Source organism: Episyrphus balteatus, chromosome 1 (genome assembly GCF_945859705.1).
Source record: "Episyrphus balteatus chromosome 1, idEpiBalt1.1, whole genome shotgun sequence".
NCBI lineage: Eukaryota > Metazoa > Arthropoda > Insecta > Diptera > Syrphidae > Episyrphus > Episyrphus balteatus.
In genome coordinates, this window is record NC_079134.1 from 126,765,644 (window position 1) to 126,908,744 (window position 143,101).

At 31.2% G+C, this 143,101-nt stretch overlaps 7 protein-coding genes across 17 annotated transcripts; 3 read left to right on the forward strand and 4 right to left on the reverse strand.

The window, feature by feature from the left end:
• The first annotated feature begins 1,140 nt into the window (after positions 1-1,140).
• LOC129915756 (aldehyde dehydrogenase, dimeric NADP-preferring) lies at positions 1,141-52,275 on the forward strand. 7 transcript variants are annotated; one of them, XM_055995430.1, is made up of 14 exons: positions 1,141-1,339; positions 8,679-8,825; positions 8,890-8,943; positions 28,152-28,204; positions 28,352-28,410; positions 45,574-45,754; positions 45,823-46,044; positions 46,107-46,270; positions 46,332-46,562; positions 46,625-46,822; positions 47,076-47,191; positions 51,153-51,288; positions 51,362-51,512; positions 51,568-51,797. In XM_055995430.1, the coding sequence occupies exons 2-14, from the start codon at positions 8,687-8,689 to the stop codon at positions 51,610-51,612; spliced, it is 1,749 nt and encodes a 582-aa protein (XP_055851405.1). In that variant the 5' UTR covers positions 1,141-1,339; positions 8,679-8,686; the 3' UTR covers positions 51,613-51,797. The 7 variants fall into 7 exon arrangements, with proteins under 7 accessions (XP_055851405.1, XP_055851423.1, XP_055851396.1 ...); XM_055995448.1 differs by having other exon boundaries at positions 1,143-1,339; positions 51,592-51,983; XM_055995421.1 differs by lacking the exon at positions 47,076-47,191 and adding an exon at positions 49,129-49,244 and having other exon boundaries at positions 1,149-1,339; positions 51,568-51,788.
• A 2,055-nt stretch (positions 52,276-54,330) lies between these two features.
• Positions 54,331-62,171, forward strand: LOC129905774 (NSFL1 cofactor p47). The gene is made up of 6 exons (XM_055981344.1): positions 54,331-54,554; positions 54,689-54,882; positions 54,944-55,348; positions 61,377-61,508; positions 61,572-61,784; positions 61,845-62,171. The coding sequence occupies exons 1-6, from the start codon at positions 54,453-54,455 to the stop codon at positions 61,975-61,977; spliced, it is 1,179 nt and encodes a 392-aa protein (XP_055837319.1). The 5' UTR covers positions 54,331-54,452; the 3' UTR covers positions 61,978-62,171.
• A 2,879-nt stretch (positions 62,172-65,050) lies between these two features.
• Positions 65,051-76,907, reverse strand: LOC129921300 (calcium permeable stress-gated cation channel 1). 2 transcript variants are annotated; one of them, XM_056003065.1, is made up of 2 exons: positions 76,795-76,907; positions 65,051-68,677 (listed from the first exon to the last, which is right to left on the reverse strand). In XM_056003065.1, exon 2 carries the CDS (start codon positions 68,609-68,611, stop codon positions 66,365-66,367), a length of 2,247 nt encoding a protein of 748 aa, XP_055859040.1. In that variant the 5' UTR covers positions 68,612-68,677; positions 76,795-76,907; the 3' UTR covers positions 65,051-66,364. The 2 variants fall into 2 exon arrangements, with proteins under 2 accessions (XP_055859040.1, XP_055859041.1); XM_056003066.1 differs by lacking the exon at positions 76,795-76,907 and adding an exon at positions 75,904-76,635.
• Positions 76,908-87,425: 10,518 nt separating this feature from the next.
• LOC129905941 (mitochondrial intermediate peptidase) lies at positions 87,426-92,860 on the reverse strand. Its single transcript, XM_055981564.1, has 8 exons — positions 92,653-92,860; positions 92,469-92,591; positions 92,260-92,399; positions 91,924-92,190; positions 91,561-91,867; positions 88,225-88,812; positions 87,930-88,166; positions 87,426-87,865 (listed from the first exon to the last, which is right to left on the reverse strand). The coding sequence occupies exons 1-8, from the start codon at positions 92,791-92,793 to the stop codon at positions 87,548-87,550; spliced, it is 2,121 nt and encodes a 706-aa protein (XP_055837539.1). The 5' UTR covers positions 92,794-92,860; the 3' UTR covers positions 87,426-87,547.
• A 1,932-nt stretch (positions 92,861-94,792) lies between these two features.
• Positions 94,793-96,293, reverse strand: LOC129906366 (uncharacterized). The gene is made up of 3 exons (XM_055982109.1): positions 95,918-96,293; positions 95,409-95,857; positions 94,793-95,301 (listed from the first exon to the last, which is right to left on the reverse strand). Exons 1-3 carry the CDS (start codon positions 96,025-96,027, stop codon positions 94,829-94,831), a joined length of 1,032 nt encoding a protein of 343 aa, XP_055838084.1. The 5' UTR covers positions 96,028-96,293; the 3' UTR covers positions 94,793-94,828.
• A 612-nt stretch (positions 96,294-96,905) lies between these two features.
• On the forward strand, positions 96,906-106,576 carry LOC129905362 (activin receptor type-1). Of its 2 annotated transcripts, XM_055980833.1 has the most exons (11): positions 96,906-97,008; positions 97,361-97,475; positions 101,244-101,279; positions 101,529-101,604; positions 101,672-101,888; positions 101,963-102,189; positions 103,877-104,091; positions 104,160-104,382; positions 104,455-104,642; positions 104,717-104,942; positions 105,316-106,576. In XM_055980833.1, exons 1-11 carry the CDS (start codon positions 96,948-96,950, stop codon positions 105,463-105,465), a joined length of 1,734 nt encoding a protein of 577 aa, XP_055836808.1. In that variant the 5' UTR covers positions 96,906-96,947; the 3' UTR covers positions 105,466-106,576. The 2 variants fall into 2 exon arrangements, with proteins under 2 accessions (XP_055836808.1, XP_055836809.1); XM_055980834.1 differs by lacking the exon at positions 101,244-101,279.
• Positions 106,577-111,632: 5,056 nt separating this feature from the next.
• On the reverse strand, positions 111,633-138,757 carry LOC129920143 (cullin-4A). 3 transcript variants are annotated; one of them, XM_056001377.1, is made up of 14 exons: positions 138,659-138,757; positions 126,429-126,574; positions 125,707-126,112; positions 115,634-115,872; positions 115,438-115,562; positions 115,044-115,379; positions 114,795-114,981; positions 114,540-114,732; positions 114,327-114,463; positions 112,637-113,026; positions 112,463-112,570; positions 112,232-112,402; positions 112,001-112,153; positions 111,633-111,929 (listed from the first exon to the last, which is right to left on the reverse strand). In XM_056001377.1, exons 3-14 carry the CDS (start codon positions 126,026-126,028, stop codon positions 111,834-111,836), a joined length of 2,457 nt encoding a protein of 818 aa, XP_055857352.1. In that variant the 5' UTR covers positions 126,029-126,112; positions 126,429-126,574; positions 138,659-138,757; the 3' UTR covers positions 111,633-111,833. The 3 variants fall into 3 exon arrangements, with proteins under 3 accessions (XP_055857352.1, XP_055857343.1, XP_055857336.1); XM_056001368.1 differs by having other exon boundaries at positions 125,707-126,120; XM_056001361.1 differs by having other exon boundaries at positions 125,707-126,163.
• Between the last annotated feature and the right edge of the window lie 4,344 nt (positions 138,758-143,101).

Here is a 143,101-nt window from a genome sequence, read left to right on the forward strand (position 1 = left end):
CAGTGTAGAAGCTTAAATTTAAGAACACAGTATCTTTAGTTCAAGTCAAAATTATTAACTTTTTTTTAACTGAACTTCCTCTTGAATAAACATTTTAAATCCCATAATATGTTTATAGCCTTCAGCCAAAGATCAAGTTCGTACTCAGTCGTGCATTTTATTTGATTAAGATTGTGTCATATTTGATTATAAGATTTCGTGTTCGATGAAATATTTTATTATTTTTTTTTTTTTGTACGAATACATAAATTCCCCTTAAGGTACCTTCATAGAAAAATACCTTTATCAAACTCACAAAAAAACTCATCAAGTTAACAATTTTTTCATGATAAATTGATTAATTATAATTTCTTTCAGCTTAACATGCCAAAGGTCAGTGTATATGGCCGGCAATGGCACCCGCCCGGTTATCCATAGGGTTATTGCAATACATATACCTACCTCCCCTATATTCCCCACTCACCACTTGGGGATTCAGTATAAGTTCTTCAATCGAATTTATTCACGTTGGACTTGTATATTATTGTATTTAGAGCTATTGAAGCGACTAGACGTTCGTCCGTTGTCATTATCGTCGTCGTCCGTTGTTGTATATTTTCAGTGAATCACAAAGCTTGAAACTCTGTTTTAAGTAAAGCTGCGTATATCTGAGGTGTTGTGCGTGTTTAAACCGCCTTAGCGAATAATAATACAAAAACGCTTTTGAATATTAAACTGGTCAATGTTATAAAAAAAAAATAAACACAAAAAAACTAGACCTGGCTTGAAGCTTGGTGCAGTTTAAAATATAGAGATTATTACAGTCAATATTGTTGGAATCACCTCTGCAAACCGTTTACGTTTCTGTTAGCCTCTTCGAGAGCTTGAATTGTGCATTGTGATTGATAGACAGCTCCTATTAACGTCTTGTGGTGCATGCTAATAAAAACGTGGTTTTCTTTTGTTTTAGGGCAAAAATAAGAGTGCAGTGTGTTGCATTAAATGCTACTGTCATTTTATTTGTTTTGGTTTTTCGATTACCTAATCCAGATGACAAAATAAACTTAAACTTACCCCGTCGCATCTTTTTAATTTACAACAAAAAACTCAAACATTTGCAATAATCAACTAGTGCAATAGATAGTGTAATGCCCCATAAGCGTGAATAAAAAAATAGAGTTATAGTTTGTTGTTAATTGAGTTGTTAAATGTGTTAATTTGAAAATTAACTGACAACCACCATTATCAAACGAAAGTGAATTTTGAATTCCAAAAAAAAAGTAAAAACCAAAAAAAAAAAAAGAATATAATTTCAACAAGGAAACAGTCATAAACTTCTCTCCACCTTTTTAAAACAAAGGTTTGTTTCATTTCAGAATATTTTATATATAGTCATAGAATATTTACATATTTGCACATAAATAAATATTTAATTTGCTTTAAACGAGGAGGATTGTACTATTTGCTATTCGTTGAATTTTTTGCTTCATTTTTTTTTTTTGCATAGCTTGATTAACCCTGAGCTGTTAATTACATTTGTTTTTTTTTTTTACAAGAAATAATATAAAATAGGTACCAGTTGTAGGTATAAATATTAACACTTTGAAAGCATTTAGCTTGTAAAAATAAGATTTGATAATATAAGTAATTATAGTAAGGTATGTCTCAAGACAGTTACGATCTTGCTTTTAAGAGCATTTTCTTTTTATTATAGATAATTATTACAAGTTTGCTAAGTTAAGCTCATAAAAACTATTGAAAAAAAACTAACAAGCAGTTTGTTATGATTAATTACGATTATACAGGTAAATTGTTTTAATACTGGAGGACTTTTAAGTTGAAGTTCAAGCTAAGCTTGTCCAAGCTTGTAATCGTATCACTTGCTAAAAATTGATATGTATGACTTGATGTATTATAACTTAAATTTTACTACCTAATATGTACAATGTTATCTAGTAAAACATTTGTCAAAATTGAGGACCTTGCATCAAAATTGGGGGCAGGTCCATGTTTTTTTGTTAAAGCAGATACAAACTTTAAAGTCGTTTAGTTAGGTACTAATTTTTTTATTTAACCTTGATTATAATCATGTACAAAATACACAAACTCTTTAATAGCATTTCATTTTAAAACAATCGTGAAATAAACTAATTTGCTCATTTTTGATGCAAGGGCCGCAAGTTATCAACGTCATTTAGATAAAAAAAATCTGCAATATATCTTAGGTCAAAAACCTATAGATCATAAAATCAGTAATTCAAAGTTTTTGCAAAGTGATGTGCAGTTATAGCTAAATGAATATAAGGGCGTTTCAAGAACAAAAAAAAATGTTTTTGTTTTTTTGGGAACCAAGCTCAAAAGTTTAGTTTAGATGGTAAATTAGGTAGCTGAAAATATGAGCCCTTTATGTTAATTTTAAGGTTGTCCGCACCGTACTTTTTTATTTGACATAAGAATTACAATTCTCTCCAAAAATCTTCGATTCGCATGGCGATGGCGGTGGCAAACATCTCTCATTATTTATACAAATCAGGGGTCGAATTACGGCACACGATTACGATCATACGTTAACGTTGTGACTATTTCTGCCTCTATTTAATTATAATAATTATTAGAAAACGATAGGGACACGTAGCAACCATTCGTTAACGAACGTATGTCGTAATTCGACCCCAGGATTAAAAAAGATTTTGTTATGTTATTCTTACGGGAAATAAAAAAGTGTGATGCGACAACCTTAATATTAGGTCAGTGGCGTATTGAGTGGGGGGGGGCCCAGGGGGCTCAAGCCCCCCCCCCCCAAGCCTCCAAAATCATGTTATTATTTAGCTAATTTCATCATAATCTACATGATTAACTTAAACTTGTTCGTAAATCTTAGAGATTTAGAGGCAGCTCAAATGATGGAGCCCCCTCCAAATTCTGAAATGCTTCTTTGTGTTTGTTTGAGTAAGTTCCTTAGTTGACGTTGAAGGTTGGGATACATTTTTTTTAGGATTTTATTCCAATTCAGAATTCTTCAAATAATATTTTTGGTATTTTGACGACGAATTACATCACCGTTAAATTTTGCAAGGCCTCTAATGCAATCACGCCGTATTTTATTGTCTTGAGTATATTTACTTTTTTAAAAAAATACCTAATATTTTTCTCAAAGATATTGGAAATAAAAATTTTTTATATTTTAAAAACGGAACATATTATGAAAAAGTATATAAACTCCTGCTCAAAATTAACGCACACTTTCTTTTTCTTTAGTTATACCCCTGCATCTTGTTTGAAATGGCCTTAAAATTATTTGTTGTATTTTTTTGTGTTTGCTTATTGTTTAGCAAGTCAGAAAAATGCTAAATTGCAACAGTATTATTAACCAAAAAAAAGATAAACCAAATTTAGCAATTCAAGGTCTGAAAACTGATATTAAAATAATTTTTGTTTTTTAAGAAAAAAAATTTAAAAAAATGGAAACGAGTGACAGTTCTTTCCAATAATTTTTTTCAATACTTGGCATTGTCTCCTCTAGCGCATATGGTAATTTGGAGTCGTCTATTCATTCCACGAATTAAGTTTTGAAGGTTTTGTTGTAACTTTTCTTTCACTGCAGTTTTCTGTTAATCAAGAATGCTTGGAGGTGGATTTCGGCCGCAAATGCATTTTTTTCAACATTTCCTAGACATGTTCTATTGAATTTACATCCGGATATCTGTGTGGTCAATTCAAAGGTGGCACATTTTAATCATGAAGATATTCTCAAACCACTCTAGCATGCATTATCGTGCATCAGACTGATTTGTGGACCAAATCTAGGGGTGATTGGAACCGCATGCTGTTCGAGAATATCAGCCAAGTATCTTTGGGTACTTATATTAGGTCTAGGAGATCTCACTAACTCCGTAGGTGTTGTAAGGCAGAGTTTACTCCATGAAAATTTATGACTTATCTCTAAAAGGTTCGCGGGTTGACAGATAGACTTCAGCATACCTCTCCAAATCTTCCCCACAAACATTTTATTCCATACCTTCAATTTAAGCTAACTCCTGTCTTATTTGAGAAAATATCCACGATACTGTGAGATAAAGTAATAGTAGGACTTTTTTGTAAAATAAATATGATGTGCGTTAAATTTGAGCAGGAGTGTATTTCGGATTAAAAATCAAAAAGAATTTCATTAAAAACTAGTTTTTGAGACTTTCACGTTCTGCATTTCACTTTTTTAACCATTCACTTGCCGAAAGTGAAATTAGGTATTCTGTAAATGCTACTATACCACTTTCAGTATCGCAGCACAGTGCTTTTCTCTCGATCAAAGATGAATAAAAATAATCATTCTTATCAAAAAACAAAACCGACTTCCATGGATCAAAACTGGGTTTTATGTTTTTTTTTTAATAGTTTATATGGCCAGAACTGAACGAAGTTGAAATGGGGCCACATTGCAGCAACTTTCCAATACAAAAAGAACGATCGTTCACTCACGAACGAAATTGGTTCACTCAATCCAAAGTTATGAGGTAACAAATATAAAAAAAACACACGAATTGGAAACCTCCTCCTTTTTGGAAGTCGGAAAAAAAGAAAATATTTTCGTACATTCACCATATAAAACATTTTGGAAAAATTTTCCAGCCCCCTCCAAATTTTTTTCTGGATACGTCACTGTATTAATTGTGTTTTTCATTACGACCGGGGCTAAGCAATTTACATATTAAATGCAACAACACCTTTCATCAGAGCTAAGTTGTAAAGCCCGGAGATTTCTCTGGGCTTAACTTTTTGAACAGTTTTAAATCAGTTTTTAATTCATTAAAGAAAAACCTGAAAGCGAAAAATATGACAACTCTAAATTTTGTTTGTGTCTGCTGATTTCAAAACATTTCATAATGCAGTGCTGCCAAGATTTTCGGTTAAGCCTCGATGCCTTTTTTTTGTCCAGTTAAGCCCGCTAGTAATAAAAAACACACCTATTAACATTAAGGGCTCAAATCGTGGTCACAAAGCCAAAACCACGAAACCGCAAAATTGAAGTTTTGAGAAAAACATTTTTCAAAAAATCAAAAAAGTCAAAATTTTAATAAGAAGCTAATTTAGTGTGACAACTAAAATCATTAGATTAAGGAAGAATGCCACAAACTCGCTGAAACTGCGCTTTTTTTTTACACATAACATCTCAGGAAGATGATCATTTTACCCGCATACCATGGTGACCTGTAATTGAATTGTGCAAACTGTCATTACATTTAGATATTCCTGGTCTAGCCTGAGAGAGCATATCACAACAAAAACATTACTGTTAAAAAAAGAGCCAAGTTCTCCTATGTTGAAATTATGCTGGCACAAAAAGTATTGAGATGTAAAAGTGTACCAAGTTCTAAAGTTTGTTTTCAAATTCGTATCAATAAAATTTTGATTGTTCTCTTGACAATTTTTCTTTTAATTACCGATTTTAAAGTTATTTCAAAAATTGCCAAGTAAACAATCAAAATTTTATTGATACGAATTTGAACCCAAACTTTAGAACTTGGTACACTTTTACATCTCAATACTTTTTGTGCCAGCATAATTTCAACATAGGAGAACTTGGCTCTTTTTTTAACAGTAATGTTTTTGTTGTGATTTCACTACTTTTTGCAAGGTATGGCTGTAGAATTGAAAATCTCTATATTTGATGAGAATTCAGTGAAAATGGGCGGTTGCCACGCCCCCTGGCTGAAATTCTCAAATTTTAAATTTTTTCCTTTGTATAAACTACCAGCTCTACCATTCTACCAAATTTCAAGATTCTACGATAATCAGATCTGCTCTATAATATTTTATGAAAATTCAGCGGATATGGGCGGTTGCCACGCCCCCTGGCTGAAATTCTCAAACTTTAAATTTTTTCCTTTGTATAAACTACTAGCTCTACCATTCTACCAAATTTCAAGATTCTACGATAATCAGATCTGCTCTATAATATTTTATGAAAATTCAGCGGATATGGGCGGTTGCCACGCCCCCTGGCTGAAATTCTCAAACTTTAAATTTTTTCCTTTGTATAAACTACTAGCTCTACCATTCCACTAAATTTCAAGATTCTACGATAATCAGAAGTGCTCCATAATATTTGATGAAAATTCAGTGGAAATGGGCGGATGCCACGCCCCCTGAATTGAAAATCTCAAATTTTCGATTTTTTCCTTTGTATACACCACAAGTCCTATCACCGTGTAAAATTTCAAGTTTCTACGATATCGGGAAGTTCTCCATAATTTTGATGATCTGTCAGTGAGTGAGTGAGTGAGTGAGTCAGTCAGTTACGGTTTTTGCGATTTTTGAAGCCCTATATCTCTGAAACTACTCATCGTAGGAGGCTGAAATTTTGTGAGGTGTTTGGTTTTGACTAGCTCAACAAATGTAGCGAGTTTGAAATTTCTAGCATCTTTGGTGTGGAAGTTAGAGGGGTGTCGAAAATGGCCTGAGTTGTTTCCTGTAAATAAGGGTGTAGTGCCAAAGTTGCTAGAGAACTTGGCTGGGCACTACCGTGCCCCTTGATAAATTAATAAAATTGCAGTAAAAAACGGCACCAGAAAGAAAGTAAATTGCTCTGATTAAAAAAAATATCATTACATTTTTTTATAATTAGCGCGCACTGTCAATTTTAACGTTTCATTTGAGTCTCAAATGTATCTTAACTGAACCAGAGGTGAGTGTATGTGCATGCCTATGTTCTCTGCCCCCTAATATAAAAAGAAAATAATTTTAGTGGTAACAGAAGCGTTAGGACTCTGTGAAGAAATCGGCTGTTTATGACGTCTATAATAATTCGTGTTATCATAACAACATGTTGTTTAATAGTTCAGTTTTCCTATAAGTTAGTTGTCTTTCGAGTAAGTTAAATTATGTTAGTCTGTTGAAGTTGTATAGTTTGAAAAGAAATACAGTTAAAAATAAATAAATGTAAGTCGTGTTTTTTTTACAACTAAAGTAGTTAATCATTTTTCATTTTAAACGGAAAACAAAAATAAAATTACACATGTTAATAAATTTTTTCTAATACCCTTTTTTATTTTTCTTTTATGAATTGAATAAAAAATGTTTCGTAAAAAAACTGGGCTATATTTAAATTTAAACTAAATTTGTTGTTATTTAAAAAAAGTTATTTTAATAAAACTTTGATGTAATGAGCAGTGCATTCTAAGGTGTACATGCAAGTATAAAGAAAATATTATTTGTATGCTACTCGTAAATTTAATTTCACAAATGAGTTGAGAACAAAGCAAATAATATTCACTCAGGTAAAAAATTCAAAGTTCAGCCTTTAATAGTGTTATTGTTTGACAATGAATAAATTTTCAATTAATAAAACAAAAATTAACATGGTTGTAACTTTTTGTGTCAACATTTACCCACAATATTTATTTGATTTTTGTATTTATAATTTCATTTTCAACTACTAGTAGGTACTGTAAAATGTGAGTATTTTTTTCCACTATAATGTGTTTTTTTTTTAATTTCATATACAAACAAAGTTATTTTTCAAATCTGTTTTCTCCCGATAAAAGAGCAGGTTAAAGGTAGAATAATTCTTTCAAACTATCAAACTTACAATCACAACTGGATTCGATTCATTGTTGTCATAAATGCTCAAAGTTTTCATTTGTTTTTATTTTTCTCTGTTTCTGCTTAAAAAAAAAAGTGCGCATACGCCACAGTGAACTTATATGACATTTGAAACATTCTTAAATATTCATTGCTAATTTATCTCTTGAATTGTTTATACTAAAGAGATGCGAGTAGGGATACAATTCAAGTGTAAACAATCAAGAATTAGAAAAATGTAAATTTTAAAATAAAGAAATTAGATGCGTATAGAATATTATGCTTTTAATTGATTGGAAAGGAATTTCATAATAGCAATCTTGTGCATACCATGTTTGTGTTAGTTCAATTGAGTTTTGATTCAACCACGTGCCAAATAATATAAAATTCAAAAAGGATAAAATATTGTATACTTCTAGTTATATGAATGTGAGAATGGTGCGGATTTTTAACGCCCATATAATTACTTACAAATTGCAATTTTATTTATTTAAGAAATTTTATTGGAAAATTGCTATTTTCATATCATAAACCTTTGTAGGTACTATTTCTTTTATTTTTCCACCCGTACACACGTTTCGTTGATTGCTATTTGATTGTAATTATAGGTCTTACATGTTTGAAGGAAATGTTGTTTTGATTTCATTGTGAGTAATGTGCGAAATTACAGATGTAGAAATTATGTTCTATTTGCAAATCAATAGCAGCTGTTGCTATGAATGAATTGACGTACAAAAATTTGTTCAAAGTCCTTAACCTTATATTTCTTTTACACTAGATAGAGTAAGAGAGTGCTAAAAATGTTGTAACCGTTGTAATGGACTTAGCTTGCAATGAAGAAATACATAAATTCGATAGATAGATAATAAGATGAAAGAGGTGAAAACAATTGTAGAAAAAAATAAAATAATTATATTTGATACATTAGGTCACAATTTCTTCAAAATATTATTTTTTTTTTGTCAAAGTTAAAATTTTTTTTTGAAATTTTCTTATTAATTTGACTTGATTTTATAAGAAGGAACTTCTACCTTTTTCAAATAAACCGACTAAAATGTGTTAAAACTTTTCAAATTCAGTTTGTATAAGTAATTTGTTTTTGTTTGTATTTTTTTTTTTAGAAAACAAGATGCCAATGAGAAATATAAATGAAAATAAGGAAGCAGAGATTTTTGGTGAGGTGCAACATACGACCATTGACATAACACCCGAAGTGAATATGGTTCAAAGCCACATAATAGAAGTAATGCCAGCATTAAATGGAAATGGTTCGCAAATACAGTTATTATTTTTCATTTATAAACGAATTTATATGAATATTTATATTTTCAGGTAGAACCAAAAAGAAATTATCTTTGACAGATAATATTGCAGTTATTGAAATAGGTAAGTTCATGAAAATAAATAAAGGTTTTATTTTAAGTTTTGTATAACACTGCAAAATAAAAAAAGAAACTACAACAAGCTTATGTAAATGTGTGATGTATGTATTTCGAGGAATGTTTTCTTAAAGCTAGAAATCTAATGTCTTAGTTATATTTTAAATTAAGTTCTACCTACATTTTAAAGAAGTTTTCTAAAAATAAAAAAACTTCAATTACTTTGAACTCAAAATTGTGTAAAAAAAATCTGCCAAAATTTAATTGTCAAGGAGTGCCGAGTCCACATGGTATCCCTACAAGTAATTGTTTGTCGGGATAATCCCCATAAATTGGACGTGAAACACAAAATTAAAACAAAAATCTTACGTTTACTTATATAAATTGTTTTCTATTTTTTAATTAATTTAACGAACGTATGACAATGACAAACGTTTACTTCGTAATTGTTTTCTGAATTAATTTTTTTTTTTTTTAATTTTTTCCATTAATATAATATTTATAAGAAGGTATTCCTTAATCAATCTTATCAAAGATTTTTCTGAATATTGTCTAAATTTAAATCTATTTTTTAACAATCTAATTATTTTGTCATCAGTTAGAATGATTTATTATTCGATAAGTATAAAAATAAGATTTTAATTCTTATTTCAGAAGTTTTTTTTTATTTATAGTAGAGTAACTAAACCAAATTATTAGGGAACCCGGCCGAACAGCTCTGATTTTGACGATTTTTTTTTCAAACGTAGGTAATTAAAAATACTTTAAAGTCTATAGATTAAAAATTGCCGGTGTTGCCGTATTGTTTTTTAAAATTAAAATTAATTTCTTTTTAACAGAACCATTTTTTTTTGCTTAAATTTCATAAAAACAAATGATAGCAAAAGATTCTCTAGGTAATTTAAGGAAAATATATAAAAGGCAGTAAGGGATAATCTTCCATCGTTTAAGCGATATATGCAATTTTCTAACATTCTGACCTCAAACACAAAAAAAATATTTTGAAAACAACGGCAACACCTACAAGCCAGAAGCTCATTCTTATCTCTTAAATTTAAATCCACTAAATTTAATCAAGACTTTTTGAAAAAATGGTCCTCAAACTCAGAATTAAAAAAAAAAATGTTATTAGAAAAATTTAAAATTACTTTTTTCCAAACTTTTTCTAATAAAATATGAATTTATTTAAAAAAAATGTTTGGCCATAAATATTATCAGTTGAATTTTGAAGCAAAAAAGGTAAAATATATCACATTTTTGAAAAAAAAAATGAAAAATTACTTCAATTTCAATGGTTTTTTTTTATTAAAACTGAATTTTTGCATTGAAATAATTAATTTTCTCAAAGACTGTGGTAAATAGGAACTTTACATTTTTGCTATTTAACTTTCAACAGTAAGGGTTATTAAATGAATAAAAAATCATTTTATGTTTAGATGTTGAACTTAAAAAAAAAAATAAGTTACATTTTTTTTCAAAACTTTAATTAAAAAAAGTTCTTCGAAAATGAAATACTTTTTAATTTTTTTCATAAACCGTAATACATATTGACATTTCCTTTTATAATTTGAAATCATAATAAATGCGGCCAAAAAAATTTGAAAATAAATGCATTTTACATTACGACCAAGTTTAAAAAAAGACATGTTAAAATTTTTTCAATAATTTTTTTTTTTTCAAAAATCTGAGTTCAATTACCATTCTTTCAAAAGCCGTTTATTCAATTAACTTCATTTTAATTTTACATATATGACTTCTAGCTTTTAAAAAATGTATATTTGAATATTGTAGGTGTTGCCGTTGTGTTCAAATATTTTTTTTTGTGTTTGAAGTCAATAAATAAGAAAATTGCATCTATCGCTTGAACTATGGAAGATTGTCCCTCACTCCCATACATTTTTTTTCCTTGAATTTCCTAGACAATCTTTTGGCATCAATTAATTTATGAATTTTAAGAAAAATTTTTGAAAAAAATTTGTTTTTGTTCAAAAAAATCTTCAATTAAATTTAAAAAATCAAAACGGCAACACCGGCAATTTTTAATCTATAGACTTTAAAGTATTTTTAATTACCGACGTTTGAAAAAAAACATCATCAAAATCTAAGCTGTTCGGCCGGGTTCCCTAATATTGCCAATTTTTGAGCTTTAGTTACTCCACTATTACTGGGTTTTGAATAACAACGTGTCACACAAAATTTAAATTTTTAATTGAAACTATTTGACTATTTAATTAATAAAGTATTTTTAAACTTAACACCTAGTCAATGAAGTTTGTTTCTCAAAATAAGGAGCGTTTTTTCAAAACTCAACAAACGCCAAAAATGCAAAAGTGAGAAAAGGGTGGGTCAAAAAAATCGAAATTTTTTTTTTTTTTGATTTTATACCCCTAAAAATTGATTGATATACACCTCTAGAATATACTCACCAAATATGAGCTCTTTATATTAATGGGGAGTCCTCTTAATTTTTGTATAAATCGACTTTTTAGCAAGTTTCCTTAGATGTTCTTGTAGGAAGTTGAACGCTCTACAAAAAAGCCTTTTATACATTTTTCGTTTATATAATAGTTTAAAAGATATTTGAGTTCCTTTAAAAATTCGTTTTTTGTTCCTAATTTTGTATCAAATTGAAAAATTGTAATAATCAAACGGTCAAGACATATTCTTGTAAAAAACAGATTGCTCCACAAAAAAAGTCTTATTAACTTTTTTTTATTAATTTAACCATTTGAAAGACGTTCGAGATCAAAGTTAAAAAAAATTATAAAAACTTTTTTTTTGTTTGTCCACCCAGCTCCTAGATCGTGTCTCCGATTCAAAGGCCAGAGCACGAAAATCTTTGTGGCAAAAGTCTGTCTGTTTCTTTCTTTTTAGAGGTACAGGCCAAAACACTGACGTGATTTTCTTCAAACTTGGTATTTATAGGTTTTGAGAGATTCTCTAGAAGCGAAATTGAAATTTTTTAGGATCAAAATTAACGGTACTTATGCCATATGAGATATGACCAAAATGGAAAAGGTTGTTTTTCTCAAAAATTACTTCAATGATTTTGATTAAAAAAAAAAATACAAGTACCTACTGTGTCGTGGCCCTACTTTTGAAATAAAAATAATATTGTTTCAACTGACACTAACCGTACCTCTCATAAAATCGTTTTTTTTTTTTCATTTCTGACATCCTCGTAAACGATTTAACCGATTTCAATCAAATTTGTTTGTAACAAACACTTTTAAGTACCCCAGTTTTTTAAGAAAGGAGAATGCCCAAAAAAACCAGTATCGATACGAATGTGACGTAGATGGCTTGAAAGGACATCAATAGAGTACCTACCTAGATAAAAAATATGAAAAAAAAATATGGCCAAAAAATGTACTTTAAGTGCATATCAAGGGGCACGGTAGTGCCCAGCCAAGTTCTCTAGCAACTTTGGCACTACACCCTTATTTACAGGAAACAACTCAGGCCATTTTCGACCCCCCTCTAACTTCTACACCAAAGATGCTAGAAATTTCAAACTCACTACATTTGTTGAGCTGGTCGAAACCAAACACCTCACAAAATTTCAGCCTCCTACGATGAGTAGTTACTGAGATATAGGGCTTCAAAAATCGCAAAAACCGTAACTGACTCACTGACTCACTGACTCACTGACTCACTGATTCACTGACTCACTGACTCACTGACAGATCATCAAAATTATGGAGTACTTCCCGATGTCGTAGAAACTTGAAATTTTACACGGTGATAGGACTTGTGGTGTATACAAAGGAAAAAATCGAAAATTTGAGATTTTCAATTCAGGGGGCGTGGCATCCGCCCATTTCCGCTGAATTTTCACCAAATATTATAGAGCACTTCTGATAGTCGTAGAATCTTGAAACTTGGTAGAATGGTAGAGCTGGTAGTTTATACAAAGGAAAAAATTTAAAATTTGAGAATTTCAGCCAGGGGGCGTGGCAACCGCCCATTTCCGCTGAATTTTCATAAATTATTATAGAGCACTTCTGATTGTCGTAGAATCTTGAAATTTGGTAGAATAGTAGAGCTGGTAGTTTATACAAAGGAAAAAATTTAAAACTTGAGAATTTCAGCCAGGGGGCGTGGCATCCGCCCATTTCCGCTGAATTTTCACCAAATATTATAGAGCAATTCTGATAGTCGTAGAATCTTGAAACTTGGTAGAATGGTAGAGCTGGTAGTTTATACAAAGGAAAAAATTTAAAATTTGAGAATTTCAGCCAGGGGGCGTGGCATCCGCCCATTTCCGCTGAATTTTCACCAAATATTATAGAGCACTTCTGATTGTCGTAGAATCTTGAAATTTGGTAGAATAGTAGAGCTGGTAGTTTATACAAAGGAATAAATTTAAAATTTGAGAATTTCAGCCAGGGGGCGTGGCAACCGCCCATTTCCGCTGAATTTTCATAAATTATTATAGAGCACTTCTGATTGTCGTAGAATCTTGAAATTTGGTAGAATGGTAGAGCTGGTAGTTTATACAAAGGACAAAATTTAAAATTTGAGAATTTCAGCCAGGGGGCGTGGCAACCGCCCATTTCCGCTGAATTTTCATAAATTATTATAGAGCACTTCTGATTGTCGTAGAATCTTGAAATTTGGTAGAATAGTAGAGCTGGTAGTTTATACAAAGGAAACAATTTAAAATTTGAGAATTTCAGCCAGGGGGCGTTGCATCCGCCCATTTCCGCTGAATTTTCACCAAATATTATAGAGCACTTCTGATAGTCGTAGAATCTTGAAACTTGGTAGAATGGTAGAGCTGGTAGTTTATACAAAGGAAAAAATTTAAAATTTGAGAATTTCAGCCAGGGGGCGTGGCAACCGCTCATTTCCGCTGAATTTTCATAAATTATTATAGAGCACTTCTGATTGTCGTAGAATCTTGAAATTTGGTAGAATAGTAGAACTGGTAGTTTATACAAAGGAATAAATTTAAAATTTGAGAATTTCAGCCAGGGGGCGTATCAACCGCCCATTTCCGCTGAATTTTCATAAATTATTATAGAGCACTTCTGATTGTCGTAGAATCTTGAAATTTGGTAGAATGGTAGAGCTGGTAGTTTATACAAAGGAAAAAATTTTAAATTTGAGAATTTCAGCCAGGGGGCGTGGCAACCGGCATTCCCGCTGAATTTTCATCAAATATTATAGAGCACTTCTGATTGTCGAAGAATCTTGAAATTTGGTAGAATGTTGGAGCTGGTAGTTTACACAAAGGAAAAAATTTAAAGTTTGAGAATTTCAGGCAGGGGGCGTGGCAACCACCCATTTTCACTGAATTTTCATCAAATATAGAGATTTTATATTCTACAGCCATACCTTGCAAAAAGTAGTGAAATCACAACAAAAACATTACTGTTAAAAAAAGAGCCAAGTTCTCCTATGTTGAAATTATGCTGGCACAAAAAGTACTGAGATGTAAAAGTGTACCAAGTTCTAAAGTTTGGGTTCAAATTCGTATCAATAAAATTTTGATTGTTTACTTGGCAATTTTTGAAATAACTTTAAAAATCGATAATTAAGAAAAATTGTCAAGAGAACAATAAAAATTTTATTGATACGAATTTGAACCCAAACTTTAGAACTTGGTACACTTTTACATCTCAGTACTTTTTATGCCAGCATAATTTCAACATAGGAGAACTTGGCTCTTTTTTTAACAGTAATGTTTTTGTTGTGATTGTAGTTACATGAATGAATAAAAACTTTCAAAAACCAAACAATTTGGTTTAAGCCAAGGAAGATCTGATGGCAACAATTTTTTTTTTCTAGATTTCATCCTTGAGTAAAAGAGCATTGCGTAAAACTGCATTTTTTGCCCTTTATTTTGCAATTAAACCCTATAGAGTCTGCAAAAATGTTATATCTTATATAGAGTGGGTCCTTTGTGTATCATGTCCATTTTAACCAAAAACATACTAACAGCGTCATTTAAAAATCAACCTTAGCTTATGGCACATGATAATAGGGTATTTTTCGATGATGCATCTCATGGTACTCAAACCAAAACAATCGGACTTCCCTGAACAAAGTTTTGTATGAAAAAACACTTTTTTAGCTTGAAAATAAGAATTGCCATAGCAAGTTCCGGGGCAGTGGCGGATCTAGGGGGGGGGGGGGGGGGGGGTCGTGTGGGTCATGACCCCCCCCCCCCCCCCCAAAACCTCAGATGAAAAACAGAAAATTATAAGGCAAAAAGGTGGAAACGAGCTTTTAAACCATAAGAAAGGTTTCTTAATTGTTATGATATGAATACGCTTTAGGAAATGATTCTTGGGCATATTAGCAAGAACTTGTTTTTAGTTGTAAAAAATGAGGCCATGAAAAAAAAATTTTGTTTTCTTACACATTTTTTTAATGAAAACTTTTAAAACCTGAAAAATCATATATTTTATATAATAACTATTAGGTACATGATTACATGTATCTCGATCCACGAACGCTCTATCGTAATTACATAATCGCAATAACTTTATTTGATATTTTGGTTTAAGAAGATATACGCTTTTCTTTGTAACAAACCTGTGTGGAGGAAATTTATTTCATCCTAAACATACCTATGTATTTTTTAATTTGTACATTTTTTTTATTTATGGTTTGATGTTTCCGCAAAAAAATAATGATGCTGAAAACATCGCTCTTGGAAACATCGATGTAATCGAAACTTCAAAGTTTTTTTTAAATGAAGTTCTACTCAAAACACGAATGTGGAAGAAAAGCATTTCTGAATTCCTACTTTTAGTACAGTTAAAACATAAATTAAGGTACCTTCCACGTAAGAATTTTGTAAAAATATAGGTAATTTTCTCCAAACCGGTCCCTGCGATTTTGATAAAAAAAATTCAACTGCAATCGCAATGTAAAATGTAGTATGGTCAACGTTGATTCAATTTTGAAGAAAAAAAAAAATGATGGCCTTCAACGAAAAATCATTCCGAAAAACAGTTAAATCAAAGTGCTTTCTGTTTATTTTAACTAGGTTCAAGATTCACACAGTGTAGAATAGTTATTAACTTCTAAATTTGACAACCTCAATAATTTCAACAAATTAAAAAAAAGCTTTGATTGTATTAATTAAAAATTAAATATAGAAAAATTAATTTATTGGATTAAGAAAAATACAAATTTTTCCTTTTTATGTGACCTTTCATTATTAAATGAATGTTATCTTCTTGGTTGGCTACAGGTCGTATTTTGATTTTACTCTTTTTCTGTCGACGTTTCGATTGTCCTTACAATCTTCCCCAGGACTCTAAGAAACAATGTTCTAAAAATTGCTTATATATTTAAATTTTATACTTATCTTTATCCTAATGGCTTTCTTATAGTTCTAGCTTGATTTCTTATAGATTGTTTTCGCTGTTGTTTAAATATTTTAAAATTCAATAAAAAATGTCTTGAAAAAGACGTTTATAATCATTGAAATTTCAAAATATAAAAATATTTTTATTTGATAAGAAATTCAAAAAATTTTTCTTATCAAATTTAACTTTAAGAATTTAAGTTGACTTTAAAATTCAACTTAGAAATTCCTTCTAACAAACTGACTATAAATACTGCTAAGCCCTTCACAATCTGTTCCCTATTAACAGTATTCTCTATATCTAAAATATGTACCATTTCCAATACCATTCTTTTACTATAATGCTTTTCTGTTTGTAAAATATCTACATTGTTATAATCTGGTCTATGTCCCTCATCTATACAATGTAAAGCTAGAGCAGTTTTTTGTGAATGTCCGTTATTTATATCTTACCTATGACCGACTATACGGTTTTTCAATTTTTGCATGGATGTACCTACATAAACTGATGGACAATTGTTTGTTCCATCACCTAAACATTTTATTTTATATACGATATTTGATTTATCATTTTTAGAAAATTCCACTTTTAAATTTAAAAAAAGTGAATTTCTTAAAACATTTAGATAGCTAAACGAGCATTATCTTTGTTTCTAATAAGAGCATCTTGAAGTCGATTAGAAAGATTAGGAATATACAAACAATTCTGTACGAAAACTGTGTTGTATTTGTAACTAAATTTGGTTGAACCAATGGATTAAAATATTGGTTCAATAATGTTTTTATTATATTTATTGGAAAAGAATTTGAAAGCAGAGTATCCATGATTTTGTTAATGTTATTCACTGATATCCAATACTCTGGTAATAAAAGTAAAATCAAAATACGACCTGTAGCCAAAACGAAGAAGATAACATTCACTAAGAAAAATATATGCATACATATATTTTTTAAATATCAATTTTTCGAAAACGGGACATAATTTTCAAGTCTTAGTTTTAGGCTGTGTTATTTATTTTTCTCGTGAACCAGATCAGATCATTGTATTTATTTGCTAAACACTAACAAAACAAAATCCTGATTTTATTGTATGCTATCGTGCGGCTAAAATCGACTCGTGAAAAGTCGACATTACTTTCCCAATTTTCTTTCTTTATTTTCAGTTTTTGTATATATTTTGAGCACTTGACCATTTTTTTGATTATTTTGGAAGTAAGTTTTTTTAATTCTGTGACCCCCCCAAACCAAATTTCTAGATCCGCGCCTGTTCCGGGGATGGTTTTTTGAAAAAAAAATGTTCATATTTGTTAACTATTATTGATGCCCTTTCAAACCATAGGTTTCATTTATATCGATGCTGTTTTTTTTTTTTTGGCATTCTCCTTTAGTGTTATTATTATTATTACAAATTCTTTATCAGAAAATTAGCATGGCAAAAAATATATTTGCCGTCTGTCTGAGAATTGACATTTATCGATAATTAAAAAAAAAGGAAGTTTATGATAAAATTAATTTAATAAATAGAATTAAATTAGTACATTGATTGAAATCAAGCAAACATAATTATCCAAGATTATAAAGTATATTTAACAAGAAGATACTTTGATAAATTTACTCTTTAAAAATTCAAACATTATATAGTCAACCAAATGTTCATGTAAAACTTGTAGAACAGATAATTACGGTTTTTTTCAAGGTAAGTACTGGGTCTACCATACTCCCCGCCACAGAAAACAATGGGTTCCTGAGGTAATTTTAAGTCAAAATAAAATTAACGACTTGGTCGCACGTACTTGTCCTTACAGTTCAAAGCACTTTTATATAAGTTAATTTATAGATTATAAGAACGGGCGGCCACAGCAGAAACACTCAACTCATAGAGCTAAAGAAAACTTCAAATTGGGAGTGAAAGAGGGCTATAATTAGTTGCGCAAACCAGAGGTCTTCCCGCCCGCATCCTGGCACGATTGGTAAAGTGCATTGTGCATCTCATAGAGCTAATAGACCATATTGCGGTGTCAAATTAAAGGTAACATTGTTAGCTATCAAAATTCAGAGATCTTCCGGGTGAAATCCTGGCAGTTTTGTCATGCAGCCCGTTTTAAGGTTAGAAGCGCTAAACATGAGTTTTTTTGCTAAAGTCTTGTTTTTGATGGTGTTCGTGGACGAGTTAAGGAGTTTTGTTGGTATCAAATTAAAGCTGATATAGAAGTTTTTTAAGCTATTTGTTGATAGTTAGTTTTTTATCCATACAAAGTATTTTTAAAATTATTAAAATATAAGGGAAAATTAGACAAAAGGTGCGATGCAAATCTTGTTAATATAGGCATTACCTAAAGAATCAGTGATGTCAAAATAAAAATAATAATATATTTAGAGGTCTACCGGATCAAAGCTTGACATTTCACCCCGAATTATTCGTAGTTTTATACTTTGGGTCGTTGTTAAGAATCTATCAAACTATTTCCAAAACACCGTTTTGTATTTAAATGCTAATTACTCTTATTTGTATTTTATAGGGAAAAACTTCCATAACTCATTGACCAACATACCAAAAACAAGACTTTATGAAAAAACTCACTTTCATCGCTTCTAACCTTAAAACAGGCTATGTTTTGGAACTGACAACATTTGACCCGGAAAAAGTTCGAATTTGAGAAGAAGATGGTATAACCTTTAATTTGACAACAATATCGTATTTTAGCTCTATGAGATGTACAATGCGCTTTACCACTCCAATCGGGCCAGGATGCGGGCGGGAAGACCTGTGGATTTCGTAACATCTAATGGCCCTCTTTCACTTCCAATTTGAAGTTTTCTTTAGCTCGGTGAGTTGAGCGTTTCTGCAGTGGCCCGGGCGGTCTCAATTATTTTCCACTATTTTCTGTTCAAAAATAGTAATTCGCAAAATTTCATTGATTTCTATCAAGTGACTATGCAAATAATTACAAAATAACTAATTTTTTTTTCTGAGTGTAGAACTGTCTTTCCTAAAAGTTTTGGATAGGATTTTTTTCCTGCACAATAAAGTGATTTCTCGCATCTAATGCAAATCACCCTGTGCATCATTTTTTCAAATACAAACAATTTTATTACTTCAACGTTTGTGGTGGGATACCAAAGTCCAGATAATTTAAATTAGTCATGTTATCGTTTAATCTTTTCAAAAAAAAAAAAAAAAAAAAAACAAACTCATGAAAAAATTGTTTACTGTTAATCATTATTTTAGTTGTTGTGATGTTTGTAGTTTAAAGTTCGCCTTTGAACTTCAAACCATAACATTTTTCTGCCCCTTTTTTGTCATTTTAATTTAAATACAAAATGCTAATACATAATTATAAATGTATCTCTATGTGGGTGGTGTTAGTTCTGTTTCAAACAATTTTATTTAAAAATAGTTTCTGACGAATTTAGAGCTACATTATTATTGGACAAAATTGGCTACATTATTTAAGCTAGCTTCACTGTAAAAAAATCTTATCACTTGTTAATCCAATAATAAACATATTTGTATGTATAAAAAGTACCTAAAGTTCATAGATTACATTTTATTGATAAAGCTCATTTTGTTGTTGATCTGAAATAATTTCGTTCCACTTAGATGGCATTCCCTTCTGAAAGCCGGTATGTGAAATGGAAAAAAAAACACCCTCTGCGTTTCTACTTTCTGGGGGTCTCCAACAATAAATATTTTATCTCTATATTTGTATAGAGAATGTTACTTTGAGATACTTTCTGTTTTCTGTTGCTATATTTGTTATTTAAAGCTAAAAATTAATTTTTAATATTATTTCAGTTGAATTTGAACTCCAAGTGCATTCAGACGTGACTTTTTCTTATTCATCTAAGTGCAGTTATATCAATATCAGTTCAGTACTTGTACTCAATTAAGTTTAAGGTAGATAGTTAACCCTTTGTTTACTTAACAGTCATTTTGTATGAAAAATCAAATCCATTAAAAGCGTTTTTGTTTAATTTTGGAGTGTTCATTGAATTTTGTATTGTTTAAAAAAATATATATTCCCTTTGTAAGTTGTTTCAAAAAGTTGCTGATAAGTGATTTAACTACGGTGTGCTTGGAAATGCAGGGTTGGGTACCTCCGTATACGACTTTTTTTCAATATCTTGTAAAATTATCATTGTTATTATTATTACAAGTAAAAATTTAAAAAAAAAAAGTATAAAATCAATTTACCAATCACATTGGAGAAGCAATTAAAATGTTGTTTGGTCATGAAAACAAGTAGTATTGGTTCATTAAAAAAAAAGTTTATCATCTAGAATTAACATAGAACTTGCAAGTGTAAGTAGCAATTAATATGAGTACATATTTGTATTTTCAATGTCACGATCGAAGTGCAGTTATTAGTTGCTCTCTATATTATGGATTATTATTTTATCTTGCTAATAATATAATCCTACACAAAGTTAATTGCCTTTAATAAGTTTATTATTTGCCCTTTCTTTGAGCATGATAAGGTTCAGTGCTAAATGAAACATAATTAAAATTGGATTTTTTTTACCCCGGAAGCATTATTGGATAGTTTCGATTTTTTCCAGTGCGCTCTATATTTTTTAAGGGAACTTAATCGAATCTCAGAGGGAATAAGATTATTAAAATTGTGGATTTTTTTTGTCAAGTTCTTCAAAATAGGCAGAAGTCGCCGACTTGACCTGTTCTTCGGTAAAATTTTGGTTCCAAGTTCTTTTTTTCATTTTTGGGAATAAATATTTTCTGAGGGGGATAACAGCGACATGTAGCGACAGTGCCAGCACACAAAAAAAAAGTTGTATGTACCAGGAACCAAACCTATCTTCCTATAAGGTTTTGGATTCGCTGAATCCGAATTTCAAGTCCGTTTTGCCCGGTCACTCTCCAGTTTTGAGAAAAATGCAAAAAAGACCCCAAAAAAGGCAGAAAAACTTCCTTTTTTTGAGTTTTTTGCACTTTTGAGTTTTTTGCACAAAACTGTAGGGTGACAGGACCAAACGGACTTGAAATTCCGATTCAGCGGGTGCAAAAAAAAAATATAGATAGATAGGTCTGGTTCCTGGTACATGACACTTTTTTTTTGTGTGCCGGTGTATTTTTAAAGGGAATGCCCATTTTACCATGGAGTTATTGTCCCCCGTGTACAAGCATGGTATAAAAGGAGAAGGTATGATCATTAGAAAAAAGTCTGTATCGAGAACTGTCAGATGAAAGAAAAAAAAAATGGCTTCCTAAGTTTTTGACAGCTGCCCCATTGAAATTGTTGTTAACAAAATTGTCTTGGAAATTGTTGTTGCTTTTGACTTTGCCAAATAAAAGGTCAAAAACTTATTGCTCCATTTTGTAAAATGGCGACTCTAATGATCATACATTGTCTTTTTATACCATATGTACATTGTACAAGGACGAGTTAGGTATCAAATATAAGATGGTGTTAAGCTTATTATGTGTGTGAAACATTTTCAAAATCGTTCATGAGATAGTCGAGTTGCTGATCTCAAGATAAAGATTTCAGCCGTAATAAATAACGTACAAATGAAAAGTGTTTTTACTATCTATAAAACTGCAGTTCTGCAAATATGAAAAAAATCTTCCAGCGATACCTTATTTGTCATACGATACATATTTTTTAGAAGTTAAGATGGAACATATTATGAACAGAAAAGTAAACACTTAATATTTCTAAGTTTTTTAAACGTTAAAAACGTAGATAATTTCATACCTTTCATTTGATACTAATATGATTTTCGTATTTTATTTACTTTAATTTCTCACGAACGATTTTGAAAATATTTCACACACATAACAAGATAACAACGCTACCTTTCACAGTACCAAAATACACGGGGGGCCGAAAATGAACTATTCCCTTTACAAACTTGGGTTACAAGGGGTTAATTTTGATTAGGCTGTGGTAGCATCTAGGCCAAAGTTGTAATTCACATTGTTTACGTTGTCCACATATGTACACTGTGGCGTATACTTGCTGTTTTTTATTGTTTTTTTTTTTTTTTAACCACATTTCCAAGAGGAGGAGAAGACGGTTGATCAAGCTAGAAAATTTAAGATCGTGCAATATGACATATAAAAATGAAAAGTGTTCGTATTTTCCACCTCTTTCAGTTGCAAATGAGACTTTAGTTAAGATAGTTCTTAAGGTTAATAGAGAAGAGATATGTACATATGTAGTATGTACATTTCTGAGCTGAGAGTCTTGTTTTAACACTGGGTTTTTTGTTCTTTTTTTTTTCAAACAAAAACAGACTTAAATGTGCCGTAGGCATTTTTGGGGTACTCTTTTTTGACTGTGTGGGGACGTCCGGGATAGTTTCTTTTAGTTGTCCGAGATTGTACATTGTACTCTTTTCAACCCTTCAAGAGTATCTCAGTTCTTATTAAAAAAAACTAATCGAGTACATTATAAGCAAGGCGTATTTATTTTGGTTCATTATCTGCTCATTTTTACCAATAATAAAAACTCCAAAATTAATCAGTTATTGCTTAGTGAATTCTGTGATCAACAAAAAAAATTGTAATCATTAAAAATGTTTAAAACTACAGTATTTCTGCGGGTCTTCCGAATTTTTGGTGTAACTTTAAGTTTCGAGCTACAAAATTAACACTGAAAGCAACGGCGTATACAAGGGGGGGTCACGGGGTCATGACCCCCCCCCCCCCCCCCAAGAACTCAGAACTTAAAAAAGAAATTGTTGTGTGATACTGAAATCTCTTGATTAAGATGATTTTCAAAATGTTGAAGTTTTAGAACATGAACGAAAATTAAAAGTTAAAAAATAATATAAGTTGAGCTGTACTGTAGAGTTTTGTAGTTTTGTATGGATTTAAAATCCGAAAAAGTATTATATTCAAAGCTTTTTAAAAGAAATTAAATAGGGTAGGTACACAAAAATCATCTCTTAGGGCTAGTCACTGCTTACCAGTAAATAAAAAAAGCAATCTTTTGTTTTTTTATATGATAATTATATGATGAAGTGAATAAAATATCAATTAAATAGGGAAGCTTTCTGTGCCTTGCTGTGTGGAGGTCATACTGTTGATTACATTCGTCATCGGCAAAATTTTAAAGAAGGATATCATTACTCAAATCTTTTTAGTTTTTTTCAATGTTCCAGTTCAATACATTCGTCTGATCAAATTTGGTGAATTTTGTTTGCTTACAGAATATAACAGTGTTTTGTACTAGATTAGCCAACTCTGTTACATTTTTTGAAACAACTATTGATGTGTTAATCATCAATGGCAAACCGATTATAAATACGAATGTAAGCAACCTTGTCTAAGGCAAATTAAATATTATTTTTAAATATCACTTAGGGCTAATTTTTCAATAGCCAGTTAGAGCTTATTCCTAGAAATAAATTTTTTTTTATATTGACATTTATTCTTCTGATAGTCTAACTGACGATTGAAAAAACAGGGCTTAATCTAATAAATAAAACTGAATGTGTTTTATATTGTAAACCGCTGAAAACTGACGAATTCCAAAATATCGCAAAAAATATTTTTTTTGTGTTTACTATTTTGATAGGGGTATTTGAATCAGAAACTATCTTTAACATGTGTCGGTGTTAGGTTTTATGCAAACAGCATTGAATTCTTATTTCATGTAAGAAAACTGTATCCCCCGCGTCATTAAAGTAATAAAATTCCCATACAATTTTAAAACAAAATTTAAAAAAAATTATATTTTCAAATACAATTTTTTTTACAAAACTTTGCGATTCGTTTGACTGAGGTTAGGAAGTCTTTTAATTCAAAAGTTACCACTGTAACGTACGTTGCTGATGTGAAACGAAAATTCCCATACAAAAATGAAACAACGAAATGGTAAACCAAAAATTTCGTCCAACTTTTCGTTCTGCAGTACGCTGTTCGGCACAACGAAATTGAAAAGTCTTCACTTCTTTTTCGCACACAAACAATTGCCGGGAACATTAATTGTGTGTGGAAAAATGACATTTGTGTTTTTTTGTTTGTTTTTGTTGTTCATTTTGTCATTGCATGTCTTTCTGCGATGGGTGTTTACTTTTTTTTTATTTATTTTTTGCAATTTTTGAGTATTTTTCCGTCCAGATTTCGCAAGCATTTCTTTGTCCTCGTGGAGACCGACGAAAAATTTCGTTTCACATCAGCAGCGTTCTAGGCCCTAAGGCTTAACGTTAAACTTAAACGAATCTCATACCGTTTTTGTTTGGTTATTTTTAGAACTATTTTCGGAACTTTTCGATACGAAATGCAAAACGCACAAATTTTAATGTTTGTAATAATTCAAAAAGCAGATTTTCAAGTTTATGCCTGCTATCAAAACTTTTGAAAAAAAAATTTTGGCATGATCCCCCCCAAGAAGCAATCCTGTATACGCCCCTGACTGAAAGATTGTAATGGTTCCTCAATTTTTGGAATATGTAAACATTTTTTTAGTGAGAAAATTTACTTCTTTAGTTTTAATTTTTTTTAACTGAAAATGCATTGCAACTTTTTTAGTATTAGCTCAAAAGAAGGTAACTAATAAAATGTTATTCCTTGTATAAAAATGTTATATAATGTTAATGTTTTTTTTTTTTTTAATTTTTTTGTGAAAAAATTAGAAAAAAAAGGAGAATGGGCATTTTGGACGTTGAGCGGCCATTAATAAAATTGGTATCAAATGAGAGGACTATAACTTAGGAAAAACTTTTACTATGGACGTTTCGCAGTATTGCGTTAAGAATGTAAGAAAATGCAGTATTAGTATCGTTAATGCATTATATTCCGTGTATGAACGACAAATTGGTTTATATTTTTATTTGGAACATGAAATATGATGCTCTGTCATTTGCCCTGAGTCTGAAGTCATTACTCTTGAAAATCCGACCAATAGAACTCATAATATAAGATTTTTAAGACAACCACTTCAAGATTATGTTCGAAAGTTTTCAAACAATTCAAACTAACAAAAAATTGAATAACGAAACCCTCAAAATAGTCTTGAAACTGTTGTTTTAAAAAGCTTATAGTTTGGGTTCTAGTGGTTGGATATTCAAGATAAAGGTCTTCAGATTTAGGGAAAAAGAGAGAGTATCGTATTTTGCACTTAAAATACACACATAAGATACAACTTTGAAACAATCTGCATAAGGTGTTATTTGCAAAAATGCATTTTATCCGTTTTTGGAGTACGTCACAATAATAAAACTTCTCCACAATATATGTAAACCTTAATTACATCAAAAAATAACAAATTCATTCCTGGCCGCGCAACGTCCACATTCCATACAAACTTGCCCATTCTCCTTTGTTCGGGAACAAAAGTTTAAAAATGTGATTTTTACTTAGACCCGTTTGCTGAATCGAAACTTAAGCATTTAAGTTCTACATAAATCCTTATGTGACAGTTTACGCAGAGGAAAAAGTAGGGAATAAGAATTTATGTTCAACATAATTTATTTAAGTTTCGATTCAGCAAATGGCCCTTAAATATTAATAAGACTGTTTTTTTTTTTTATTTTTCAATAAAACTATGCATTCGTTTTGTCCTAATTTTGTACTCTTTTTTTAGTTCTTATTTGTTCAGGAACAATCCGAGATTTTGCTTATCTATTGCTAGTTACGTCAAAATATTATATTTGGCAACTCTAGTTAAGAGGTATAATTCAATTTTTTCGGTATATGTACATTAGGGTGTCCGTTATTTCCCAAAGTGATGTTTTCGGGGGTGACACCCCCCAGATCGAAAGTTTAGGGCCTAAATACGGGGAATTTAGCAAAAACAAATTTTTTGGGGGTCATTAACCCGTGCCTCTAAGGTCATACTTTCCCCATACAAATTTGTATGGGAAATTTTTAACTCATACATAAAATTTTTTTTTTCTCTCGAGTTAAATCATCTATTTTTAAAATGTTTGTTGATTCTGGTTGGAAAATAGTTCCTTTAAAAGATTACATTCAAAATTTCCAGTTAAAAATTTTTTTTATATTTTATTTCGGTTTTTGAAATTATTAGCTGTTTTCGTAGTTTTTGCTTTCACCTATCACATAATTTTAAATGCAGTTTTATTGGTTTTTAATTCTTTTCAAATATTGCATTCAAAAATTTGTGTATAAATCAAAAATTTTAATTTTTTTAAATTTTTTTTGAAATTTTTGCCGTTTTTATATTAAATAAATATTATTAAATACTGTACCCTTTCTTGTTTGCAACTTTTTTGATGTCATTTTTTAGGTGAATAATTTTTAAACAAAATTCAATAAAAATATTGTAAACATATCTTTTGTAGTTCGAAAAAAATAAATTTAAACGTATAAAAACGGCAAAAATTTCAAAAAAAAATTTAAAAAAATTAAAATTTTTGATTTATACACAAATTTTTGAATGCAATATTTGAAAAGAATTAAAAACCAATAAAACTGCATTTAAAATTATGTGATAGGTGAAAGCAAAAACTACGAAAACAGCTAATAATTTCAAAAACCGAAATAAAATATAAAAAAAATTTTTAACTGGAAATTTTGAATGTAATCTTTTAAAGGAACTATTTTCCAACCAGAATCAACAAACATTTTAAAAATAGATGATTTAACTCGAGAGAAAAAAAAAATTTTATGTATGAGTTAAAAATTTCCCATACAAATTTGTATGGGGAAAGTATGACCTTAGAGGCACGGGTTAATGACCCCCAAAAAATTTGTTTTTGCTAAATTCCCCGTATTTAGGCCCTAAACTTTCGATCTGGGGGGTGTCACCCCCGAAAACATCACTTTGGGAAATAACGGACACCCTAATGTACATACATACATATTTTTTTAATGGCTAGACTAAAATTATTCAAAATTCATTAGGTATTCTATTAAATAAATAAAAAAATAATTATAAAACAAAAAAAATCTCTAAGAAGCATTGAGCTATTTCACAGATTTTGCATCACACATCAAATTCAATACAACGAAATGTGTTGCCACGAATTTATTTAAAAAAATACAATTTTAAAAACAATCTCATATAATTTTTAATAAAATATCATTTTTGAAAAACATTCCTAATCCAACATAGAATTCACTCCACCCTGTATACAAAACTTTTTGCAAAAAAGCTCCTCCATCACATCGAGTCTCGAATTTTTATTTACCTATTCACTGAAAACAAAAACAAACTTTCCATAAATTCTCTCATCCCTTCTTTAATCATGCAAATGAGTGAGATAAAACTAAACTAAAAAATTTGACATCTCCATCAAAAAGCTCTTCCAGTCTTAATTTTGACATCACTTTATTATTTTTTTTTTTACCCAGCTGATGAATGAAATTTATCCAATTCGAATTCATTTTCAGGAAATTTTTCTTGCTGTTCGGTCGCATCGCATTATTTCTTATCGGCAAAATATTCATGTTTTGTTTTTTAACAAAATAAAAAAAATCATTACTAGAATAAATAAATAAACAGATCTTATTTTCAATTGGATATTTCAAAAGAAAAGTGAAATTTATTCCTTCTGCATAAAATAAATACAAAGAATAGTGATTTTTTCTGATCTCCTATTACTTTTTTTTCTAATGAAAACGCCTTCTCGCTAAAAACCAACTCGACTAGTTTGCGCCGTCTTTTATTGTTTTTGGGTTTGAAATTTTTTTTTCCAATAGAGAAGAACCAAGAAACCAAGTGCTCCACTGACCATCACTGTGAGTGACCATACAACAAAACTCAACCAGTCTCAATTTTTTTTTTTTTTTTTTTGATTAGAAAGAAGAAAAAATATACGAAATATTTTTTTATTAATTATACGAGTTTTTCTTCGTGTATTTATTTGATGTGCGTGTGCATGATTTGATTTTGATTACAATTGAAAAAAAAAAAAAAAAAAATTTTAAAACTCAGTGAATTTAACATAAAATTCCATTGCAGATAGCAATAATCTTTACAATCACCAAACTGATATAATGGCCAACTATGATGATGTGAGTTTATGATTACTTTACTTTATTTAATCGATAAAAAAGCACTTAAATAAATTGCATTCTATTTCAACATATTTTTTTTGTGTGTGTGTTGCCAAATCAATTTTTTCAATTTTTGTTTTTTTTTCTTTTTTTTTGGAAACACAGGTTATGCAAAGAGCCAGAACGGCATTCGCAAGTGGAAAAACCAGAAGTTATGAATTTCGGTAAGTTGCGTTTATGTTTTTTGATAGGTATTATTTTTGTTTTTTTTTTTTGTATTTCTGTAATTAGTGGAGTAGGTAACTTAAGTTAAAAAAAAATGGCAATATTAGGGAACCCGACTGAACAGCTCCGATTTTTATAATCTTTTTTTTTTTCAAATGTCAGTAATTAAAAATTCTTTAATCCTTTATATCACCAAGTTATATTTCTGTAACAAACCAAAAAAGATCCCGCAAAAAACCATGCGATATCACTTGACTTTAGGGCTGCCGGACGTCCCGATTTTGCCGGGACAGTCCCGACATTTAGACTCTGTCCTGGTTTTTCCTGACATTCCCTTTCTTAGCGACCGGGAACTAATGTTAAAATTAAATGAAACCTCAATGCAAGACTTTTCTCTTAAAATTGATGAAAATGATTTTTTTTCTGTTTAAACTCACAAAGAGAATTTAATAGTTACTTGTGAGATGTGGAACATTCACAATTAAAATATCTTTGCCATCGGGTACAAAGGGGTTAAGTCACAAAATTGCACTTTCCGGGTTTCGATGAAATAAGAATAACTTTTTTTTTCTCTTTTATTTGGTATCATAAACATAAATTTAGAACAACTCTTTTCTATAAAAATAAGAGGATCAATGCTCAAAAGTTCATCGATTAGCTCAACTTCACATTTTCAGGCAAACTATCAATTATGACTTAACCCCTTTGTGCCCGGCGGCAAAGATATATTCTTACATTTTCAATTTTTGTTTTTTTCATTTTTTAAGAATTTTAACCGTCCCACAGAGGAGTATTCGACCCCAAAATCCGGTCATAAGTGAAAGCAAAAAAAAATCGCATTCGTCGAGTTATTTTTTGCTTTTCGCATTTCTCAATACCCATGCTAACTAAAACCGGTTTCAAATAATAACTGTTGACCCCCTAATCCCCAAGATCTGAGTTTAAATCTAGTCGATTTTATAAGCTCAGGCCACAAAAGCTTATTTTGTTTTTTAATCATTAACACTGCAGTCTGTTTTTTATTGTGATTTGTGATAATATTGTGAAAATTTTTTGATGCATTTCCAAGCTCAAGGTATGTACTTTATGTAAATACAGAAATTTCCATATAGGTATTTTATTGAAAATATATTAAAAATTGAAATGACAAGAGTGCATAGAAAAACGTGAAAATTTATGAAATTTCCGGTAGAAAAAAAAGTGTTTTTGTTTTAGTCTCGGGTATGATTGGGCAAAAATTTTTCTTATACATATATTTAACTGTACATCTTTGTCATCTCATCCACATAAAAAAAATTTACACATGTTTCCACCTTTTTTTTAATAGGGTTTTTTAGTCTTGAGGTATTTTTAATCAAATTGCCTTTTGTTGCTTAAAAAAACTACTTATTTTCAAATTTTTGTTTTCTTTAACCTGAAACATGAACAATATTTAAAAATTTCATCTAAAAATTAGTTATAGTACCGTAATGAATTAAATAAAATTGAAAAAAAAAGAAACTTACTTAATTTTTTGTTTAATTAATCCGAAAATTTTTTTCAGTGCAACTTTTTAATGCATTATAAGTTTTAGGCCAATTCCAATAAGAAAAACATTAAAAATATTTTTGACCGGATTTTGAGGTCGAATACTCCTGTGTGCGTCCTGACATTCATATTATAAGAAACATGTTTTTAAGACATTTTGTTATGTGTTGAAATTAAAGCACGATAACTTTTGTAAGAATTCAGAAAATTGAAATCTGTGAATGTTATGTTTTCTAAAATTTCACTATTTCAGATAAAAAAAAAATTTAAACAAATAAAAAAAAAATAAAATAAAAATGACTAAGCCTGTATTAAAAATAAATTGTTTTAAGTATAAGAAAAGTCACTCAAATTATACAAGAAAAAAAAAATTTTAAGTCGAATTCATTCATTTTCCAAAATTAGAAAAGTGTCTAAAAAATAAATTGGGGCTTATTGCATTTTCTAAATTATTATTATTTTTTTTTTATTTTCAATTTCATGTTTTTTTTTTTTTACTGTACCGATTTTTCCCGACTTTTGAGACCTGTTGTCCCGACATTAATAAAATTTTATCTGGCAGCCCTACTTGGCTTTAACTTTAATAACTTAATTTTTAATTACTATTTTATCCAAAAAATTCAGCATTTTACCCAGAAATGTCGATATACCTAAGTAGCGTTCTTGACAGTTTATTTTGAAAGCTTGGTTTTCTTGAAAATTAAGAAATTCAAAAAACATATTTTTTCTCTCTTAATTTATGTCGAATTCCTTTCAATTTTTTGAATCGCCTCAAAAAATTCGAATTTTTGGTGTTAAAAAGGAACATGAAAACAGACCGAATTCTTTTTGCCATTGTATGTGTGTCATTTGACAACAATTTTTACACGAACGTCAAGCTGAAACCAAAACAATTTCTGCAAAATAAAACCAGAGATTCCTTTGATCAATAATTTTGTTTATTTTCTTCGGTAATATAGATTTATTTTAATCAGAATCAAAGGGAAATTGCAGTTATTATTAAGATCTGAGTGAAGATGAAGTAGAAGGTTATTATTTTGGTCGTATGCTGTGGTTTTACAGAGAAAAAATTTTCTGACGACAATTACGAGAAGAAAAGTCATAGTAATTTTACTTTTTCACAAGAAATATGCCAGGAAAAAATATATTTTGATCGCACATTGTTTTTTTTTATTTATTTCATATTTTTCCGCAATAAAAATACGATATTCAATTAAAATTTACTCTTTATTTGAAGTTGGTGTTCTCAAATAAACAAACAACACGAAGAAAACTTTCAGCTTGACGTTTGAGAAATGTCAAATGTTACAAGTGTGTGTGCAAATCCGTGTAAATCTCTCAAAAAAGAGGGATTAAAAAAAATTCGAATTCTGCTTCGTTTGAGGCGAATTTTTTTTCTATGGAACATGATTTTCAGAAAAAATTCGCTTCGAGATCGCCGCAAATTCGATTTTTCAATTGAAAGGAATTCGACATTACAAGGTTTTCTTTTCGAAATTTTGGCAAATGTCTAAAAGTAAATATTTAATAACGAACAAAAAAATAAAAATAATTAAAAAAATATTAAAATTATTTTTATTTATAGTGTCGGTAAACGTCGACCAAAATAAGGCGTCTTAGTAAGGGTACGACAGATCTAACTGATGGGTCCACTGTCGTACCTTGGCGAAACGCTTTATAAATTTTTGGAGTTGAGGTCACTTGAACTTATATTGAAGTAAATATTTAATAGTTTGTTCTTTGAATTTTCACATCTCTGTACTTGAAAACAATTATAAAAGCTTTTTATTTTGATCCCTAAATGTCGAAATATATGACTAAATAATAGGTCTGTTTAATGAATCCGATCCGCACAGACAAGATACGAAAATTATAAGCTTGTGTGTCCATGAAGGAAAATTTTGCCCTAAACTATTCTACAAATTGTCATTTTGTGTTCCATAAAGTTGTCCAGCACAGTTTAGTTCAAGTTTTTCTGCTCCTACTTTTGAGGTAGAGAGCAAATGAGTGAGAAGTGTCAAACACAGCTGATTTGTTTTATTATGACAAATTGAATTCAAAATAATGGAAATTTCTTCAGAATCTTTTAGTAATGGGTACTTTCAGGAAATAATAGGGACTAGATATTTAGGCAACGTCATTTTCTGAACTGAAATTTGAGTATATTAGTTTGGACATTGTCAAATTTCGAACTAGAGAACTTTACAGATCGCAAGGGTTAACCGCTATAGAGTAAAAACTGTCGCTGTTGCCGTTTTATTTTTTAAATTTAATTGAAGATTTGAAATTTGTTCAAAAAAAAAGTTAATTTTAATTTTTAAAGAACAATACGGCAACATCAGCAATTTTTACTATTTTTAATTACCGACGACGCGACGTTTGAAAAAAAATTTCATCAAAATTGGAGCTGTTCGGCCGGGTTCCCTTATAATTTGTTTTAGTTACTCTTATAAATTTTATGTTTTTATAATGCAACTCTCGACAGTCGTCACTTGTCAAATAAAGAAAATAACTAAAATTGGTAGATAAATTTCGTAATACCCTAAAAGTACCTGTATGAGTGGTACCTAGCGAAGTTACTTAAAATCAAAATAATAAAAAAAAAAAAACAATAAAACTTTCGAGAGAAATTTTACTTCAGTAAATTACACTTAATTATTGTGTGAAGAATAAATAAAACTTATAGACAGACAGACAAACGGGCAGGCAGGCTGATGAACACATGATAATTTAACTCTTTTTTTTAACATTAAACTTTCTGCAAAACCTTGTTGTTGGGTTGTATTTATTTCTTTTATATATTTTTTTTTTTTTTGTTATTTCTTTTTGACTTGTTTGTTTTATTGTCTCTTTGTATAAACATCAACCATCTGGTCTGGAACCGGCTTTGTGGTTTTATTTTTTTTGTCATTTTTTTTCTCTCGCCTTTTGCTTGCTCATTGTATTTATTTTCAAAAAAAAAAAATTGTTAGAAAAGATTAAATGTTATCTTTTACGTTTCGAATGCTTGACAACGCATCTATGTAGGAACACAGATTATAAAAGTCTTGAAGCGAAACAAATAACAAAATATAGTTAGAGTAGGTGAACTTAAAGTTCGCCAAAACTAGATTTTTTTTTGTAGATACATACATTAAGTTGACATAGGTAAAATTTTTGTGAAAAGGTCATTTGTTCAAATAGAGCACTTATCTAGCTTTCTGTAGTTTCATGAAGAAGGTGTGTAGGTAATTCAATGAATTGAACGTTGATAGATTCATTTTAATGTCTTCTTACAGGAAATGAACTATATTTTGGGTGATTTTTTTTAATTATGCTTTTTTCTATAATCTTTCAAGTATGTAATCTAATTAAAGAAAACATACCTATTTATGTACATAATATTATAGGCATGAGAATTTTACTGTCTTTTTTTTAACTTGCTGCATTGGTCATAGCTCACAATTACTCATTACATCGATTTGTGATTTTTGAACACGAAAATATCGAATTCCAATTTAATGCCAGTAAAACCTTCGATCCAAAATCTTTTATTTCTTTCCGATAGATGACGCTGAGGAAAAAACACTATTTGATATGTATACCTAGTAATAAATATGAATGTCTGAAGCTAAGCAATAGTTTTATGTTCCCAAATTGGATCTTTCTTAACCTAAAAACATATTGTGGAAGAATTTTAGAGATTAGGTGTAGGTAAGCTAATATTTTCTTTTTGTGATTGTGACGAACTAAATACAAAAATATGGTACCTTAAATTCCTTTGGGTTGACAGACACGCCAAATAAACGTTTATCTCGGATAAGTTTTAGTTTTTCAACTTTCAATGAATGGGAAGTTCTATAAGTTTGGTGAAAGCCAATTTTCCGTACATAGGTAGTTAAATATATACCTAATTAACATATTTAATAACATTTTAATGATTAGTAGTTTTCCCTCTGTTTGGAAACAAGCGAAGATGATACCAGTTCTCAAGAATCGCAATGAGGATTACTATCGACCTTTAGCCATATATTACCTTTCTTTCGATTTTTCTAAGAATTTGGAGAAACTCTTAAATAACCATATAAAAACAGTTGTACTACAGCTTTAATTGACTTTATTTGATACTGTCAATCGTTTTATACTTTGTGAAAAACTTGAAGATCAATTTCATTTCTTGATTCCGTCAGTCAAGCTTATTCTTTTGTATTTAACTGGTAGATCTCAGGCAGTTTTTGCTAACAATGTTATGTCAACATTTCTCCTTTTACAAAGAGGCATCCATCAGGACTCTATTTTGGGAATTTTGCTGTTCTCGATGTACATATATTAATGAACTTCCAATTATTATGTTGGTGGTGATGACCTTTTGTTTTTGATATTATGCTATGAAACGGGCTTCAGGTCAAATGAAACAAATGTATTATTGTCCCGACGTTTCTTTCATGTTTATGAACATCATCAGGTGATGGCAAAGGAATCTTTATTAACATTGGTTTACATACATCAAACACAATAGTAAACTTACACTTGTTACATTTATATTGCACTTAAGTAAAAAAACAACAAAATCAATAATTAAAAATGAGCTGCATAGAGCAAATCTCCACTTTACAAAGTTAAATTGACAAGTAACATGTCGATGTCAGTTAAAATAATAAAAATACAAATAAAAAAATTCAAGAAAATCATCAGAAAATAGGAGTTTAAAAGCAAAAACAAAACAAATTAATTTTGTTCAAGATTTCGTTAACGAAATTTTTTATTGAAAATTTCGTTTCGCTTCAGAAAAATGATTTCTTGAATTCTTAATTAATTATTAATTTTTAGAATTACCTATCATTCACTGGTGAAATAATTCAAAATTACGTCATTTACTAACTCCCTTTGTAACTACTATTTACAAAATTTTAGGATTACAAAATAAATAAAATAAGAATCCAAAGGATAAAGGATCTGAGTAGGTACATATCGTGGGCACAGCGCCAAAACCACGAATCTGCAAAATTGTAGTTTTGAGAAAAACGGCTTCAAAGTTTTGGAAATTCATGCAATCGTATGGGAACTCGTGCTACGGAAATCGATATTTTAGGCTTTTAGGCAACAGATGGATGATTAGGGTCGAAGCAGTGGATAGAGGGGCCGATAACAAGTTAAATGCCGCATTAAAGTGAAAATGTCCAAAAATGCAGATTCGCGGTTTTGGCTTTGTGCCGACGATATATTATTTGACATCGCTGGAATCGAATTCTCGGATGCCGTCAAATCCGATATAATGGCCTTGCAAAATAGTAGTAGTAGTAGTAGTAGACTTCTACTGAACAACATCAAACATATAGCGTTTTCGTTTGGGAATTCTTAGAAGCGTCCGGGACTGTCCGATCCGGAATGCCAAACGATCAGAGTTAGATACTTTTTTTTATTCTGAAGTTTGGGTTTCTTTGTATTTGTGAAACATCAAATGCGAACGTCTGATGAAAGTTTTGTTTTGTTTATTTTTTTTTTTTATTATCATTAAGTTATCTATTTTTGTTTTCTTTGTTCACATTATTTTAATATAGTTTAAAGTTTGTGCATAGTTAAAAATCTTGAAATTGAGAAATGAATAACAAAGAATGACATTTCATTACTTTGACGTCTTAAGTGTTAACATGTGTGCGTGATTCTGGTTTTGATTCTGCCTCAAAATTCGGAATCGATTTTCTCTTCTTTTCAGAATTAGAACTGTCATTGAGTGCCAAACGATCAGTTTCAGAATCGTTCGGGAGAATTCCGGACAGTCCCGGACGACCAAACGAAAACGCTAATAGTGTGAATATTTGTATGCACCATAAAGTGTTTAAAAGCAACACAAAGGATCCAAATGGATCCAAGCTTGCTGCTTAGAGTGGTCCACGCTTGTATGGGAAAAATAAAATTTTCAAATAAACGTTGGGCCACACACTAGTTTGGTTCCAAATCCTATTGGTATACCTACTGTTGATTTTTCAGCCTCCTATCTTATATAGAAGGGAGTGCTGATCGCAACTGAAAAATTGTAATTTAATGGAAAAAAGTAAAAAAAAATAATTTTTTTTTTTAATTTTAAGTTAAAAATTACTTGAAACTTGTGGTTGTTATACTTGTTCTGAAAAAAATATCGAAATAATAATTTTTGGGGCCACTTCCAAGTAAATTTCGTCAACAGGTGAGGTGGTACACAGACTTTTAAATTTCACATTTTGCTTTTTATTTATTATTATTAATTATTTCTCACTTTTTTTGGAAAAAAAATAGTGAAACTTAAATGAAATAGATATTTTTTTTTTTTTTTTCAAAACAAATGAAGAAAACAATCCAGATTACCTACAAAAATTGAACTGTTACTAGCAGCCTCTTGCGGTTAAAATAGCGAATTGAAATTTCACAGCGTTAATGTTGTAGATAAGTGGAACAAATTTAGGGGGTGGCCCGACCGAAAATCGAAAAAAATATTTTTTTGGACTATACTATTGCTAATCAGTTTTAAGTAAATTTTTTCTGACAAATCGTCCAGTTATTAAATAAATCTAAACCTAAATCTAAATCTAAAAGTTAGATAATAGTTTGACATTAAAATTTCATCCACATCCTAAGTGCAATTCTATTTAGCTATCCCGCTCTATGTTATAATTTTAATTTAATGAAAACAAAAGCATTTCATCTCATAACTTACAACACTTAACTCATAACAATTAACAATTTGTGATTCACCTTTTATCTTTTATTATTAAAACTCATCAATCAATGAGCAACTAGGTACATTGTACCAAAGAGAATGATAACGGATTAGCTTTTTGATTGCATTTTGAGCTTTAGTAGTTGGAATCTGATTTTTTTTCCACAATTCAATAACTTGTTCAACCGATATTTTAGCACTTTGTTTAATTGAAAACTTTAAAACTTTCAATTGATAGAAAAACACACTCATAACTTCTTTAATTGTTGGTAACTTACGTTCTAAAATTGTTTGCATAGGTACACCAATGAAACGAATTTCCTTATCCATTATAGATTAATGAATAATAAATAAAACTGTATTTGAAATTTATTTATAACACACACTTAAAAAATAAAAATTTCACCACCGGGATTTTAAGTTAGTAAATACCTTTTATATTTATAAACGAACAACAAACTTCTTTACAATATTCACTTTTACGACAGAAACTCAAATTTGTATACATTTCCCCGAAAAACATAGACTCAATTAAAATTTTCCGAATTATTAATGAAAAACTGGTAAAATTTGCGTGCATTGGAGTTTGAAGACGAATATCTTTACAACGCTTAGTTTAATCGACAAATGACCCAAGATCATTTTTGTAGAGCAGTTAATTTCCTACAAAAAAAGTAATGGCGCAGTTCTAAAAAAATTCCTAAGGAAAACCGATATTTTCCATAAAATAGTCAAAATTCAGGATTTAATAACTTTTGAACGGTGATGTTTGGGAAAAAAATTTTAAAGACCTTTTTTGTAGAGCGTTCAATTTCCTATAAGAATATAAGAAAAAAAATTTTTTAATACCAGCTGATCGAGAGATAAAAATTTTCACTTCTGATACTAGGGAAAAAAAAGAAATATTAAAAGCGGAGGACCTTCCTATCAAAATAAAAAGCTCATATTTGGTCAGTATATTCTATAGGGGTCTAGGAATCGAGATATCGAAGTACCAATTCAAAAAAAAAAAAAAATTTTTTTTTGACCCACCCTTGGTACAATTATTTAAAAAGCGAGAGGGGATATCACATTATTTTACTTTCGGCAATAAAACTGCTCATTGACCATAATAACCTTGATTTTTAGTAATTTTTATTTGCATTCAAATTTTGCATGTTCGAAAAAAAAAAAACTTGTTTAACAGTTTCGACTTTGTTAATGCATAACTGTTTATGTATATTATACCTATATTTTTTTTTTTTATTAACTTTAAACAAGAACAATACTGTTCTCGGATTTTAATGAAGGTGAGGTGAATACATTATTAATTTTTTTTTTTTTTTCGAGTTACAAGGTCAGCATCATTTTTTATGGCACGTGCTCGATGAGCAATTAGATTTTATTAAGTCATCAGTCAATTATTGTTTGTTGTAGATTAGATTTTGTGACAAGATGCATTTAAGTGATCTACATGTAATATCTAGCTGAACAGATGAACGAATGTCATTCAAACAACAAAAACAAAAAAAAAAATAAAAATTTAAAAAGAACAATGGCAACAAATTCGATTAAAAAAACTTCTATAGCATTTATGTTCAGTTTGCTAAGCAACAAATTAGTTGACCTTTAAAATTTCATTAACATTTTATGTATTTGTCTGTTATGGGAGAACCATTAAATACCTTCATACCGGCAAAATTGACCTTTAGCAAGGTTTGAAAGCAACAGAAGATAGAAAAGAAAAAAAAATAATGAAGTTTTTTGAAAGAACAATTTTTTGATTTAAACCTTTTTAGAAAAAAACAAAATCATTATATACGAAGGGTTTATTTATACGACGTAGTACTATTGTATATCATAGCTTAGGTCTTATGTGAGAAGCTGGAGCAATAAAATAAACAAGTCATCAATCTAGTACTCAGCTGCAGCATGAGTTATGCAAATTTTATTTATTGATTGTTAAATATTACAGTGAATTCTACTTCAAAGATATACAATGAATCATTTTCCTGAAGTACTTTCGGTTTAAATACAAAGAGATGCTATTTACATACTTTCGCCGTTTTTACATATTTTGTTTTTTTTTTTTTTTTTTTTTTAAGTTTTGCGTTGTTTATATCTGTTTGGGTTAACTGTTTATCATTATAAGCTTTTGTATAGTTTGAAAAAAAAGCATATTCAAGATAGCGGATATAATAATTACTGACGTTCTAGATAAACAAATAATGTTCTTTGTTTTCATTTCCTGTACCTTATACTCAATGGAAGGAAAGGTCAAAATGATATTATTTTTTTTTTGTACTTCAAATTAAGAACTGGGATATACATATTTATTCAACTATGTTTTCTTTACTTCATCTAAATGGTGTCGGATTACTTTCATCCATTTTGTATCGATTCTTTTCTTTTCGTTTCTTTTTTTTAGAAAGAAATTAACGAAATTATTTTTATTTGAACTTGATATCAAAATCGTCAAATATATCAAAGAATTATTTGATTAAAATTCCATTTTTTATGTAAATTACACCAAAGTTATGAATAAATATTACACAAAAATTTGAAAAATAAATCGAGTCGAGTCCTCCAAGACGTAAATCAAATAAAGATACAACCAGTATCCGATTTTTATTACTTTTGTTTCATTATGCTGGATACGTACCCAGACCTCTGGGGTCATAGTCCATAGCACTAAACATTGCGCCACGAAATACTACAAGTAAAAAATAAAATCTTTAAAAAAATATTCAAACAACAACAACAGCCCTTGCAAATTCTTCAAGTTTTTTTTTTTTGTAAAATAAAACATTTTTAATTAAGAGCCAATTTTTCAATCTTCTAATAAACAGTCAGTTAACTGTTCGACGAATAAAGTTATTAGGCTCATAAACAATCAGATAAAAACATTGAATTTTTCAATCAAGAGTAATTTATTCTACAGAATAACAAAAAAAAATTTGTCAAATTCAAAAATATTTAAAATAAACGTCATTTTTATTCATGATTGTTTTTGTTTTCTTGTGTTCCACTGTATTTTTTTCAAAATTCTTTCAAAACAGCTTTGACAACTGACACAATATTTTTGTTGAGATTATTCCTTAGAATAATTTTTATTCGTCTCTGAAAGAAGCAGATAGTTTTGTTCTTAGGAATAAGCTATATTTGCTTGTTGAAAAATTGATTTTTTCTCTATCCTTAGGAATAAGTACTAACTGACTGTTTAACTGACTATTGAAAAATTGGCCCTAAAAAAAAATTTCAAATTGTTTCTGAAGAAAATATTTCACCGTTTCATGATATGAATTTTTATTTTTTAATAATCCCTATGTTTCGTCATCTGAAAAAAATATTTAGTTTTATAAATCTATTGAAAAACAACAAATTTTGTTTTGTTTCTTAAGTTTTTACACATGAAAGTTTTTCTTACACAAATAAAATTATCATTTTTTTGTAAAAACACAAAAATTCGATTATAAGCAAACACTTTATGGCAAAAGAATGAAATTTGCATCGTTGATATTATTTTCAGACACTGGGTCGCTTTCCGGACAGGTAGATTTTGTACATGTTTTTTTGCATTTCATAAAACATTTGAAAGTCTAATTTATTAAAACCAATCTAAAAATTATTCGACAATTACAATTAAATAATATCATAATTTAAGCGTTGAGAACGCGAAGGCTTAGATGTTATTTTTTCTAGCGGATAAAAGTGTCAATCGACAAGTTAAACTTTGGGATTTTAGCCTTTCATATAGTGTCATTAGTTTAAAAATTAGCTTTAGATGTTTTTTTTTTCTAAAATTCTTTCAATTTCATACATGCAAAAGTGTATGTTTTTTTGCCAAAATAACTTTCGTCTTAAAAAATTAAGTGGACAGCAAATTTAAGTGGATTTTGAGATGAAAATCTTATAATTTTTTTTGTGGAGACATGTTAATTCAAAAAAAATTCCTAAAATTGGGTCAATAGGTGAGTGTTTTACCATCAAACGTTCTTGACCTTTTTTTTCTCCGTGCCGCCTATTTAAAATCTCGGCAATTGCTGGACTTGAGAGAGGGGAGGGGGGGGGGCTGAAGGCTCTCCGTTTTGTGAATACCACGAAAAAGAACTAACAGCATCATTGGTAGAGTTACGGAGCGTAATTGACAACTTTTAATATTAAGCTTAGTATAGTGGAAATAGTTTTCACTCAGACAAAATACATATTAAACAACATTTTTGTGGGAAGGAATTGTTGACATATCAAAGTAAGATCAACAGTCACTATCGAGCGTCTCGCAATTCCCGTAACCGCAATTTTGTGGGTTGCAGGATTAGAAGCCATAAATCAGACTAAAAACACATTAATAAGAGTATTCAGTCTTCTTATCTGAAATAAATATTGTTTTAAATTACATTCAAATTGAGTTAGGTTAAAAGTCCTTATTTAAATTTAATCTTCTTGTTTAGAATTTTTTAACGCTATCCAAAATTTGTGAAGTCATAGCATTAAAAACGAAATTAAATTTGTTATACATATTATAACGGGTTTCACGTTGTTTAAAAAATTAAAAATCTAATTAAAAAGATTTGTACGTATTAGTTTTCTAATTTCGATCTTCTATTCAAACCGGTTTTCCTCCGGATAAATGATCCTAACATAATATGATGTTTTAGTATCTCAATTAAATTCCCTTTCATTTGACACATTTTTGTTCTTTAAATGTAGAAATATGTATTTCAATTTTTTGTTTTATAAATATTATTCAGCGAATATGCAAATAAGATTTTTATCACAGACGTGACTTTTGTTTTCAAACTTAAAACAAGATCAACTTAATTATTATTTCAATCGATAATTCGCTACATAATCAAATGGCTGATTCATTCACTTTCTGCAAAAAAAAAAACTCAAGATACTGTTCCGCTAAGTTTTAGGATGAGAAAAAAAGTGTTTTTTCGTTTTGTTTTGTGTGTTTGGAATTTCGGCGGCTTATGTTAATGATGATGGCAATGGCAAGTTTTGTATATGATATGAATTTTATTATATTTATGCGAATTTAAAAACAAATATCAATAACCTTGAATTTTTAATTATTCAGACGTATATTGTGTTTCCTTCCGTTTACGCGATTATGATCAGTTCTGTTTTTATTATGTTTGTATATTTTAACTGCAAAATTACCATGATAAAATTTATATTCTCAATAAAAAATTCGATAATTTTTTAACATAAAGTTTGTTAAGATGCAAGAGGTTGTTTAAAGATTAAATATGGATTTTTTTTTGTTGAGGCAGTCCTCATTGCTGTGATTCGGATGAATTACACTGGTTTGCAAAATTAAACTTTTTTTTTTGTGGAAACCAAAATATATTTCTCTTAAGGTTTTCAATGTGCTCAATTCGAATCCGAAGACAGAAAAAATTTATTTGAAATACTATCGTTAGAAAATGCAAAAAAAAAGTTTTTTGACTACTTTAGAAGTTAACAAGATTTTTCCCACAAGAACTAAAATATACTTTTCTGAAAGAATAACGTCCAAAGTAGTAAAAAAAAAACCGAATACCTTCAGAAAAGAATATTTTGGTTCTTGTGGGACAAATTTGTTAATTTCGAGAGTAGGTAGTCAAAAGACGTTTATTTTTTGCATTTTCTGTGTGGTGTGTGAAAGTCCGTGAGTTAAAATATCTTTAAAAATCGAGAAAATAAAAATGATCAATAGAATTTGAAATACCAGTATTTTCCGATTTGATAGAAATAATTCACATAAGTAATAGCCAATTTGAAAACGTGCAAATATCATTATTCATTTTCTTCATGGTGGGAAATAACCATAACTTCTCTTCTCATAAGAAAAATTGTCATTATGTACTTAAAGAACTTCATTGTCAACATTGTTGAAGCAATGGCGATCAGAAATGTAATTATTGCATAAAATATTGATTATTAGGAATATCCTAGACATCTCTACTTATAAAAACTACATTAGCTGCGTTCCTTTGAAAATATTTATCTACTTTTTAGTACTTAAAGCTGCTTTGAACTACTTTTTCAGTATAGCAAAGTAGTTCAAAGTAGTTTTAAGTACTAAAAAGTAGATAAATATTTCCAAAGGAACGCAGCTATTATTGTCATTTTCCCATTATAGTGGAGTAACTAAAGCTCAAAAATTGGCAATATTAGGAAACCCGGCCGAACAGCTTAGATTTTGATGATTTTTTTTTCAAACGTCGGTAATTAAAAATACTTTAAAGTCTATAGATTAAAAATTGCCAGTGTTGCCGTTTTAATTTTTTAAATTTAATTGAAGATTTTTGTGAACAAAAACAAATTTTTTTCAAAAATTTTTCTTAAATTTCATAAATTAATTGATGCCAAAAGATTGTCTAGGAAATTCAACGAAATAAAATACATGGGAGTGAGGGACAATCTTCCATAGTTCAAGCGATAGATGCAATTTTCTTATTAATTGACTTCAAACACAAAAAAAATATTTGAACACAACGGCAACACCTACAATATTCAAATATACATTTTTTAAAAGCTATAAGCTTAGTCATATATGTAAAATTAAAATTAAGTTAATTGAATCAACGGCTTTTGAAAGAATGGTAATTGAACTCAGATTTTTGAAAAAAAAAAAAAATTATTGAAAAAATTTTAACATGTCGTTTATTTTCAAAATTTTTTGGCCGCATTTATTATGATTTCAAATTATAAAAGGAAATGTCAATATGTATTACGGTTTATGAAAAAAATTAAAAAGTATTTCATTTTCGAAGAACTTTTTTTAATAAAAGTTTTGAAAAAAAATGTAACTTATTTTTTTTTAAAGCTCAACATCTAAACATAAAATTATTTTTTATTCATTTAATAACCCTTACTGTTGAAAGTTAAATAGCAAAAATTTAAAGTTCCTATTTACCACAGTCTTTGAGAAAATTAATTATTTCAATACAAAAGTGTGATATATTTTACCTTTTTTACTTCGAAATTCAACTGATAATATTTATGGCCATAAATTTTTTTTAAATAAATTCATATTTTATTAGAAAAAGTTTGGAAAAAAGTCATTTTAAATTTTTTCAATAACATTTTTTTTTTAATTCTGAGTTTGAGGACCATTTTTTCAAAAACTCTTAATTAAATTTAGTGGATTTAAATTTAAGAGATAAGAATGAGCTTCTGGCTTTTTAAAAATGTATTTTTAAATATTGTAGGTGTTGCCGTTGTTTTCAAAATATTTTTTTTGTGTTTGAGGTCAGAATGTTAGAAAATTGCATTTATCGCTTAAACGATGGAAGATTGTCCCTTACTCCCTTTTATATATTTTCCTTAAATTACCTAGAGAATCTTTTGCTATCATTTGTTTTATGAAATTTAAGCAAAAAAAATGGTTTTGTTAAAAAAAAAATTAATTTTAATTTTAAAAAACAATACGGCAACACCGGCAATTTTTAATCTATAGACTTTAAAGTATTTTTAATTACCTACGTTTGAAAAAAAAATAGTCAAAATCAGAGCTGTTCGGCCGGGTTCCCTAATAATTTACTTTAGTTACTCTACTATTATAGTCTCTATATTTTTTAAGCTCCGTGAAGCGAAAAATGAAACTTAAAAATTTCTGAACCAGACTAATATAATTCGTTAAATTTTCGTTTTCTTTTCAAACTTCAATTAAAAAAAAATCGTTTATCTATTCTATTGATATGACTGTATGAATACTTTCAATTACACTGTAATAATATCATCATTATTCATTAATCTCTTTCTTCCATTCCATTGGCTGTAAGTTAGTTTAAGTTATTTTGGATACAAAATTTAGTCTTAAATCAATCAAATGTGGTAGTTTTCATTTCTTCTCCGATAAAACATAAATTGGCGACGAGGATAACGGGAAGTTTAAGACATTATTCATAACGGTTTGTTAAAAAATCGTATTTGTTTTTTTTTTTATTTTATACTCCGAAAAATCGATTGCTAGACAATTCTAGAACATATGAACTTAATACCCGGATCTTCCAAAATATAAAATTAGAAATTATATTCGACTTCGGTTTGGACACACAGCCTTCACACTCGAACACCTCCTCCCCAAACAAAACCAGCCTGTATGCACCACCTGCAACGAACTTTAAATTTAAAACATTTATTACAAAAATGCATTATATCTAAAAAGTTTAAAAAAAAAAAAACAATATTGTATAAATTAACTAATTACAATTAAATGAACTACTGAAATTATTAACAATCTCGTATCAAACCTTAACTTTAAGATTTTAATTTATTTAAAAACACTCAGAGCCAATAGTCCTTGCAGCTAGGTTCTTTACACTATCCATTAGCTAGTTACTTTAAAGTGCTTGTTAATAAATAAAAAAAAAAATAAGTAAAGCCCTCATTTTGCAAAAAAAATATATTAGCACATTATGATCCTAGTAAGGAAATAGTATTACTTTGTGATGCTACCCGTACAGAGCGGTGAAATTGTATCCCATATGGAGGTTTCACAGCTGAAACGGTACAAGTCAAAAAAAGAAAAAAAAATCCAAAGCTAGTGCCAAAATCTACGCAAGGTCTATCATTAGTTTGATCCAAAAGTGTTTCGATTCATCATAAGATTCAATGGAAACGTATTTATTTTAACTCGTTATATCTCCGAATTCACTTTTTTGTGAATTGGTTCACTTCAGCTCTTAGCCCTCCATATAATTAATGGCATTGAAAGACCCGTTTTTTTTTGCATCAAGCATCTTAACAAAAACAGTGTTTTTTTCATTAGAAAATACTGATGAAATATCAAGTATCATTCCAGTCTTTAAATTCTATTATGACTAACGTATCTTTTTCTAAATGAATTTTAAAACATAAATATATGAATTTGTTATTTAAAAGTTTCGTAATTTTCAAATTGAAAAGAAAATATCACTCATACGCCACAGTGCACAAGCTTTTTAAATAATTTATTTTAAAACCATTTCTTTAATTTCACTTACAGCAAAAAACAACTGGAACAACTTCTCAAAATGTACGAAGAGCATGAGTCTGATATGGTTAGCGCATTGGAAGCCGATCTACGCCGTCACAAACAAGAAAGCATTATTGTCGAAACAGAACTGATGAAAAACGATGTCAATCACATATTGTTTAATCTTAAAGATTGGATGAAACCAGAAAAGGTTTGTTAAAAAAAAATCAATTCAATTTCAATTTATTAAAATCTAATTTTTGTTTTGTTTGATTTCAGCCTTCAAAATCATTCGTTAATTTACTAGATGATGTTAGCATTTATAATGATCCCTTTGGTGTTGTCCTAGTAATTGGTGCATGGAATTATCCATTACAATTATTATTGGTACCTGTAGCATCTGCGATAGCAGCTGGTAATTGTGTTGTAATCAAACCCAGCGAGATCTCAGCTAATTGTGCTAAATTCCTCGCCGAAACGATACCTAAGTATCTGGATAATGTGAGTTTACAATAAAATTTAAATATCTGTAATTAATTTTTTAAAATTATTTTTAATTATAGGATTGCTATCCAATTGTTACAGCCGGTCCCGCTGAAACTGCAGAACTTTTAAAACAACGTTTTGACTTTATTTTCTACACGGGCTCAACGAGAGTGGGAAAAATTGTACATGCAGCTGCCAATAAATACCTTACTCCTGTCACATTAGAATTAGGTGGAAAGAGGTATTGATTAAATATTTGACATTTTTTCAAATTCGACTCCTAAAACATAAATTATTTGCAGTCCTTGTTACATCGACCAAAGTGCAGATTTACGAATCACAACAAAACGTATCCTCTGGGGAAAACTTATCAATGTTGGACAGACCTGCATTGCCCCAGATTATATTCTATGCTCAAAAGAAGTTCAAGAAAAATTTATTGCTGAAGCCAAAGAAGTATTAAAAGAGTGGTATGGAGAGAATCCAAAAGAGAGTCCCGATCTGTGTAGAATAATAAATGCCAACAATTTCCAGTAAGTTTTACTCAAATGAGACCAATCTTTTCAATTAATTCTTGTCTAAATGTTCTTAATAGACGCCTACTTGGATTGATGAAATCTGGAAAAGTGGCCGTGGGTGGAAAGTATGATGTCACAGAACGATTTATCGAACCAACAATTTTGACTGACGTAACCCCCGATGATGCAATCATGCAGGAGGAAATCTTTGGTCCCATCTTGCCCATTTACAATGTAGAAAATGCATACGATGCAATCAATTTTATAAATTCCAGGTAACATTATCATCTTCACACACTTTGTGTGTGCGTATTTGTGTTTTTGAAATCATTCATTTGTGCCGTCGTGCCGCATCTTTTCATTGAACACAGCACAAATATTTTCTGATTTGAAATTTTAATTTTTCGTTTTTTTTATTTTCAAAATTTTAATTTTAATGGAAAAAAATATTTTATTTAAACAAAAAAAACAAAATCAAAACAAAACAAAAAAAAAATAAACCAACCAACCTCACTTTACGAATACTAGAGAGGTACCTCTGGTTTCGTATATTTTCTCCACGGATAGCCAAGTACAAGATCTATTTGTTCATGGAACACAATCGGGAGGAATATGTTTGAATGAAACAATCATGCATTATACTGGTAAGAATTTCGTTGCGGAATTATGTAAAATTGGCTAATAAAAACAATGTGGAACAATATAGGTTGAATTCCTTTACTTATTTACAATTTCAATCACAACTCTACATTACATAATTTCTTCTTTTCCATAACACAGTCGTACATTTAAATTTACCTTAACATTCTTATATCGAATAAATTTAAATGATATTATACTCCTTTGGTGATTTGGGCTACAATACGAATTATGACACATTTATAAACGATCCTTTTGTAAATATTTTGTATATATTTGAATAAATATTTAAGAGCTAGGTTTGGTTGTGGTATATCAATAGACATTGTAAATATTGTATAGTAAATTTTTATGAAACCTTTGTAATTTTTCAATGTAAAAATTGATGAAAATTGATTAGTTGTTTAAAGAATATTGCTAGAAACATTAGTTTTTTTTTAATATTTAGTCGATTCTATTAGTAATTTATATATTGACTGTTGGTGAAATTAAATTTAGAAATGAATAAGGAAAATGCGACTCTGAAACTTAAAAAAAAATATTCTTTAAATTGGTTACCTATCAAAAAATATCCTTCCAATTAAGGCAATTTAATGGAAAGGTAATCAAAGAAAATCTTTCTAACTCGTTCTACTTGGCTAAATGTTCCGTTCAGAAAATTGCTTTTACTAAAAATCAAGACCAAGAGAAGGAGTGGTAAAAAACAACAAGGCCATTTTCGGAAAATTCAAATTTTTCTACAAAGTCACCATTTCTCTCAATACATTTGTTGTATCTACAAACTAATTTCTTAATTCCGACGTCCAAATGTTTTGCGTCCAAATTTTTAAATTACCCTGTGACTGCTTCGGAGATGTCATCTGTCATATCGAATCGTATGCCGCCAAACGCTGTTAAACGCCGGGAAAAGATGAAAATCAGTCAGGAGAGTACGGCGGATGTTCAAAAACGCCCCACTTAAATGAGGCCAATTTTTCTTGGGTTAAACGGCAAAATAAACAATGTACCCCAAGAGCGCTTACTTTACGCAGCTGTAATTCGTTGCGAAATATTTTTTGTATGGGGGTTCGGCTGCAGTCGGTCTTACATCGTACTTTTTCGATCAACTTTTTCTGAAATATGGCCCTAAACTTAAAACACAATACCAATGATGACAAAAATTGATATAGATACTTTTTTGAAATATTGATTTGTTGAAAATAGCTTTAAAATTGTTATCTTATTGAAATATTAGATATAATACTGAAATAAGGCAAATAAAATCATTGAAACTCTTATAAATAAAAAATTGAAGAAAAGTAAAATAAAAGAGTTTTTTACAAAAAAAAAAACATACATATGTTTTAAAATATAAAAATAATAATATAATAAAATAATTTTGTTGGTATATCTTCCACGAACTGTAATTTCGCCAAAAAAAAGCAGTGATTTCAACAATTAACGTCAATATAAAACGAATAAATACCAAATATATGATGGGGCTTATCGTTGATTACTGACTTAAAACATAAAAATTCGGAGGTCAAACTCTTTCTTAACTGAGTCAATTTATAAAAACTAAAAACGCCATCGTGTTCAGGATAATCAACTTATCTTTAGCAGATATGAGCGCCGTCTGTCGGTATATTGAGTATATTAGTACATCGAAATTACTTTGTTTATTATTGAATTGACACTTTTGTACTGATATTTCCGATTTTTTTAAAGAAAGACTGTTAATCTTAATGATTGTTTTATAAAAACCAAAAACAATGCAGCTGCTACGCTACAAAAATTTCAGTTACTTATATTTTTGAAAAACAAATTAATACACAATAAATACAATTTTCATACAAATTTCATAAATCATTTTTATTTTTTATTTTTGTTCATCTAATTTAAATCATAAAATACTTAAAATTATGAATAAAACATTTTTAATGTTAATTGTAAAAAAAAATAGGGAGAAGCCATTGGTTATTTATGTCTTTGATAATTCGAAGTCAAACATTAAGAATTTCCTTAAAAATACAACGAGTGGTGGATTTAGCATTAATGAAACGTTGATGCACTGTGCAGGTATATATATATATTTTTATATATTCTTACTTAATAAAAATAATCATTTTATTTATTGTGTTGTGTAAATTTTGCATATTGTGAACGTTTTCAGCACTTTTTTTGTATTAAAATTTCCTTTGGGTATTATTTTTTTAATTTTATTCGAAAAAAATCGGACAAATATTTAGGCCAGAAAAAAATTGTTTGGTTTGTTTAATTAGGTAAATTAATGTCTAAAATTTTAACTGAATAAAATTGGCATTTTAAAAAATGAATTTTCGTATCCTTGAAAACAAAAGCAAGTGCTTTAAAAATGCAATTGTTTATTATATTTTAAATTGAATTTTGTACATGAAAAATTAACAAAAAACTATAATTTATATTGGTGTTGTTTAAATACAAAATAGCAATAAAAGTTAGTTTCTTTTTTAAACCATAAGTTTTCTTATTTTGGTTTCCTAACTTTTTGTTGCCCAAACTCATTTTGGTTTCTAATTTGTCGACAAAAAAAAATAAAACCTGAAAAAAATTGAGAATGTTTTTATATTTCTTATTAATCGCCAAAAGTAACAAAAAAAATACTCCGTACATTGATGAACTTTGAAAAACATTTTCTTTCAGTCTTAGCATCGTTTAATTATGTACCTCTAACACTCTTTAAAAAATTGAGAGAATTCTCACAGCTAGTGCAGTTTATGGCTAAGAACAAACTTTTATAAAGATATAAAATTTTATATTACTTGATGAATTCATGGAAAATTAGCTAATTTTTTTTTTCTATTTGAATATTGGAACAAAAAATTAATTTTTTTTTTTTAATAAGTTATTTCTTGCTGTAACCACCGGGCAACAAAAAATTAAAAAAGAAACTAACAATGTGATTCAAAATGTATGAGCATAAATATAACTCAAGAAATAATATTCAGGTGGTGGATGCAATTTTCCTTTTAAAAATATACATTAAAAAAAAAAAAAATACTTGCATGTATAACACTAACCTCCACATTAAAATTTTTAAAAAACTCAACATCTTAAAAATATTGATACTTATACCAATTAGTCTAGTAGAGAACATGAACAAAATTGTTTTTTTTTTTTTTTCAAAATTCAAAACGACTCACTCCTAGTAAAATAATTACTTCGAATTACGTTATTATGCTCGGGTGTGTGTCTTTGAAATTTTGAATCTTGCTTATTGCACTTTAAAGTACTTTAGTATACATTGATCTCCACTTTTCAATAGCCGCGTTCCTCTGCAGGTATATTAGACTACTCATAAGTAGATGATTAATAGATCTAGTACTAAAATTAACACATTATCTTCTTCTCGTGCAGATAGGAATGTGTAGTTGTAGTACTAGAATTCTACTCATAAGTAGTGTACCAACTCCAAACGACGCGGGTACGTTTAATATTTTTGTCTCAAATAACTAAAATGCATCCAAATCATGTTCTAAAGAACCATGTTGTTCTTCACAAAACAATTTGTTTGTGATAAATATTTTATAATGAGAAGATATTTTGGCATATTTTTAAATTTCTTCAACAAACAAGAATCGAACTCGACGTGAGGCTGCGATTATTTGTTTTTTTTTTTTTCTTTTTTTTTTTCATTTCACATATGTGTACATATCAGAGAACGATAATTGACTCTCAGGAGCCCTAAACAATACAACATTTTACTATGTAGCTTAGAATAGACAACTTATTTTATGTATTGTAGCCATATGCCATTAAATTACTCAATACTGTTGTTATCTCTTACTTACACTTGGCTAATTGGTGTATGTTAGTTTGATTATATTTTACACAATAATTGATAAAAAATGAATGCTTTTTAAATCAATTTTTTTATTCACTAAGATTTTTAATTTTGTTAATACTTTTTCAATGCAATTCTTAAAAATCTTTAATGCTACCTTCTAGTTGATACACTTCCATTTGGAGGTGTTGGATATAGTGGAATGGGATGTTATCATGGAAAATATGGATTCGATACATTCACACACAAAAAATCGTGCCTAGGAAAAAATTTCAATCCACTTGGAGAATTTTTGGCATCGTAAGAAAAAAAAAATAAAATTTTTTTCAAAACAATAATTTTACTCTAATTCTAAATTTATTTTAAATTTCAGTGGACGTTATCCTCCCTACTCTGATCGCAAGGCCACAATTCTTTCTATGATCCTCAAAAAGCGAAGACCATTCCCCAACATCTATTTCTCACATCTTGTGGCGCTTGGGCTTGGAGTTGGTTTGACTCTGTTAGTGAATAGTTATCTACAGGTAAGATGCACATTTTCCTAATTTCATTATTTGTTAACACATAACGGTCTTATAGCACAAATTTAAAATATATTTAAAGGGAAAATTAATGTCTCGCTAAGAATCCATTTTTGGTGTATCTCTGCATCATCGGCATTTGTATGTAGTTGTTCAGCTACATTTTACAAATTTATAACACAAAAATGTAGCCATCATCATTTGACTCACTGTATAACCATTATAAGTGAAAAATACGGAGCCATATAAAAATTTGTATTAAAAATAATTAAATTTTTCAGTAATTTGTTGTAAAAGTATTTTTTGTAAAGTTTATAGTATTTCTTTTTTATTTTGTGTGTTTACCTAATTTTTTTTTTTTGAATTTTTTGTTAATAAACTATTGAGTATTTGGCGCGTTAATTTATTGTTAAACTAACAGCATTATCCTAAGGTGCCTCATTGTAAAAATGTATTTTATTTTTGTTGGGAAATAAATATGCATTTTAATATTTCATTAAAAAAAAAAACTTGTTTTTGTGTTCGATTTTGAATTTTAATTTTGTTTCTATATTTCAGGAGAGCGACAAAAACTAGAAAAAAATGTGATGTTATTGTGAGTTTTTTTTAGATGTGCGTCTTTCAGAAAGAAAGAAAAAAAAAAGAAAATGTTGTTGTTAAAGTAAAATATAAAATTGTTATGTTTTTGTATATTGGTGATTTTTTTTATAAATGGAGATTTTTTATAACTGTTAATTGTAAATAAAAAATAAAACTATTAAATATACTTTGAGATCTTTTATTTATTTATTATAGGTATGCATAATGATATCGTCCTTCAAGATAAATGTTTATTGGGATAATAAACTTCTATTCAAGTAAGTAGATTTTAGATACTTTGAAGCTATTACAGTGTCCCGAAAAATAAAGTAACTCACCAAACCTTGAATTGCGGATTTTTTCAGAGAATGTACCATTTGTGTTTTGAATCTTGATCTTAATGATAATCTCATCCTGCATGGTCATAGGGTCATATGCAAAAAGATGAGCTTAAGCTCTTTTTTTCTTTTTAGTACAATTTTTTTAGATCTATCTCATGAATATTAGATCAATCAAGAGGTCAAAGCTTTTGTGCTTACAATTAAAAAAAAAAGAAATAGATTAAAAAAAAATATTCTACAAAAATTTAGAAGAGTTAATTGTTCATAAAATGTTCCTAAAATTTTCCTGAAGATGATAGGGAAATAAACCCCGCAGTTTTGTTTGTCTCATCTCAAGATCGAGCCCCAAGCCTCTGAAGCATTTTCGCCAAACTTGGAATGTAAAGGTCTTAGAAGATTCACTAAACAGAAAATAAGACTTTTTTGTACTTTTTTCAATTTGTGTTTCTATGTAGTTCAGGCTTAAAATGTAAAACAAAGCTTAAAAAAAAGTTTTTGAAAAAAAAAATTTTTTTAAAATAATTTTTTAATGGAACTTAACAAAATCTTAAATTTCCAATAGATAATTAAGATAGAGATACTTTGAAGTACAAGAGCCAGTCGTGCATTTTATTTTATTTAAAAAACGAGAATCGCTTTTTAAGCCTAGTACGCTGATCGAGATAAATTTTATCTCCCATATAAATTATCGAAAAAATTTATCCCAGCTGAAATATGTATACCATACAAATTATCGATAACTTTAATGGGAATTTTATCTCACTTAAAATTTAGCTCGATCTTTTTTGTCTGTGTGGTACGCAGATCGCCCTAATTTTTAGCTCCCATACAAATTATCGAAATAATTATCGATAAATTGTATGGGAATTTTATCTCGGCTAAAATTTAGCTTCTACAATTTTGCTTCTATAAAGGTTTACAGAAGCTATAGAAGCACCTGTAAGGCTTTATAGAAGCAAAATTGTTTGTTGGGATGCTTAGCATATTTAATATTATGTAGGTTCAGTAGAATGTGTGCGCAGAAAATCATTCACACTTTAAGCTTGGTACGCAGCTCGCGCTAAATTTTAGCGCTCATACAAATTATCGAAAAATTTTAGCCGAGTTAAAATGAATCCTATACAAATTATCGATAACTTGTATGGGAATTTTATCTTCGCTAAAATTTAGCTCGATCCGCGTAGCAGGCTTTAATGAATTTCGAAAAGTAACGAGTAAAAAATAATTTAAAAAAAAGTAACGAATCAAGAAAACTTCGAATTAAAAGTATCGAATTAAAAACCAGCATAGTGTTGGTTATTAAAATAAATGATTGATAACTTGCATGGGAGATTTATCTTAGCTAAAATTTAGCTCGACCAGCCCTTAAGCCTGGTACGCTGCTCGCACTAAATTTTAGCCAAGATAAAATTCAAATACAAGTTATCGATAATTTGTATGGGACTCATTTTAGCTCGGCTAAAATTTTTCGATAATTTATATGGGAGCTTAAATTTAGCGCGAGCAGCGTACCAGGCTTTAAACCTTAAAGCATGGTACGCAGATCGAACTAAATTTTAGCCGAGATAAAATTCCCATACAAGCTATCGATAATTTGTATGGGATACGTTTTAGCTCGGATATTTTTTTTCGATAATTTGTATGGGAACTAAAATTTACCGTGAACTGTGTACTAGACTTAAGCCATTAAATATGCTTAAGCATATTTAATATTATGTAGGCTCGCTCAGTAGAATGTGTGCACAGAAAATCATTCACACTTGAATGAATTTCGAAAAGTAACGAGTAAAAATTAGTTAAATTAAAAGTAACGAATTAAGAAAACATCGAATTAAAACCAACATAGTGCAATCGTCACCTTACCTCAATTCATCTGTCACTTTTGCTCATTTGCTGACATAAGTTTTTTTTTTGTGTGTGTGTCTCCCAAAAGTGAAAACTATTCGTAGAAATTTGTTTTCGCAAAAAACAACAAAGAACACGGAAGAATTGTGAGAAAAATTATTTATACAAAATTATAAAAATGTCCAACAACGATGAATTAATTGCACAATTTACCGAAATAACCGGTGCAACTGCCGAATCTGCTAAATTCTATTTGGAAAGCAGTAATTGGGCATTACAGGTACATAATAGAGAGAAATCATAAAACAAATTTTTTTCTAGGTTATGTTTGGGTTTAATACAAAAAAAAAAAACTGCAATGTAATAAAAAATGCAACTAATTTTTTTATCATTTGTAAAATCTTTAAAAATAAGGATGCTTTGTCAAATTATTTGACTAATGCAGCCGATGGAGACGATGTTAATGATATTGAACCAAACGATGACGATGATTCCATTTTAATGCCGCCAACAAATTCCAATCGTACCGGGTCGTCGCAACAAACCGATGAACCTTCAACTGCTAAGCCGAATAAGAAATCTGGAAGTTCTCGAACTACCAGACCAAAGTATGCATTATTTTATAGTTGTCATGGGACAAATTAAAATCCTATTTTTTTTTTTTTTTAGAATTGCAACACTTCATAATATGTCGCAGAATTCGTCTAGCGACGAAGAGGGGCAAGCATTCTATGCCGGTGGCTCGGAGAGGTCTGGCCAACAAGTTCTTGGACCACCTAAGCGCAAAAATTTCAGTGAAAAGCTCACTGATATGTTCCGTCAGGCTCATGAACAAGCGCACGAACATCCGGCACCGTCGACTTCATCATCGGGTGCCAGCTGGGGAGTTGGATTGCGTCTGGGACAGACAGAAGATGACCATTCGGTGGTGAATGCCGGTGCAAAGAATGACAGTCGCAAGGCGCAGTCGGTTGTTTTGAAGCTTTGGAGCCAAGGATTCTCAATTAATGATGGTGAATTGAGGCTCTACGATGACCCTGAGAATAAGGAGTTTTTGGAAACTGTTATGCGGGGGTAAGTCAATAATTGAACTTCTAAATTATACAAATTCTAAACAGCTTGTAGTTAATTTTTGTACTTAGAGATGACATTTTATCAATATGCATTTTTAATTTCATCACTTTGGGAATGATGGCATGACCTGAGAAGGTGCGAAACAATTTCCACTTTGTCTTGGTTTATGCAAAATCATTTGAGAAAACGCCAAGTCTTGTGGTCTGTTTCCACATAAGACACTGCCCAGTTAAGACAGTGGTAAATTGTGAGAAAAATTAGCTTTCATGACCTGCACTGTTTCACTGGTGAAAGTTACAGTAAAGTCACCTATGACACTTTTATAGGCCGATCAATTCTGAATTATATGCTTTTTGACATGGGCGTAGCTAGAGATTTTGTCTAGGGTGGGCCAGGAGATGATATCGTGCACCTGAAGTCATAACCATGAATCTGCAATTTTTACTTGCTCTATACTGCAAGTATTGGTTCCGCGTCAAAAAAAAGTGAGGTTTTAATCAAAACCAACGTTACGAAGATGAAGAATTCCGAAAAAGTGGGTCTCACAATTCCGTCCGTGCGTCTGTGCGTCAATCTGTACACATTATCACAGCCCAAACGCGTGGATGGATTTGCTTCAAATTTGGTTTTTTTTTTTTTATATCTCACTTAGAAAGTGTACCTACCTGCCATACAAATTTTTTAAGTTATACCAATAACTCGAAAACGAATTTAACAATTTTGATAAAGCTTTGCATGCGTAATATTCAAAGCAATTGCAATAAAATTGCATTTTTAGTTTTTCTCAAAAAAGTCAAATAACAAAATTTCTTTTAACAAAATTTTGCCCTAAATGTCGGCTCTTCTCCAACATCAACAAAATTTCTTATTTGTATAGAGACAGCTCTTAAAACCTGCAGGTAAACTAACATAAAAGTGTTTTGAACTGCAATATCAAGTACGTGCGACCCAGTCGTGCATTTTATTTGTTTTTAATTTACTTCCTTCTCTGCTATTTTTAATTACTTTGAATGTGCCAAAACTTTATTTATAATAATATATTTGATCGGTAAATGTGTTGTTGGAAATAATAGTGGCGTAACTCAATTTTATGAAAAATGTGTTTTTATGCTCATTGGTTTCGTATTTTGTGAGTATCTTTCAATATAAAAAGGAATCAACTCCAATTACGCAATATACATACATATCTTTGATAGTTACTGTTTTTTGTTTTTATATTGTGTGGTATTATATTGTATTCCTTTTTTTAAAAGCTTGTTAGCTATCTCGAAATGCATTTGGATAGAGTTACATCACTTTTATTTTGAGCGACACAAATGTTGAATTCAGTTACAATTTATGACAGCGATTGGCTTTAAAAACTGTATTCCTTTCCTTATTGTATTCCTTTTTTTAAAAACTTGTTAGCTATCTCGAAATGTATTTGGATAGAGTTACATCACTTTTATTTTGAGCGACACAAATGTAGAATTCAGTTAAAATTTATGACAGCGATTGGCTTTAAAAACTGACCTTACTAAGTTTTCAATTTTATTTTATTTGCTTTATTTTTTTTACTTGAGGTCCTCTTGAAACTTAAGCCAGAAGCATACATCTAAATTAAAATAAAACAATTGCAAAAAAGTTGTTATTCGCTGGTAATTATGTGACTCTAAGGCCGTGTTTGTATGTTCGGTTAAATATTCATCCCAGGATAAATTTTTGACATTTGAATGTCTGGTGAATAAAAAAAATATCTTTGGCTTAATTAAGCTGTGTGAATTTGGATACATTTTTTAAAGTAGATATCTAAATATTTTTGTCTGCAAAACAAAAGAGTTAATGATGTTAAAAAAATGTATAAATATTAACAACTTAAAAACTTCCAACACGCGTTGTCCTGTGAATTTGATTTTTGTGTTGCCATTCACTAACAATTTTTTTTTTTTTTTTCAATAAAATGAAATATGTATGTACATATATTGAAAAAATATAAATTTTCCCTGATACACACTTATAATGTTGTACTACTTTCTCAATTTTCTTTTTTCATTTTCTGTTCTTGATTTACATAGTTATTGAAGAAATACACAAAAAATTTATCCTCTGAAGATAAAAGTTTAACCGGCTGCTTATTATAGAATCCGAACTTTGAGTCTGCTCAATAAACGGGGTATTTACATACCTATCGCTGGCTGAGAACATTATACATAAACTAAACATACCTACATACAACCCTTTAATTCTCAGCAATCGATATTATGGAAAAACAACTTCAATGGGACATAATTCCAGACTACAAGTTCCGTAGTACCTACTGTCGATTTTTCTAAGGTGGGCTATGGATTTTCTAGGGTGGGCCTGGCCCACCCAGAACCCCCCCTTCCTACGCGCATGCTTTTTGATTCATTGAAATAACATAACAATCAGCTGGGCCGTATGAATCTAAAAAAATAACAAAAACTTACGTGTATTTTGTATGGGCAATCTTAAAACTCAAATGGCGAGTGGTAGATCTTAATTTTAAGGGCTCAAATTTTTAGGGAATTTTGTTTGGGTACTTCCAACCGAATTTTGAAATGGGAGCGGCAAAAATCGATGGTCGCCTTAAAAAAAAAGCACCCTAGTGTTTATGCAGTACATCCAAAGCACAAATATACCTAGTTTAGGGGTGTCGTATATTCCTCAATTGGAGTAGATATTTGCCCAATGAGTTTGCTCATCCTCAGTATTTTTACTTGCTCAATAGGGCAAGTATTGGTTTCGTGTTGAAAAAAAAATTACGATGATGGAGAATTCCAAAAAAGTGGGTCTCGCAATTCCGTCCGTGCGTCTGTGCGTCATATTTCCATTATCCGTATTTTTTGAGAAAAACTAAAAATGCAGTTACGTTAGATTTACGTATAACATTACTTGTGTAAAATTTAATCGAAATCGTTAAAGTCATTTACGAGAAAATTGCAATAACTCCATTAAGATGTACGGGAAGAGCCGACATCCGCGATTTAAAAAAGAGTTAATGTCATATTTTCACTATCCGCATTTTTTGAGAAAAACTAAAAACGCAGTTATGTTAGAACTGCAAACAGCATTACGTATGTTAAATTTAATCAAAATCGTTAGAGCCGTTTTCGAGAAAGTTGCAATAACTCCAAAACTTTGTATGGGAGGTATACGTTTAAAGCGAGATATTAAAAAACAAAAAAAACCAACCTTGGAAATTACAAAAAAATCATCTGTACCAAATTTCAAGAAAATCCCTCAACCCGTTTAGGCTGCAGCTTCATGTACAGCTTTTTGTGACGACGCACTGTTGTCCAAAATGACTTATCTCGTTGCAAAAATCATAACTTTTGAACGGATTGAGGTAGCGGTACAGTTTTTTTTTTAATTTGAAGGAAATTTCCAGGGCTGTTACACCAATGAATTTCAAGGAAATTGTTTTACAGGGTGTTTAGGAATCATCGGCCGAAAACCGATTTTCTTAAAAAAAAAAATATTTAAATTAAAATTGGTATGCCATTTTGTAGAAATCACTAATTCACATCTAAAAAAAGTTCAGATTACACTTTTCCATGATATTACGATTATAGAGAATGCCAAAAAAGTTGGTCCCGGAAGTCCGTCTGTCTGTCTGTCTGTATAAGGATCTACAGCCTAAACGGATGGACCGATTGACTTAAAATTTGGTATGTAGCATTTTTTGGAGACCTTCCAGAGGGGTTTTTGGAATTAATTTTTTTGGGCCAAAAATAACGGTATTTGTCATACACCAATTTCAGTAAAGCTGTAATTGCTCAAAAACAGCTCCAACGATTTTGTTTAAAAAATTCAAATGTAAGTTTGAAAACAAGGTCTATCTTCTAATGAAAAAAATTTTTTTGGAAAATCATTATTAACGGTACCTGCCATAGAACGGTTTTTTTTAAATCCGATATTCTGCGAAACGGCTTATTCGATTTCAACGAAACTTTTTTTGAAGAAGCACTTATATAACTCAAATATAGGCCAAAAATAAAATTTCAAAAAAAATAATTTTTGGATTTTTAAAAAAATTTTTAAATTTTTTTTTGAAAAATAAAATTTTCGAAAACGGGACATTGAATTTTTTTGAAATTTTGTTTTTAGATGTGGATTAGTGATTTCTACAAAATGGCATACCAATTTTAATTTAAACATTTTTTTTAAAGAAAATCTGTTCCTTCTGCCTTCATTTTTTTTCAAAGTACAAAATCTCGGCAGTGCGCAAGCATGCGCAGCTAAATATTTTTATTTTGGATCAACAATTGATTGGTACACATACCCTATTCGGCGTAATGCATGGAACCGAATGGATTTTTTACGGTACCTGCCATAAAACCGTTTTTTTTCAAATCCGATATTCTCCGAAACGGCTTATTCGATTTCAACGAAACTTTTTGTGAAGAAGCACTTATATAACTCAAATATAAGCCAAAAATAAAATTTAAAAAAAAATAAATTTTGGATTTTTAAAAAAATTTTTAAATTTTTTTTTGAAAAATAAAATTTTCGAAAACGGGACATTGTATTTTTTTGAAATTTTGTTTTTAAATGTGGATTAGTGATTTCTACAAAATGGCATACCAATTTTAATTTAAACTTTTTTTTAAAAGAAAATCTGTTTTTGGCCGATGATTCCGAAACACCCTGTGAAATAATATTATTGAAATTCATTGGTATAACAGCCCTAGAAATGTCCTTCAAATGAAAAAAAAAATTGTACCGCTAACTCAATCCGTTCAAAAGTTATGATTTTTGCAACGAGATAAGTCATTTTGGACAACCGTGCGACGCACCGACACACAGACCGACGGACGTCATGACGAAAACCACTTTTTCGGACTTCTCCATCATCGTAATGTTAGTTTTGATTAAAACCTCGAATTTTTTTTTTACACGAAACCAATACTTGCCCTATTGAGCAAGTAATAACATCACTTTTTTAACGTTACATTTTGTATTACAGTTCGCAACTCTAAGACCACACATATGAACGTACTGTCAAATTCAGCGACCATTCGCAATTTAAAGACACAGGTCGCACCTTTATATGAACGGCACTTTAAATATCCATCTTATACCGCTCTCTCGGTGTTTCCAATTGGAGGAATCTGACGTTGTGGGTTCCTTGAATCCCAGCAGCGAGAAGCGTCCTCTTATTCTAGAAACCAATTTTTGGCCGTATACAATAGCTAAAATTCATCAACGTATGATCTATACCTTATCAGTGGAGTAGTTTTGGTTTCCTTTACAAGATTTCGTTAGCTACGGAGAACACCAACGTCTAATTTCTTCACAGAGTCATGGCGCTAAAGTTAGTATTCAAATCGGTTTCAAATAATTTCTACCCTCAAGTATTCAGCTCTAAAACTGTCAATTTAATACTGAGTACTAGTTAGGTGCTAGTTTGCTCCCCAATGGATATTTTTATCTGTTGATAACAATTTACAATGCTCTATTTTTATTACAATTATTGGTTATAACAATCTTTAGTAGGTTCTTAAATCTGTGCCGAGTAATTTCTTAACTGCCAAATTAATTCTTAGATAATGACCCCAAATCCGCATTTAAACATAAATTTGTCACTTTCCTCTTGCATGTTTTATCCCCTCGTACTTTTAAGAGGGCCTCACAAAGATTTTTAAAATACCATGAGAGAGTAGCAAACAGCATCAGTCTATTCATAAAACCCGGTTTGTATTTTATCATTAGTACTCGTGGTTACTAGGTAAAGGTCCCAAAGTTTTTTGAGAATGTAACTAGGGTTTTACAGGTTCTGGATTCAATAGATCCAAACAAACGTCAGGTAGTTAACCTTGCGATCCAGTGGCACAATGTGGAGGAGACAATACGCATTTTTCCCCATATATGCTACACTATATGCGATCCGGTTCAGATTGTACACGTGAGATGACTGATATTGCTAGAATCGATTGAAAATGAACAAAAGACAATGTTTAACTGCAAACTCGACGGCAAAATTATAATTTTCAGCCTAATAAAATAACGTTAATTTTTATCTTTGCAGTGAAATTCCATCTGAACTGATTGAAATGGGAAGCATGGTAAGTGTTGATGTTGAGGACCACCGACAGGAAGACTTTAAAAGAAAAGTTAAGAAAGTTCAGACATTCAAGGGATCAGGACAGACCCTGGGAAGGTATTTATCTTAATATCTTGCTTAAACGGAAAAAAATATGAATGACCTTTTTCATTAATACAGCCCTGCTCCAAATGTAGTAGAAACAAATGCTGTTGATGCTCCAGAGGACGGTTCTTCGAATGAAGATAATGAAAGTAAGGCTAAAGAGCAACTCAATGTAAAGACCGGCGAACCTGTTACTCAGTTGCAGATTCGTTTAGCTGACGGTTCGAGGATTACATCTCAATTCAATCTCACACATACCGTAGGTGATATTCGTCAGTTTATTGAAACGTAAGAAACTTTTAATCTTTTTGCTTGGCAAACTTAATAAAAAAATACATATAATTTCAGTGCACGTCCACAATATGCCCATCGAACTTTCATTTTGGTATCATCGTTTCCTACGCGAGAAATCGATGATGACACTGCAACTATTGAGAAGGCTGGTCTAAAGAATGCTGCTATTATGCAACGTTTTAAATAAAGATGGGCAGTTAGTGTGCTGGTCGCAATCATTCAACTTATTCTTATTTAATAATAACTTCACACATTTGAACATTATTTATTTAAATTTATGAATGTTAAATGTTTTTTTTTTCTCATTTCTTATGTTAAAATCAGCTAGCGCTTTTTTATATAAACACATTTACAAGTAAAATATGGTACATTTGATACAAATGAATGGCATTATGAATATGAAAATATGAGCAGAATAAAACATAACTAAACAAACAAAAAATAATAAATAAAATGTATTCAAAATAAATAAAGTTTATGTGAAGGTTAAAACAATTATTATTCTTTTGATAACTCGAAGTATAGGCCCCTAAACTCAAAGAGCCCTCGCACACTATAGACTTTCTATCGGCAGATAGTTTAGTCGGGTTGGGCTCCTAGTGTGCGCACAGGCAGGCGACTAAATAGTCGGCTGGGTATGAAATATTTTAGTTTGAAGGCAATTGTGTAGCAAAACAAACTTTTTTTTCGATCAAACAAACTTTTTGATCGGCCGATACTTAATCGTTGTAGTGTGCGCACTCTCATACATTTTCATTCTGATTAAGAGCCCCCGCACACTACAAACTTTCTATCGGCCGATAGTTTAGTCGGGTTGGGCTCCTAGTGTGCGCACAGGCAGCCGACTAAACAGTCGGTCGCTAGGAAATATTTTAGTTTGAAGGCAATTGTGTAGCAAAACAAACTTTTTTTTCGATCAAATAAACTTTTTGATCGGTCGATACTTAATCGTTGTAGTGTGCGCACTCTCATATATTTTCATTCTGATTAAGAAACCGACTAAACTGTCGGCCGATAGAAAGTTTGTAGTGTGCGGGGGCTCTAAGAGACCGACTAAACTGTCGGCCGATAGAAAGTTTGTAGTGTGCGAATGCTCTAAAGCCTGAACTACATCAAAACACCAAGTCAAAAAAGTACGAAAAAGTAAAAAAAGCTCAAAATATAAAAATCACATGTATATTAACCTGACATCTATTGGAAAAAAATTAACTAATGTCGTTTTCGATTGGCTCTCCGAAATCGTCCGGAATCATTCAGAAGCCTTCTGAAAGCGTTTTATTCGCACGAATATGACAGGCAGAACGCTTCTCAGAAGAGAAATTCTCTTCTCGATTTAAAATCGGAATTCACTCGAGAAGCACTAATACACGAATATTTAAAAGTCAAATTAATCACTCAATCAATTTTTTTTTTATTTTTTTAAATAAATTAATTTTTTTCCGAAAAATAGTTTTAATTCATTTTCAAACTTACTTAAAATATTTTGGAAACCAGCTTCCCTATTAATTTCTTGAACATTACCAATTTAAAAAAAATTTAAAACATTTAATTTGAAAAAAAAAAAATAAATTAATATAAATATTTGACATTTGAAATTTAAAAGAAAAACACACAAACACAGAAAAAAAACAGAATTGAGTGGAAGCGATTTGACCTGTTCCATTCGATTTTAGAATGAGTGAATCCTTGAGTGAAACCAATCGAAAACGACATAAGAAAGCTCTTTTGTTTTTGAAGTTTTAAAATTTCAAATAAAAACAAATTTAAAAAGTAAACAAATTACAGTCAACTCCATCTAACTCGAATTGTCACAGGTCACGAAAATTGGTTCGAGTTAGAGGGAAATTCGACTAAGAGGAATCTATTTAATCTTTTTGCTGCAGGCGGTTTCATTAAAAACAGTAAGAAAATTGAGTTAGAGGAAAATTTGACCTAAAGGAAGTACGACTTATAGGGAATCGACTGTATTTGAAATTTGAATTGTTTGTCAAAAGAGCTTTTTTTTTGCAAAATGACAGGAACTATGTGATCGAAGAGCTACCTTACGGAAAGGATATAAAATATTGTTTGAGTGTATGTTTTTAAAACTTTTTGAAAATTGAAAGCTTGGTCTTGTTCAAGCTTTTTGAATCGAATACTTTTTTAAAATGAAAGAGAGATATACAAACAAGCTACTAGGGGGAATAAGAAAAAACATCGTGTTTACTTATTTGTACTTTTTTGACTTTGTGTTTTGATGTAGTTCAGGCTTAAAGCGGTGACTGAAGAAAATGCTTGCTTATCCAGATAAAAACAAATTCCTGTCAAAGGTGATCCTCATCAAAAAAAACACTATGGAGCAATTGACGTAATATGATCCACTCCATCTCTTTTTGTTTAGGTAATCCTCGGGAGTTTCGTAGTTTTTCCCTAGAGGACGGGTCCTCAGGTGGCGGATATAAGAATGCTCGGTATTTCTTTGAAATGCCGGGTATGTGGGAAATTGAATACCACACATGGACAAACAAGAACTACAATGTGAAGGAACACTGAATAATAAACCCAAAATGGATAGACAAAATATTAGGAGTAGTTTTATGGAACAGGTAGTCACCCCAGTACCTATGTCGTCTGCAGTGCAGACTCTGCACCGTGAAATTACTCCTATTTTGTCTATACTCCTGGGATATCGACATACAACGACTACAAGAAAAATGGAAACACACCCCTGGGGGTGACAAGCTTGGCTCCCAAGGAATGTACAGCTACAAGTAATAGAAATGGAGATGTATATGAGATCTACAAACTAGGATCAAAGATGTTTATCTCCCCACCCCCGGGCACAAAATCGACGTGTAGATTGTACTTCATACTTCCAAATAAATATCAAAAAAGGATTTGATATAACTGCAGCTATATAATTTTTATTTTTTTCAGAATTTCAGGGACCCGTTTTTGTATTTTTTGTAGAATCGAATTACATACTATATAGTTGGACTCCTTGTGTCCCAGGTTCAATTGGATGCCACCCATGGGATTATGAGATAATAATCATCTTATTCTCATTTAACTGAACAAACAAAAATGTGTTACTATCCTTCTATTCCTTTTAACCAGAGCTATACAATTCGCGTTTAAAAGGCCCTAGCTCTAACAGGCATATATTTAAATTTGTTATAATTAAAAAATTGGTTGAGCCATTTATGAGACCCACGGGACGGAATAATTCAAAATTAGAGAATTTTCGAAAAAAAAACTCTACCCCATATTTCCGTTTTACGAATGATCTTTCAAGCGCGTTAACAACTATTGGTCTCATTTTAACAGATATTTTAAATCAGTTCAAACGGCGATACCATACGACGTTCCAACACAATCGCAAAGAGGCAGGCCCAAAAACTCATGGAGAAAACAAATGCAACGATATCTGCATTCAGTTGGTCTAAGACATGGAACAATTCAAAACCGAGAGGTTTTTTTTCGAAAATATTCTAATAGAAAATTATCTCACCAGGGCTATTTAAATGGGAAGATTTTCTGCAAAGGGTAATAACACTTTGTAGGCAAGAAAAACTATATGTTTTTAAAAACATATAATTATCAACAAAAAGGTCATCACCATCAACATATGGCAAGAAAAACAGTTTCATTTTTATCCGCGAAAAAAACGAAGGAGAAACATTATTTTCTTTGGAGTTTATTTAGTTTGATTAAGTATATCAAGCGAAAAGTGTTGTTAAGCTACACACAAAATTTCAGCCCGATCGGTTGAAAAATGTAGGATTAAGTTGGTCGCCCAGGAGTTGGTTATTTTGCCAACAGGAGTTTGCGCTTATCCTGAACTACGCCGTTATTTAATACATAGCAACATGTATCGGTTCCATTGTATTATTAAATGGGTTATCTCTCACACTAGAAATCTGCGACCAGCCCAAAAAAGAAATTCTAGACAGAGTTGAAAAAACAAAACAAAAATAGACAGCTTTATGAATAAAAAACAACACTTTATGGAGTGATTAAAAATGTTATAATATATATTTTTACTTATATATAAATATTATATTTTAGTAAATATAAACAATTAAAAACAAAATAGTAAAATTGATAAAAAATAAATATTTGTGTGTTTAAAACGTTCTTATATATGTAAAGACGTTTGAAAAACTGCAATCATCGCAGTAAATAAACAAACTTTTAAACATTTAAAACTTAGTTATTAATAAAAAAAAAAAAATAAAACAAATTAAAATATTTACAATCAAATGTGATTTATTTTATGTTTATTTTGTATAGGAAAAATATTTATTAATCAATCAAAGAAGATAAATACATATACATATTAACAAACTTTGAATAAATTTCGTTATCACATTTTTAAAAGGCGATTCAATTCAATTTAATTTAATATTTTTTTTTTTTTGATTTTGTACTTTTTTTAATTTATATAATCAATAAGAGTTGCCACACATTGTTAAATGATGTACTTTTAAAAAAAAGAAATATTAATCTTAACCAATAATAGCACGAGATACAAGTTTATTACGGTGTTAATGTGACTTTTTAAGTCAAACTGCAAATTAAAGAGAATAACATTCTTAAGCCTCTACACTACCTTGTGAACTGATATCAAAATCAGATACACTATCCGATCCATAGTCTGGCATAGCGCCAGCGAATGCTGCCGCTGTATGTGGGGCAACTGATTGAGGTTTCAATACATCGGCAATGTATAAAGGAGCTGGTCCAGAAATTTCAACAATACTCGGCCGTTTCACGGCAGTACATCGTTTAATAGGTGACATAAACGTAAACAAAACTATCGTAATGCAAAGTGCAAATAATAAAACTATTCCACGAGCCATTCCCTGACCACGAATAACAGACAGCATAGCCATTATCACTAACAGAATAATGACCGAAAACTTTGTCATAGTAACGGCTGTAGAATGTATTTTGCCGCCATTTCGACTTATCATATTGCTCGGTCCGTATGCAAAGAACAAATTATATCGATCGCCGAAATGCTTGAAACATATATAGACCATTGCAAATGGCATGATGAGTGGACAAAAGATACTGTAGACAATGCTAATGGTAAAGACAACCACCGTCCAGGCGTAGTGTGTTCCAAATGGAAATTCAATCAGAATTGATTTGCGAATGTGTGGAGTTTCGGCCTTTGACTTTGCCGTACACAACATCCAAATGTATTCGATCAACTCAGGGAAACGTAAAAGTTCCAATGCGGTACCAATAAATCCAGCAGTAATAATATAATTAACATAGAACGAACCTCGGTCGGGAAGGAATATACACTGCCAGCGACTTGTTTCATTGCTAACGGTCCATTTAAGCAAGGCCTGGGCACTAGTCAGACCCAAAGAGGGTAGAATCAAAATCATAAAGAGTAAATATCCAAAGCATTTTGTCATAATTGAGTAATTTTGCAACGATCGTGTGTAATGAGAGAGCCATTTATCTGAGAAAGCCACAATGACCGGCATTAGGGCTGACAGTGTCCAAAGCATCAATGTTGGCAAGAAATCAGAAATAAGTGGACTCAGTGAAGTTATTTTACTTCCATTTACAAGTGCTACACTGTCAAGCATGTTCACGATAATGGCTGGAGTTGTTAGAAAGAAGAGTACAGTAAAGAGAATGATATTGACCATTGCCCACTTGATATACCATCGACTAGAACTGACATTAAGATTCTCCCAATACAGATCAACCGGTGATGGAGCGAATGTTAGATCCCATTGGCGATATGTGCCAGGAGTAAAATGACTCACAATGTTTTGTGCTTCAAGGACAGTTGAGACAGTAAGGAAAGCAATACCTAGAGGTTCATTCAATGCAGCAGCTCGTAGACGGGCAACATCGCCAGACAGTTTTCTCTCCTCCTGCTGATAATAATCATAGGCGTTTTCGGATTTGCACGAACAAAATTCTGGTCTGACTTTAATCAAATCACGATCACGATGATTCTCACAATAGATACGAGCATCTAGAACTTTTTCATATTCAGTGTTCTTCTCATACAATTTTGAAATATTATAAGCAATTTGAACGTCTTCGATGGTCACATCGGGGAATAATTCTTGGATGTAATTCCTTATGACTGTCTTGTTGCGATCGTTCGATGATATGTTTGTAATCATAATAGTGCGTGTTGGTGCCTTCTTGAAGGCATTTCTTCCCGAAGATCTGCGCATAATCAATACCACCAATGGTACATAAAGAATAGCAATAATTACATGCACCCAAAGCCATTCCGAATCGGGTGGCAAATTGGACATGGTAGTGTGACCAAAGGCATTCACTGCATAGGTTCCATTTCGATCGGTGCCATTCAAAAAATTAATTGGAAATATGACGATGAGAGAGATTGCTGTAACAATAGCCATGACAACCATCAAATGTTGCTGGAATGATAGATAGTGTACGGCATCAGGTCCGGTGTGCAACAAAATCTGCTCCTTTTTAAGCTGCCAGGTTATTTTCACCCAGGCGAATAGACCATGATCAATGGGATGATTGTTAACTGTCAGAGATCCTTGGTAATCGCTTGATGGTGTTTGCACTGATTCACTACGTTGTGAATAGAATACTTCGGTCCATCGTTTTTTATTTCCTCGATTATTGACCAATGCCAAACGACCAAAATCTCCCGCTTGGTGTCTTAAAGTTGTAAAGAGTATAATTAAGAGAAGCCATGCAACGACGTTAAGTATAAGTGTTTGAGGGATTCCATTGTATGCGCTGGTGAAGATAACACTTGTCCGGTTTGTTAAATTCGAACAATCAAAGTCCTCATCGTCAATGCCTTCGTTTTCGTACATTTTAGTTTTGCTGATATAATATTAGATCTATTTGAATACTGGATTAGTTACTTTTGTGTTCACAGTCTGAAAATAAATGAATACAACAAATTAAAATTAGTATAATTATTTTGCTGCAATCAAATGTAATTTGTATGTTTTTTTATATTATTGTAAATATTATTTAGTTTTGTGTTGTAATTCTTAATTCAATACTTTTGGGGTTATGCGGTGAGCACACTATATAGACTTTTTTCAAGGCCACAGTGATTCCGGGTTGGGCTGCTAATGTGCGTACACAAGGCTGATTAAACAGTGGGTTTGGTAGCTAACCCGTTAGACTAAAAGCAATTACAGTTGTAACGAATTTTAATAATGAACATGTTGGTAAAAAGGCCCTTATTTTTTACTAGACTATGGGGAACATAAAATGATTATAATTTTGACAAGTAGACATCCAGGTCTGAAAACCTAGACTTGTAAAACTTGTTTATAACTTACACGGCTGTTCTAATATTCGTTCGAATTTAAAAACGGAAACGAAAATTGAATCTGGTTGATTGAAAACAGTTGCTCTGGGGTCGCATTACGGCATACTTTCGTTAACATATGGTCGCTATGTGTCCCTATCTTTTTCTACTAATTAAATAATAGAGACAGAAATAGCCAAAACGTTAACGTGTGACCGTAATCTTGTGCCGTGATTCGCCCCTGATTTTCATTCAACGGTGCGGTGTTGGGTAAGTGTTTAATGGCTAATGAGCATATATCACGGCTTTGCAACCGCGCATGAGGCAATATGCAATTATTGTTTCAAAAACCAAATTTCATATCTTTTTTCACTTGGGTATTACTTTTGAGTTATGACTCTCTGGGGATCGTAAGACCCGTGTTAATATGAGCAGAAATAAAAGTATTTCTTAGCCACTAAAACCACTGCCTGTTTTGAAGAAATGAATGGACTTAATAAAAATTGACATACAGAAAGAATTTCGGGACCCACATTTTGTAATCTCTATCATCATAATATCATGTCTGATTGTTATCCGAGTTCGATTTATTTTACGAATCCAAAACTTGCCCTATATTACATTTTATTAAAAGATTTAAGTCAAACGTGGAAACCACAATAGTTTACTTACGTCACCCTCCGCAATATGAGCAATACGTGATTTTCAACTACAAACCGATGATTTTGAATAAAAAAAAAAATGTATTTGTTACATTACTCCACAAAATAAAACCTACAAGTAAACTGAGTAAATCTTTGCCTCAATTAAATATCCCTTGATTACAACAACTACAATAACTATTCAACTTTGGCTCATCGACATGAGATAAGCATGTAAGGTAGGTATTATTAGTTAATGAAAATATTCAAATAATTACCGTTTTTATTAAATTTGTATGTAGCTAACTAGCTAATGAATAGTTCTTAGGCGACATACATATTGTCTTGGTAGCCCATTAAACAGAAATTTGACCAAATTTGGAAATTCTTATGAATATATCGTCCAAATATTTTTTATTTCAAATCAAAATTCATTATTTACTTTTTTTTGTGAATTATTCTACGATAAACACGCAATATGAGAAAGGATAGTTCTTTTTTTTTTTTTTTTAATTTCAGTAAAAAATGATAATAAACAAACATTATGTGAATCACCACTACCAATACAAACAACTATCTTTAACTAAATGCAATCCAATTTAACGAATCATTATGTCCAAAATTTCAATCAACGGACACATTTGTTTATAATACAAACATTTATATTTACTGATAAGATATGACTTAACAATATTTTTAGTGTTTTTATTAAATAACTAAAATGATTAACAAAATTCTAGCTTTCATCTTTTCCTATCTTCTAACAATCACTTCAAACATGATTCTCGGTGTACATTCTATGTATTACAAAAGAAAACTTTTAACTAGAGCCCAGCTATGTTGTCGATGTAATAAAAGAATATATTGGGTGATCAGTGATTGTATAGGCATTTCTATCTCTATCAATTCTAAATTCTAATCACTACGTCACTATTAAAATATGATCCAGAATATGTAAACAAGTTTTTACTTCCGTTTCACCGAATTCGTTTAGAATATTTTTTAGTAGGTAGTATTATAAAGTAGGTATACATTTGTCGCAATAAAAAAAAAAGAACAAAACAAAATAAAACAATAGGACGTTCATACATGTGTATATGATATATGTATGTATATCACATCAAAGTATAGTGTTTCATTTGTCAACTAGAAATTTTTGAGTCATTATTTATTTTTAAATAATAAAACCAGCTTCAAATGTTAATGCAAAATCGTTAGCTAGATTCAAATAGATTCGCAAGGGCGCCGCATGGATTTGTTAAATAGGAGCTAATCTGTGATATAATTTATATTAAAGCGAGGCCGTCCATACTCTGTTCTGCGGGTCAAACATTGTGTTCATTGGTCCAGAACCAGACAAGAGAACCCAAAATTAAATTTCAAACACGAACTTTTAACATATAATTTTCTTGGGGTATACGTTATACATTTTAATTTAATTCAAGTTTAAAAACATAGAGTTCTGTGGATTGATCATTGATTTGTGCGAAAATATGTGCGAGTTAACGAGTGTATAAGAAATTTGGTACAGATAATTTGTTCACAATTTCCTTGAATACTTTTAGATCCCATACAAATTTAAAAATTTCATTTTATAACAGGCGACTTTAAGAGCTTTAAAAGAGCAATTTTTCATCTTTTCATTTTTCATCATTTTTAATATCTATTTTAAAACGTAGTTGGCAATTATACACTGCCGGTCATCTGAATACGTCCACATTTTAGTTCATCTTATTTTTAGCCTGGCTTGGTATTTATTGCAATGGTACATCTTTTTTACATACGTATCGAGAGAACATCTTTATGCGCTTAGTTTAGGAGAAAAAAAATTGTCTTGGGACCTACCGTTCTTCTCACACGGTAGCTAGACAAAACTATTCATAAAAACAAGTATATTTTTTGACTCATCTGAATAGACTCAAAAGCAAAAATGTTAATAAATGATGAGTTGCATGGGTCAGTTGGACTCAAAATTGTGTCTGTCAATAAATCTGATTGTCTATAACCTATAAGGACGAAAACGGCTCGAAAAAAAACATTAGGCGCGGGAAAAATGGCGAAAATAAAAGAAGTCTTTGAATTAGGCCGAAATCAACGATGCATTGGGACAAAAATTAACACAAGTTAAAATTTAGTATGCAGTTATGCGCGCAATATCCAAGGGTATAGAAACAACATTTACAATCGAAGTTGCTTAGCCACAACATTGGCCGATAGATGTGCAATGATCTGAACAGCATGACTTCGCGCTAAAAATTAAGCTGAAAACCGGTATGAAATGCAGTTTAACGACGGCAAAACGGGTTGTCAGAAGTGGTAAACATTTGAGAAGAACAAATCTTCGCAAAATCTACCACTTTACAAACCACGAAAAGAAACTCGCCTCCAATAGTAAAAAAACTGTGTTAGAAATTGCAGATCGAAAGTTTTGTAGAAAAAAATAGCTTGCACTTAATGACACTCCCTTCACAGTTATGCAGACAACTTAAAATAATCCTTCTCTCTACGAAGGTCATACTAATAGGAATTTAGACCTCAGGGTTAACTTAATTCATTTTTTTCCTTTGTAAAATCACCGGTTGGAAATTCGACTTTCACGACATGTTTTTTTTTTTACTATTGGAGGCGAGTTAATTTTCGTGGTTTGTAAAGTGGTAGTTTTTGCGAAGATTTGTTCTTCTCAAATGTTTACCACTTCTGACAACCCGTTTTGCCGTCGTTAAACTGCATTTCATACTGGTTTTCAGCTTAATTTTTAGCGCGAAGTCATGCTGTTCAGATCATTGCACATCTATCGGCCAATGTTGTGGCTAAGCAACTTCGATTGTAAATGTTGTTTCTATACCCTTGGATATTGCGCGCATAACTGCATACTAAATTTTAACTTGTGTTAATTTTTGTCCCAATGCATCGTTGATTTCGGCCTAATTCAAAGACTTCTTTTATTTTCGCCATTTTTCCCGCGCCTAATGTTTTTTTTCGAGCCGTTTTCGTCCTTATAGGTTATAGACAATCAGATTTATTGACAGACACAATTTTGAGTCCAACTGACCCATGCAACTCATCATTTATTAACATTTTTGCTTTTGAGTCTATTCAGATGAGTCAAAAAATATACTTGTTTTTATGAATAGTTTTGTCTAGCTACCGTGTGAGAAGAACGGTAGGTCCCAAGACAATTTTTTTTCTCCTAAACTAAGCGCATAAAGATGTTCTCTCGATACGTATGTAAAAAAGATGTACCATTGCAATAAATACCAAGCCAGGCTAAAAATAAGATGAACTAAAATGTGGACGTATTCAAGTGACCGGCAGTGTATAACGCCAAAATTTTATGAAAATAAATAGGGAAGATATCCATTCAAAAATAGCAAAATACTTTGACACTTTTTCGTATTTCTTATGGGGTTTTCGTGTTGTAAATTTATATTTTGATAAATTGATTTTGTACGTTTTCAGTTTGATTTTTAATGGTTCTTGTGTATTTATGTATGTCTGTTAACCACGCAGCGATCGCAGTTGTCAAATATTGATTCGGCCGTTGATTGAGCTAGACGAATAAATTAATTCACTTAAAATTACTTCCATTTTAATTCAAAACAGATAAATGCCAATAATGATACATAGTAAATCTGCCGAAAAATCCAGATCAAAAAATAAATTGATTTTTGTACCAAACGAAAACCCCATTATACTAATATGCTTCAGTGTCCTAAATTTCATGACTTTTCGTCAAGAAATGACCGTGCAAATGATTTTTGACGCAAAAAAGCACCAAAGGTACGACCACTGTGCGGCGAAGAAAATGGTAAATAGTCTGGTAGATTTCTGGTAGATTTAACTTTAATTCTGGTATATTTAACTATATTACAGAAAGTTTATTCGTTAAATACTAACGTTATACATAGGTACATTTTCTTAAAATTAAAATTACATATATAGGTATTATATTATTACAAAACTAAAAGAAAAACTTACATCTAATGTACATTATGGGTTATTTTGAATAAAGAAAATCTTTTTAAAGTTAAGTGATTTTATATTGTCAATGCTGGAGTTATTTATATTTGAATTTTTATTGTAAATATTAATTAAAAGATTTAAAGGGCTATTAGCACCGTAGTTTGATCTACTGTAAATGTTAGAAATTGGCAACTGCCTTCTCAAACTATACTGACTAGCAATGAAATTTAATCGACAGAGGATCGATGGAGCTGAAATCGATCCATTGATTATCCCGACAATAAAACAAAATTGTAGATACGCTCTGTGACTAGTTAGAAATGGAAGATTTATAAGTTTAATACGTTGAGCGTAAGGTGGCAAGTTAATTCGATTTGACCATGGTAGAAATCTTAAGCAAAATCTCATAAATCTTCTTTGAACGGACTCCAATCTATTTATATGAACCGCATAATATGGCGCCCATATAACGCAACCATATTCTAAAATGGATCTTACGAATGAGACATAAAGAGTTTTTAAAACGTAAGGATCACGAAATTCCCGAGCAAATCTTTTAATAAAACCAAGAGTCATGTTAGCTTTTTTTAATAATGTAGTCAAAATGGTCAGTAAAAGTTAATTTTGAGTCCAATACTATCCCAAGGTCAGTGAAACTAGACAAATTAGTTAGTGGTGATAGATTAATCGCATAATTATAGACAATCACATTTTTTTTGCGTGTAAAACACATTGTTTTACACTTGTCAATATTTAAAACTAAACCATTAATATTGCACCATTCCCAGAAACGTTGAAGATCTCTTTGTAAAAGATCACAGTCATTTGCAGAGTTGATTGTACGAAAAATTTTTACATCATCAGCATATATAAGAGACAAAGAATTTACAAGGACAGACGGAAGATTATTAATAAATAGTACAAATAATAACGGGCCAAGATGGCTACCCTGAGGTACACCAGAGTTAACAGTAAAACATTTAGAACGTTCACTTTTAAAAACAACACTATATAACCTATCTTTGAGATATGAAGATACCCATAAAACAAATCTGTCGTTAACACCCATATTTTGCAGTTTTTAGTCAAAGTGTTCTTGATCGAAAGATTTTTAAATCTTCAGAGAGTTCATGACTCACTGATTGTGTCAACTTCATTTTTAATTCTTATTTGGTAAAAATACTAATTTACCAATTAGTTTATAGAAAAAAAAATATCATAAAAATAGGATTTTAGCAATTTTTTGACAAATTTCGAAGCGCAATCAATTTTTTCTATTTAATATTTAGCTGATAGAAGGGTTTTCTAAAGCTTTTATATAAGAAAAATAATATGGTTTGTAAAAGCACACATTTTTTCAAACTTCGAGTTGTTGAGGAATATATGAACCGATTTTGATTATTTTTTAAACCCATCTTAGTTTTCACCATTCGCAAGTTTTTCGCGCTATTAAGATTTGAAATTTGAAAAAAGTTTTTCAGCCCCCTCTAATGTGTAGGCCGTCCGCGGCAATCAACATAATTGCGCCATTTTTTAATATTTTCAATTAAAATTTTAAAAAGTTATTTTTAAAACCTTTTTATTTTAATTTAGTTAAAATATAAAAATATTCCGGCCCATAGTTTAGTATTTATTAATTAAAATCAAAAAATGCATTTTTCGGTCTACAGGATGGTTAGTTTTGTTGCAAGCCCTCCAATTATTTCATAAAAATGAACTTTTTCTTAGCTTATTATCAATCAAGGATAAAATCTAATGTTCCAAACCCAATAGAATAACTACTATCATGACTCACCTTTATAATACACTACCTAAACCTACTAACTTACCTTAGCTATGGCGTCGAGACGGCTGTATTTCATAGTCTACCATTTTCTACCTAAAGGTTTTTAACTTTTCAAAAGCGACAATAAAGGCAAATAAAAAAACAACAACAATTAAAATGCCATTAACCTTTCATAACTGCATTTTGCATATAATAAAAACCACAACCAGACTTTGGTGGTTACATAGAACGAAATCCCATAAAGGTGTCAAGTTTGATTATGAGAATAAGCAAGTTAGAAAAAAAAAAAAAATATAAGATTTGCTTGATTACCCGACCCCGAATCTAGGTAGGTAGACAACGTCTATTAATTAATTACAACAAAATGCTCACTAAACCGTTAAACTTACAAACAAACAAAAAGAAAAGGTTAAAATTCAACGCCCTTAATTGAAAATAAAAGAATATACCTACCTACTTTTATTTCCGCATGGTCTTTAATCTTATTAAAGTTAGTTCACTTTATACATTCTCATGGCACAATCTAGAGATTTTTTTTAAATATTTATTAAAAACAAATTCGATTGTGATATTGACACAGTTCTTCCGTATAAGAGCGCATTCGCATTTTTCTTTTTATACAAAAACAAAGCAAATGAAAAGTTTTCATCAAGCACAGAGAAATATACGAGTAGTCGCTTGCTGTTGGTAGTTCATTAATTCTTTTATCTTCTTCAACAGTCAAGAGTTTAATAGGTCAATACGTCGCAGTCGCGTCGTCAGATAAAAGCAAAGAAACTCTATGCTCCAATCCACTTTGTATGTGATTATGGAATGGTTTGGATTTTAATGGAAAAGGGGGAAATTCAATTGCAAGTAGGTACTTTTGAAAAAATGTTTTACTTTTTCTTATAACAATAACAAACACCTGCGAATAATGAACAATCTCAAAAACAAAAAAGAGGTTGTTTTTATAGACAAAAGCCTGCCGATTGCAATCAAGTGGTAGTATTTCTTATGGCATAATATTAGGTACTCGAGCTATGATTCATCTCTTGTTGTCTTTATTTTTTTTTTAATCTTTTATCGACTTTCTCGGCCTCGACTGGGTTTTTAAAGTTTTGATGATGTTTACAAAAAAGTTAACCAGATTATGATAATTAGCGAAAAGTTATTTTTCTTTCTTTATGTTGAATGAAGTAGAATTGAAATACAAAACATACAAAAATCCACAAACAAAAATCATCCAAAATCAATTGATAATTGGTTTCATTTTTATAACTTGATGATTATACTAAGTTAAAGTGTAGTTTTTAATGGAAAATATAATTTATATTATTTGTATTTTTGATTTAAAACACTTACCGATTGTGCAAATAACAACACTATATTAATTAATATTCGTCATAACTTTTTTTTGGATAGATGAAAGACGTTCAAACATATGCGGAATTTTTTTTTTTTTTGTGAAGTGATGTGATGACAGATGTTTAAAAAGGTGATGCCAAAATATATTTTCTAAAAAATTATAGGAAGGCAATGTTCACACTTTGCTTTTTTTGGAAAACAACAATTTGTGGTATGCTTTCATTAGGAGTTTTTTTCTTTTTTTATAGTTCCGGCTCAAAATGTAAATGGATTTATATTAATACAGCCGTATTTATTAGATTTGCTTAAATTGGTTCTCAAAGGTTGTTTAGTTAAGCCTGCTTAAATATTTAATTCGCCTTTAACCAACGTTGCTTAAATTTATATTTATAATCGAATTTCCACTGTTGATTAACTAAACGATAGTTGTGTCAAAAATGAAGGGGAATTGACTAATCTAGTACAAAATACTATTACATTTAAAAAAAAATCACGTGGTTTTTTGACAACTTGAAAGTATGGTATATAGGTCGTTGACGATGATTTTGCTTTCGTCGGGTTCCTTAATAAAATGCACAGAGCAAAGTCAGAGAGCATTGATTTTTTTTATTTTTATTAAGCATTTAAATTTTTTTTTTAACATTCTTTAATTTTAATTTTAATTCAAACTCCTTTTATGGAATAATTTAATTTCAATTCAAAATAGCTACTAAACGCCACACCCTAGATAAATTAATACCATAGGGGTATTCACGATTCGATGCAAATGGTCTTGTATCGTTGTAAAAGTGCAAAAGTGTAACATTTTCTTAAAATAAAACAACCAAATATAGAGACTACAATTTTTTTTACACTTTTACACTTTTGCTATACCCTATTGCAAAAAAAAAATACAATGGTGCAAAATTTGTCTGTTGTAGTTGTAGAAGTAGAAAAACAAAATTTAGCAATTTTACACTTTTTTGTTGCACCGGATCGTGAATACCCCTCATGATACTGATACTCACGATCTTTGTAAAAAACTTCATATAAACGCGGTGAATGGCGTTTAAGTTAAGCAATCGCTAAGCAACGTTGCTTAAATTAGTAAATTTTTTATAAATACACATTTTGTAATTAAAAGCTATTTAGATGTTGTTTAACTTTAAACAATCTTTAAGATTCTTTTATAAATATGGCTGATAATTTTTTATTAATTGGCTTTAATAAAATTTAAAAATTTACATTGAAGTAATTTATCTAATACCCGTGAACTTTGTATATAGAATCTACAGTACCTACTATCATGAAGTAAGATTTTTTAGTTTGTTCGTTAGCTGAGTGGTCGCGAGGGCGCTTAGATCGATGTCAATAATGGGAGTAAGGAGATGAGATATACATTTCTGCTTGAAATTTGACATAATATTTTTAATTCTTTAACAAATTAGGTGACTTTAAGCCTACAATAAACAAATTTATTTTAAATAATATTTTTAAGTTCGTTCGTTCACTTACGATTTTGGTGGCGCTGTTAGCACTATAAATGTTGTATACAAAGCCTGTGACACACTGCTAGTATAGAAACCATAGTATAAATTTATACCACATGACTGTGTGTCAGAGAATACCAGCTAGTATCAGGCGAAAACCATAGTATAGATACTAGACTCTCAAGGCTTGGCCACACTGGAGGGTATGCGATAGCGGTACGGGTAGCGGTGAGGGTACTTGTATGAAAAAAATTCCAAACTGACACATCAACGTTCAGGTGTGGAATTTTTTTAGTACAAATATCGTTACCGCATTACCGCATACCCTCTGGTGTGGCCAAGCCTTTAAGGCTTGGCCACACCGGAGGGTACGCGGTAGCGGTACGGGTAGCGGCAACGATATTTGTATGAAAAAAATTCCACATCTGAACGTTGATGTGTCAGTTTGGAATTTTTTCCATACAAATACCCGTACCGTTACCTGTACCTCTACCGCGTACCCTCCGGTGTGGCCAAGCCTTTAAGGCTTGGCCACATCAAAGGGTACATACGGTAGCGGTACGGGTACTTGTATGAATTGAATTGAATTGAATTTCTTTATTGAGTCTTTTAGGTTACAGTTGCTGTCTTAGTCTAAAAATAACAATTCTTTACTACTTTACTTAAGTTAAACTGGCGGCTATAATGTATTGCCTGCTCTTTCAGTTGCTTTGTAATGAAAATGAATACAATGTTTGCCTCATGGCGGTCAGTAAAATGTTTTTCTTTTTTTCTACTCTTGCTCATGACAGAGAGTTTTGTTTACGTTAACTGTGTGACGTTTTGTCACCCTCTTATAAACTAGGATACATATATACAATAAAAAAACTACAGATACCTTACAAACTAACCCTACGATAGAATGCCTTGAACATTTGTTAGGTTTGTGAGATACGAATATACATAGTATGTACGGAATACAAATATACATTTTCTTTTTTTTTTTTGTTAGAGCGAGAGCTCAGTCAGATTCTTGTGAATACATTGTATGTTAGGTTAACATTTTCGTTTATAAGAGCGAGTACGCCCTTAGATTCATTATTTATTTGTTTTTTTTTTTTTTTTTTCCCTTTTTAGTGAATATTATTAACATGGAGGAAAAAGGCATTTATCGGGGAACACATTTATACTTCGATTGTTGTGTACGAGACGAGATAAACATAGATACACAGAGGGTGTTACAAAAGAAAAAAAAAGAAACTTCATTAATGAAGATAATGAATGACAGATAACATTGATTATTACAATTATTTGTTTTATAAAATATTTTTACTTTTGATTTGTTGTTCATTTAATTGTCTTTTACATTGGTGATTTTGTAATTATTTATTTTATAATAATACCTGTTATATATTGTTTGATAAATACTTGAAATGTATTTTATTTCAATTAGAAGATAACTAAATGATACTTATTCTAGTATTTTTAAGTAAGTACTGTCGGCCAATCTTTAGAGAATTTTGGTAACTTATTTTTAATAATTTTATAGGTAGAAAAGGGGTTCCCCCAACGTACACTGTAGTGAATCGCGGGACGCAAGTGGCGAATGGATAATTATCCGCGATTTTGATTTGGGATGGCCCTGTTATAGAACTCTAAAGGTTCTAACACTGGAGCGTCAAGATCCACTGAGAGTATTCCGAGTGGTGACAGATAACCAACGCCGTCCCAAGAGGACCCAGTCTGGGATGCTAAGGAATGTATTATTAAGTCGTTTTCGGATTGTTCAAAGTTTGATATTGTTTTTTTCATGAGAAGCGAGACGTATCTCATCAGCGGGACAGTATTTGTGTCGCTGTAAATAAAGTTATTTGAGAATCTTTTGGTCCGGGTCTCAAAGTTTTTACCAGCACAGAGCCTAAGAAGTTTTCTTTCAAGGATTTCCATATTTTGGGCTACCGAGGGAGAGATGGTAAACCATATTGGAAACCCGTATGTCATTACTGGTCTAACTAATGTTTTATAAAACAGTAGTTTGGATTTTTTGTTTAAGGCTCTGTGCCTGAAAAAGGGCATCAGCATGTTAGAGACTTTTCTGGTCTTTTCAATGGTGAGTTTAGCATGATAATTAAATTTAAATAGATTGTTGAAGTTGATTCCTAAATATTTCAACTTGTTTTGAACTTGGATTGGGCAACCGTTGACGTTTAGTGTGAGATGTTTGCTTTCCCTTACTACTCCAATTGGACCTTTACCACTCGCGTTTCTGATGCAAATCAGTTCTGATTTTGGGACATTCAGCTTGATACCCCAGGTGTTGTAATAGTCGTTTATGACCCCGATGTGTTTTTCGAGGTGGTGTAGAGCTACTAGTGGATATTCGTGGTTGGAGTACGCGATGGTGTCGTCGGCGTAAAGGAGACCGGTTGAGACCAAATTATTTTCTGACCATGTATGGGGGAAGTCGTGCACAAAGATGTTGTATAGGTGTGGGCCCAATATTGACCCTTGCGGGACGCCACTGTCGCAGCTTCGGGGGTTCGACTTTGTCCCTTGAATTTGTACGAAGAAAGTTCTATTAGATAGAAAGCTGTGCAGAATATTGTAGATGTAACTAGGAAGATTAATTGATACGAGTTTAGAGATAAGCCCCACCCTCCATACGCTATCGAAGGCTTTTTCAACATCGAGAGAGCAGGCGACTGTGCATCTTTTTTCTCTCAGATTTAAGATGATATCGTTTTGAAATTTGGTTAGCGCATGGAGGGTGGAGTGTCCTCTGCGGAACCCGAATTGGAAGTCGGGTATCGGGTCTATGGGGTTGTCTAGCGGGCAATTCATTTTGTTCAGGATTATTCTTTCGAGTATTTTCCCGGTGTTGGAAAGTAGGGAAATCGGTCTATAATTGTTAATGTCAAAATTGTTTTGTTTTTTAACTATAGGCAGGATCCTAGCTGTTTTCCAGAGGCTGGGGAAGTAGGCATTGTTAATGCAATTATTGTATAGAATTGTTAGGAAGTTAACCGCTTGATTTGAAATTTTTTTCAGAAAGTAATTAGAAATGTTGTCCGGCCCGGACGATTTTTTTGGTCTTAGAAGCTTAAGCAGGTTCTTCACAGAATCAGGGTCAGTAAAAATATGGGGTGCAATAGGGTTCAGTGCAGAGTTTTCGGAATTGAATAGGAAAATGTGTTCCGGTGTGTTTAGAGCCACTGAGTTAGCGGACTCTTGGGCTCTTTGCGTGGTGTTTATGTTGAATAGCGGCACTCTTTCTTTGTACACGTCTGTAAAGTGTTTTTCGAAAGATTCAACGATTTTTGCTTCGCTGGTGAAGGTCTCATTATTAACGACCACTTTATTGCAATGAAATTTTTTCTTTTTGCCCAAGATCCCGAACGCCTCTTTAAAGGCCCATGGGCCAGGCTTAATTTTGGAAAGTCTGTCACTTAATTCCTTGTTTAACCAGATGTTTACTTTTTGCTTAATAATGTTGTTTAATAAGGCGATCTGGGATGATAACTCTCTATATGCTGGACTGATTCTGTTAAGGGATCTGTGGAATATATTTTTTAAACGCCTTTGCCACTGGTGTTTGACTTTATAGAGGTTTTCGATTTCAGGGGGTAAGTTCTTGTACTTGTTGAATGAGATGGAAGAGCTTGTGGAGTTTCTTTCTAGGGTGGTAATGAGTGTTTGATTAAAATGTGATATGTATTTATCAATGTCGGTATTGGGTAGGCAGGAGGTCGCTGGGGGAAAAAGTTGAAGGAGGTTGCTATCTAATTGGTTTCTGAAGGACTGCCAGTTGGTATTTTTAAATGATCTGAGTGAGTGCTCCTCACGCAGGCAGATGTTTGCTTCTCCAATACTTATGCACAGAAGTAGGGGGCAGTGCTCTGTAAAGGTGGGAAGGGTTTTCAATGAGAAGTTTTTATTGAAGTGGTTAATTAGATGACTGGATATGAGAAAGTGGTCCAAAAAAGATGGTCCTCTGGGAAAGGTGGGTGTATCCGATGTGAAGTTGGCTAGGGATGGATTGAAGTTTTGTAACCATGATTCAAGCGTCTTACCGTTTAGGTTATGGGTGTGGTCCCCCCAATTGGTACTCCTAGCATTGAGGTCACCACCTATAATTGAACCATCAAATCTGTTGGAGAGGGCTTCAATAGCGTTGAGTTCTGAGGTAAATTGTGCAGGGGGGGTGTTCGAGGGGAAGTATACCGACCCTAGTAGAAGTGTTTTGGGTGAATTATCAATTTTCAGTTTGATGGTGACGAAAAGCGAAGGAAAATTTGTTGAGTGATAGTCCACCAGCTCGTATTCAATGTTATTTTTGATGAGCAGGGCTACCCCCTGGTGGTTGTCATTTCTTAAAGTGTGATAGTTTTGTATTTGTATTCTGTGTCTATTCGAGAAATGAGTTTCTTGAATAAACGCAAAAGAACAATTGCTAGCTTGGAGAATTTTTTGAAGTTCTATTCTCCGCGCATGTGAAACTAAGGACGTAATGTTGAATTGTAGAATTTTTAACCACATCATTTGGAGCAGAAAAGGAGTTGGTTGACCAGGTCGAGGTACGCTATTCTTTTTTCCGCGAGGGAGCTGAAATTGTTTAGGTTAGACATGAACTTTTCAATATTCGAAATAAGTGTGTTCATGCCAATGCCAAAAAGGTCATTTGACAGTGACATGAATTGATCAATAGTGGATTGTCCTGTTTTTTTATTGGAGTAGTTCGGGAACATGGGTTCCACTCGGGGGGTGTTATTTTGGGTTGCTTTGAAATGGCTGGCATAAGAAATACCCGGTGCCACAGGGGCACCCCTGGAGATCGCGAGGGAGAGGCCTCTTGCGTCAGCTTTTTTAGCACTTGCTTCTTGCAGAAGGCGTTTTCTTCTGGAGTCATATTTTTTGTAGGACTCGCATCCTCTAAAGTTAGCTGGGTGGTCTGAGCCGCAGTTGACGCAAGTGGCCTTGCTCTCCCCCTTGTTCTCCACAGTGCAGGCGCCGGGCTGGTGGTTATTGGTGCATTTTACGCACCTGTATTGGTTTGCACAATTCTTTGCGAGATGGCCGAACTGTTGGCAGCGCCTGCACTGTAGGGCGCCCGTGTTTCCCTTTGGCTTCTCCCAGTGAACCCTGGTATTAAACAAATATTTGATTTTGAGGAGTTCCCCCATGCTGGTGCCTGGTGTTAACCGGACCAAAAAGAGATTATAGTTTATTTTCTTTTGCCTAGACCGAAGTGTTTCAAATATAGAAACCTTTTCCGCGAAAGGGACTCTCATTTTGAGCTCGTCCAAGATCTCGGATTCCAAATAATCTGAGGTGAGGCCCCTTAGGACCACGTTGGTGGTTCTGTCTTCCTTCAAAGTGAAGGAGTGTGCTTGGGCACTCTCTGTCTTTCTCATTAGATCCATAAGCTCCCTATGGACTTTTGCGTTATCGACGTACAGCCTACTGCTGTTCCCGCGATTCACTATCCTATACGCGAAGTTTACCGACTTTTCTCGGAAATCAAATAATAATTTTCTAGTGTCTACATTTTTCATTATAATTGGCGGACAGTACTTACTTGTATGTGGTATATCGCTAGGGATGCTTTCCTTTCCTAAGGTGTTGATTGGAGTATTGTTGGTACCGTCTTTGGTGCTTCCATCGGTGTTATTATTTTGTCCTGGGACATCTTCCTCCACGTTGCTGACTGCTGATTGTGATAATTGTCTCGTGATGTTGTGGTTGTGCGAGTTCTTTTTTAGCGTGTGGATTGTTATGTCCAGCAGGGGGGCGAATTGGTTTTGTGATGGAGCGCCAGTGTCCATGTCTTGGCGGGGTGATGGTGTTGCTGCCTTGTGCCTTTTATCCGGCATCTTCCATTCCTTTGACAGGAGGTCGTCATCGATTTCGATTTGAAGGGCTCGGGTTGTGGCGCCATTGTTGGAGGTACCAGGATTTCCATCGTTTTGTTGCGAAGGTTGCTTTGGCGGGCGGCTGAGTACAACGAGTTGCTGCGCCACTTCCATCTCGATGGATTTGTTGATGGTGATTTTGGGCTGTTTTCGTTTTCTAATGTTAGAAGAGGTTTTGTTCATCTCTCCGGCTTGTGCCGTGTGGCATTTTTTGAACAAATAAATCAATTAAGATAGCAGGCAATTTAGATTGCTTTTGTTTTAAATATTTGATTATTTAAGTTTTTTGAGGGGTTTTTGTTTGGTTTTAAATGATTTTTATTTAGTTTTTCACAATAAAATTGCTGTGTTAAACACGTGTCTCAAAAAGCCGCCAAAAATCCAACTTCGCACGACGACGTGCAACCTTCCTTTTTTGAATGACAAGAGAATCACCGGTACTTGTATGAAAAAAATTCCAAACTGACACATCGACGTTCAGATGTGGAATTTTGTTCATACAATTACCCGTACCGCTACCGCATGTACCCTCTGGTGTGGCCAAGCCTTTAAGGTTTGGCCACACCGGAGGGTATGCGGTAGCGGTACGTGTAGCGGTAACGATATTTGTATGAACAAAATTCCACATCTGAACGTTGATATGTCAGTTTGGAATTTTGTTCATACAAGTACCGTTACCTCTACCCGTACCGCTACCGCATACCCTCCGGTGTGGCCAAGCCTTTAAGCGGCATAAAAGGCAAATATTGATTTTAATCAAAACGATGATGAAAGAGTTCAAAAATTCGTATAGCGAAAGTTTACATATTTTTGTATTGCCCCCCGTAAGCTAATTTTCTTAAAAAAAAATTTAAACAGATATTCCTTACCTTTATACTACGTTTGCACCTACCCTAAATCCAAAATTTAGCTAACGGCCATATTATTCACTAGTTTAAAAAATACATCCGGATGTAAAATTGTAAAATGTCAAAAATAAATCCAAATCCAGAATAGTTATCCCGATTTTAACTATAAAAATAGTTAAAAAATTACCTACTATTGTTTTCTTTGTGTGATAGTGAATATTATGGATTTGGATTTATTTTTCACATTTCAATTCCTCTACATCAGGGGGCCCCAGATGTATTTTTTAAACTTGTGAATAATATGGCCGTAAGTAGATTTAGAATAAATCTCGAGATTTATTCTAAATCTAGGAATGAGGGTAGGTGAAAATCTTGGATTTAGGGTAGGTGAACCCAAATCCGTGATTTAGCGAAGTAGATTTAGAATTAATCTCAAGATTTATTTAATCTACCTACTTAGCTTAATCTCGGATTTAGGGTAGGTGGAAACCTTACCAACATGCACATAAAATTTAAATTTTGCTCTTGATTTTGTTGCATATGCAACAATTGTTGGTATTCAATAGAGTATGGAGAAAACTCTGAAACAGCCATATAACAATAATTATAGTTAAAGGAGCTAGTAAAAATGCTAAGTCTATTCAATGAAATGTTGATAAGCTAAAAATCCTAAAATTGGGTAGAGCAAATCATATGGATGAGATAGCGAAGTGCGTAATGTACTGGCCTCTAAACTGGCTTGATCTAGGTTCAATACTCAAGTGTGACGGAAAAAGTTTTTCGAATAAAATGAAAAATTAATAGGCTCAGCACCAAATACAAAATGGAATAAAGGAGATTGATGATCGGATTGGCATTCATGAAACAGTGCTGTAACTCTTGCCATAAACATAGCGGTAGCACCTTCAAGATGTTGTTGTTCAAAGATTATACCAAGTGTTTTTTTTAAATTTATTTTCTGATAACTTATCAATTTTTTAAATGCTTCACTAATATAATATGTAGGTAGCTCGAACCATTATAACTATGTGCGACCCAATCCAATTTTATATTTAAATCCGCAATATTTTTTTTATTTTTTAAGGGCCAATTTTTCAATAGTCAGATAAACCTCAGATAGAGCTTATTCCTAAGGCCGTGTGTGAATTGCGTTAAATAGTTAAATCCGTGTTAAATTTTTGACACTATTGAGGTGAATACAAAATTTTCAGCTGTTAAAAATTTATTGGGCTCTGGGACCTGGTTAAATTTGAGTTAAATTTTTTTTGCAAATGGTTTTGTTTTTTTTTTTTATTAAAAAGGAGTATTATGGCAGAAAAAAGGCAGAAAAAATTTTAAACAACAATCAATATAGCTGAAATTTTTTTTATTAACCTCAATAGTGTCAAAAATTTAACACGGATTTAACTATTTAACGCAATTCACACACGGCCTAAGAATAAAAGTTTTTTTATATTGACATTTATTCTTCTAATAGCCTAACTGACGATTGAAAAATCAGGGGTCGAATTACAGCATACGATTACGATCATTTGTCAACGTTTTTACTATTTGTGTCTCTATTTAATTAGTAGAAAAAGATAGGGACACATAGTAACCATACGTTAACGAACGTATGCCGCAATTCGACCCCAGGGCTAAATAAATTTAAACAAAATAAAAACGTAAAAAAAACGACAAAACAATTTAAAATATTGTTGTTCTGTTTCACTAGTATAGAAAAAAATAAAAAGTTTATGAGCTAAAGCTATAAAGTTATCCTTTTTTTGTTAAATTAAATCGAGCTATGGCTAGATAAAATTGAAACTGTGCAGGGTTTTTATGGATACGATTTTTTTTAGAAAATTTTTGAAAAGATTTATGTATGTATGTATTTATTATTTACTAAAAATTGCGATTGCTTAGTAACTCTCGAAAATCCAAAAAAAGAAACCTAACTAACTAGTTGAGATTTTTCGCACTCATTCTCAAAAAAACACTTTTATATGCATTCTAAGACCAAATTTTTTCATATTCCATTCCAAAAGTTAAAGCGCATTCAAATTTTATAATTTTCCTTTTAAAATGGCGACTTTAAAATTAATGGATTGTTAATAAATTGGGCCTTAAAAATAAATACTCTCTTAAGGGCCAATTTTTCAATAGTCAGTTAGAGCTTATTCCTAGGAATATCTATTTCTTTATATTGACTTTATTCGTTTGATAGTCTTACTGATGATTGAAAAATCAGGGCTAAAGCATTAAGAACATTAATTTTGATATAGACAATAGACATGTTCAGAACTGGCATTCATACATTCAACTCCAATCGCTTTTATCTTGAGCAAAATGTGTGTTTCTATTCAAGTAACGCGTAGGTCTTGAAATATATAGGGATATTCAAAAAAAGGCGGTTAAAAAAGTTTTACTTAAAAAAATACAAATTTGCTTAACTCTCACGAAGGCGAAATCTGAGTTTTAATTTATCTATTAAGTAGATTTTTAACTTGTTTTTGTTAAAATTCACTTTAAAATCAAATTAACATTATCACACTTGATGAATTTTTCATTGACCAAGAGAAGAGTTAAACTTTTTACTCATTTCTTTGATCTTTTCATTATTAACATCAATCTCGTGAATTAAACTTTGCGATAACGCCTTTGGGGTTACATCTCTTTGCAAAAAATTAGCTACCAGCTGTCGACTAGGACTACCACCACCATGCGCTAGAACTTCTTGTCGGTATTTTTCACCTGATTCCCTGTTGAATGGATTTGCTTCGAAATACGTCTGCCAAATCCACGACGCTATGGTTTTTGATATGAGGTAGGAATAGTACTTGGCACCATAACCAACTAAGTGAGAGAAACGAAGTTGCCAAGCCTGTAAATGCGAAGCTAAATGATAGAAATCAAGATATTAAACTGAGTTAAATATTATAACTTACGGTATTTTCAACATAAGGAAGACTGTAATATTTAGCTTGAACTTCTTTCAACGTCTCTGTTGTATTTTGACCTTGAGTTGGTTTTTCTGAATGATAAGCTTGATCCAAAGCTGAATAGAACACCTGCAATTGTGTTTCACTTGCCGAGAAGATATTTTTCGATGCACACAATCGTTGTAACATTTCCTCTGACATTGGTTCATGTGTCCGATAGTGTTTTGCAAATGTTTTCAATACCTTCAAAAAGGAAAATTTTATTATTTGGACATAGAATATAATTTGTTTACTAACTTACCCTCGGATCACTTGCAAAGTACTCCATAAGGACTGATGGCACCTCAGCAAAATCAGTACTACAACGTGTTCCCGTCACATGTTGATATTCAGTTCGACCCAACATCGAATGCATTGCGTGACCCATTTCATGGAACAGATTATCTACACGAGACGGTGACAAGAGTGTTGGCCCTGTCCATCGGGCTGGACTTAAATTCAACATGACAACTACTATTGGTAGCTGATAACTTCCATCAGATAATTTCTTTCCTCCTTGAATTGTAAAATGGCAGTCCTGATTTGGTTTTCCATTGCGTTCAAAGAAATCACAATAAATGTAACCCAAAAGGCCTTCAGTCTCATGAACAACAGATAGTTTGTAGATGTCATTGTTCCATACTTCACCAGGTTCAACTTCTGTATTTTGTAAGCTGACACCATATAGTGATTTCATTAGGTTATCCAAACCTTCCATGCAACCGCCTAAGCTGAAGTATGGTAAAAATTCATTTGAACTTGCATTGAGCCATTGTTTTCTAACCACAGAAGTGAAATAGGGTGTATCCCATGCAGCTAAAGATGCATTGGAATTTATGCTATCCTTTTTCTGGAATTAAGAATTCAGAATTCTCACTTAACTAAAGTTTCAAAATAACACACCTTAAATAGTTACTAGAGGACAAATTCAAGCTTAAGTCTATAAAAAATGGTTTGTACCTAAACAAAAAACTGTGGTAAAGAACATTAGGGCGCACTTAGAAATATTTTAATAGAAGAAGAAAACTTTAGAAAATAGTAAATTTCACAATTTGAATAAAGTTCAAAAGCAGACGTCAATAGCGTTTGATATTTTAGCTGTCTTTTCAAACATCATACCTCTCTATCTCGTCTGGAAAACAGAATCCAAGTTGATAAGTAACAAAGCAGAAATATAGCTCGTTAGTTCATATGGGTAGTTTAAAAGGTGTTTTGTTCTTAAAACCGAGCATATATGAGTATTATAAGATAACCAAATACAAGAAAGTAATAACATAAGTCTACCACTCTGTCGGTATGTCATGTTCACACTTTTTAATCTGGATTGAAGCAATCTAGGTCACTCTTTTGCTATTTGAGACATTCCGAACTTCCGAAAAGGCAATTGCCCCAACATCATACTCCACCTTTGATTGAACCATCAGTGTAAATAGTTGTGACTCATCATTTTGACTCAGTATTTCCTAGAAGGTAAGTTATCATTAAAGTTTTTACTAATGGTCACGGTAGAGGTGCAATACTCAGTAGATGTTGTAAACATGAATAACAGGACCGTAGAAGCAATCTGATTTCTTACATAAGTACTATGACAATACTCAATGCATGTCTTGGGGGTAAGAAACAAATTCAACCTCACGACATTTCTCTGGAGATCGAAGGTAAGCAAGTCGCAACCGTTCTTGATACGGGGGCAAATTGAAATTGTCTACGGAAGTTCTCGGCAAAATGGAGCAATCTACGCTGTATTAACTCTCTTAAAGTGGAACTGGTGATTAGGCGACCAGACTTGGCCCTTAGAACGTGACTATCGGGACCTCTTTTTACTACACGAATAGAAAATCTTACTTACGATTTATGTTTCGCTATACGTCAATATGCCCTGGTGAAAAAGCTACGCATCAAACGTATATATTATGTGAGACTCGTAGAGTTACTGAATATCGAGTATCTTTTCGATTTTAAATTCTTGAACGCTAATATTGAGAGTACAAGAAAATAGAAAATAAAAAAAAGATAATCTCGATACTTATATTGCGAAATTGGAGGCGGCTTGTAAGAGTTGAGATGGCTGGTAGAGACTATTGAATGCACTTTGATCTACACAGCACTATGGTTCCGTCATTAGCAAGTAATTTCAGCAAAAATTTAAATGGAAACTTTCAGACAAATCTTTTTGGGAAAACGTTTGCCAATATCGAAATTACTTGAACGTGAAGTTATACTGTTTGGCCGCAAATATTCTGCGGATTCTTGGCCAACGTACAGATTTTTTGATTAAAAAGAACTGCAATTTTTGTACAATGATTGGCAATTAAAATGGGGAACCTGAACATTTTTATAAGGAAAGAAAGTATCGATGGCCCGGCTACATTTTCTCTTGTTATACACTCCTGCTCAAATTTAACGCACATCATATTTATTTTACAGAAAAATCCTACTATTACTTTATCTCACAGTATCGTGGTTATTTTCTCAAATAAGACAGGAGTGAGCTTAAATTGAAGGTATGGAATAAAATGTTTGTGGGGAAGATTTGGAGAGGTATGCTGAAGTCTATCTGTCAACCCGCGAACCTTTTAGAGATGAGTCATACATTTTCATGGAGTAAACTCTGCTTTACAACACCTACGGAGTAAGTGAGCTCTTCTAGACCTACTTTAAGTACCCTAAGATACTTGACTGATATCCTCGAACAGCATGCGGTTCCAATCATCCCTAGATTTGGCTAACAGTTCAGTCTGATGCACGATAATGCATACTAGAGTGGTTTGAGAATATCTTCAAGATTAAATTATGCCACTTTGAATTGACCACACAGATATCCGGACTTAAATTCAATAGAACATGTCTAGGAAATGTTGAAAAAAATGCATTTGCGGCCGAAATCTACCTCCAAGCATTCTTGATCAAAAGAAAACTGCAGTGAAAGAAAAGTTAAAACAAAACCTTCAAAAGCTAATTCGTGGACTCCAAATTATCATATGCGCTAGAGGAGACAATGCCAAGTATTGAATAAAATTATTGGAAAGAACTATCACGCGCTTCCATTTAAAAAATTTTTTTTTCTTTAAAAACAAAAATTATTTAAATATCAGTTTTCAGACCTTGAATTGCTAAATTTGGTTCATCTTTTTTTTTGGTTGATAATACTGTTGCAGTTTAGCATTTTTCTGACTTGCTAAACAATAAGCAAACACAAAAAAATACAACAAATAATTTTAAAGCCATTTTAAATAGGATGCAGGGGTATAACTAAAGAAGAAAAAAGTGTGCGTTTATTTTGAGCAGGAGTTTAGATAATAAGCAATTTGGGAATTAACTTTGAAAGTGCTTCGAGATCAATACTACGAAAAATTTCGTTGTAAAAATTTTCCAAAATCCCCCGGCTTCTTTTTTAAATAAATAGCATAGTGTTCTTTAGAAAGAATTTTGCTAGGGGTGGTTTAAGCAAATCTGTGTACATTAAAGTTACCCGTAGTAAGCCGAAATGATACTTTACAACTATGTGTGCCTAAATGTTAGTTAAGTTTGAAAAAAATATACAAGAGTTAAAATCAAAAGCAGATTGAATTTAACTCTCCAAATTATTCATTCATACCTTCATTTTGTCCATAATTTGAAAGTCACTTTCAGCTCTGGGTCGCAACTCATCTGATAATTCGTCAATAAATTGTTTAACCATTGTTGGATGTTCTACGGTGCTAGAGTTCAAAGCTCTATGTGCATATGTTTCGAATCCACAAGTTTTTGCTAATTGATATCTACAAGCAATGAGATCGGAAAGAAGTTCCTCTTGACTCTCAATGGGTCGAAGGAAGAGCCTATAAGCTGCCTCTCTAGCCTGAGCACTGGAAGAATTTGTATATAGCCCAGATATATACAAATTATCTCCATCAGAGGGAAATCTAAAACAAAAACAAGTTATATATAAAAAAAGTTTGGTGGTTTATTAGAAACTAACATATGAGCTATAGCATCTGCAACACTTTTTCTTGGAATCGCTGACGGATTGACTGCACCATGCATAAATTTCTGACCCAATTGAAGAATTGCATCGTTTAGTCGGACTACTTTCTGTCTCTCAGATTCCGGCAGATGTATGCCACATTGTTCAAAGTCAAATAGGAACAACTTGGCTACGTGACGATCGATTTCTGTGGTTGGCATGATGTCACCGTTTTCAACAACACCCTGTAGCGCCTTAAAGATAGGTTTATGTGTGTTTAAGCTAGTAGGGTATTCGTTTTTGTTTTTAGAATTTTATTTTAACTTTCAATTTATCTTTAAATGTTTTTACCTTTCAACAATTCCACTTATTGTTATGCAAGCCTCTTCAGCTGCATGCGAATATTTACTTTGTGGATGGGCAATGCGGATGAATTCAGCTAGATCAGCAACTTTGCAGAGGGAATCAGAGAGTTCATCAAAAATTTCCACCTTAAATAAAAAAAAACGATTCAAAGTGACTTTGCAAATGGAACTCGAAAAAAGAAAGTTTTTGTTTACCATTTTCCTAGAGCGATTTTGTGAGATGGCTTCTTGGATTAGGTCATCTGTTTTATTGCCAACATTGTCTTTCAAAAGGTAGAATCCTTCGAAGGATTTTAATTCAGGTAAATTGAATAATCCCTAGTAAAAGTTAGCAAGTTTATTTTGGAAAGTAGGGATCAAAACAAATAAAGTTCCTTACCACATCATTGCGTGTTAGATTAATTCTTTTATGTGGCGGTGAATTGAATGCTGTTGCCAATGGTGACCATGTTGAAACGTAGTTTTTGAAATTTCTATTTAAAATTAAATGTTTTGTGAGAGATTTATTTAATTTGAACATTTTTAAAGAAATGTTTTTAAACTATGGTATTTCGCGGAAAGGTGAAAATTTTGACGTAATAAATTTGTGCATAGGATGACAGCAGCTGTCAGTTGGAAAAAATACAAAGATAAAGTGGTAAACACAAGAAAAGATAAGGCAACGTTTAAACTAGAAATGTAATTTGCATGCAAATCAGCAATTTATTTTTGGTTAAAGGCTTGATCACACCGGAAGGTATGCGATAGTGGTACGGGTAGCGGTAAGGGTACTTGTATTAAACAAATTCCACATCTGAACGTTGATGTGTAAGTGTGGAATTTTTTTAATACAAGTACCCGTATCGCTACCGCAAACCTTTCCGTTGAGGTTTTTCCTTAAAGGCATGGCCACACCGGAGGGTACATGCGGAAGCGGTACGGGTAATTGTATGAAAAAAATTCCACATCTGAACGTTGATGTGTCAGTTTGGAATTTTTGTCATACAAGTACCGCTACCGCAGGATTGGCCACACCGAAGGATACATGCGGTAGCGGTACGGGTACTTGTATGAAAAAAATTAAAAACTGACAGATCAACGTTCTGATGTACCCTTCATTGCGGCCAAGCCTTAACTGCCTGTTTTCCAAATGAGATAATTAAATAATAAGGTGTGTTGCAATTCCCGAACCAAGGCTGAACAACGTTAGTACAACTGGCCCTTAACAACCTAGCATTTTTTTTTTGTAGAAGTTATTAAAAATGTTTTTGACCCATTTTTTCGTGTAGTAATTCTACTATTTTTAAGCCTGAACTACATCAAAACACAAAGTCAGAAAAGTACAAAAAAGTAAACACAATGTTTTTTCTTGTTCCCCCTAGTAACTTATTTGTATATCTCTCTTTCATTTTTAAAAAGTATCCTAGTCAAAAAGCTTGAACATGACCAAGCTTTCACTTTTCAGAAAGTTTTAAAAACAAATACACTCAAATAATATTTTATATCCTTTCCGTAAGGTAGCTCTTCGATCACATAGTTCTTGTCATTTTTCGAAAAAAGCTCTTTTGACAAACAATTTAAATTTCAAAATAGTGTCAATAGTTTTGTGATAGCTATATTTAAATTGACGCTAATTGTTTTGTTTGCTGGAATGGATCCTGAAAGAACATGGAATGGTATGTTAAGTTGAATTTAAATTTTAAATTTATGCATGAAAAAATCTATATTTCAGAAGCTGACGATGAAGCCTTGATTACTATCATTCAAGAAAATCCAACGCTGTGGGATAAATCACGAAATGATTTCCGCGACTCGAAAAAGAAGCAACGAATTTTCCAGCAAATTTCTCAGCACTTTTCCGGCTTTAGTGCAATGCAAATTGAAAAAAGGTTCATTGCACTTAAAGAAAAGTTGAGAAGAGAAAAGAAGAGAGAAGATGCTCTCACAAGATCTGGAGCTGGGGCTAGGAACTGGAAATCCTGGTATTTACTCCCAAAATTGGAGTTTTTAAGGGAGACAATGAATACTCGGCCAACAGTGAGTTCCATTCCTTGTTCTTTAGTGAAATCAAAAACTTCATACCCCGGCTCATCTTTGACTGCAGCACAAAATATCATTTCGCCAACACCAAATACATTGACCCCATCTACTGCAGCAACTCCTTCTTCTTTGGAAGCAAATAATGTCTCTGAAAACTTAACGACAGAAATTTCTCAAACAGACAACGAAAGGTGTCCACCAAACAATTCGAAATCCGCTAACAAAATCCGGGAAGCATTATATGAAGAGAGTCGAGAAGCTTTAAGAAAAATAGCTGAAAGTGTTTCACAACCAAAATCGCAGTTGGTATCTGAACCAGAAGACATGAGAACAAACCACTTCAAAATCTTTGATTACATGGCGAAAGAAGCTGTTGAGATGGACCCTATCGTAAAAACACAATTTATAAAAAAAGTGTTTGATGTCTTCTGGGAGTTTAAGTTGAAATAGATTAAAAACCTGTAATATTTCTTGTTTTGCCATTCATAGAACTTAAATAAATCTCAATAATAACAGTTTATGGGTTTTGTATTTATTTAGTTATTATGTATCCATTCTTTAAGATACTCTCTATAATTTAAAGCCGTTTCTGTGGAGTTTCTCGGACCCAAGCGTAATGTTGCAGGAATTCTGTTCAGTTGTGATGAACCTACATTAGCTCTCCAGGTTCCATCAATCCAAATGCCATCCCTTTCATGCTGTCTGTCGACAAAAGCACTTGGGGCATATTTGTTCTTGCTGCTTTCACATAGCATGTTATGTAAAACAACAGTGGCCTTTATAATTTTTTCAACAGTATTTGGCTCAGCTATAATAGTACGTTGATATATCCTCCATCTAGAAGCTAATATGCCAAACGCATTTTCTACTACGCGGCGTGCTCTAGAAAGTCTCTTATTAAAATAAGATTTACTGTCTTCCAAATACCTTCCACTGAATGGTGTAATCAAATAATTTTTTAGTGGAAAAGCTTCGTCTCCCACCATAAAATATGGCAAATTCAAAGTTTCTATAAAAACAAATATAAAGTCTTATTATTTTGAAGAAAGAAAAGATCTTTAAAAAGATAAGATAATCTTTTAAAACCTTTAATAAGTTAATTTTACATTTTTTTACCTCCAGGTAAAGGAGAAGAACTTGGAAAATTCATTTGATCCCTTTCCAAAAGCATTCCAAAAGTACTATTTGTAAATATACCAGAATCGCTCTGTGAACCAAACGCCCCAATATCCACGTAGGTGAATTTGTAATTGGCATCTGCAACTGCCAGTAATACCATGCTGTAATGTTTCTTATAGTTAAAGTACAGCGATCCACTTTTTCTTGGTGCTTGAATGGAAATATGCTTTCCATCCACTGCACCCAAACAATGTGGAAAATTCCAGGTTTGATGGAAATCATGTGCATCTTGCAGCCAACCACTTTGTGTTTTTATTGGCAAATATATTGGCTTTAGTACGGTCCACAGAACTTCACACACTTCCGGTATTATAGCTTGTACAGTTGATTTACCTATGCGATACGCATAGGCCAAAGAACTGTTACTATCCCCTGTTGAAAGAAACCTATAAGCAATATTTCCCTTAACACAATTATTAGTTAAATGTATTCATTATAAAATATACCTCAAGGTTACAAATAAGCGCAATGCTACCGGAAGCCCTAACCTATTGCTGAATTTGGTCAAATGAGGTTCAACTAAGTTAAGCAGATAGTTGAATTGGGGAACTTCCATTCTTGTATAATTGAAGAACTTTTCTTCGTCGTACTCAAGAATTTCTTGTAACAAGTTACCAAAGTCACCTTGGTCAACACGGTTTTGATTAATTGGATGAACCCACCACCTTCGCTTAGAGCTCGTCGCATTTTCAAATGCGTCAACAACTTGCACTATATTTAAAATGCGATTTGCCGCATTTTGTAACCTATTTAATTCGTTTTCCTTGAAAATATTTTTAGTCAATGTTAAATAATAATCTGTGCATTATTATTTTAATTCTCTTACCATTTTCTTGAGTCGGAATTCAATTCAAGTTTTTTTAAATGATTTTAATTGATTGGAGATTTATTTTTGTATTTGAAATTTAAAACTTCAAAAACAAAAGAGCTTTTTTAATTAATTTTTTTCCAATAGATGTCAGGTAAATATACATGTGATTTTTATATTTTGAGCTTTTTTACTTTTTTGTACTTTTTTGACTTTGTGTTTTGATGTAGTTCAGGCTTTAATTGATCTATTTTGGTCGATTTTAGAAAAACAATGATATAAAACTTATATTATTCGTATTTACGTCAAATACACCAAACAGTCTAATCAAAAACAGTGAAAAATAATGTGTTTTTTTTTCTCGCTAATGTAGTTGCGGATTGTGGAAAAGATTACATTAACTGTTTTTAAATCAACAACAAAGCTCTCTGCATCATTTTTGTAAGAATTCCATCACAAAATAAGTTATTTATTTTCTTACTTTTTCACTTTGTAGGCCATTGTATTTAGGGCTTTAACATTTGTAATGTGCATAGGCCTTAACAAATTAAGACATTTCCACTAAACACACTCATCAATAAATTTCCCAAATCCATATAGAAAATATACCCAATTTCCCACATCATATCGCTTATTATTTTGATTTGATTTTTTGATAGCTAACTACAATGGCTGCCATTGTATTTATAATCATTTTAATTTCAATTTTAACTCAAAATATCGCAAAAGGTTGGTTAAAAATATTAAATCTCACATTTTAAAAATGTTCTTCAACATCTAATCTATTTGCAAATATATAAATTGAACAAATTTCATCAGTAAATGGTTGAGAAAAAAGTGTGGCATTTATTTTCATTCCGAAGCAAATCGACACTCAAAAATAAATCACAAAAGTTCCCAGCTGGACTTGGAATTTTATTTTCAATAATTTTTATTTTTGTTTTGTGATTATTTAAACAGTGTTATTTAATTTATATTATAAACAATAAATAATTGAAATTTCAATACATTAAAATATTCCAATTTTGTGCAAAAAAGTTAAATCTTTTGTTTCTGTTTAATAAAAAAAAAATAATTTCAGGCGAAATAAATGGGCGGCTATTAGAAGAGACTCATGAAAATATGGAATTAGAAGTGAGCCACTCAAGTGCCAGAGAATTTCCTCTGCAAAATTCTATACAACAAAAGCATCCTAGGTAAGTTATAGAATTAACAAATTTTTCATATTTTCTGGTTCATAAATATTCGTTCAAATAAGTTAAGTGATTTTGAAGCAAACAATTAGGTAACCAATTTTAGCTTGGTTGGAAATACTTTAAAATAGGTAAATTCTTGTAGTGATATACAAAAGAAAAGATTTTTTTGAAACAAATCTTCCTTTGTTTATCTGGATTGATGAGTGTATACTGGATCGAAAATTACTCGAAGAAACTTTCTCTCAAAGGAACATAACTTTCATTAGGTCCTTACAGTACTAACTTTTTTTTTCATGGGAGTAAGCCTTGTCGTGGCGGATGGGCTTACGGTGACTACTACTATTAAGCTAAGAGCTATGCGATTGCGAAACTTGTTTTCGCAGAAAGGTCTCCCATGGTCGACAGGCCAAAACGAAGTAGGCTGTTGCTACTAATTACTCCCCCAACGAAAGAGTGTTCCCACCAAGGAACTTCCAACAAACGACGGTAGGAAGAATTCTTTTTGTAGAATCAACGGTAGGGCCACTAGTTCCAGTAAGGCTGAACTACTTGGTAAACACCTTATACGACCTACTTAGACGTACAGATTTATAAGGAGCGGCTTAACCAACCTCTCGTCCTTGGAGTCATTAAAGGGTCTGGCTCTCCAGGTTGGGGAACTCTGCCGTCTTCGGGTTAACTGCCCAACCAGAAGTAGGATGGAGTTGTGGAATGACGACAGTATTTGACTTCTAAAAATTAGTTCACAGTTTGTTCCTTAACCATTTTTTTTGTTCCTAAAATATTTCCTCGCTTTGTATTTCTCGTAACAATGTCCATAATATCGATTTACTACAGAAATGTTAGAGGACTTAGTAATAAAACGACTGGAAACGTTACCAAACCGATACAGTGGTGGTCATATTTTTAAGGACAGTGACGGTTTTAAAATTTCTTAGCATTTCTAAAAATAAGTTGTACCGAAATTAAATAAATTAATGCTTTATTTTCAAAAACACATTGAAAAGATCATTAAAGTAAACTTCAATATCATTCACGGAAATAGTAAAAAAAAATCAATAAATCTAAACTTAATCTTTTTCACCTTGTCAAATTTATAGGGACACTGATTAAGTTCTCTGGGATACATATGATCAAAATTGTTACTAGTTTTTGAATGTTACCTGATTCACAATATTGCGAGACGATAGCGAGACGAGATTTTCCTTGACGATTTTAAAAATTTCCAAATATGTAATAAAAATAATACACAATATTCCGATTCTCGTTGCGTTGACATTCTGATAATTTTGAAAAGGACGCACGAGACGACGATTTTTCGAAAATGAAATTTTGATATTAAAATATTTTAGACATCTTATATGGATTAAAGTTTTCATAATTTCTAAATTCAAGTTAGCCTAGGTAATAAGGTGATTGCCTCGTAATCTCAACGTCCGGAGTTCGATTCTCAAAAAATACTGTTTATTTTTATTTTATTTTTGTTTACTTTGTAGAATAAAAAATCGCAGTATTGTAAATTTCCATACGATTTTAAAACGATTTTTTTTTTTTATCGAAAATGGTAAAAAAAAAAAAGCAACGCTCTCGTCTCGTCGTCTCACAATATTGTAAACCAGGCATGTTTCTAAGCACTTTCATAAAACTACGATGATACTGAAAAATGTATACTGTCTCTAAAAATATGACCACCACTGTACGTGGTTTGCTGGAGAAACTTCTGCAGTAAAATTGAAGTTTCCTCCGAGGTATCTAGATGTAGGCAAATCCTAACAACTAATTCAACTAGTTCGAGCTTTATAAGATTCAAATGGCGGTTAAACTTATATGAGGAATCTATAAACCATCTGCTTGGTACTTAATTTCCTCGTAGTATCATTTATTTGGTAAAGGAAAGTAAAATTAGATTAATATGTGCTACAGACAGCTTCCATACATGTAAATGTCATCAGGGCCACATAGTCACATGCCCGCCAAACTGCAACTTGTCTCAGATATTATCTTGCAAAAGCTGGAAATTATTATGAACGTTACTCCTATAATATAATATTATTCCAAAGACCTAGAGAGAAGCTAAGGTGATTTTTATACAATAAGCGGGTAAACATTCCAACGAAACTCCAAAACATTTAAGACCTTTAAGTCTATCTTCCTTCTCACTTAAAAACTTGGAATGAATGATGGATATTTATCTATGACAGGAAATAGAACCCTGTCTGATCTACTGCTCAACATGCCTACACAAAGGTCAAATCAGTAAAAACTGTTCTCTTTTAGGCACCATTTAATATTCTCTTCTAAACAAAGAGTACACTCTGGTCTTTATTTTAGGCATAGAGTCAGTTTAATAACGCAGAAATGTAAGTATTAGAATTCAATTTAAAAAGTATTAGAGCTGAAAAACTTCAAAACAAGTAGAGCAGTCTCATCACCTTTCCTATTGAACTTGGTAACCAACGAAATGCTACATTCAGCTTAAAAAAAAACTTATGAACTGGGTTAAAGGTTGTAGATTGGAAATAGTTACCCATAAAACAGCACTTGTCCTCTTAACGAAGAAATTCAAGATTCCGGGCTTTAAACCGCCGATAGTTAAAAATGTAACACGCACTTTATATAACGAAGCTAAATATCTAGTTCTCATTTTTGATAAAAAAAACCTCAATATTGGGGAAAGAGACAAAAGCCGATCTGACACTTTTTCATTCAAAAAAGCTATTGGTGCCAAATGGAGTTTTTCTCCCAACATTGCTCCCTGGCTATACAGTGTACATCTCGATTATAAAACCGCTACTAACATACGGGTTAATAGTATAGTCTTCCGAACTGGACAAAGCGATAAATTTTAATAAACTTAACAAAGTTCAAAGGTCAGCAAGTACACATGTGTATAATCAACGCGTTAAGGTCCCACACCCCTTGACATCTACAGTACAGTTTCTAGAAGTCCCAGTTTACCCGGATTTCAGACATAAATTCATCTGTTCCGGTGGTACATCTCTTTTCCCGGAGTTGAGATTCAAACTCACAAGTATGATTTGTAAAAGACTGATCGGTATTGTAAAATTCAGGTAGATTATGTTTTATGTTTGTACTAATAAAATATACAATTTAATAATTTTGAAGTCGAAATTAATTATTATTACTCGTCTTAATGCAACCTCACCTGAACCTGCCGTTCTCTCCAATAAAAGAAAACTGTTCTTCTATGAAGATGCTAGTGAAAATAAATGTATAAAGTCTCCTCTTTTGATAAGAACCGAGTGGTTCGACTGGTTGGTTCATAATTCGTTAGTCTTTGGGTATCAGAATAGAAGTATGAGGTCTAAGTGAGTTTTATTGTATTCCATGAGTAGAGATATCCTGGTATAATTTCTTGTAGGACATGTGTAAAAATAATTTTTTCCCCTTAAAGTTATAAATTCATCTTGCATCTTTTGAGTCAGTTCCAAGAAATCTTTACACACTCGTATTATTCAAAAAAATAAATAAAATAACCAATACTTTTCCAATAGTTTTATTTCCAAAGACTCGTTATTGAGAAACCAATACCACTTGTTTAATTTAGACTTTAGAGCAAAAATTGGTTGGGCCAAATATAACATGGTAACGTCTGTAGTTTAAATTAATTGAACGAATATTTATGATAAGAGGATATACAATACCACGTATGCTAAGATATACATAGATACCCCATTAAAATAAAATATTAAATTTTTAACTCAATAAATCCCAATATATTCCCCCCGCATATGCTACTACCTCTAGGAGGCATACCAAATCAAAAAGAAGAATGCGAAGAAGGTAAAGAGCATCATATTGGATGATAAAATCATCTGTGATTTAATGATGCCGATGCTTATTTGTGGTGTGCTGCTTCGTTTTGTCCTTTTTTTTCGTGTTTTTTTATTTCAAAATACACTGGTTTTACTATTATTTCCTTTTTTTGCAAAACCAAATTTTTCTTTAATGCATGCTGAGTTTTTTTTTTTCTTAAAAATATATCATAAAGTCTAGTTTTCTAATTTCATATTTTTCATTTTTTGTATACAGATTTAAATGCTATTCATGTGAGTCGCCATGCAAAAATGCAACACATGATGCTCATATGTGCCAGAATGCTATACAAGTAAGGAATTTAATGGAAATATTCTTATTTGTGTACAAAACTTATATTTTTGTTTTCATTGAAACAGTGTTGGAAATCAAGAACTCGCAATGCTTATGGTGAAGAAAATGTCTCACGTGGTTGTACAACATCACCCGAACAGCTACCATTGATTTGTAATCAAAACACATTAAATAATCTTGGACCGAGGAAACGACATGCTGTGGTACAAATTAATGTTATGTGCTGTTCTGATGACTATTGCAATGGTGGAGATTTTCCTGAATTACCTCCTGTTTTTCAAAGTAAGTTCTTTCAAATGGAAATTTTAAAAAACTAGTTTAAATTTATTTTTGGATTTTTTTTTTTTTTGCAACAGATGAAGTTACTCAAGTAGATCCAATGGGAAATGGTGTGGTAAAGTTATCGTTTGCAATACTTGGGCCAGTCTTTGTTATTGTTGTCATTGGAACGATAGTTCTATATTATTTGCGTCGGAAACATCAAAAGAATTTAAATGCATTCAGAAACAAACAAGATCCGGAATCTTATTTAGTTAGTGATGATATGCTGAGAGCAACAAGTGCAGGCGATAGTACTCTTAAGGTAAGTTATATTAAAAAATCTAAATGGAATTGAGATTTCTATTTATTATTCCTATAAAGGTTTAATTTTTTAAGAGAAAGAACGGTACTTTTCTTAAACACCACTTTTTTTAGATAATGAAAAGATATAAAAAGACATAAAGCTTAATATTTCATTAAACATATTTTGAGTTCTGGACTTATGCAATACAATTTTTATTAAGCTCTTCAAATGGTTAGGTTAGATACAGGCGAATGTCAAAAACTACTTCGGCAATGTCTTGCGCGTTTGATTATTATAATATTTCAATTTGTTACAAAATTAGGAACAAAAATCGAATTTATAAAGATTTTCCCGATTTTTGGACCTCTAATATCTTTTTTGTAGAGCGTTCAATTTCCTACAAGAATGTGTAAAGAAATAGGCTAAAAAGTCGATTTATAAAAAAATGACTTTTTGATGTAAAAATGAAAAATAAAAAAAAGGATTTTGATTTTTTTTTGACACACCCTACTGGACATTGTTAGTTGAATGAAAAACAATTAAATTCAAATTATAAAAAAAGCAAAAGTTTGAGATGTACTAAAGTTTATGGAATCGTTTAAAAACTTGATACATTAGCTTCAGTCCGTAATAAGCTTCTTAAGCATTTTTAATTTGATCAAGAGTTTCTTAACTATATCCTAGGGGACTTCCCCATCATCGAACGTTATAGTTAATAAGAACGAAAATAAGGAACGAAGGGATGAGAATTGTGAATACGGATATGTACAATCCAAAGTTCAATTCTCTTTCACGACCACTACAAGCAAAAAAACCACCTCGCTTTAATTAAATTCCTCCCCATATTAAAAAAAAGTCGTTAAAATAGCGTTGTTCAAACTGCTCGTTAGACAAGGCTCAAGGTCATGAACGCCCGTTAAAACACGATTTTGGAAAGAAGTGATTACGACGAATCTTTCATATATCTCAGTGGTTCACCGCCGCGCACACTGGGATCGGTTGTATGGAGAGTGGGATCGAAATTGGATAAAATTATTCTTGCATTTTGTATGTTTTGTTGCCGAGTTCATATAGCGTTCAATTAAAAGTTTAAAACAAACTTATTTTAGTGGGTTGTGGTTTGTCATCGATTATTCAATTTCAGTGGATACGGAAAAACTTTTTTTTTTTCAACATAAATAATAAAACTCATGAAATAAAAAGTGCAAACATAAATAAAAAATCTTTAAAGCATTTTTTTTCTAATTTGCAACTGAGGCTTTCACTTCTACTAAAAAAACATTCATTATTATAAGTCCTCATAATCAGTTTCATTTTGGAGCACTCCGGCTAATGGAAGATTCTTGAAACGTGTTATAATTGAAATATTGATCTCAAATCACGATAAAAACGATATCGTCCTATCGTTTCGAATATTGTTCTCTCTATTTTTTATAAATAACATTAATAGTCGAAACGAAACTGCTGTATTTGAAAATTCTATATTTTAAAACGTTGTAAGTAGACTAAAATAAAAGTTGTCCTCGATCAGTTTTACCCTAATTCATGTTACAACTTTACAGCTTGAGTGGCCAAAAACCTGCTCAAGCGTTCACTTGAGAAAAATCGTGACTTGAGTGATGACTATTAATTCGAATTTTAGAACTGCATAGCTTCCAGTTGAAAAACTCAAAATATTAATTTACGTTTACACTTTTCGTTTTAGGAATATTTCCAACATTCTGTGACATCGGGCTCTGGAAGTGGTCTTCCATTGTTAGTTCAAAGAACATTAGCTAAACAAATCACCCTAGTCGATTGTATTGGTCGTGGAAAGTATGGAGAAGTTTGGCGTGGAATATGGCATGGTGAAAGTATTGCTGTAAAAATTTTCTTCAGTCGTGACGAAGAGTCCTGGAAGAGAGAAACTGAAATTTACAGGTTGGTTTAAATTTTTATTTTCTTGTAATAAAATAACTAAGTTGTTTATATTTATGGTTTTTTTGTAGCACCGTACTACTTCGACATGCAAATATTCTTGGCTATATTGGATCAGATATGATATCAAGAAATTCATGCACACAATTATGGTTACTCACTCATTACTATCCACATGGATCGTTATTTGATCATTTGAACAGAAACGCTCTTAGCCATTATGATATGATAATGATATGTTTGTCAATTGCAAATGGTCTTGTCCACTTACACACTGAAATATTTGGAAAAGAGGTAAGTTTTTGAATGATATTTAAAATTGAAATGATAAATCAAGAAATGTATTTATTTTCCAAAAAAAAATAGGGAAAACCAGGAATAGCTCATCGTGACTTGAAGTCGAAAAATATTTTGGTCAAACCAAATGGAACTTGTGTGATAGCTGACTTTGGGTTGGCCGTCACACATTCACATGTAACTGGAAAATTAGATCTTGGTAATAATCCAAAAGTGGGAACTAAACGGTATATGGCACCAGAAGTACTCGATGAAAGGTATGTTTGTAATTTAATGTTAAAAGGTATGGCTCCTTATACTATTACTATTTCCCTATTTTTCTTCTCTACAGTATAAATATGCATTGTTTTGAGGCACTCCGTCGAGCGGATATTTATGCATTGGGTCTTGTTCTGTGGGAAGTGTGTCGAAGGACAATCTCGGGTGGAATTGCAGAAGAATATAAAGTTCCATATTATGATGTTGTTCCTTCAGATCCAAGCTTTGAAGATATGAAAAAGGTTGTCTGCAGTGATAATCACCGTCCATCGATACCAAACCGCTGGAGTTCGGATCCGGTATGTTTTATTTTAAGTTTTTGTTTTTTTATTTTACTTTAATATTATTTTTATAACATTGAGGCCCAATTTATTCACTCTCAATTATATAAAAAGTTCCCATTTAAAATTAGTAATCTCTCAAATTGCATACAAATTTAAAAAATTTGACTTTTTAAGTGGCAACTTTAAATTTAATTCGAGAAAAATAAATAAAAGCTACTCTTTTTACGCTTACAATAAGACTCAATTGAAATCTAGACTTCAACCTTGAGCTCTTGGTTAACTTCAAAAATGCATTACTCAGCTTTGACTTACTAAGATGCATTCTTGAAGTTTTAAACAATTCTGGAGTTTTATACAATTTTTATCTCAAATTTCTTTATTTTTTTAGCTACTGGCCGGAATGTCAAAACTAATGAAAGAATGTTGGCATCAAAACGCAAATGTACGTTTACCAGTGTTGCGCATTAAAAAGACTCTACACAAATTAGCTTCCGCTGATGATAAATTTAGATTACAGTATGACGAAGTATGTGTTTAATTTCGTTTATTTTTAAGAAACGATGAAAAAAACAGAGAAAAATACAAAACTCCATTATGTAAGTCTTTGATACGTTCAATTTTAACGTAAGGCCAATCTAAGTTATATACATCGTAATATATAACCATAAACAAGTGTGTACATTTTTTAATATTAATTTGTGTATTCCTGTAAATACACATTTTAGATTTTAGAATAATAATGTAAGATAGATTTTAAGATAAATTTATGTTTAAGAAACTATTATATTTTTTTTTTTGCTTACAGAGTAGAAAAATAAAACAAATTTAAATAGAAGTAAGGATAACAAAAGAGAATTATAAAAATGGCTTTCTTCACATGGATTTTCGATTATACATATGTATATTTTTTGTTTGTTCTTTTATAACAGTCCAATAGAGTAATCAAAAGAGTATATTAGCAAGCATCTAGAAAAATAAATCTACTAAAAGGTGTTATTTATATATCTAAATATTTTTGTTAGAAATTGGGACTCTTCCGTCCTTATTTTCTACACATCGATTACCGCTTTTTATAAATAAGCACTAATTCATAAATACTCTATCCTCGAACCCAATTTCCTGGTGCAAGAGCGAATGATTATTATGTGTGTTAACCTGTTTCATTGAGTGCAATCAAGTTTATTGCACTTTCGTTAAGTTTGATTTACAATGAACTCATTCTTAAGTTATGTAGAAAATCACTTTAGATCATAGATTGATTTTTATTCAACTAATATTAGTTTTAGGGTCAATAAATGAGCAAAGAAAAATTGGATAAGTTTTTTTTTTATCAAATTCCGAACTTCTACGGAATGTTGTGTCAGGCGGTTTTAAACTTTGTAATATTGAGGTAATTGAATAAAGCTTAGGATATTTCTTTTCTGTTCTTTGTGGTCATCCTAAACAGATTACTTGAAATCACATCGCTTCCAAGGTAAGAAGGATTTTTAAGACAAGCAGTTTGTTAGGAGATTTAAAGAGATTTTTTTTAAACATAATTTATCTTAGAAATTTTGGAGTTCAAGGAGGTATTGATATCTCGACCATGACCCTTGGTTTGGATGACTTATATTTTTTATAATTGGCCGGGTTCAACGCAGGTCACCTCGTTTCTTCGGCCATCATGAAATTGCATACTTTGGGATGCTTGATTAAGAACTAATTGGGATAATTAAGCTAAGAATAAAATATGGTGCCTACCTTAGAATTAGAATATGCGAAGTTGGAAGAAAAGTAGAGATGAAAACAATGTGAAAAGTTATTTCAATATTCAAGCGTTTTTTTATCATTAATAATTTTTTTTTGTAGAAAATTTTATTTATGCTTGTTTCCATAAACAGTTTTTATAAAATTGATAAAATTCATAAAAGGCTAATGTTTAAAAATTAACTCATGAACTCCATGGAAGGAATAGTGTTTATTGAAGTTACGGAAAATAAAACCACCGTCGAAACGTATCGTTAATAATCAGGTCAAAAACGCAGCTTTTGGGTACTTTTGACTTCGAATTACATAATCTTTTATTTTGTTTTTTTTTGGAAAACTTCTTATAGGTCCGATCTCAAAAACATTTATTTCCTTAAGGGCCAATTTTTCAACAGTCATAAAAACATCATTTAGAGCTTATTCCTAGAAATATCTATATTTTTTATATTGACATTTTACGTATGATAACCAGGGCTTACAAAATTAATTTATTTTCTCAAAAATATTGGAAAGAGAAATTTATAATATTTCAAAATCACATTAAAAGGTCTTTCTCCCGACTTTTTTTGTTTTTGCTGACAAGAGAAATAGACTAAAAAAAATACCCAAGAATTTTTTAAACAAGACAATGGAAGCTTATGAGGTTTTAGTGGGGTAGCAACAAATAATCGTCTAGTTAATTTATCAAGATTTAAAGCTTTTAAAAAATATGGAATTTCTCTTCATATAATATTATGTTGCAAACATTTTTAATTTCAACAGTAGATTTCAGGCAAATAGCAAAAAGACTCATTTTTTAGATAGCAACGCAATCTTATAGAGATAGACGCTTATTTATTGATAAATTTGATTACTCTTTGGACTACTGGATTAGTTATGAAAGTTTTATTTTTTAATTTGCATCTGTGCCTTAAGTAAGTTTCTGCGCCTTAAATTTCAACGAAAAATAAAAAAAAACAACAATGATTGATCTACGCCTGTTTTAAATTGAATTTTTTTTAAATTCGATTCAAGTGCCATTATATATTTAAAAAGAGAAAATATTGTTTTAAACAATTTAATATTATTTTATTTCTCTTAAAACACACGCAACATTTTTTTTTTATTGGCAATGACTAAACTAGTCTATTTTTTTTTTTGCAATTTTTAGTATTATTGACAAATTATAGTTATATAACCCTGTAACTGTAACTAAAGGAAAAAAAAAAAAACAAATAAATACTTTGCTTTAAAGTTTTTGTACGGTGCCTTTTTTTATAAAATTTAAAAAAAGACCACTCAATTTTTTGAATGAATAAGTTATTTTTAAAATGACTTACCGAGTCTTTTTGAATGAAGTTAACCCTTTAAATAACTCATTAAAAAACAATTTATAAAAACTAATATTTAATTTCGAAGAATTTTGATCAGAAAAAGCTTTGTTACTAAATTAATTGAAGGACTGTTGATGATAAAACTAATTAAAATAAATACAAAAATTAACTCGATTTTTTTTTAAGTTAAACTTACAATAGATTTTTAACAAAACAAAACTTATTTGTAAATAGTTTTCATTATTTTATTTCATCAATTATTATTAAGACTTATTAAAAACAAAATTACTCACAATTTATTTTACTAATATTACGTAAGTTTATAGTTGTATAAGTTTTATTAGTTAAGTTCTAATAAAGTTTTAAAAAAATTAGAAGCTCATGTACTTTTTAAGTATAACCAAAATAATGTTTTTTTGTTTTATTAGAGTTGTACATATTTACATATATATGTATTGTATTCATTTTGTCGTATATTTTATTATAAGTAATAAAAAAAATATAGAATGATTTTTAATTATTTGTGTTTTATATCCCATAATGTTGCCCAAAAAATGCATTTTAAAATATTTCCTCCATATACATCGAAAGAGACACCAAAAGAAAGGACTCTTAAGACTCTATTCATAACTGAAAACCAAAAGTTTGTAGGAGTTCGGGTTGTTGAATTATTTATATGCAATCGAAATGATATTTTTTTTTCATTCGGGAGCAGATATTTTCGGATCAAAGTCTCGAAACAAGTTTTGGTTAACAGATATGAAATCACAGTAAACAAGCTTATGCATTCAGCTAAAAAAATTACAAAATCTTTTTCTAAGATTTTCGAAAATTATCCAAGGGGTACCCCTTGTCTAAAAATTCTTAATTTTCAAAAATTTTCTCCAAATCCATCGAATGAGATACCAAAAAAAAGGACTCTTTAGACTTTATTTATAACTGAAAACCAAAAGTTTGTAGGAGTTCGGGTTGTTGAATTATTTCCAATCGAAATATTTTTTTTCATTCGGAAGCAGATATTTTCGGATCTAAGTCCCGAAACATGTTTTGGTTAACAGATATGAAATCACAGTGAACAGGCCTATGCATTCAGCTAAAAAAATTACAAAATTAATTTTCTAAGATTTTCGAAAATTATCCAAGGGGTACCCCTTGTCTAAAAATTCTTAATTTTCAAAAATTTTCTCCAAATCCATCGAATGAGACATCAAAAGAAAGGACTCTTTAGACTCTATTCATAACTGAAAACCAAAAGTTTGTAGCAGTTCGGGTTGTTGAATTATTTCCAATCGAAATATTTTTTTTCATTCGGAAGCAGATATTTTCGGATCAAAGTCTCGAAACAAGTTTTGGTTAACAGATATGAAATCACAGTGAACAGGCCTATGCATTCGGCTAAAAAAATTACAAAATTAATTTTCTAAGATTTTCGAAAATTATCCAAGGGGTACCCCTTGTCTAAAAATTCTTAATTTTCAAAAATTTTCTCCAAATCCATCGAATGAGACATCAAAAGAAACGACTATTTAGACTTTATTCATAACTGAAAACCAAAAGTTTGTAGGAGTTCGAGTTGTTGAATTATTTCCAATCGAAATATTTTTTTTATTCGGAAGCAGATATTTTCGGATCAAAGTCTCGAAACAAGTTTTGGTTAACAGATATGAAATCACAGTAAACAGGCTTATGAATTCGGAATTTTCAAAAATTTTCTCCAAATCCATCGAATGAGACATAAAAGAAAAGGGGTCTTTGAGCTCTATTCATAACTGAAAAAAAACCAAAAGTTTCTTGGAGGTCTCGTTACTCAGTTATTTGCAATCGATATGTCTTGGATTAGGTCTTTAGGTTCAACCCTTGCCGTATTTTAATAATGTTAAAATATTTGCTTATTATGATCATTGAAAGTATATTTTAGTATTGAATTCTAATGGCCAGTTTCATAAAGCCCCTTGAAATACTCATCAGGCTTTTACATGCTAAAATGACGTTAAATCGGAAATGAAACTTGATTTTTTGTTGTGCTTATTTTAAAGTCTATTATAAGAACGTTAGAACGTGTAACTCTCACACAATATTTTCAAGGTATTGCAGTTTTCTCGAAAATGTTACTAACGATTTTGATTTAAATTTGCAAACGTAATAATAGAACCATGTTTTTGGTTTTCGTGTATGGGTGTTTTCATAAACGTCTGCCTAACTTAGGCCTGCGTTAGTCGTGTTCATAAACTCAGATCTGCGATCGGACTAACTTAGTCCAACTGCAGTTTTGCTGTTCATAAACGTTAGTATGTCGTCAACATCGGGCAGATTGCGCAGCCAAAATTTTATTGCTGCAGAACTCAAAAAGAAATTTATTTGACTCTTGATTCGATTTTTTTTTGTTAATAAATGTAAATATTGTTAAAAAAAATGAAAAGCAAACATATTAATTAGGGTGGTGCAAAAAATGTTTCTTTTTTCATTTTTCAAAAAATTTAAATTTTAATGACACAGAAAATTTCGAAATCGTGTTTTTTGAAAAAAGGAGTTTGTATTAATTTTTTTCTTATTAGGGTGGCTCTAAAAAATGTTATCTTCTACAAATGCTTGAATTATCCAAAAAAAAATCAACGTGGATATTGTTTTGACCAAATTATAGAAGAAAAAAAAATTTTCCATTAGGGTGGTTCAAATTTTTTTTTTTTTAATTAATTACAAAAAAAAATTAGTTTTCACTGCAAAGAAAGTTTGTAAAACATGGTTTATGAAATATAATGTAAAATTGGGGTAGGTATTTTCGAATTAGGGGGCTCAGAAAAATGGTATAGGTATTTAACATTTACGCTTGGAATTCAACCAAATTCAATTTAATTAATTCGGCATGAATTTAAAATTACTATAGCAAAAACGCACATAACAAATTTTCTGTGCAATAAAAATCATTTTTTTTCAAACGCATAAAAAAACTTTCTTGAACACCCTAATTAAAAATATTTTTTCCATAGATAATTTGTTTTAAATGTGAACTACTCGGTGTTTTTATTATTTTTTTTTTTTAGAAGAGAGTATTTTTTTTTTACCCACCCTAATGCAACACGGTTTACAAATTTTTCGTGTTATTAAAAACAATATTTTCGGGAACTGAAAAAGAAATTTTTTTCGCTTAAACAAAACTCATTCTATGGTAATTTTTTTATATTTTTTTTCTGACGTTTATGAACACTTAGTGACTGCTGAAAATTGTACAAACGCAGGCCTGCAATTATTCTGCAGAATTGGTGTGTTCATTAATGCAGCAAAGCAGAAAGACGATTGGACCGACGCAGATTTCCGACGTTTATAAAAACACCCTATATTTCACTGAGGACTCCCTTTAAAAACAGCTATGAAAAAAGCTATGGTCAACCCATAATTAAGACTGATTTAGGAAAAGTGTCTCCTAAAAAATATCATAACGCTGCTGAGTCAAAACAAAAACCGGTGAAACAGAAAAAAATAATCTGCCATCCAAATTCATTCAAATTTATTTTTGTTTTATGGCTTAGTCTATAAGGCCCTTTCATAAACCGTAAAAGAATTTGAATTGAATTTTTTGACTCTACCATTGTACCTGAAAATTAAATTGTTTTTTTTTTTTTTTTTTTAATTATAAAGCCATTGCAAATTTGGTTTTACATATTTTTAATGATTTCTCGTGTTTTTCTTTTCTGTAGTTTCACATTTATATCCATTTATATATCAATAGTATTTACTTTTCTACGCAAATAGCTGTTTTGTTTCGCACGGGGTTGTTTATTTCTTCTTTTGTTTAAATTATATTAAAGAATTGTATTTTTATTTTGCAAAAAAATAATGAGTCCTCCTTTTAAGCGACGTAATTATATTGGTTTTGATTATCCTTATCGCGTTCCATGTAGTCTCTATCGATAAGAGATTCAATTCGTTTTTTCAAATCGGCAGGCTAAATTTAAAAACAAAAAACAATATAAAAATTAAAATCAACTCAAGATGAATTTGATTAAATATTAATACCTTTACGGGGAAAGTCAACTGATTAAATAGTTCTCCTATCAATAGATTATGACTCAATGTTTTTCGCATTTTCATTATCCTAACTATAGCGGCATCTATTTGATACTGTCGATCTTGGAACACACGTTCCTCTGTGGCTTTCTGTTCTTCCGCCTAAAAACATTTAAAAAAAATAACAAAAGTATTATTAAGCAGATAAAAACAAGACTAAATAAATTATTTCTCTCTTACCGTCTCTTTCATTTGAATTTGGTTTATTTTAATCCTAAAGAGCTTATTTGTGAACTCGTTATTAAATTGGAACTGATCCTTGTCTTCAACTTCCCTGCTACGAGGGATTTTTGTCAGAACTCGGGCCTTGCCACAGGCAAGAGATTGCAGCGTCCTTCGTAATTCTCCGTCCTAAAAGAGAATTTTTTTTAGTCTAAATCAACACAAAACAGATTCCAAGTCTTAACTCACTTCAATATTACATGCTGCTTTAACTTCCTCAAAACTAAGAATATTCTTGTCGTTAAACAACAACAACACAAGTGCTTGAAAGAGAGAAACGAGAAGATCTTTTGGCCCCTAAAATTGTAATAAAATAAAAAAGCTATTACAATCTAGCAAATTCAATTTAGAATTCGACCTTACATGATCAAATTGAGCTTTAAGAACACAATGTCCAAGAGTCGGTTGCCATTGTAATTTCCTACCACTATGTTTGGCCAAATAGAATTTATTGAATACTTGTTGTGGCTTCACAAGCTGTGGTGGCATAGTTACTTCAGTAAGTGGATAAGTTGGCCAATAACCCATTGTTAGGATATTAACGGTCAAATCTATATTTGTGAATTCTCGGTCTAAATTCACGGCATATTGCTTGAATGCGATATTAATGTCACGACTAAGTTCCATATCTTTGAACATTCCTTCGAGTTTTGATGTAAAACCACCACCACATTCTTGTTTAAGCTTAGACAGCATACTCTTTTCGGCATCCACTGAGGCTGATTTACCCACAATAAGTCGTTTCGCCAGGTCCTAGATAAAAGAATGAATTATTTTAGTTAGTAAATCTTAAGCTTAATAATATGCGTGTTTAATTGGGAACACGATTGCTAAGAATAAACAGAATAATCGATCGCGAACTTAGACGAAACAGGGTTTGACTTTCCTAAAGATCTATATAGCATGTATCGATAGAAAAAAAAAATACTGAAAGCTCACAACGCAGCTATTCAAACAACAGACCAAACTGAGAAAGTCAACGTGTAATTTGTTTATTTATTAAAAAATAAACTCATTATAAATATAACTAATTCTATAACTTAACTCTAAGATATAATTTGTTTATTTATTAAAAAATAAACTCATTATAAATACAACTAATTCTATAACTTAACTCTAAGATATATAAGGGCCATTTGCTGAAACGAAACTTAAATAATTTATGTTGAACATAAACTATTATTCTCTCCTTTTTCTTCTGCGTAAACTGTCATATTAGGATTTATGTTGAACTTAAATGCTTAAGTTTCGAGTCCGCAAACGGCTCTAAGAGGCAGCTGAATTGCACCAAAGAGAATGAGGTTTAGCGGAGTGGGTTGAAAAGTGAGTCTTTTAAAGCAGACTTGTCAAAATAGCATGAATTGTTTGTTTTACGTTGCATACACGCACCGTACTCTTCAGAAAATTACTTGTTCAAATACTAAAATCAAAAAGACAGTAAAATTTAACGAACTCTTCAAGCAGTAGTAGTCAACTGGGCTACTGCATTGCGATTCCTAAGAGAATTGTAATTTAACTTTTTTAAAATGGGTGAATTGCAGGGGCTGTTATTGTTGGTTTTAAACAATTAATTTTAGAAATCCTTCTGGAGGGTCTCCAAAAGTCATTACACACCAATTTTGAATTGAATCAACACATCAATTTTGCTGACAGACAGAAAAACAAACTGATTGACTGACAAACAGGCTGACTTATGGGACCCACTTTTTGCGCATTCTGAATCAATTTAAAGTCTCTTTTGATTGCTAACTCTTTTTCGAATTCTTTTACGAATCGCAAGTAAAATAAATGCTTATTCAACAAAGTATGATCAACGCTAAGCTTTAGATTGAGAGATCTATTCAGTTCCAATGATTTATCGTTAGTTTTATAACACCCCACCTAAATTTTATAAAAAGATGCGAAAATCGAGTTCGTCACAAATTGCATCATTTTTTTCTGTCTAATCTCTTTGGAAATCAACAACTTTCAGATTTCCTTGAAACTTGTAATGTAAGTAAGTAAATATTTTAATTATAATTTACAATAAATAAATATTTTTTGTTAATCATACCTTTTTATAAAACGCTTCAAATACATCTTTTCCATGAATGAATCTGAACAACACCATGATTTTATCAAGAATCTGTTCTAATTCTTCCTCTGTGGCTTCCTTGTTGCCCGCTCTCAATTTCATATCCACATATTTTGCTTGAAAACAAAAAAAAAAAAACATCAGTAACTTAATTGTTTTTAGAAAATAGTAAATCATTTTTGTATTCTATACCAATCAATTCAGCTGGTTTGTTGGCTCGTTGATTTATAAAGAACTCAAATGCTTCTCGCAATGAGTTTGTATATTTTTCATTGTGTTCGAAGCATGTTCGCACTATAACATCCATTTTGTCTTTGAAATCAAGTAAATCTTGCACCATACTCTTGTCCTTTTCGGGATCAATAACAATGGTACGTCCTTTTTTCTACAAAAACAAACAAAAAAAAATTTTAATTTACATGAAAAAGATTTTAATTTGAAACAAACCTTTATATAACCATTGAAATTACCACATAACTCTGTGGTACCATTTTTGACGCGACTCAATAAACTGTAGAGCAGTGTCAATTCGATCAGTCTATTTTCCTCTAATAACGTGTCTAAACCTTTTTGTAAAATCTGCGTTAGGTGTTCAGCTAGAAGCTCTTTTTCTACTGTATATATAAGTGGATATCTAAAATAAAAAAAAAAGTTATTGTCATTGATTCATTGAATTGAGTTTGTTTTATCATTTACTTTGTACTCGAATCCAAGTAGTGTAACAATCGTTCATTCTCTTCGGCAAGGCGCTTATCAACGTGTTGCAAATATTCAGGCACTTCCAATTCCTGCATTTTACGTTGGCCTTCAGCTTGATAAAGTTGCTTTGTTGCAATCAAAAATTTGTCCTCGAAAGCGCTTGAGTATATTTGTAAATCACAAAGCATTCGAACGAGACTCTTGAGCAATGCACGATCTACGGCATCGCCGTTTCGTTCTTTTTCAATTAGCAGAAGTAGACCCTCAACAGTACGTTTCTGAACTAAACTGTTGAGTGCAATATGAGTACGAAAGAGATCCAGTCCCATGTCCCTAAAATAAAAATATTTAAAGATTAAGTTGTTTTTTAGGAGAAAACAAAAAATTTTACCATATAGAATGAACAGTCGGATTTTGTAAAACATAAGTGCGGTCGAGGTACAAAAAAATACTACGCATCATGATCATTTGGTGACAGAACGATTGCCACCAACCGTTGATTTTATTTAGAAAAACCTTAAGAAATTAAAATAAATTTCAGAATTTTAAAGACTCTTGGAATATACAATTACCAATAGATAACTTACCAATTTATCCATACTTTCACCAGTGAATGAATCAACATTCTTTTTAACATGACTTTCAGTTAATGCAGTCAATTTGGCATAAAGTTGTGCATCCATTTTATGGCTGCACATATTTTCCACAGCCTGATAGAGTTCTTCGAGGGAGTATTGAATTGGTTTCGATAACTGAATTGCAATAACGGCCTCTTGTAGTTTTTCACATGTTTTTTCTGAATAATTTTCTGGTAGTGTCGGTTTCACTAGAAAAAAAAAAAAAAAAATTAAAATTTGAGCACGAAAAAAATTTTAATTACATTTCTGGGGCGATATGCGGTTTAAATAATAGCCCCTTCTATAATAAGTATATTAGCACCAGAAAAACAAGCTTTCATTGATGTTTTTATTTTTAAGGAATATTCGTTGATTAATCTCTGTCCGATAAAAATTGGCAGTACAGGGAAGTAAAGCTCATCAATTCACCCTCGAGTCCGATTTCGGACGTAACATCAACTACAAAAATGTAATCTTTAGTTCAGCGTTTGGGCACACTTTCCACTCTGACAAGACAATTCCTTTTGTCATCTTCTATTTCTTGAAGAAAATTTTGTGAAGATAATTTATTTACAAATCGCAATTTCTTTTTTTTTTTAATATTTACTAATAAAAATGTGCAAGTGTTTTCATTTTCAATATTTCTATACAAATCATAATCAAAATAATATACAATTTAATTTTATTTGTTTATTTTTTAACAAAAGAAACTCTCACACACAAAATATTTTTTTGCTGATTCGCTTGTTCTTTCTCTCTGAGAGTGAAAGGGTTCACCACGAATAAACAATTATAATTAAAGGAAGACATGGAAAGATAGTTGATAAATTGTACAAAAGTTACGTGCTGGACACGTTAAGGGGAGGTGGTAGTAATATTTAATTTGAGCTTCTTAATACTTTTAATTTTGATGAATTTTATTGATGTATGCAGAAGTTACACCTGTTTAAACATTGCAAGGTCAAGAAAAAATAGCATAAGTTCCGATTTATTTTTTTCTCTTTTCTATAAAAAACCAAAGTTTTAGTTTTTCAAAATAGCTTTACTCCTTAGATTGATTCAATCTCAATCCAAAATAGTATTAAAACAAATAAAATGTTTAGTCTTAGTAAGAAACAAACACAAAACAAATGGTCGTACTAAAACAACGACCAAAATTGTCGCTTTTTATCCAAAAAATTACAATTGCTCAAATTTAGAAATTCTAAGATCAAATATTTTAAGCCTTGTTTATTAATTAAATAATAAAATTTATTTCATTCAATTATCTTAAAAAATGCGAAAGTTATCTATCAATTTACATATAAACGTTAAGCCGTTTATGTGGTGCTTCAAATTATGACCGATTTTTGTCTGCTGTCACGAAATTTGCATTAAAATAATTTTCTGCTGATACAGCAGAACTCAATTGCATTTCAGAATATTTATCACTTACATTCGAGAAGTAAATATGTATTTCAAATAGTTTAAGGAAGGAACTTGTCACTTCACTATCAATACATGACGGAAACTCATTTGCCTGGCACATTTTCCAACTACATAGTGACAAAGTTGTAATTTTTTATATTTTATATATCAAACAAAAAGATTTTTATAACAAATTAGTCAGGAAATTCGTGGAAAATTAAAAAAAAAAACTGAAAATTCATTGTCAATACATTTTTTTATGATCCCAAATCTTGACAATTGTCGCAGATTTCCCGACATTTCTACAAAATTGTCAATTATTTCATTTTGTCAAGTGGTCATTTATAAAATTGTCACCTGTCGCATTTGTCAATGTCTATGGAGTACTGCCTGATGGTAAAAAGATACGGCCGACATAAATCGTCGCCTTAGTATTGAAGTGCTATTTTAACATTTTTGGGAAATCGCATTTAAATGTTCGGAAGATTATTGCGAAAGAACTAACTGCTGGCATTTTTTGATTTTTTAGTATGATATACATGGTGTCCCAAAGGTAATGGATCAAACAAAATATGCTGATAGACCATCTTAAGGGATCTCAGAATTTGGTAACTTGTTTATCCCAAAACCTTACGGTTCTCGATTAAATGCAGTTTTTGTGAAGTTTCGGAAAATCCCTACTTTGCAACAGTATTTTGCTTCCTCCGTCCATAATTAATTTTTATTTTTTACAATTCTTTCACTAGAACATTGCCTAATAATAGTATACAATTAATTGATATATTTCATACGCTTTTTTGCTGCAAATTAATTAACAGTTTCAAGTTTTATAAAAATTCAATTTCTTACTTTTATTTCAGAGCAACACGCCGAACAAAATTTTTATGGTTTGACACTGGTTTATTATTTTTAAAATTTGTCCTGTTATTGCAGTTTTCAAAAAAAGTATAGAAGTTTATAAAGTTGAAGTTGTATTGAAAAATATTACAATTTGAACTCAACAAAACATTGATTTTCAGAGCAAAAAAAAACAACAAGGTCAATATTTTTGAAAATTTTTCTTAGTTTTTAAATTAAAGTTACTGGCGCAAAGGAGAATGGGCAAGTTTGAATGGAACGTGGACGTTACGCGGCCATGAATGAATTTGTTAGTTTTTGATGTAATTAAGGTTTACATATATTGTGCAGAAGTTTAATCCTTGTGACGTACTTCAAAAACGGATAAAATGCATTTTTGCATTTAACACTTTATATAGATTGTCTCATTGTTATAACTTAATCGTGTATTTTAAGTGCAAAATATGGTACTCTGTCATTTTCCCTGATTCTGAAGACCTTTATCTTGAATATTCAACCACTAGAACCCAAACTATAAGCATTTTAAAACAACAATTTCAAGCCTATTTTGAGAGTTTCGTTGTTCAATTTTTTGTTAGTTTGAACTGTTTGAAAACTTTCGAACAAAATCTTGAAATGGTTGTCTAAAAAATCTTATATTATGAGTTCTTTTGGTCGGATTTTCAAGATTTATGTCTTCAGACTCAGGGAAAATGACAGAGCATCATATTTTATGTTTCAAATAAAAATATAAATCAATTTGTCCTTCATACATTGAACAATGCATTTACAATACTAATACTGCATTATCTTGCATTCTTAATGCAATACAGTAAAACGTCCATAGTAAAAGTTTTTCCTATGTTATAATTCTTTCATTTGATACCAATTTCATTAATGGCCGCTCAACGTCCAAAATGCCCATTCTCCTTTAAAACGATTAATTAAAACGCTAAAGCCATTACTAAATCGTTTAAAATTTGTCGCTACTGATTTTAAGTAAAAAGGCGTATGAACCAACAAAATTGTGAGATCCTAACTAAATAAAATGCACGACTGGGTCGCACGAACTTGCTCTTAGAGTTAAAGTTGCTTAAATTTTTAAGACTTTTTATATAGAAATTTATCTGAAATCAAATTACCCTCCAAAGCAAGTATGCAGTTTTGATTGATATATTAAGATGCATTTTAAGGAAAAAAAAATGTTCAAAATCGTTAGAGCCGTTTTTTAAAAAACTAATTTTTTATAAATAATTTTTTAGAAAAAAAGTTTTAAAATTAAATTGGTATGCCATTGTGTAGAAATTACTAATCAACATCTAAAAACAAAATTTCAAAAAAAATTTAATGTCCCGTTTTCGAAAACTTGATTTTTCAAATTTTTTTTAAATCCAAAAATTATTTTTTTTAATTTTATTTTTGGCTTATATTAAAATTATATAAATGCTTCTTCACAAAGAGTTTCGTTTCGAATAAGCAGTTTCGGAAATAATCGGATTTAAAAAAAAACCGTTTATCGCAGGTACCGTTAATAATGATTTTCAAAAAAAAAATTTTATTAGAAGTTAGACCTTGTCTTTAAAATTACATTTGAATTTTTTAAACAAAATCGTTGGAGCCGTTTTTGAGCAATTTCAATTTTACTAAAATCGATATATGACAAGTACCGTTATTTTTGGTCCAAAAAAATGAATTCCAAAAATCCCTCTGGAGAGTCGTCAAATAACGCTACATATCAAGTTTGACATCAATCAGTCTATCCGTTTAGGCTGACAGACTGACAGACAGACGGACTTCCGGGACCCACTTTTTTGGCATTCTCTACCATCGTAATGTCATGGAAAAATGCTATCTCAACTTTATTTTTTGTACGAATGCATAACTTGATATATAGTACCTATATCGCAAGTAAATCGGTGATTGTTAAAACAACATAAGTGACAAATTTTTTGAAACCACTTTTATAACTGTTTTGCATTGCTTATGGGTAGAGCTAGCGTTGAGAGCAAAACCAACATGATTTGATATTTGAATCATATAAAATTTCGAGGTTAAAATACGCATTTAGTGCTAAAACAATATATCTCTTCTGCCAATTTTGAAATTGAGTGTTAAAACACCTTAAGTACTTCATATTAATTTATTTTTTTACATTCAACGCTGGAAAAACGAAGTAAGTAAACTGTTGTTTCTTACAGTTTTTCGATGATTTAGTGTCAGTCAGTTGTTCGCAGTCATTCCAATGGAATTGCATCTTTCAAAATGTTCATGTTAATAAATTAAATTGGTACCAAATGAAAAAAACTATATCTTAGGAAGAAGTTTTACTATGAATTTTTCTCTGCATTTAGATTAAGAATGTAAGATATTGCAATATTAGTATTGGTAATGCATCTTGCAATGTGTGAAGGATATATTGAATTTAATTTTTATTTTGAATATAAAATATGATGCTCTGTTATTTTCCCTGAGCCATTAACTTCAACATTTTGTTCTAGAGTTTTCAAGCTATTAATACCAGCAAAGAATTGAAAATGCAAACTAAAAAAAAAAATCGTAAATCTTGTCTTAAAGGCTTCTAGTTTGGGTCAAAAAATAAAAAATTCATTGCTGGCCCTGGAACGTCCACTTTCGCCTATTTGTTTAATGTTCTTGTTTTTTAAGGTATGTATTAATAAAATTGCTGAATTATGATGGTCTTTTATTCATTTCCATTAAATTTCCTAATACTTTGGATGTAAAATGAGTGTCAAAACAACATTATTTCCAAGTAATTAAGTGGTTTTGACTCCCAACAAAACGTTGGGTGTTAAAACAACATATAAAAAATTGTTAAATCTTCTTTGATAAAGATATTTTTTTAAAACTTTTAGTTTCAACTCCCAACAATGCCTCTAAACCGAATTTAAAGCTAAAATTTTCAATGCGGCCGCGTCGTCAAAAATACAGAGAAAGTGTTACTTATGTTGTTTTAACAATCACCGATCAGGGCCGTCTTTAACTATCCTGGGGCCCTTGGGCACAGAAGAATTTGGGGCCCTTTTGGAAAGTAAAATAAGTACAATGGTTGGCTTAAGCGCAATGGTTATGGTTAACCCTCTGTAGGCACACCTCTTTTTTGTGACGTGACAGGCACACGGGTGCGAATTTGGTTCATACTTTTTCATGTCGCTACAACTTTTTTCGGTCTCAATATTTAATAGAGAATCATACATGAAATTTATGTAGAATTTTCCGAGGAATTCGAATATTGTTTTCACAATTCCGAAAAAAAATATTTTTACCCTAATAAAGAGACATTTTTGTGACCACTTTTTTGAAAAATCGTAGTTTTTTTTTATTTTTGTCTTGCCTAGTTCGCACCCGTGTGGCGACAGAGGGTTAAAAGGGGTGCCAATATATCGGTTCATATAAAGTACCTAGTGTCTTTATTATTGACAGGGGGTGCCAATAATACGTGCATTGAGGCATCAATCCTTGCCACTGCCAATAATTGTACTTTTTATACTGCCAATAATTATACCCTGTATCCGTTATAAGTTTCAGTTTGAAGAATTGGAAAAAAAGAGCTCAAACGGATTAATAGATTTGCTAAAAACTCGGTACAGATGATCTCTACGTAATTTTCAAGAGCCGTTTTTTTTTTTATTTTTTTGTGTTTTTATTTTAATGTCTCTTTTTCAACTGATATCTCCAATATAAAGTTTTCGAGATATTGCAATTTTCTCAAAAACGGATAAAAATTTTGCTTTGAAAAAAAAACATGTAATGCTGCAAATAAGTGCACTTTTGAAAGAAAAAACATATTTTTTGGACCGTTATTAACGGTACCTACTTGCCATAGAACCGATTTCTTAATGTAAACGACACAACCGATTTTAATGAAAATTTCTACATAAAAAGGTTTATCCTGATATTAAAATTAAGAAAACTTTTAAATTCTTTAAATACGAGAGCAATTCGCAATGCAAATTAAAAAATGCTTGGGGGTGCCAACCATTGTACCATGGCGTTTTCCATTGAACCAAAACATTGATGTACTGTCGGCGTCGACGAGCCGGCAATAGTTTTTTCTCAAACGTTTTCCAACGAAAAAAGTATTGATGTTTTTTTTGGCGACGAATGGAATGAGAATTCGTTGTTTTTATTAATAAATAATCTTAATCTTTTTCTTGTTTTTTTTGAAAATATTATTGTCTTATTTTTTTTTTTGAAAATTGAATTTGGGTTTGGTGGTTTGGATTTAAAATTTGTCCGCATACAACGCCACATAATTTGTTTTCTTTTTGAAAACATATATTTTCCGTGTGGGAAAAAATTTATTTGATTGTTTGGTTGCAATATAAAAACTAAAATTTTTTGGTAGATGGTCTGCCCGACAAAAATGTTTTGAAAATATAATATTCGTTCCTTCGGGGCCCCCCTGAGAATGGGGGCCCTGGGCACGGGCCCCGTGTGCCCTTATGGTAAAGACGGCATTGTCACCGATTCAAGTAAAAAGGCACGTACGCAGAGAAATATGGCTTATGTGCCCTTTGTGCTTGGTAACATGATAGAAAATGGATATGTGCCCTTTTTCATTTGCGGTTTTCGGCTATTTCAAATTGAAAATGTGAATTTTTATTTCACCCAAAAATAAAGTGCTGTTTTTCGTTTTCAAATATGCTTCAAACTCATTATTTGATTTTTAGCTCATACGCTCTTTTTGCTTACTACGGCAGTATTGCTATGTAAGGACCGTCTTGTTTGAAGAAAACTTGTACCAGTCTTATGAGAACCTAAATTACATACTTTAAGTTTGTTTTTGACTTATTATAATTTTCCAGTCAAACAAATAAGTTTACTTGGTGAAAACTCATTCTCAAGCTTAGGGGTAGTTTTGCAACACTGACTTTTGTTAAATAGTTGGAACAAAAATGAAAACCTAATAAATAATAAAATCGGGATCAAATCGGCTAAGATGGTTTGCGAATGTAACGTTTAAATGTTTTATAGAACTTCCTTGTAAAAAAATTCGCCATGATTTATAAAATCATTTCAAAATTTACAAACAGCCTTGGAATATAATAATTCTAACAACTTAACTGTCCAATGAGTCCCATATGACTCAAAATATATGTTTTGTCACAAGCCTACAGAGTCATATGTATCATATATGACTCATATACATATTTTACTAAAAACAACTTCACTGTCCCCATAAAATCTGATTAAAAAACCTCTCTACGTTCAATATTATTTTGTTTATTTGAAGGATTCTTCACTCCACGTCCCATGAGTCCTATTTGACTCATAGAATATTTTCTGTATCGTGTTTCTAGAGTCCATGAGTCATATATGTATGATTCATAAAGACGTGTTTCCAAAAACGTGTTTGCTATATGAAAATATGGCTATAGAACATAATTTATTCATGAATGTGTAGGAAAAGAAGAAATACTTTCCCAAACTGCAAAAAAAATTGGAAAAATGTTTGAGCAAAAAAAAGTTTTTTCATAAAAAAATCTTTGATTTTTTTGAAGATTTTTTTGGGAGAAGTTATATGTAAACCTATGGAAGAATATTTTTTTAACTACGATTCACAATTATTGTATAGGTAGGTACATAATAAGAAAATTAAAACACCATTAATAGTACAGCGACTGAAAAAACAAATCTAGTCAAAATTGTAGAGGCATCAAATTTGAATGCAGGGTAATTAAAAGAGGCTTGATAATGTGTTTTGTCTTGTACGGCTTTCCACACGCCAGCCTTTTTGAAAAATACGTTTTGATCAATACCTCGAAAACGACTCATCTTACAGAAAATTTGCAAGGACGTTTTTGACATTAAATTATATTATCTTTCTTTAAATTCACAATTTTCCCATAGAATGAATACTTTTTTAATTAGAGAGCCAAACAACTAATACGTGCTTTTAATTTTTATTTTTTACTCCCCAAGGCTGTTGAAAGGGGTAAGAAGTAAGGGAACATACACAATTTCCAAACAATTTTTTTTTCTTTTTTGTTTATTATTTTTTATCTCAATGTGTACATTTTTGCACTTTTTTAGAGAATCCGTATAAAAATAATAATCATAAGTAAATGAGACCAAACAAATATAAGCAGCTTCTATAAGAACCTCAAAAATTGAGCAACATAAACCAAAAAGATGTGTTTTATTTGTGAAAAACTGATTTCCATGACCATTTGACCCTTATAAGTTATAACTTTTTTAGCCTATACGGTATCAATGTCAGTTTTTCACATTTTCATTACAAAAATAAGCATTACTATTTACAAATAATGCAATTAGAGTTGGTTTCTTACCTGAGTAATTGGTAAATATTGTTTTAAAAAGGGTTTAGTGTTATGCTCCTATATGATTCATTGGACTTGTGGCGATGAAAATCAAATATCATACGTCCATGAATCATATAGGAGCATAACTGGTTGAACAGAATGGAAATTCGCTTGTGGCAAGGAAAAACACGGTGGTACAAGATGTCAAATAAAATCGCTAAAAATGTAGAAAAGAAGAACAGAATATGTGGCGCACTAAAATGCCAATTGCCTTAAAAAAAAAATAATTGTAACTAAGCAACCACATTAGAAACGTCAAAAGTCATTGCGCTTGTAGCTTGAAGTAAAAGTCGACTCGACTTGTACCACAGCGAATTTCCTTGCCACAGCCACAGCTACGTATTCTGGCACCAATATACTAATTTCATACTTTTTAACTTTGACAGCGACACAAGCCACAGCTACATCATTCTGGTCTACCAGTAAAACTAAATCCTTTTTTAAACAATATTTACCAATTACTCAGGTAAGAAACCAATTCTAATTACATTATTTGTAAATACACTTAGGAGCAAAAAAATGGAATCAAACTGGGTTTTGTAAAAACGGTAATTGATCAGGATGTAGTTGACACACATGAATGTTAATGGTACCATTGAAAAGCTTGAAATAAAAGCTTTAAGTAAATGAACTTAAAAATCTGTTCACTTTATAAAGATCCAATCAACATAAATGAATCATGTTAGGAAAAAAGACTGAAATTGAAACAGAGTGTACCTCCTCTGGAAAATTTAACATTAAAAAAATGAAGTGCAATTTATTGACAGATAACGCTAATACTATCGTAAGGAAAAAAAGACTGCAATTTGAAACAGACAGTATCTGGAAAATTAACTTTAAAAAAAAATTAAGTGCAATTTATTGGAAGATAGCGCTAATACTATCGTATGCATTTTTATATTTTCCCCAACAATTCAAAGAAATTCAAGCTTTAAAATGAGACCATGAGACTTTAAAGAAAAAATATTTTACCATTGGAATTTTTGTTTTTAATATAAGAATTTATTTGATTCCGTTTTTTTGCTCCTAAGTGTAGTAATGCTTATTTTTGAAAAAAAAGTACTGGACGTAGAGATGATTTTGAAGGAGTTTGTATGGGGACAGTAAATTCTATTTTATGAAAATATGTGTATGTATCATAAATGACTCATTGGACTCTGGTGGCAAGGGAAAAAATAAATTATATGAATCCAATGTGCTTCATGGGACTTATAGAGTTGTTGATGAGAATAATGATGGACGTATAAGGTTTTATAATGAGTTTCTATGGGGACAGTTAAGTTGCTAATATAATTTCTGTCACTAAAAAATATATTTTTGATAATATTTTTATCTCAGAAAACCTTGAAAAATAAATCATTACTTTAACAAAAAGTATTTAGAAAAATTTCCATCGAACCCCTTTTCGATTACTTGTTTACTGAACCATTAAATTTATATTAATTTTATACTCACATTTAAAGTTTTTTATAACAATTTTCTTAACATCTCCCGGCTTCGACAAATTATTCATCGATGTCTTATTTAAAAAGGACGATCTATTCTCAGCCACCTGAGCATTGTTGAGCATTGAGAAATTTGGACGTCGTTCGCCATTGGCCGAACCAAATGGAACTTGCTGTTGTGAATTGCTCATGTTGTTGTTCGCCGAGTTATTTTGTCGCACGAAAAATTTGTTATTGCTGCTGCTGTCGTCGGAGGAGGTGAGTTTGCTTTGTTTAAGGTTTTCTGTGTCCTCGACTGTTTCCATTTGTTTGTATTTTTTCGAAGCGCTCATAGTAATTTCCCCCCGATTGCTTTTGTTGGCTTTTTGGGGAAATTGTGTGCTCCTGTGCCTACAACTCTTTTTCTCGTGTCTTTTCTTTTTAACTTAGCAAAGAATTAATTTTTTTTTTATTTGCATGCAGCACAGCTGCAAGATATAGTAAAATGAAATGCAAAAAAATAATATATTTATTTTTTAATTTATTGTAATTTAATGTTTGTTTAAATGTTAAAAATGTGTGTGAAGTAATTATTTTGTTTTCGATGTAATAATCTTTTTTGGCTTTGGTCAAACTGAGGGTTCTTTTTGCAGTCTGTTTTATTATTTTTTTTTCTTTTCATTTTTTTTTTGCAAAACGAGCGTTTTGTATGAATGAAATGGGTAAATGAAAGTGAAGAATTTTGATACTCACTTAATATTTAATAGAAGAAATTGTAAATAATTACATTAAGTAATATCTAATCTATTGATTTAGTAAATAATTGGCTGATAATGAATTATTTTTGAGGATAAAAACAAGAAATATGAGAAGAAATTTCTTAAACAAAAACACACGACCTTTGTATATATAATCTATAGTACTATCATGAGGGGAGATTTTTTAGTTTGTTCGCTACCTGTGTGGTTTTGCGAGGGCGCTTCAGTCGATTGTGCAGACTTTACAATATGGACTTTTTGTATGAAAGAGAAGGTTATATTAATTTCTTCTGACAATAATAATGAAAGTAAGGAGATCAGATATACATTTCTGTTTGAAATTTGACAGAAGAGAAAAAAAGGAGGAGAAGTTGAAGTAAATAGATTATATTTTTTCGTTTTCTTCATTCTTTACTGATGGAATGAGAGAATGAGAAATTACTATGCATGTGTGCTATGTTTATTATAGATTTAAGACAGTATTAGTCACTTAGGTTTTGATGGATGAAAATTGTGAATTCCACGTTGCAACGTTTCAATTTTTCTGTGTTGAAATTTTAATACAGGGTGAACCTGTTGGTCTGCCACGTTGAATAAAAATTATAAAATGATATTTTTAATAACGAAGAAAAAATAACAAAAATAATAAAAAATTATTAAAATTATTTTTATTTTAAGTGGAGTGATTATATAATCAATTCAAAATAAGTTCAAGTATATTTTTAATGCAAGTAAAAGCATGTTGAAAATTATGAACAGCAGTTAAACATAAATTAACCAAAAAAGTACTTCTTATATTAATACTGATTTCCTAAAAAAAAATAATTTTTGACAAAGCACACGGAAAATAAAAAACATTTATGAGTCTACAAAACAACATAAAATTCATTCACACACGGAAAAAGATTTTTCTCTTTTTTGTTTTTTTTTTCTTCGACACTGACGTTTGGCTTAAAAGCCCAATAGTTGACTAAGTAGATGAAAATAATAATCTAGTACCACCAACTTCATATTCAACTTCTAGCGCAGAAGATTATATTGTAGTACTAGATCCAGATATACAGGGTGCCTTTATCTTACTGTTTTTTTTTTATTTTGTTTTTACTTTGACATCATTTTATTAAATAAAAATACAAAAAAAAATTAGAATTTGAGAATTGGGAATTGGGAAATGCTCTTCAATAACATAATATATTAATGAAATGATGCCAAATTAAAAAAAGTAACTCAAGTAAATAAAAGTATTCTTTTCCACATCACCCAGAGAGGTAGAATACTAGATGCGTTTTTTTTATCGAGGTTTCCCCAGTAGGCCTATTCCTCGTTTTAACTACTTTATAGTAATAAATAAACAAATAAATAAATAAATAAATAAAATTAAGTAAATAAGGTAGTAAATAAATAATTTTTGAAAATTCATATATATATATTTTTGTTTTAGAGATAAAAAAGACAAATTTAATTATTTTAAAATATTTACAACATGCATTACAAAGATAAATAATTTAATAAAACTCCACGTTCAAAAAAAATATAAATTACATATATTTCTATTATATTATAAAATTTACATCACATTATAGATACATGTCAATATTAAATACTATTCTTAAAAGTAAGTTTATAGATATTTTTTTTTCTTGTCCGCGATCAATTGTTTGTTGGCGTTTTTCACTGAAAAAATTACAAGCCCGGTTAGTATAAATTTTAAGACTGTCTCCTTGTGTGCTGGTGTATTTTCGTCCGGTTTGCAGCCCGGTAAACTCATGTGCACTTCTTTCATTATGTCTGACGAAAAACTGCGTACGATGTTGCTCATAGTTTGTTTTTTTGAAAATTCTGCTTCGAACCTTGATTGTACTCTCCTAACAGTTTCTTCAAAAACTATTGAAGGAACTGTTAGTTTTCCACTCTTCGAAGTACTGGTGATAGTCTCAAACGCTCTAAATCCGATCAACACTGTATTAATTCTTTCTACGTCCGACACTTCAATCATAAACCGAGTGCAAACCTCGCAGCTCTTGAGCTTATCTTTCAATTTATATGCTGCAAATCCTGCGTAATAAGCAGCAGCTGCATTCTGCAGTTTCTCCGCAACAGTCGAATCTGCATTTTCTTTTTCTCCCCCCTCAGCTGGCGAAGCTGGTTTTTTTTCTTCTCCCCCCTCAGCTGGCGAAGCTGGATTTTCTTCTTCTCCCCCCTCAGCTGGCGAAGCTGGATTTTCTTCTTCTCCCCCCTCAGCTGGCGAAGCTGGATTTTCTTCTTCTTCCGCAGCAGCCAAAGCAGCATCCTCTTCTTCTTCCGCAGCAGTCAAAGGCATTTTTTTGCAATAATTGTGATCCCGCCTTATTACCTTTTTCAATTTTTCTATGTTGATGTGACCACCGTCCGTGTGGCCAACATCCACATTGTCCACCACATACTTTAATTTTTTTCTAAAAAGCTTTTCTGCCACTTGCTCTTTTAACGAATACTCTTCATTGAGTTTTTCTAGTTCTATGTCGTTTTGCTCTTCAAATTCAGCTGCCTTTAGTAAGGGTTCGGCTGCAGCATCTTTATACCCCGAATGTTCCGCTGAACATAAATGCTGGAAGATTATTTGTTTCAGGTTTCTGATGAGTCTCCAGGCTGATGGGTTTTGTTCATAAGACCCTCTATTATTCCGCAACATGGAGAAGACATTTTCGGCAGCATCCGTATTTAGGTGGCTTAATAAGAAGTAACTTTGCTCTTCACTCTTATGATGATTCCACATCATTTCTATGCCTAGCAAAGTTTGCTTTAATCCTCTAAAGCAAGGTGGAATAAATTTTGTACCCACCAATGTCCAAGTGGATATCCATTTTCTGGCATTAATTATATTGCTTAAAATTTCGTTGGAATCCGATAATGCCTTGTTGTTTGGATTTCTCGAATAAAGATGACCACTGTTTAGATTGTCGAAGAGATTGTTCATTCTTTGGAGGAAATTGGCCGTATCTCTCGCAACTTTCTTCTCTGCTTCGGATTGGAAGCAGCCTGAAGTGATGGCATAGTTAATGCCAGAGGCAACATTAGCGCTAAAAACCTGTGTGGCTAATCTTACGCTTAATTTTTGGAAACTTGCTGGGTTTATATGGGCGTCCGTCAGCTTGTGGAAAACTCTAAATGTTCCTTTTACGTCTTCTCTATACAACTTTGTAATGATCTTCCAATCAACAATGTCTTCTCCATAGCATATTTGATGTTTGAGCAGGTTGTTTCGGACGCTTTTAAACATATGCGGATAATCATACAGCAGAAAGATCTTCTTGTTACCTATTTCCACCCAGGGTTTCTCCTCTAGGGTATTAGTTCCATTCAACAATCTATACGCCTTTAGATTGTTACCTCCCTGGTCGCAACTTGTTGCCACAATGTTGAGATCGCATTTCATGATACCTGTTATTATCCCTTTTATCATTTCGCATAACATATCTCCTTTTGGTGATCCGATGAAATATGCTATTGTTTGTTTCCAATTTTTATTCAAACCTCTTAATGTAAAAACCATGGCCTTGGAGGCTATTTTGTCTTCTCTTCCACCATACTCTCCAAAATCATTAAATCCGTATATGATGTCATCTTTTATGTTGTACTCGAGCTCAGGTTTGATGGCCATTTCATCAAAGAGGAGTACACATTTTTTATCCATGTCCGTCATTTCTTTTGATTTTTTCGAAAGCATATCGGTTATGCTTTCGTTAAGTCCGGTTTTAAGTCGAATTTCCGAATGCCATCGGTAAACGCTACTTACCGATGGCAGCTTGAATCCCGCGCTCAGCATAAAAGTATAACACGCTGGGGACTTATAAAAAAGATTTAAAAATAAATCTTTTTGTTTAGGTGCCCAGGGTGCATGACTTTTATGGAAAAGCTGTGCTTTAATAAAAGTCTTCAGTTGCGGGCTGAAGTTTTTCATATGCTGTTCTAAATCTTCACCTAACTTATACTCGCGACTTCTTTTTATTTTTATTGGGGTGCGAAAAATCTTTCGTGGAGGCGGACGTTTAATAATTTTTTTGGGCTCTACTTTGGGACGAGGAGGTGGGGATGGGAACTGTTCCTGAGTTATGGGGACAGAAGGGGAAACATATGGTAGCGAAACACGGGGCCTAACATATGTTTGGGCGGAAGTACTTGCTAAATTGTCCGATGAAGATGGGCTAGACGGAATGGCTGGTGTCGAGGGCGATTGGTCAGATGGTGGTAGTTCTGGTGTAGTTGGTGCTGGTTGTTTTCTTGTTCGTGGTGGTCGAGGGGCTTTGGCAGTTGTTTTCGAAGCCAATTTTTTGAGCCTCCATTCATCCATTAATCGACTGCACGATTTGTCATTCACAAGTTCTGTACAATTACAGACGAGCGATATTGGCAAAGCATCATCGACAAGACATTTTCGCCCAGATCTGTGTCTTATGTCCTTAGCATAGAAATGCTTGTGACACATATATGATTTTATAGGCCAATTCGGTAAGTTGGTACAACTTCCATGCCTAATCCAAAGTGACCTCCTTTCATCTGGTGGTGGGAAAAGAAAGAAGGAATCTCCACCTCGTGGCTGTTTTTTTCCTTCACACCCCGCGTAAGAGCAATGCACCATATTGAAAAAAAATTATTTATTTAAGGGAAAACCCGAATGAGTAAGAAGTTGAAAAAATAACGTTTGTGACTACGCGACGTGAAACTGAACCAGATTTTATAATGTTGTTTTAAATAAAAATATAAATATTGAATATATATTTATTCGAAATTATATATTCAAGAATTTTAAAAATAAATAAATGTTTATGAAAAAACAATATATTAAAATAATTATCAATATAATAATAATATATATAATAAAAATGAATAATGAATATAAATATAAAGAAATAAATTAATATGAATATGTATCAATATAATAAAAGAGCAAAAAAGTAGGCAAGCGAACGAATAAATATGAATATTAAGCAATGAATGAATATGAATATATAGCAATCAAAAAATTGTAGTAAGAATAACGAAAAAGCAATAAAATAAATAAGTAAAAAGTTAAAAATTAAAAAAGAGAAAAAAGAGTAGTCGAGAAAAAACTACAAATAAGTTTTAATGCACAAAAAATAAAAAGCAAATACTGAAAGCAAGCAAGATAAAAAAATAAAAATAAATAAAAAGCAAATACTAAGAGCAAGCAAGATAAAAAAATAAAAATAAATAAAAAGCAAATACTAAGAGCAAGCAAGATAAAAAGAAATAAAAATAAAATAAATAATATCCAAGAGTAAGCAATAAAATAAATTATAAAGATACCAATAGTATTACCAATAGGTTTAAATAAGTTTTAATGCACAAAAAATAAAAAGCAAATACTGAAAGCAAGCAAGATAAAAAATAAATTAAATAAAAAGCAAATACTAAGAGCAAGCAAGATAAAAAGAAATAAAAATAAAATAAATAAGATCCAGACCAATAAAAAGAAGTAATAGGTTTAAATAAAAATCAAATAATAAAAGCAAATAAATCAAAAAGTGAAAATAGAGCAATGAAAAAAATTTGTTCTGTAAAGAACTGGAACACCCTTTATATCAAAATTACCGAAGTCCGTAAACTCACTTAATAATTATCAAAAAAGGTTTGTATTATTAATTAGTTTTAAGAAAAACTATTTGGAAAACACAGGCACTGATTTTACTTTGAACACAATCAAAATATCAAGAATAAAAAATCAAGATTACGACCGCACTCAATAAAATCACAGATTTTCTGATTTTAAATCATTCAAATATCTACTCCTGAAATCAAATACGCGCCAAAAATCTATTTAATACAATAATATACTCCTTCTTAATATACTCAAGCAATTCAACGCAAAGTACCGTTAAATTCTCCTTAAAGCACATCAGCTGTGTTGACATATATTTTTTTTCATTTCCTTAAAGGTCGTTCATATTGCACAAAAAATCACCCTCACAAATACCCCTCCTACTACCTAAATAAAAAATATATACCTATCTCATTTCGTCGGCAGTTGTCTTCTTTTCTGTTATTTACTCATTTTTTCCCATATTTTTCCCCTCCCTGCAAATCTGCAAACGTCATATTTTAGTTCGTTCGCTCGCTTACTTTTTTGGTGGCGCTGTTTTTCTTCATGATAGTACTATAGATTATATATACAAAGGTCGTGTGCTTTGTATATATAATCTATAGTACTATCATGAAGAAAAACAGCGCCACCAAAAAAGTAAGCGAGCGAACGAACTAAAATATGACGTTTGCAGATTTGCAGGGAGGGGAAAAATATGGGAAAAAATGAGTAAATAACAGAAAAGAAGACAACTGCCGACGAAATGAGATAGGTATATATTTTTTATTTAGGTAGTAGGAGGGGTATTTGTGAGGGTGATTTTTTGTGCAATATGAACGACCTTTAAGGAAATGAAAAAAAATATATGTCAACACAGCTGATGTGCTTTAAGGAGAATTTAACGGTACTTTGCGTTGAATTGCTTGAGTATATTAAGAAGGAGTATATTATTGTATTAAATAGATTTTTGGCGCGTATTTGATTTCAGGAGTAGATATTTGAATGATTTAAAATCAGAAAATCTGTGATTTTATTGAGTGCGGTCGTAATCTTGATTTTTTATTCTTGATATTTTGATTGTGTTCAAAGTAAAATCAGTGCCTGTGTTTTCCAAATAGTTTTTCTTAAAACTAATTAATAATACAAACCTTTTTTGATAATTATTAAGTGAGTTTACGGACTTCGGTAATTTTGATATAAAGGGTGTTCCAGTTCTTTACAGAACAAATTTTTTTCATTGCTCTATTTTCACTTTTTGATTTATTTGCTTTTATTATTTGATTTTTATTTAAACCTATTACTTCTTTTTATTGGTCTGGATCTTATTTATTTTATTTTTATTTCTTTTTATCTTGCTTGCTCTTAGTATTTGCTTTTTATTTAATTTATTTTTTATCTTGCTTGCTTTCAGTATTTGCTTTTTATTTTTTGTGCATTAAAACTTATTTAAACCTATTGGTAATACTATTGGTATCTTTATAATTTATTTTATTGCTTACTCTTGGATATTATTTATTTTATTTTTATTTCTTTTTATCTTGCTTGCTCTTAGTATTTGCTTTTTATTTATTTTTATTTTTTTATCTTGCTTGCTCTTAGTATTTGCTTTTTATTTATTTTTATTTTTTTATCTTGCTTGCTTTCAGTATTTGCTTTTTATTTTTTGTGCATTAAAACTTATTTGTAGTTTTTTCTCGACTACTCTTTTTTCTCTTTTTTAATTTTTAACTTTTTACTTATTTATTTTATTGCTTTTTCGTTATTCTTACTACAATTTTTTGATTGCTATATATTCATATTCATTCATTGCTTAATATTCATATTTATTCGTTCGCTTGCCTACTTTTTTGCTCTTTTATTATATTGATACATATTCATATTAATTTATTTCTTTATATTTATATTCATTATTCATTTTTATTATATATATTATTATTATATTGATAATTATTTTAATATATTGTTTTTTCATAAACATTTATTTATTTTTAAAATTCTTGAATATATAATTTCGAATAAATATATATTCAATATTTATATTTTTATTTAAAACAACATTATAAAATCTGGTTCAGTTTCACGTCGCGTAGTCACAAACGTTATTTTTTCAACTTCTTACTCATTCGGGTTTTCCCTTAAATAAATAATTTTTTTTCAATATGGTGCATTGCTCTTACGCGGGGTGTGAAGGAAAAAAACAGCCACGAGGTGGAGATTCCTTCTTTCTTTTCCCACCACCAGATGAAAGGAGGTCACTTTGGATTAGGCATGGAAGTTGTACCAACTTACCGAATTGGCCTATAAAATCATATATGTGTCACAAGCATTTCTATGCTAAGGACATAAGACACAGATCTGGGCGAAAATGTCTTGTCGATGATGCTTTGCCAATATCGCTCGTCTGTAATTGTACAGAACTTGTGAATGACAAATCGTGCAGTCGATTAATGGATGAATGGAGGCTCAAAAAATTGGCTTCGAAAACAACTGCCAAAGCCCCTCGACCACCACGAACAAGAAAACAACCAGCACCAACTACACCAGAACTACCACCATCTGACCAATCGCCCTCGACACCAGCCATTCCGTCTAGCCCATCTTCATCGGACAATTTAGCAAGTACTTCCGCCCAAACATATGTTAGGCCCCGTGTTTCGCTACCATATGTTTCCCCTTCTGTCCCCATAACTCAGGAACAGTTCCCATCCCCACCTCCTCGTCCCAAAGTAGAGCCCAAAAAAATTATTAAACGTCCGCCTCCACGAAAGATTTTTCGCACCCCAATAAAAATAAAAAGAAGTCGCGAGTATAAGTTAGGTGAAGATTTAGAACAGCATATGAAAAACTTCAGCCCGCAACTGAAGACTTTTATTAAAGCACAGCTTTTCCATAAAAGTCATGCACCCTGGGCACCTAAACAAAAAGATTTATTTTTAAATCTTTTTTATAAGTCCCCAGCGTGTTATACTTTTATGCTGAGCGCGGGATTCAAGCTGCCATCGGTAAGTAGCGTTTACCGATGGCATTCGGAAATTCGACTTAAAACCGGACTTAACGAAAGCATAACCGATATGCTTTCGAAAAAATCAAAAGAAATGACGGACATGGATAAAAAATGTGTACTCCTCTTTGATGAAATGGCCATCAAACCTGAGCTCGAGTACAACATAAAAGATGACATCATATACGGATTTAATGATTTTGGAGAGTATGGTGGAAGAGAAGACAAAATAGCCTCCAAGGCCATGGTTTTTACATTAAGAGGTTTGAATAAAAATTGGAAACAAACAATAGCATATTTCATCGGATCACCAAAAGGAGATATGTTATGCGAAATGATAAAAGGGATAATAACAGGTATCATGAAATGCGATCTCAACATTGTGGCAACAAGTTGCGACCAGGGAGGTAACAATCTAAAGGCGTATAGATTGTTGAATGGAACTAATACCCTAGAGGAGAAACCCTGGGTGGAAATAGGTAACAAGAAGATCTTTCTGCTGTATGATTATCCGCATATGTTTAAAAGCGTCCGAAACAACCTGCTCAAACATCAAATATGCTATGGAGAAGACATTGTTGATTGGAAGATCATTACAAAGTTGTATAGAGAAGACGTAAAAGGAACATTTAGAGTTTTCCACAAGCTGACGGACGCCCATATAAACCCAGCAAGTTTCCAAAAATTAAGCGTAAGATTAGCCACACAGGTTTTTAGCGCTAATGTTGCCTCTGGCATTAACTATGCCATCACTTCAGGCTGCTTCCAATCCGAAGCAGAGAAGAAAGTTGCGAGAGATACGGCCAATTTCCTCCAAAGAATGAACAATCTCTTCGACAATCTAAACAGTGGTCATCTTTATTCGAGAAATCCAAACAACAAGGCATTATCGGATTCCAACGAAATTTTAAGCAATATAATTAATGCCAGAAAATGGATATCCACTTGGACATTGGTGGGTACAAAATTTATTCCACCTTGCTTTAGAGGATTAAAGCAAACTTTGCTAGGCATAGAAATGATGTGGAATCATCATAAGAGTGAAGAGCAAAGTTACTTCTTATTAAGCCACCTAAATACGGATGCTGCCGAAAATGTCTTCTCCATGTTGCGGAATAATAGAGGGTCTTATGAACAAAACCCATCAGCCTGGAGACTCATCAGAAACCTGAAACAAATAATCTTCCAGCATTTATGTTCAGCGGAACATTCGGGGTATAAAGATGCTGCAGCCGAACCCTTACTAAAGGCAGCTGAATTTGAAGAGCAAAACGACATAGAACTAGAAAAACTCAATGAAGAGTATTCGTTAAAAGAGCAAGTGGCAGAAAAGCTTTTTAGAAAAAAATTAAAGTATGTGGTGGACAATGTGGATGTTGGCCACACGGACGGTGGTCACATCAACATAGAAAAATTGAAAAAGGTAATAAGGCGGGATCACAATTATTGCAAAAAAATGCCTTTGACTGCTGCGGAAGAAGAAGAGGATGCTGCTTTGGCTGCTGCGGAAGAAGAAGAAAATCCAGCTTCGCCAGCTGAGGGGGGAGAAGAAGAAAATCCAGCTTCGCCAGCTGAGGGGGGAGAAGAAGAAAATCCAGCTTCGCCAGCTGAGGGGGGAGAAGAAAAAAAACCAGCTTCGCCAGCTGAGGGGGGAGAAAAAGAAAATGCAGATTCGACTGTTGCGGAGAAACTGCAGAATGCAGCTGCTGCTTATTACGCAGGATTTGCAGCATATAAATTGAAAGATAAGCTCAAGAGCTGCGAGGTTTGCACTCGGTTTATGATTGAAGTGTCGGACGTAGAAAGAATTAATACAGTGTTGATCGGATTTAGAGCGTTTGAGACTATCACCAGTACTTCGAAGAGTGGAAAACTAACAGTTCCTTCAATAGTTTTTGAAGAAACTGTTAGGAGAGTACAATCAAGGTTCGAAGCAGAATTTTCAAAAAAACAAACTATGAGCAACATCGTACGCAGTTTTTCGTCAGACATAATGAAAGAAGTGCACATGAGTTTACCGGGCTGCAAACCGGACGAAAATACACCAGCACACAAGGAGACAGTCTTAAAATTTATACTAACCGGGCTTGTAATTTTTTCAGTGAAAAACGCCAACAAACAATTGATCGCGGACAAGAAAAAAAAATATCTATAAACTTACTTTTAAGAATAGTATTTAATATTGACATGTATCTATAATGTGATGTAAATTTTATAATATAATAGAAATATATGTAATTTATATTTTTTTTGAACGTGGAGTTTTATTAAATTATTTATCTTTGTAATGCATGTTGTAAATATTTTAAAATAATTAAATTTGTCTTTTTTATCTCTAAAACAAAAATATATATATATGAATTTTCAAAAATTATTTATTTACTACCTTATTTACTTAATTTTATTTATTTATTTATTTATTTGTTTATTTATTACTATAAAGTAGTTAAAACGAGGAATAGGCCTACTGGGGAAACCTCGATAAAAAAAACGCATCTAGTATTCTACCTCTCTGGGTGATGTGGAAAAGAATACTTTTATTTACTTGAGTTACTTTTTTTAATTTGGCATCATTTCATTAATATATTATGTTATTGAAGAGCATTTCCCAATTCCCAATTCTCAAATTCTAATTTTTTTTTGTATTTTTATTTAATAAAATGATGTCAAAGTAAAAACAAAATAAAAAAAAAACAGTAAGATAAAGGCACCCTGTATATCTGGATCTAGTACTACAATATAATCTTCTGCGCTAGAAGTTGAATATGAAGTTGGTGGTACTAGATTATTATTTTCATCTACTTAGTCAACTATTGGGCTTTTAAGCCAAACGTCAGTGTCGAAGAAAAAAAAAACAAAAAAGAGAAAAATCTTTTTCCGTGTGTGAATGAATTTTATGTTGTTTTGTAGACTCATAAATGTTTTTTATTTTCCGTGTGCTTTGTCAAAAATTATTTTTTTTTAGGAAATCAGTATTAATATAAGAAGTACTTTTTTGGTTAATTTATGTTTAACTGCTGTTCATAATTTTCAACATGCTTTTACTTGCATTAAAAATATACTTGAACTTATTTTGAATTGATTATATAATCACTCCACTTAAAATAAAAATAATTTTAATAATTTTTTATTATTTTTGTTATTTTTTCTTCGTTATTAAAAATATCATTTTATAATTTTTATTCAACGTGGCAGACCAACAGGTTCACCCTGTATTAAAATTTCAACACAGAAAAATTGAAACGTTGCAACGTGGAATTCACAATTTTCATCCATCAAAACCTAAGTGACTAATACTGTCTTAAATCTATAATAAACATAGCACACATGCATAGTAATTTCTCATTCTCTCATTCCATCAGTAAAGAATGAAGAAAACGAAAAAATATAATCTATTTACTTCAACTTCTCCTCCTTTTTTTCTCTTCTGTCAAATTTCAAACAGAAATGTATATCTGATCTCCTTACTTTCATTATTATTGTCAGAAGAAATTAATATAACCTTCTCTTTCATACAAAAAGTCCATATTGTAAAGTCTGCACAATCGACTGAAGCGCCCTCGCAAAACCACACAGGTAGCGAACAAACTAAAAAATCTCCCCTCATGATAGTACTATAGATTATATATACAAAGCACACGACTACCATTTAGAGGGTGCTTGCTTAGGGCTTGTTCAACAATACAGATTTATGGCAGCGCGTTGAACTGTCAAAATTAGCCAAAGTGATGCCAAAATTAATGAAAGAGATAAAGAATGAACGAATTCAGAGGTGTATTATGAATTTTCAACAATACAACCGCTGTATGGTGTTTTTTGGACAAAATCGCTAGGTCTTGTGAGAAATTTAAAAATACTTAAAAGATTATAACAAAAAACAAAAGATAGAAAACAATGAATGAATATCAATTTAATAGAGTTTTCACACAAATGAAGTTTTCGACAAAAATGTTTAAAAAACTCATAGAGAGTTCACACTGATTATTTGGAAGTTGTCGTTCAAACTCATGGTATATAAAGATATACCTTGATCATTAGAAAAAAGTCTGTATGGAGAACTGTCAGATGAAATAAAAAAAGATGGTTTCCTAAGTTTTTGACAGCTGACCTATTGAAATTGTTGTTGTAAGAAATTTTTCTTGGAAATTGATTGTTGTTGCTTTTGACTTTGAAAAATTAAACTCCATTTTGTAAAATGGCAACTCTAATGATCATACCTTGTCTTTTTATACCATGGTTCAAACTAGTACGTAGAATGTTATGCTGACTTTTCACTAGTCAATTTTAGCCACATTACAGTGTTTCGTCTAGAACAACCTACAATGGTCGGAAAAAGTATTTTGACAAAATGAACATTTTTCTAACTGATGAGAATAATCTGTAACGGTTAAACATAAAATAAGGAAGTTGACGGTTATTTATTAAGTATATAATGGTGAATATCATGATGGTCAATGTCAGTCATATAGTTGGTATTATGCTTCGAGGCTGCATTTTTTGTATAAAAAGTATTAATTTTTGAGGGAAAAAAGTATTTTGACAAACGTTCTTTTTCAACGTTGGTAAGGTAACGTAATGCATTATACGTGTTTCAAGCACGTATACAACTGTCAGACTTGTTAAGGCCCCTATTTGTAAAAAATTTGGCAAAACGGCGGAACCTAACATTGAAATTAGTGCATCTTCTGTTGCAAGTCATAACTTCTGTGTGTCTGTTAAAAAATCTGTGGAGAACTGAATTTATCGCGGGAAATTAAAAATTACCAAATATACAAACAGAAAAATATAATTATACTATTCAAAATTTACCACAAATGGACAAAAAATGAAAAAAATGCACTAAGAAAAATTGAAGCATTTTGAAGAATTCACTTTATCGCGGATTGACTCCAAAAAGTCTGAATTTGGAAATGCCATTCTTTCATCAAAAACTTTGTTAGCAAAAGTACCCTTTGCATTGAGATCAAAGAAGACAATTTTACCATGTTTATGGGAAGATAATACAGTATTTATCTCATAAAACAAAAATTGAAAAAAAAATTTAATTCTCAAAGGGACATGTTGTTGTGCTTTTCGCTTCTGGAACAAACTTGACCAAATTTTCACGGAGCTTCAACAGTTCCTTTTCGTTTCCCGGATCATTGATATAGAAATTTGTGAGAATGTGGTCCATAAAAGTTTGTTTTTGAATGAAAGAAGCATACCAATATGTTCCTTTGAGAATTCAGTTTTTTTCAATTTTTGTTTTATGAGATAAATACTGTATTATCTTCCCATAAACATGGTAAAATTGTCTTCTTCGAGCTCAATGCAAAGGGTACTTTTGCTTACAAGGTTTTTGATGAAAGAATGGCATTTCCAAATTCAGACTTTTTGGAGTCAATCCGCGATAAAGTAAATTCTTCAAAATGCTTCAATTTTTTTAAGTGCATTTTTTTCGTTTTTTGTCCATTTGTGGTAAATTTTTAATAGTAGAATTATATTTTTGTGTTTGTATATTTGGTAATTTTTAGTTTCCCGCTATAAATTCAATTCTCTACAGATTTTTTAACAGACACACAGAAGTTATGACTTGCAACAGAAGATGCACTAATTTCAATGTTAGGTTCCACCGTTTTGCCCAATTTTTTACAAATAGGGGCCTTAACAAGTCTGACAGTTGTATACGTGCTTGAAACACGTATAATGCATTACGTTACCTTACCAACGTTGAAAAAGAACGTTTGTCAAAATACTTTTTTCCCTCAAAAATTAATACTTTTTATACAAAAAATGCAGCCTCGAAGCATAATACCAACTATATGACTGACATTGACCATCATGATATTCACCATTATATACTTAATAAATAACCGTCAACTTCCTTATTTTATGTTTAACCGTTACAGATTATTCTCATCAGTTAGAAAAATGTTCATTTTGTCAAAATACTTTTTCCGACCATTGTAGGTGGGAAAATAATTCAAAAATATATTGGCATAATATAGGGGAAGTGGGGGCAAGACGGCCCACTTAGTGTTTGACTGTCTTAAAAACCAATAAAAAACATATTTTAAATAGAATTAAGTTTTTATTCATTAAATTTAATGTTTTTTGCAGAAACTCTCGTTATTAAAAAAAAAATAAAAAAAACATACTAAACAAAAGATAATACGTTTCAAAAAAACATCTAACAAAAAACCGTCTTGCCCCCATATGGGGGTAAGACCGCCCTATCAAATTTTGTTGGTAGAAAGACCGTTTCTATTGTTTTAAATGCAGCCTATTTGTAACAATAACACAATTATGCTATATTTTCATTAGTTCTCACTCCAGCACAAGCTTTTTGGTACCATTTGGTACACATTTTGCACTTAATTCAACTATACTTTGGATTGGGTCAAAAAAACAGTTGCAGATAGAAGGTACAAATACAATCTGCAAAGTCCTCTTCATCAGAATCATCAATTACAGTATTGGTTGGCGCCTGTTGCTTAGCTTTTTGGAAGATTTAACGGTGAACTTCTTTTTTCACTTTGTTTAAGCTACCAGTACCAGAGCTTCCAATTTCGCCCATGGGCGGTCTTGCCCCAGTCATATCATATTTGATGTTCTGTATTATTTTTTTTTAAATTTATCTTTATGACTCCTTCTTTCGCAGAAAATACTTTTTAATGTTCACTTTCTGACTTTTTACATGAACGATAACAATTTTATGAAAAATCACAAAATTTACCGTAGCTCTTCGGGGTCTTAACCGAAATTGCTAAAACTTACAGACGTGATCGATCGTACCAAAGGGCACCTATTTTATATTGCAAGTGTTGCCAATTTTACTTTTTTTTCATACAACATAGTACGAAAACCGTCTTGCCCCCATAGGCCTTAAGGCTTAACTACATACACCACTTTTTGAAAAAGTACAAAAGTGAAAATATTTTTTTTCTGACTTGCGCAATTGTTTTGTCAAAAAGAGTATACAAATTGTTTATAAGACCTAAAAATAAGCTTTCTGCAACATTTGTTTTAATTTTTCAGGCCGAAAAACTATACAAAAATGCGTTTGAAAATGTTCACTTTTGTACTTTTTCACTCTCTTTGAAGAAGCAATTTTTTTCTTGAAACTTGGTGAGTCAAAGTAGCTAAATTATTCACAGACGTGTACGCGTCTTCTCCGTTACAGTTTTTATCTGGGAATAAATTGGCTACGTTCAAACAGTTTTTCGAAAAACTTCAACAACATCGACTTTATTCTGAGCCCTTTAGTATCACCAAGTTTTGAGAAAATAGATTGATTCTCCAACGAAATAAACTGGCAACGAGAGTCAATATGATGTTATCTCCGTTACTTTGGATTGGCCGTGCTCATAATTGTAAAACAGTTTTGCTATGGTATGAACCTACTAAGTGAATTTCTGTGAGTGGAGAGTATAACTTCTCACTCACTTCTGTGGCAACCTCAAATTTTTGTTTACTATTTAACATTTAAGATGCTTAATGTTAACCGGTAACTGTGGCGTATGCGCAACATTTTTTTCGAAGGAATTTGTGCTGATCAGATAAAAAAATCTTTTCACAAATCAGGGGCCAGTTTTAGGCAAGTAAAAAAAAATTAAGCGACAAAAAGAGATTAAAGGATGAAATATGGTTTCCAATTTAAGTTAATTTTTTGATCTCCTAATTTTTCCCACGAGTTAAGCTATCATTGAACTCCACCACTGAACATTTTTATTTCAAGACAATGAAGCAAGCAACAATGCTTATAAGGGGTAACAACATGAAGGTTATAAGTTATAGAATGTTTCTACTAAAAAAGAAACTTGAGTGTGGTTTAACAGTCATTATATTTATAGGCCAACAAAAAGAAAAAACTCACATAATAATAGAACCATATTGAGGTATATTTTTCTTTTATTTTTTTTTTTAATAATACATTGGCATTTTATTTCAATATATATGTATATTTATATTTTCGTTTACATTAATTTGAAATTAATTATAAACAAATTTTTATTTAATTTATTTTTTTTTGTATTAATTTTAAAATTTATTTTGTGAATGCTGTTAATAAATACGAATACTGAAAAAAAGTATACATTAAAATATA

Excerpts from the sequence above, each read along its gene's own strand:
- LOC129915756 (XM_055995430.1), top strand. The coding sequence starts at position 8,687 with ATGCCAATGAGAAATATAAATGAAAATAAGGAAGCAGAGATTTTTGGT. Across the intron at positions 46,563-46,624 it reads ATAAATGCCAACAATTTCCA|ACGCCTACTTGGATTGATGA; the intron begins GTAAGTTTTACT and ends TGTTCTTAATAG. Across the intron at positions 46,823-47,075 it reads ATCAATTTTATAAATTCCAG|AGAGGTACCTCTGGTTTCGT; the intron begins GTAACATTATCA and ends TACGAATACTAG.
- LOC129905774 (XM_055981344.1), top strand. The coding sequence starts at position 54,453 with ATGTCCAACAACGATGAATTAATTGCACAATTTACCGAAATAACCGGT. Across the intron at positions 54,555-54,688 it reads GCAGTAATTGGGCATTACAG|GATGCTTTGTCAAATTATTT; the intron begins GTACATAATAGA and ends TTTAAAAATAAG. Across the intron at positions 61,509-61,571 it reads TCAGGACAGACCCTGGGAAG|CCCTGCTCCAAATGTAGTAG; the intron begins GTATTTATCTTA and ends TCATTAATACAG.
- LOC129921300 (XM_056003065.1), bottom strand. The coding sequence starts at position 68,611 with ATGTACGAAAACGAAGGCATTGACGATGAGGACTTTGATTGTTCGAAT.
- LOC129905941 (XM_055981564.1), bottom strand. The coding sequence starts at position 92,793 with ATGTTCAAATTAAATAAATCTCTCACAAAACATTTAATTTTAAATAGA. Across the intron at positions 92,400-92,468 it reads AAAATCGCTCTAGGAAAATG|GTGGAAATTTTTGATGAACT; the intron begins GTAAACAAAAAC and ends TTTTTATTTAAG. Across the intron at positions 88,167-88,224 it reads ACTTTGCAAGTGATCCGAGG|GTATTGAAAACATTTGCAAA; the intron begins GTAAGTTAGTAA and ends TCCTTTTTGAAG.
- LOC129906366 (XM_055982109.1), bottom strand. The coding sequence starts at position 96,027 with ATGGAAGTTCCCCAATTCAACTATCTGCTTAACTTAGTTGAACCTCAT. Across the intron at positions 95,858-95,917 it reads CGCTTATTTGTAACCTTGAG|GTTTCTTTCAACAGGGGATA; the intron begins GTATATTTTATA and ends TATTGCTTATAG. Across the intron at positions 95,302-95,408 it reads TTCTTCTCCTTTACCTGGAG|AAACTTTGAATTTGCCATAT; the intron begins GTAAAAAAATGT and ends TTGTTTTTATAG.
- LOC129905362 (XM_055980833.1), top strand. The coding sequence starts at position 96,948 with ATGGCTGCCATTGTATTTATAATCATTTTAATTTCAATTTTAACTCAA. Across the intron at positions 101,280-101,528 it reads AAAAGAAGAATGCGAAGAAG|ATTTAAATGCTATTCATGTG; the intron begins GTAAAGAGCATC and ends TTTTGTATACAG. Across the intron at positions 102,190-103,876 it reads CAGGCGATAGTACTCTTAAG|GAATATTTCCAACATTCTGT; the intron begins GTAAGTTATATT and ends TTTTCGTTTTAG.
- LOC129920143 (XM_056001377.1), bottom strand. The coding sequence starts at position 126,028 with ATGAGCGCTTCGAAAAAATACAAACAAATGGAAACAGTCGAGGACACA. Across the intron at positions 114,464-114,539 it reads CAAACCAGCTGAATTGATTG|CAAAATATGTGGATATGAAA; the intron begins GTATAGAATACA and ends TTTGTTTTCAAG. Across the intron at positions 113,027-114,326 it reads TTGAAGCGTTTTATAAAAAG|GACCTGGCGAAACGACTTAT; the intron begins GTATGATTAACA and ends TCTTTTATCTAG.